Raw genomic sequence first — 115,000 nt, forward strand, 5'->3', positions numbered from 1 at the left:
AGGAAGCTCTGCTACAACACATCGACACCCTACGACCTTCGAGAATCTAAGAGAGAAGATATTCGAATCTCAAATAAGTAACAACGATGCACCGAGGCCAGGTCGGCTGATATAAGAGTGTCTCTGTTGAAAATTTGCATCGCATTCCCGTAAAGCTTTTGCAGGTACCGATCGTACTACTCGACGTAGTAAGTGTGGATCTTCGTGTGGATCTCGCTTCTGCACCTGGTCCAGACAGCAACGTGCAACCGTTCTCGATGAATGCAAAGAAGAGAGACGAAACAGAGGAATACAAATAGAAAAGGAAGATGTAGACGAAGTTTCTCTCTCTCTCTCTCTCTCTCTCTCTCTCTCTCTCTCTCTTTCTCTCTCTTTTTGTCTGTTTATCTGTCTATTTTTCTCTTTCTCACGATCCCCTTTTACTTTCGAACCCTCTGCCGATCTATCCGTACTTTTAGTTGTAAAGCTTTTGTTGGAATAGAATTCGAACCGGCCTCTTGAATGCTAAATCAAGATGACTGCTTTACGTAATGGTCTTAATTAAGAAAAATCAACGGACATATCCGTTTTCAACATGCCGATACTAGACGAAGTTAAAACGTTCATTACATTCTCGTTAGGCGTTCGTTACGATAACAAATAATCGAACATAATATTTCAAATCTAACGTCAAAGAATTCTATGATCTTTCAAAGGTTTTATCGATACGGCTCACCGTATGCGTCATTTATTTTGTACTCAGTAATAACAAATTTAATTGGCATTTCGAGCGAATAGTAGCTAACTCGAAATCCAATCGAAATCCAATCGTAAACGATCGATAATGTAATATCGAACGTCCATCCTCCGATCCAATTTTATATAGTATGGTTTCGACTAGGATAAATTGCTCCTGTCATTATACAGTCAAAGGACGCGTGTCAGAACGTAAATGTAATTAGAATGTAATGGAGAGTCGGTACTTTATAGATTGGTTACTCTGGATAAATATCGGAAAGTACGTTTTATCGATTGGATATTGCGCAAATTCTAATTTCTATAGGACGTTAAATATATACGATTATTCATGATCAACATCATAGAAAACTTTTACGATTTCAACGAAAATGAAACTTGTCAATTTCAACGAGTACGTTATTTAATTAAACCGAGACGTTGACGCATGGCTATTCTCGATGGATAATATACCCTTGCACAAACCATTGAAATAAATATCGTTATATATTCAACGTATACGGTCCTAATTAATTACATTTTTATCACGATATAACGTGGAAGCGAAAGCATGCGAAAGAACGACGCGCAATTAAAATCTGTTTTATTCGCCCGTGTATCTGCTATTAGTCTCATGATTATCGAGAGTCTCGATCGAGAACATCGCCGTTAATTCTCGAGGACGTATCCTAATAAAATAACCAAATGCACCGTGTTCGATGAGTAAAAGTATCTACTACGAAAATATAATACCGCCAGGAGACGAAGAAGAAAAAAGAAGAAAAAGAAAAAAGGTGTATACTAAGTTTACAACATGAAATACCTTGGAGCTAAATGAATTTGCGAGAAAGGAAGAATCAGCTTAACGAGGATCTATCTATCGATCGCCGTGCTCGAAGGCGCATCGTGCGACTTTGATTCTGGCACACGGTTCCTGTACCACCTTTTTACTTTGAACGGATAAGTTAATCGATCGTAATTAAACGGAGTGACGCTTAAAATTGTATACGAAGAATACACGTCGATCAAGTTCTTTTAATCGCCACGATCGAATGTATCTAAGATTCTATCAAGCGCCTTGTGAAAAAATTGTCACAAAACAAACAAAGAAATAGATCGTTCGACGAATTTATTCTTTCCAAGAACGATCCAAGAATTTTGTTATCTTTACATTATAGCAATAGTAATGTATCAATCGGAAATATATATATTTTTATACGTGTATATGTATTATGAGTAATGCAAATTTCGAACGGACGGATATACTTAACATTTTTTTATATCAAATCAAATTTTTATAGAAATCCTCGACATCGTATCAAAAAGAAAACCTTTGAGAATAATTCAGCTCTCTCACAGTAGATTAAATTAATTGAAACCTCGATCGATCTAAATTTCTAAATGTACTTGTGATTGAAGTTTGTTTTGACGGACAAATCTCTCTCTCTCTCTCTCTCTCTCTCTCTCTCTCTCTCTCTCTTTCTCTCTCTCTGAGAATTTGAATGAACTTTGATTAGTATTAAAATAAAACTTACTGTTCCTTTAGATTTATTTATCTAAGTAGCTATTAATGTCAAATATACGTCACGATAAAAAAAAGATATATAAATATTCGCAAACGGATATTATCTCAAATGAATATAAGATCAAAGTTACAATTAGCACGAAGAGAATATTGCTGGTGTGCGTGCCCGTTGGCACATTCCAGAAACGTACCCTTGAGACTTTGTTCCTTCTACTCTTTGCATCGTTAACAAACTTGCAAATGGTTAACATATAGCGAGTTACAGAAATCAAGTGGATGATGCCGTTTAGCCGGACGATCCAGCAATCGTTATTTAACGATCGACGCATCGTTTGCATGGTTCGTAAAAGAAAAAGTATTTAGGAAATACGATCCTGTCTCCAATCTGCATAGGAATCGAACTCGAAGAACGAAAGTATCGTCAGAGTAGTCATCGCTTCCTGAGAGAGTAAACTCGACGTAATCGAGAGTCTACGACACGACGGGAACCTCGATGATTATAATGGAATGCATAGAGAAATCAATAATTCATAACGCTCATAGGTAGCAAGGAGCCTTGGGCGTTCTGCGAATTCTTCGAGTAAAATTACCTACGGCAATAAAAAATTCTTTCTTTTCCTTCGACTATTTCTCTCTTTCTCTTTCCTTTTCTTTTTCTTCGATCCTTCCATCTTTTTCTATCTGAACTATACGTCACAATCGTCATTACGGATGTTATAAATCGTACGAGTCAGATATATCCAGTTTATTAATCTCAATAGACTATGGACAACATAAACTTCATTACCAAGTTAACGGGTATTTTATAACACTTTGATAAAAGGAAAAAACATGATTTTATAAATTACGGTAATACCAGCATCACCGATGTTATTGATTGATTTTTCTTCTCCATAATAATGAATGATAATTATTTCCCTCTCTCTTCCTCTCTAGAGAGAGAGAGAGAGAGAGAGAGAGAGAGAGAACGTCGATTGTTTCTTGTTCAATCGTAGTAAGTACTCAACGGAACTCCCGTTCCGCGATATATTGTCAACATGTACATGTTAGTCCAAATTCACGTGGAATATCCGGATGCGTGCGTTGAATAAAAATATTCGGAGATAAAAAGGATGTCTTCCAAGACGGAACGTTTATTCTTCGAAAGCCTTCAGCATAAGGTGAAAAGGATTTACTCTTTTGTGTTCATAACATAACCTTCGCATTCACTTTTCGTCGTTGACCCCGACCGTTACTAACGACCTTAACATCTATCACGCGTAAAATAATCACTTTCTAAACGATCGACCATACCATTCTTCTTCTTCTTCTTTATCGAATCCGCAATACTTTTACTCGAGAGACGATCGTACCAGAGACAATGAATCAAAGTCAAAGTTTCAAGGTTAATACAGGAGTTTATTTTTAGGCTCTCGAATGTCTGGATACGTTTCCAAGTAAAGTAGTCGAGTTAAATGAAATCATTGAAGAATATATGCCGGAATCAGCGAGGAATAACGTCAACGTAAACACTAACGTAATTTATCCTCGAACGAGATCAGTATCAACGTTATCAAGTATAAGAGATTGTAAGACGATAATTATCGATTTCGATGATAATCATTGAACAAATATTAGTTACATTTCTCAAAATAATTTCTTAATTACAGTTGCAACTTATTATTCTCTATCGATGTGCGATCGTAATCGCACGAAACATAGAATTTATAAAAGAAAATATCATAGAATATACGGTGGTAATAACGCGACGATACGTCGATATCCTGGTGCCCTTGGCCAACTATTGGCATTTATCATAAGTCGACTAGCTTCCTGTACAAAAAAAATCGTATTCACGCCGTCCTATTTCGTAATCGACAATATCATTCCAATGTTTTTCCAAAAGTAAGATTCATATTAATAATATTAACGATTAAATATTATTTAATGATTAATTTTTACCAAGATCAGAGTTACAAAACGCACAATGTGGTACATCCTCCAATTGGAGCTCCTCCGTTCTAGAGTATACGTCTAGCATCAAACAAGTTGACACAATCGTTGATACTTTTATCGGCATCATGCGACCAGCCGCTGTTCAATTAATCGCAGATATCACGATAGTAAGAAACGTCATCGAATCAAATTTAATCGATACGTTTTACATAGTGAACTCATAAGGGGTCTGATCTTATGTAGCTTAAACGTTGGCTGCAGGCTCTTGTCCTAATCAAAAATTCGCTCGAATCGATTGAATTGACGAATGCGACTCGTACCACCGAAACCATCGATTGCTGGGCTTACGAACTCTACTTTCATCTCAAAAATCTTCAAGTGAGTATACGCAACAAACAAATGAGGGAGGAAAAGAAAGTGATCTATACAACTTCTCGTAATTTCTTCTTTTGAGAGTAAATTTTAATGATTGTTCTTATTCAAGGCAACTCCAAAGGATTCGATGGATCGTAACGGTATGACACACTTAAATCTGTGGCATCGAATGGTCCAACTTCGTAATAATTATATTATCCTCTACGAAACATTGAATAACAATCAAAACATCTTGAATCTCGCGTCTATGGAAGTTTCTTGATTATCGTTTATTATCTACATATTTGTCTACATAAAATACGTTTAATATAAATTTATCAAATTCTTGCATGATTCATAGAGAAAGAAAAGAAAAAACAAAAAAGAAACAAAAAACAAAAAGAAGAAGAAAAAAACTATCAAACTTTCTGATTCCTTACGAATAGAAGACGACTTCGAAACGAGATATGGAAAGAAGGTATGCAAATAGAAGGTCCGTGGCCATGCCTCTCGCCCTTTCGACACGAAGCGATCTGACATGACTCGCCATTGTCGTTAACATTTAAACGCCGTGCCTAGGAAGGGAACGTACGCTTCACGTCGTGAATTTTTATTTAGACGATATTGCACCACCCGAACGACTTGCAGTCTCCACTCTTTCTCTCTCTCTTTCTTTCTCTGTCTTTCTGTCTCTCTCTTTCTTTCTCTCTCACTTTCTCTCTTTGTTTCTCGTTCGCGGCGCGAGTTATGGCGCAACTTACTTAACTCAGAGAAAACATCGAGCAACCTCAAGAGTTGGCTATCATCGCCGCTCTTTCAATTGGTCTGATCCTTAAGTAACGCATCCAAAGTACAAGAACAAACGTAATTATCCTTCTAATTCTCTTTACTCTTATCTAAAGATGCATGCGGCTAAACTTCGTTCAACTACTTTTCTCCATCCCTCCATTAAATAATTTTTTAATAACGCACAATCGCACCACGAACATTAACGGACGGATTTATCATGTTCGTAATATTACCTGTCGTTTAGGATAAAGACATCATTTAGCTTCTGTCATGTTACAATGCGTAATATACTCGATGGGCTATGATAAATGATTACGTTACCCTACCCAGCTAATGAAAGAGAACGTGTACCGCCTTCTCGAGCCTCTTATAACAATAATATCTTCTACTATTTATGTTCTATCATCTTGAAATTTTTTTATTTCTATTAAAAGGAAATGTTTTTTTTAAGATACACGATCGCGTCCTCGTAACAACAACAACAACAACAAAGATCCAGTCATTGAATCGACTTTTTTCAACAGTTCAATCTGTCATCGAAGTCTGACCATTAAAAGAATAAAAAGGTCATCGTGTGTCCAACGAGTTGACCTTTCTAATGTCACTGCTCTTTCTTTATCTCAGTATAGTTCGTAAGTAAACTAAGATCGAGAAACGGATATGTACAGACACGGTAGCGTTGTTAATCATCTGCCTACGATGCGTTTATTTCAGTTTCACAAAGTTATACACGAAGAAATCGTCGCCGATGATTCATTCGATTTTAGCGAGAGAGGTACTCGCCGTATATGGACAAGGTCGATATCCTATTAATATCTCTCTCTCTCTCTCTCTCTCTTTCTCTCTCTCTCTTTCTCTCTCTCTCTTTCTCTCTCTCTCTCACTCTCAATCCTTTTATCTTTCTACCTTTAAACTACGAAGATAGAAATATTAACGTAGTGTCGATATAATAAATTTCCGTGCAACGAGAAAACGGTGCTTTAAAATTTTCTTCGTCGATTCAAGAAATAATGATAGTGTGTTTCGTATTTGCAAATTCTTTCTCTCTCTTTCTCTCTCTCTCTCTCTCTCTCTCTCTCTCTCTCTCTCTCTCGTTCGTTCGTTCGTTCGTTCGTTCGACCGTTAGTTAATATTTCGAATAACCATAACGAGAAAAGTTTGCGCAATATTTCCCTGGCGTATTTTGTTCCCACAATAAATACGCCAGTTGAATCTCATTCTCGTGCTCGGAGGAGCTTCGATACCAAGTTGAGTGTAAGTACGTCGATGGCAATGATCCTACGCTTTCGGAATAGCGTCATGAGAAAGTTGACGTTACTTTTACGCGTTCGGGTATCTAGGAGAGACCAAAGACAGACCACACAAGAAGAAGAAAATCATACTCGGACTATATTCTAAGGTTCTTATAAGTAAACTCGGTAACATCCCCCATTCTTCTTTTTCTTGATCTTACTACTTCTTCTCCTTCTCTAACAGTCCTGCAGGGCTGAGATCTCAGTATGAGCAGTATGATCGATATCGTTGATTGGGTATTTGCGGTGTTAACAAATCGTTACCAGCTGTGCTCGATGCGGCAGGTCGAGTCTGGCTTTATGATTGCACCTTCTACGTTACGTTCGAGCTTAAATGAGCAACTTGGCAACTTCGGTACCAGTATCGACTAACATTTACCAACACCAAGACCATCGCAAGTCGCATCATCGTTCAAAACCACACGGATTCTCATGATGGCGGAAGCCGATCTTCTTGAACGCAGTAACTCCAGCGTTTTTCTTCATAATTTTTTTTTCTTTTTCTTTTTTCCTTTTCCTTTTACTTTATTAGAGATAGATAAGCTAAGAATATGTAATTCTCTATATATATTTATAATATCTACATACATAATATATCTATATATACATACAGGATATTTACCTTTTTTCCTTAGAGGTCGAAATGACTTTAACGATTTCTTGTCGTATTTCAACAAGTCTTTTAGAAAATTTTATAAGATGAGAATAATTATCATAACCGCACGGATATTATTTACTATTTAATAGATATTACGAGACGATATACGCGCTTAATGCACGATACTTAGGTATATAAAATATGTATTAATATATATTAATTTTTTTATCGAATATAGAAAAACGATAATTTCGAGGTTGTACTCATCTATTGTCCTTATTTGATTTCTAATTCGTTTAAATTGTATCGTTGGTATCATTCGATTCGAAACCATTCTGTTCAAAGTTTTTGGCACGCTTCTATTTCGAGAAGGGACGCACGTGTACAAAAGAGACGATTTATACGTCGGACAATGTCAGAGGATAAATCGGTGACATTAGTTTCAATTCCGATCCTCTTTGCTCGGATTCATTTTGATGGACATAAAAAGACACCAGCCGTTCGATCGTCGATCGTATCGTGCACTGATTCAACGGGCTTCGTGTGTGATCTCTCCAAAATGATTGAACGTATTTACAAACTACGAGAACGTTCGAAATTATGTTTCTACGTTTTTCTATCGATAAAACTTTAGAATAAAAAATCGCACCCTTTCCTTTGCTGGCATCTCATATATATAAAAGGCCGTTTATTGTTCAAGGGAAGAAGATTTACATCCGCAAACCAGCACGATACTACATGCACGTTACTCATTTGCAATTTTAAATCGGACGCACATGATGCATGCGACGGTGAACCTGTACGACAACGACGACAACGACGACGACGACGACGACGACGACGACGGTAAGCAACTGCAACTGAAATAAAGCGCAAGGTGAATCCCCAATAAACGTTCATAATTAAACTTAATTCGTTCTATTAAACTCGTTTATCTTTCAATCAAATTGTCTAATAATATTCTCATATTCTCTCGGTTAATAAAAATCAAATCATATAAATAATCATTCATCTTGTTTATCGTATCGGGCTCTTCCTTCTTGGACATCGTTTTCTTCTTCGAATGCAACAATGCACCGCTGAACATTCTTTCGCAACGAATACTTTCCAATAAAACGTCGAAACGTCCATTACGTATTCTATTGAAAGCCAGTCGATGTTAGAAATATTTTTAGCCTAACGTAGCCCGTAACGTTCCGCTTGAATCTTTTCCTTTCTTGTTTTATTTTTTTTTTTTTGTTCTTTTCTTTTTATTTATAAGGTTCGTCGATAGAAAAATTTCGAAGAGGCAATGCAAGGATAGGAAAACTTCTCTCGAGGAACGAATTATGGCATGAGATTGGATTAGGTATCCGTTAACGGGCCAGATAAAAGTGTTAAACGAATCTCGACTCCAACTAACCTGCGATCTTGGTTGATAATTGATCGCGAAGTAAGCTTTACTCCATACATAACAGCTTCGAACGAAATCTCTTGTGTGGCTCCATCGTGCGAACGAACGGTAGTCACGATTCTGATTACGAAGCATGTAAAACATACCAAAGACCTTAACAGTGCAATAGACGGAGAAAGGTATAGAAGGATACAAAAAAGGAGAAAGTAAGAGAGAGAAAGAGAATAAAAAAAAAGAGAGAGAGAGAGAGAGAGAAGGATACAAATGTCGGAGAGAATGAAAGATCTTTTACTCGATAGAAACAAAGCCTAAGAGAGGGTAAGGGTAAATCATAATCAGATCCGCGTCTTTCTTTCACGATGTAAAATCTATTTTCTACCTTAACAAACATCGTGTGATTTCTACAAAAAAAAATTTATCGTTTAACACCATTTTGCTGTTAATCTAATCGATTCGTTCGTGTATGGTATAATATTATATATGAAATAAATTTTATATATCCATGTATTCTTAGATTGCACATAACTGTTATCATTGTTAATGTAAATTGTTTTGAATAGTGATCTTACTAAGAGTAAAAGAAAATAAATAAAAAGAATATTCGCTTTTTCCTTTCGAATGTTTAAAATAAAATTTATACTAAAAGATCCTTTCGCCCTTTCCGAGAAAAAAATTTCGAATATACACGATTTAAGAGATTATACGTACGAATGTAATAAAGATAGTAATGACTCGTCGAGGAACCGTTAGAGATAACCACGATTTTGCTCCTGGCAATTCTTCTCCATCTTCGCACCCTGCCGATTTCAACGACGTATTCCTGACATTAAAACATATCGAACAATCTCTGATTGCGGAAAGGATCAAAGGTAAAAATGCGATCGTATAATTCGCTCGTTCTTCGTAGAGGACCTCGATCGTCTTTCTCTCTTTCTCTCTCTCCTCTCTCTCTCTTTCTCTCTGGTATTCCATTGATTACAAAGATTGATCTACGAAGATCGATAATCTTCCCTTCGTCGAAGGGAACGGACTATGAGTAGTTCTCTTGCTTCTTCTCTTTCTATCTCTATTTCTATTTGAGATTTACGAGCAGAGGTGAAAACGTCGGTAAGAGAAAACTCGTGGCTCGTTCTTCGAACGACGTTCAGGCTTGTCGAAGGACGAAATGAAGACGAGTCGAAGATAAATCTCGGCACGATTTCACGCCCACGGCACGCCCGAGCGATGAACGTTTCTCCTTCTTTCTTCTTCCATCATCCACTACTTCCTTTTTGCGATATCACGATGCTCCTTGTTACAAGCTAGTCTTTTCTCAACCCCGTTTGCGGTCTCCTCCTTCGGTCTTTCTGTCTCCCTCTCTTTCTCTCTTTAACTATCTATCCCTTTTTCTCTTTTCTTCTCCCTTTAGCACGCGCTTAAGACGTTCGGCTCCAGCGGGGTCTAGATTTATTAAACGCCACTTATCGTGCGGATTAAACCACTGTAAGTCATTTATATCTTGTATTCTTATCCTATTTTTGCCGGTATACCATCTGACGTGACATGTGTTCCCCATATATATCTTCTCTCACTTATTAAAAATATAGATACGAATATATTCAAGTAGATCGGCGAGTTTGGAATAGAGAGGACAAGGAAAGGACAGTGCCATTGAGAAACTTAAAGAAGGTAACCGAGCTTAAAAGCTATGTACATGTGTGTGTGTGTGTGTGTGTGTACGTATGTAGTTATTCCATAAGTGGAATCAAAGCCTTATGCGGTCAGACGCTTTAGGCTCGCACAGGAGAGGAAAAAAAAAATAAGCAGACACGATGTGGCCGATAGTTTTCTAGATATATACATAGATATATATAAAGAGGAGAAATACAAGCGTATAGAAGTGTGTAGAAGGAAACTATGTAAGATCATTGTATCGACATGAGAATGGCACGTTGCCTGCGGTGCATCGAGTTCGATGCAATAACGACTCACGCTAGAAAGGAAAATGATTTGATGACAATCGCCAAGGCTCCCTGTCCCGTTGCGGAGCGAAACGTAATCGTGGGTGTGTCTCCCTGTGATCTGCATGGTACTCGAGAACAATGTGACATTATGGTAAAAGAACCGAGGCCATTGTCGTCGAGGAGAACGCGCGTCGACCGAAGAACGTTTGCCTCCTTTCTGATCCTTCCGACTTCTCGATCTGTCCTTTCCAGACGATACGATGAATGATACCCAAACGAATTCGAACGAACGAGTCTACGTAGTAAGTAAGTACTGTTATACTTATTTCCTATGGCTTTCCTTTCAGTTCGTTCGTCGGACCACCTTTACACGGACATAGACTACTGTCGGGGTCTGACACCGATAAAAGGAGCAACACTATGTTGGACGTTGTTCGTTTGTTCGAGATAATATGAGTGCAGCACGGTGCGAGCACGAGAGAAGTGGATAAATTCCCCTTTGTTTTGCTCACGCTATCTTACCTTTTTATCGAATCCTCAGAGTCGTGGCTATATAGTTATAAGCATTACATAATAACCTCTTGAGGTGAATTCATGTGCGCTACATAACAGAAATATACCAGCTGTCGTTTACACGAAGATACTTCTATTTATAATTATATTTATCTCTCTTCGTTTTCTGTACTAAGAACAAATTTTGATCGTTCGTAAGTACATATAAATACACATACACACACACATACATATGTATTTATGTATTTACATCTCGAGTTTGCGAGCCGGAAGTTAGAAACCCAGGGAAATTAGGTCTATCTTTACCTAAGTGCTTTCTAAGACGCGGTGCACGGTTACAGAATCCCTTTAGAGACTTTTTTCTTTTCTTTTCTTTTCTTTTCTTTTTTATATTTTTTTTTTTTTCGTATTCTCCAAGGATGGAATAATTTATAATCCAGGAAAGCTGCTGTGCTGGCTCTCGAGTTTCAGTCTGCCTTCTAATAGTGCTCGCGTGTCTTCATCCGGTGAACGTTGGACGGACGCAATGGTCGTCTATAGACCAGGTGTCCGTGTATTATTCCCATCTCAAACGCGTTCGAACTATTCCAAAGGAAAGTTCAATGGGTGAAGTTAGAAGCGAAGGGGACTATGATTCCATGATAGTCGAGTCACGAAATTTTATCGACTTCCGCAAACGTTAGGCGTTACGTTAGTGTGAGTTGATACGGCCGCCATGGAAATTGAACAAAGGAACGAACATGTAAAGAGGAGAGAGAGAGAGAGAGAGAGAGAGAGAGAGAAAGAGAGAGAGAGAGAAGAGAAAGAGAAGAGTCAAAGAACTTGGAATAACAGAAATAACGCTCTTCTTCCATTATTTCACTCGATCGACTTTGTTTAATCACGCTCGGTCTTATTTACAGCTCGTTTCTACCGTAACGTAAAGTCCGACTCCAAGAATGACTGCGTCAGCCGAGAACGTAGCTTTTACTGGCTAAGTAAATAATCCATGCCGCGATGCCGATAATCGGCAAACAAAAACAATGGTAAAACAGGGTATTAAAAGGGACAATTATCTCGAAAGACCACCTCATAATGCCAGTTTCACGATTTTGCAGAATCGCAGGAAGTTGGTTCTCGTTGTTTATATTATGATTACTGACGAAAATGTTTAACTTTTTTCTCATCGTGGCTAACGACGTTACTTGAATTGAAATATGATACAACACCGACGGTTTTTCGAGAATGCTGTAATACACATGTCTCTTCACAATTGATAAATTCACGTAAAATTATTTCTATTAAAGCTATTAACTTTTCTGACACTTTTAACATCATCGTTCCGGGATCACTTTCACGCGCGAACTCGACTTGGATTTACTTCGTACATCCATAATATTACTAATAATAAGGAAACGATTTCGATAATACGTTCGCGTCTTAATACGACAATTTTCTTGACAAGGATATAATTTCAGGCCTATAATAATCGTGGTAGTTATTAACGAACGAGTCGAAAGTTTATTCTGTACAATTATTATTACGGAGTATCTCAGAGACCATTAGAGAGAGCTTGATGAAGGCAGCCGTGCGGTAAGCCGCAGGATAAACGCACCCGAACTCATTGACAAACTGTGTAAGAACTCGTAATGCGAGTTACAACATGGTTTACGAAGCGAGCCCATCGAAGAGCATGTCCTTTTATTTACCTCTTTCTTCCACCCTCTCTCTCTTTCTCTCTCTCTCTCTCTCTCTTCCTTTCTCTTTTTATTTTTCTTTCTCTTTCTCTTTCTCTTAACCGAATCAAAATCTTTGAATTTTAAATCAATCTTGAAAATTCCAAAATAAACTACCTTTCAGATAGACAGTTGAGCGAAAAAATTATCGTTAAACTAAAATACATATGTAAGTATATGTATACAATAAAGAGAGGAGACATTTTTTTCTTTTATTTTGCATCACGAGATAATGATGCTTATTTGTAGATATTGGTAATGGTATTACATTTTTTTATTTTTCTTCTTGCGAATGAAAAAATATTCTTGGAAAGAATATTCTAATGTTATCGACAATTTTCAAATAAAAAAATTTTAACGATAGAAAATACGAAGATTGTAAATTATAAAGCTCTTATCAAAATTGAGTAACATACGTATTCGATCATACTTTTCCCTAAATTCTCTTAAAAAACGAACTATTTCGCGTCCGTCCGATGACTTTTACTTCTTCGTCAATTACCATTTCCTGGTTCTCCTGAATTTACTCGACATATCTATAGGAATACTTGAAACGCAATTTACGAGTTCAGGAAATTACTAGATAGAGAGGAACGATTCCTTAAAGTATCGCGTAAAGGAAAAGGAAACTGGCCGTGTTGCCTCGTCTTCGACTACGTCAACTACCGATTCCCGTATCGATAATAGAACGATGCTATAAATCCTACGTCTCTTGCCATCTTGTTTTAAGATTGTTAAGATTTATGCTCGAACAACTGCCTTGAGAAATTTCATGCGACGAAATTATTTTCGATCGTGTCGAACTAGAAACGTGTGTTAACCTCCCTCCCTCTTTCTCTCTCTCTTTTTTTCTATCTCTATCTCTATCTCTCTTTCCACTAACGCTATTGTGTTTAAAAAAAAAAAAAAAAGAGTAAAAAGAAAGAAAAAAACATTAAGCGGTTTCGTTCAATTATCCGTTTCTAACGCGTACCTCTAAGATATTTACTAAGAAAATTTATGATTATCGCGAGTTTCTCGTTGTGCAGCCAAGACTTGCAGCCAATGTGCAATACACGATTATGCAGAATTCGCAATAAGTTTCATGCAGACCGAGCTTAGCTCCGAGGTATATTTGGTCTCTTAAAAGCTCGCTTATACGAGCGAGAAAGGCCACAATAATAATAAAATGTTTAGAATTGTATGCTCGTTTGTGTGGCTTGTCTACAATGAGCCAAATATATACGACGCCGGACAATGCACCAGAGGAGCCTGGAATTGCAAGTGAAAAACAACGTACGCTTAAATTGACAGTAATTCGCGACGCGTATTATCTTTCCTCTCGGCGATAGTTTTACTTCGTTATCGTAAACGTAGATATACCAGTATAATGGACTAAGAAAATGAAAAAAAATATTCAAAACCTAATTTGAACGACAAGGCATCGTAATCAATGGCGAAACTTTCAAAATATTTTTCTTATCGGATTTAGTTGATATGATCATGAAAACGATATTCAACGAAATAATCACTTATTCACGCAGTAAAAATGGCGAACGCGTAAATTGCAGGAGCTTACGAGTACTTCAAATACTTTTACCGATAATAATTTCACCCTTATTCCATAGTATCCGTCCGTGCTTATTATACGAATTGCACTGGTTTCACTGTGTTTACAACATTTATATTATAAATGTTGAGAATGCATATTCCAGATGACGACAAAGACGACTACGACGACGACGATGAGTATTTCTCGGTCTCCGTGGTTATCCGGTAAAGCAGTAGATATGTCCTACATCGTAAAAGACAGTCCCTCGGACATAAGGTTTGATCTTCTCATTTGGTGAGAAATTTATTTCACGTTTGTACTCTCGCACGAATGAGATCGCGCAATTCAACATATACGAAGAAGGAAAGAAAGAAATGAAGGAGGAGGAGATGAGGAGGCGAGGAGACGAAGAAAAAGAAAAAAGGAAGAACAACCAGACAGATTTAAATTAATAACGACCATCAGGTGTATGCCGGAGTGTACCGTATAGAAGATTCATAATATCAGAGATAATCGTTAAACGGACGATTTCGAACTAGTATCGAGCGATGAAACTTATGCAAACAGATACGCGTAGATTTCCTTTTCGCGCCTCTTAAAAATACCTCTTAACACGATGTTACCGAGCTATGAAATTTACCATCCTGTGTATTAGACTATCGCTATCCCAAGGAAACGATAGCCAAGCGTTGGTACTCGGGAAATATTCTTTAGTCGAAGGAAACGCACGCATTTCTGATTTATACTCTTCGAAGAGAGTTAACGCGTTCTTATCTATACTACCGAAGCGAGTTCGCCACGTCGAAAAGCAACAGGAACAACAATACCGTGGCGGGACTATATAATACGTATAAATATATAAATATATGTGTGTGTGTGTGTTTGTGTGTGTGTATGTGTGTGTGCATGTATGTTGGATATCGGATATCTACGTAAGAGAAAATATTCTTCTTTGATTATTTACATGCGAACGCGTGCACGCTTACGTTCAACTATTAGTATCACTTTGTGCCATATCGAAGGCCACGTGCTCTGATTGGTTCACCGTGGTATCACTAATAGAGTTATCCACAAGCTGGAACAACCGGTCTTAAGAAGGGTTATTTTATTCAACGTAGGTACCAACCACGACTTCACTGAGATGTGTACATTCTGTCCATGTATAAGAGAATACGATACACCAAGGATTTAACTGGCAGTATTTACATAAATTTTATATTGAATTTTTTGACGTCATATCGCAAGTACGCGTGCGCACGCGCACATATCCTCCTATCACAGATAACCTCGACAATTCAGCTCGGAGTACTTTCTCTTTCTTTCTCTCTCTCTCTCTCTCTCTCTCTCTCTCTTCGCACTACCCTCACTTTTTTTTAGATAATAATAAGCGATAATCTAAGCGATAATCCCGACGAACATGGGACGCGACGTAAATACGAATATCTCCCCCTTCCTCCCTCACTTTCATCCGTTCTTATTCGCATACGTGCTCATAGCTACGCAAGTTTCTTGTCTTGCATCGTATAGCACGATCATGCACCACACGTACCTACTATAATGTCCACGTAGAGAAGTACGACAAGAGTTCATACTTTTTTTTTCAATCACATTAATCCGACTTCATTACGCATATAAATTATAGTTAGCAAGTAAGTAGTAATACATTTCGATGAAATATTCCAAGAATCGAGTTGAATGTAATCTTCTTATCACGTTTCACCTTACCGTTAAAAACATAAAATCGATCGAGAGCTTTCACGTATTTACCTATCTTGCATTCTTTCTTCCCAGTTCGAAACTCAAACTCGAAGAACCCATACACGTTCAGGCCGTGTTCGGCCGACTTTCGCATTCCAGATACGGAGCAATGCCGCGAAGGCAACCTATCTATTTACGAATCGCTGTTCCGGGATGATGAACACCGCAAGGCGAAGCCAGGACGGGAATATATAACTCGGCGCGAACGCCTTGGGCGCCACGCATAGCTTGCCCTCTCACCCCTCTCAGAGCATTCGCCAAGTTCAAGGATGCTTTCGAGGTCTAGGTTCGCCCGTGGCGAACACCGGCACACTCTGATGCAAGGAGGAGGAGGGTCCCCTCCATCCTACGTCGTGGATTCGAGACGCGATGCCATGCGAAGATAGGTGCATTGTTTTGCTCGACTGAGTGTTTACGTTTGTCAGTAGGCGACGTGTGACAGTGGCACTATCTCTCTCCCTCTTTCTCTCTCTCTCTCTCTCTCTCTCTCTCTCTTTCTCTCTCTCTTTATCTATCTATATATCTTTCTTTTTCTTTTTCTCTCCTCTAGAAACTATACATGAGTATACTAAGAAAACTTCCATTCTTGACTCGTTCAAGTCTACGCTCGAATGCAACAGCTTGGTAAATTATGAAAGAACGTCTTCTATTTATGGCTACAGTCACCGTTACGAAGCATCGAACATCTGGCGATAGGGGCGCAGATAGAGAGAAGATAATAACGTGTAGCCTAGTCTGGACCTATTTCACGGACATCCCGAGGGTAACCTGGCGCTACGGAGACAGCGATGAGTAGATCTTTGCTGTAAGTAACGGCCAAGTAGAAAACACGTAGCAACTAGGGAAGAATGAACGAACGAACGAACGAACCATCCAACCAACCAACCAACCAACCAACGAATGGGGTTGAACTTCCTGCAGCGATAACTCTAATAATAGCCCTTGGTGTCTTTACCCGTCCTACCACTTAGATTCTCCGCCCGTAACCCCCACCTTAAAATTGAAAGAAATATCAGGTGGATCGTAGATCGATGAGGATGATAACAGAGTATATGCTTCTACTCGTTGATATCCACCGAACGTTCAAGATTCCTTCTGCGTTTAAAGCTGAGACTGTGTTCGCTTATCAACCATTAGATTCATCCAAACCAAATTACAAACGAGCTAATCTAATAAGTTTTAATAAAATAATAAATAAAATAATAAAAAAAGAAATATAAAATAAAATATTTTTATGTTAATATTATGATATTTTTCAATGACATCTTATTTAGAAATAAATGTGTACGAGTACACATCTCCATTAGAAATAATCTAATCGATCGGAAGTACGATCGAAAATGATTTGAGGAAAAGAATTAAAAAAGGAATTTTTCTCTACATGTGTATTATTATACAAGTGCCGCACGTTTCGGTTCGGTTAATTGGACGAATTCGAAAGAGAAGTCAAATTCGTAAGAAAAATAAAAAGGGAAAGAAATAAAACGACTCACACGAGGTTTGGTTTGGCTAAGGACCAAGGAACGCGGAGCTCCGCATTTAGGCGGATTCTACGTTATTATTAGCTCGTCGGCATGTCCAGAATAATTCTACACTTTCAGAAAGTCCTGCCACGTTACTAGTATCCAGGAAACGATAGTGCTACCGCATGTGATCGTAGTATATAGGATGATATGGATATGTATATATATATATATATATATATATATATATATATATATATATGTATGTATACGATATTTATTTCTATACGATACTACTCGATTTGTCTTTTTTCATTTAACGCAAATAGAAAATGGAACATTAGAGAAACGTTATCGCGTTCGTTTTCTATAAAATTACTAGCGGTTTATCAATGTTTCACGCTCGAACGAGATCATATCTCGACTTCTCCTTAATCGATTAATTCAATTTTCAAGAAGATAGTTAATTTCTTTCGTCGTTCTTCTCGCAGAGGAGAATCCTGGGAAGAATGAGGGAAACGTGATCTACCCTGAGCTAGCTCGCTTGTTCGCTCATTCGCGCACGAGCGCAGGCAGAATCTTGATCACGACTTCGTGAGCTTGTACGCGAAACGCAGGGACCTTGTTGCGTGAGTCAGCCAACACTACGAGAACTCAAGATTTTTTCGAGTCCTATGATGTTACGAATGTCGACGTCCGTTTGAACTTTATCACTAAGAATTACTTACGTTGCGATGTACAACATCGATTTCGTACTACCTTCTGCCGTTTCTATTAAAATGTCATAGAAACTAGAGATATAAGAGATGAAGAAAAATCTATCGTATCTGTGTTGTGACACGGCGTCTACATTGTAAAGTCTTTAGCATATACATTGAGATCGAGAGATCGACATAAATTTACACATAGATTTCACGAAGATTTCTCGACGGTATTTCGTTTTCCAAGACATTTTAGTCGGACGTATACATTGTAAGTATTTATGTATATTTGTACTATCGAATATACGAGGAAAAACATTAACACGGAAAGACAGAGGTATGATATCGAAACACCTATCCGCCTAAACGAAATCACGGAAAACGTGATTCCATTGGCTCGTGAAAACGCCAAAAGCGCGGCGGACATTAATCTCAAGGGAAGATATCTCGTTACCACGGAACCATAAACAAGTCGACCTCGTTGCGATCCCGACGCATGAACTACGCCTTTGCCCTTAAGGGCTCCTGGCAACAATGCCAGCGCCACGACTCGAACAGGATCTCCGTTGGAGGATAGTAGAGGCGCCAATGGCAATGATGTAGGTGGATCTGAATGCGAGAGAGAAGGAGGACTAGGCGAATAGAAAGAGAAGTGGGGAGAAGTTGATATTGTTGTTGTTATTGTTGTTATTGTTGTTATTATTATTATTGTTGGTGGGAATGATAGTGAAGATGGTTGTGATGGTGGTGATGGTGGTGGTAGTGGTGGTAAGGTAACGCAAGGAAAAGTACTCTCGGATCCGCACGAGAGCTTAGGCGCACAGCCTCACGGCAAGGCAAAGTCACTGCACTCTTGTGCCCCGTTGTGCTTCTCTCGCGGCAAGAGTCCTTCCGCGCCGAGATAGAGGCGCATTAGAGCTGTGAGCGTAGCCGGTTTGCCAGCACGAAATATTTTTCATTGACAATAAGAGAAAACTAGCATCGCCGGCGCGTGTGTTTAATGCCGCGAACGTGCATAAAAACGCGTCTTGAACTATTATTAGAACTCTGCTTAAATAAGATTATGTGAATTGTTGAGAGAAATAGAGAAAGAAAGAAAGAAAGAAAGAAAGAAAGAGAGAAAGAGAGAGAGAGAGAGAAATCAGGTATGCGAGATAGGCGCGCCACCTTCGCTCTGTCCCGCGCCTTTAACTTCCTTTCATACGGAATTCCATATCCAAGTGTAGAATCCAAGGATTATACAAATTATCGATCTGAATCTAATGGAGCTTCGCTCGCTCGACTTCCAGAGGTGGTCCAAACTTCTCAATATTATTGCTTTTTAACGAGCAACACTTTGCACTTCGTCAATTCGCTCATTTGATTCGTAAGATATTAACGATAAATATGTCAAATTCTTCGCGTTCGTTCAAACGACTTGTTCGTTTCGAAAGACGAAAGAAGAATCGACGAAATGAATGTACTATTTCTTTTAATTCGAGACGATAAACTCCGACAGATTTCATTCGAATTAATTCGAATGAAGGATTGTGCTTACCAGGAGGTCGGGACATCGAGTAACGTGCATAATATCTAAATGAGACGATAACAAGCGGAATGACTCTCTCTCTCTCTCTCTCTCTCTCTCTCTCTCTCTCTCTCTTTCTCTCTTTCTTTCAGTGCTTAAACTCGATCAATGCGATGAAAGTTGCCGCGATGAGAAAAATTCGTCTCGCTAATCTTTTACATTATCGTACCGCAGCAAACGCGTGCACCCAAGGTATACCTGACCATAATCGAGTAATATATGCAGTGTCTGAGACGCATAAACTGCTTCAATCGTGACCACCGTAATGCTTAGGAGTAATCGTTATTTACGACGCTGTAAAGCGTAAAACGGGGATGAAACGTTGTAATGAAATGGTTAATTATGTTGATTCATGTTTGCATTTACCTCACAGCTGCTACGAGTTACGTCCTACGTTGTAACGTGCGTGCAATTTTCGAACTAATGTCTGCTCTCTAAGTTTACGAACGATATTTCCATTTTTCCCCCCCTCTCTCTCTTTCTCTCTCTCTCTCTCTCTCTCTCTCTCTTTCCTTTTTCTTAACTCGCTCGTTAAACTTACATTTTCTCGAAGCACGTAGGTCAACGATTTCAACAAACTAGTAAACACGGAAATACTTTCCTGACGTAAAATTTCAAGAAAATTTTTTGACGATAAACGATATATAGGTAAACTATATCTATTACGTGTATTCATCATTTTCGTTCTCTTACAACTTAGGCTTCAATTGAATCAATACTAATCGAAATAATCGTAAGGTAAAAAACAATGACGTATCGAACGTGCTGCCGACGAATGGATCGAGCAATATCTCTAAGCTGTTTTAACGCTGCGCTGAGAGTGCGCTTCTACAACGCGGAAGCTCGTTGCGGGGGAGTGCAGATGCAGGATCGCGCCGACGGCCGGCCTCCTCGGAAGGTCGTGCCATTCAGCGGCCGTTCACCCGTCATCTCTTTCTTTTTCTGCTCTTTCCCTTCGTTTTCTAACCTATCTCAGGTATCCCGCCTTTGTTACCGTACCTACTATATTCTATGTATCTCCATGTATATATATATATATATATATATATATATATATATATATATACATTTATACATATATATATATATATATATATATATATATATATATATATACATTTATCTTGTATATATGTACTTATACTAAGAACAACTGAATTTACTCGAACGAGCCACGCGACTATAACAATCTTATTTTTTCTTTTTTTTTTTTTATCTGTCTCTTCCTCTCTTTTTCTCTTTTTCTTTCTCACACACGTATACTATATAATCGACGATCATCTTCGGTCGATTTCGTTGTATTCGCTTAGAACATTCCGTTCTTACGATCGACTGCATTTTATAGGCTCGCGTGACGTTCCTGACAATGACCGGACATCGTGATGCTTTTCAGCAAAGAAGAGATAAGTATAGGCCTTGTGAGTTCAATAGAAGAGGTCTTTACGAAGGACGATTTAGAAAGAGCGACGAGCTACGATAGGTGCGATTAGCGTCCCTTAACGCCTTCCTGACTAGCTTGTCGCCTGGCAAAGGGTATCCAGGACGTTCACCTTTCGTCCTTTTGTCCTTCTACGTCACGTTATCAGTCTAACGTATCCGCATAACCGGTCCTTAGAATATGTTTATCGCACGGGCAAACGCCTTCAGCGACAAATTCACGGAGGTGACAAATTATGGATCCGACTTTACGGTATTTTTATGAGTTAGGTGTGACGATCATTGATCATGCTATTATACTCTCTACTAGTATAGCGCAACGTCATCAATTTCCTTGGTCGATCGAGAGGCGATCACGCTGGGAAATAAGATTGATTCTAATGGGAAATATTCGAGAGACATATAAAACGAGCGTGCTCTTATAATTATTACACGCACATATTCCGCCAATACTTTCGCATTTTTTCTCTTCTTCTTTTTTTTTAATTTAATTTATTAATCACATCGAAGCGTCAATGCCCGTAATTTTTTATTTCTTTTTTTCTTTTTTCCTTTTCATTAACGAAGTCGACGGTATTTATATCGATGATTTCGCTGAATAAGCAAACGAAAAAAAATCATAATTGCGTCTAATAAAATCTTAGACATATTTCTAACTATATTTACGTAGATACGTTTCTCTCGTTCTATATGCAGAGTGCGTGTCGAAGGCATTGCGCTAGGTCACGCGCTCGATCGTGCAAATTACGCGTTCGAATCGAACGCGTTTCTTACATCCGTGCTCCCTTTCTGCCTTTCATCCTCGTAACCGTGTCGATCATGCCGATCGACCGTTCGAACGAGCACTCTCCGTATAGTCTCTCTCTTGACTATCGTCGGTATCGTGATCCTTTCACTTTTCGATCGCGCCACAATGTATCGCTCTACCCTTTGAATGTCTCTCGTACGGCGAGAGAGGCTATCTCGACGGGAAATATTTAAACGATAATATCGCGACGCTTAAACTTTCGAACAGCCATTCGGCTTAAAACGTTTAAACGTTTACATAGATAAATATATAGCCAATCGATATAATTAAAAACGTTTTATACGCATTTACATTCAATACAAGGAATTTGAAATTTCTTCGTAGATGCAACTAGGTCTTATTGCGGGGCTTACTACAGGAGAAATATGTCGAAAGTCTTTGCGCTCCCTTATCGATAAGAGTAGAGTAAAGAAGGGCCGACGAGGACAAGCAAGTAGGAGAACGTTAGATAGAGAAAATAGAATCGGAGAAAGAAGATGAAGGTGGAATTCGTTTGGCGGATCTTCTCACGCGCCTTACTCGCGAGACGAGTTCTTCCTCGTCGTTGGCGTCCGAGGCAAGAGCGATTTCTCTTCTTAATCGCGACGTATGTCCTCCGGTCTTCGTCCTTGGAAGTAAGAACGTTCAATGAGCACCATACGCAATCTTCGATAACCCCTTTGATTAGAGGAATTCAGCAAGAAACGTCGAGACGGCGCCAGCCAACGGGTCGCTGAGAAAAAGCGGTCGAGTGAGGAGTTCTAATGCTCGAATGCCAATGCGCTTATTTATTTCTAAATAGCATAACCGTTCGGTCAGACGGTGTCGATGGTTATGCCAATCACCGTGCCCCGTCTATACTTACTACATATACCGACAACGCGGTTATTCGTTGAAACGATTAAACGATCATGCGTTTCTCCAATCGTAAAATGTATTAACGCCACCAAAGGCCTTTGCTATCGAGACAACATTCTTTTTCGTTCCCGAAGTTCGCACAATATTTAAACGTAGCTTTCATTTAATTCGCGAACGAGCGTTCTCGTTAAAACCGAATGAAATAAAACGAGAATGGTCGAATGCCGTTTAAAAGTCCTCCTATGTAGCTCTATTTATGTATATATAACAATCGACGGCAATTAGAACGTTCTTGTAAATCATTTTCCAACAAAGCATGCTGCCACATTAGGTCCACCGAGCAACCTTAATTACACCGGTCTTACAAACACCGGCAATTTTATTGTTAGTATTTCAGTATCGTCGATAGCATCGTAAGCAATTAAATCAATTATCAGCAAGCACTGTCCGTTTCTGGTTTAGACGGACACATTGCACCGAGTCGAGTCGAGTCGAGTGATGGCAGGTGGATATCGTCGGTATAGTATTATATCGTGAGAAAATATGCGATTAATTTCCTGCTCCGCGAGTTAACGGTGTACGGTCGATATACGAGCCGCAGAAGTAAGAATCGTATATGTCTGCGCGATGACACTACATTAGAAACGGCCATACATTGTCTCTTCTACGTTCGCCGCTTTGCTGTCGTAAACATTTGTCCAAGAAATTCCACGAATGAAGTAATACACTTGTGTGACCGTTCTTAAATTTTTTCTTATCGCATCCGATCGATCGGTATTTGAAAGTGGCGGGGAGCCTAGAAAATCAAATATCTCGGTCTCTTTTCAAAATAATCTAAACGTTCAATCTAATGTAAACAATTTATTATATACACATACTAAATATACGATAACGATAAGACATAAATTGAGAATAAAAGGGCAAAATCAACGATGTCTTATAATATTATATAGTTCAAAGAAGGAAAGAAGCGCGTTTATAACCACGTTAACTTTACAAGGCCACCATCGATCGACAAACTTTTACACGTTGGATATTATGAAAGGATTTCATTGTAAATTCACCGCGTGCCAAGATAAAACAGACAATTCTTAATTTCACCCGTGCGTGAATAATGCCAAGTTAATGCCACGGAGTGGCATATCTCGAAGTTCAGAATAATTGACTCGAATCGAGCTGTATTCCACGCGAAAGAGAGATAGAGAAAAATAAAGAAAAAGAAAAATAGAGGAATAAAGAGAGAGAAAGAGAGAGAAAGAGAGAGAGAGAGAGAGAGAGAATAAAATAAGAGGATTATGAAGTGCTTTCGTAAGTGGTTTCTCTAGCATCCATCTTCCTGATTATGAATGAGACTTGACGTGGCGCGCGAGTTACGCGAAGAATTGCGGATAATTTTTCGAATATGTCGGTAAATTTAAAAGGTCTTATTGACTTCAAAGATAATTTTGTATAGATTGATTCACGAGATTTGCGAATCATTACGATCCGCATCGCCAACGACGTCTTCGTCGCTGTCTTTGTCGCTGTCATCTTTGTCATCGTCGTCGTCGTCATCGTCGTCGTTGTCGTTGTCGTTATCGGTGGGCGTCGTCTATATTACCAAGGCCAACCGGTACATCTATCGTAAGAAGATGGGAACACGATGAGTTATCCGAGAAGCAGGTCGGAAGAAAAGATGGATGACTCGTCGTGGTTATTTAAGCCATTCAAATAGCCGTCGTCTGTGTCTCATTAAGCTCGTTGGACGACGTCTTCGATTATTATTTAATTAACGAGTATCCAGAAGAATAAATCTTAAGTAAATACAAATGTAAATATATAAGTAATACATATATGTATTAAATGAAAATTCATATCCTTCCGGATATTAAATAAGATATATACCTTATATATTTATATAAACGTCTTACATACTTCACTATGTAAGTACTTACTTATACCGAATGTGAGATAAAGGAAATGGTCGATTTCACAATCACTTTTCGATTATTTTCTTTCTCCCTCTTTCTCTCGTACATGTTAACAACTTGGATTTACATCGATCCAACGACAGTTGTAACTCTTCTAAGAGGACGGTTACATGGAAAAGGCAAACTCAAGGAGAGTCCTTAACTGTGTACGGTGAGAGTTCGCGGTGGCCGAGTTGAGCCTGAATCCTACAGGAACGTCGTGGAATTTAAAAACTCGTCTATGGGTAACACCCGTGTCTAGTACAACCTCCTTCTTCTCCTCTTCTTCCTCCTCCTCCTCTCTTTTTCTCTCTTCTCCTCTTCTTCCTTATTCTCTTATCCTCCTCATTTCCTCTTGTTGGCACTTGAGGCAAGAGGAAAGAGCTAAAGAGACGAGCCCAGCTGCATTTGTACTCGAACGCGTTGTCCGCTTTAACACTCGCGAACACCGCGGCGTGTCGAGAATGCGGAAAGAACGAGAAACTTCTCTTTCTCTTCTACTTTTGTATTGCGCACACATATACGTGAGCACACGCATAGATACTTATATATGTGAATATGTACTTACGTACGATGCCGGTAACTCGAGACGCGCGATGTGATGGCTCTTTGGAAAACCGCGCGAACTGACCAACACGGCTGCGCATGCGCGTTCACATACACACATATATACACATACGCATACGCGCATTCACATGCACACTCCAAGATCCTCTCCAAGGGTAGATTGTATTTGCTCTTATCAAGATTCAAAGGCTTCCTCGGTTAACAGACTCCAGCAGCCTCTAGGGTTACCACGTTCGCGACCGTACATAACGAATAAATGTACTCCATCCTCCTTCCTGCCATCTCCTTCTAGCTCATATTATTAACGCCTTAATGTTCCACGGAATGGGACATTTTAAATGTTTTATGAACTTGTTCTACGTTCCTATGGGCGTTCGCTTCGTACAGTTCCTATGAGAGAACTATTTGTCGGATTTACTCGTATCATCGATAATTCATCCTTTTCATATTACAGACCGTAACGATTCTTTTCATTTCACTTCGAGCGTGTAATTAAAATATGCTATAGTAAGGCGATATTAATTATTGATTTTTTTATTTCTTTTTCTTTTTATTATTATTATTATTATTTTTTTTTTTTTTTTTTTTTTATTAGATACGATACTCAAGGATGGTGTCTTGCGGAATTACCATCGTGAAAATAACTTTTCATGAAGCGAGAAATTTTTTTCTTCTTTTTTTTTTCAATTCTACGTGAAGTTTCATGCCAAGAACGATGACGTTTGATTTATTTCATTTACATCGATATACCATCGTTCGTTGGAAAACCAATAGTCGATCGTGGATTCATATAAAATCGTTACGGTGCTTCCTCCTTTTTTTCTATTGTTTTAAAAGCTATACGACACCAATTTATGTGGACACGCCCTATACTATGAACATAAATTTCATTTTATTCTCTTTTTCAGAACGTTTTCAGCCGCTACCGGTCGCGGTGGAATCCTCTCTCGATGGTTTAATTTTGTGTCGTATACGCAACCCGTATGCCATCCACCTCGCATCGAATTTATCCGTGGTTCGAGCTACATGTCCCGGCCACAGCAGCTCGATCTTCTCTGCGGTAAGAGAATATTCTCTTTTACGATCGAGAAATTGAAAATGCATTTGCATTTCTCTCTTGCGGATCGGATAGGCGGATAAGTCTGAGGTTTGATAAATAAATAATGTATGTATGTATGTGTATATATGTATATACTTATCTACCTATGATCTTTCGAATATTACAGACGATTAAATATCGACGAAATATCAACAAAATCTTAGATAATCTTTTCTTCTTTTCTCTGTTTAAAAAGCGAGCGTATTCATCGATATGACACGCCGTTTAAAGTCATATTATGGTTCGTGAAAAGTCACGATCTTTAATGTCTGCGATACATGTAATGATTACCTTCTTCTTCTTCTACTTCTTCTCCTTCTTCTTCTTCTCCTTCTCCATCTCTTTCTCTTCTTCTCCATCTTCTCCTTCTTCTTCTTCTTCTTCTTCTTCTTCTTCTTCTTCTTCTACTTCTTCTCCTTCTTCATCTTCTCCTTCTCCTTCTTCTTCTTCTTCTTCTTTTTCGTACTAACGACTTTCCAAGAACGATCTAAATCACGAGTAAAACGTTGAACTTTAGCGATTGGCATTGACGCTTCTTTCAACGTCCACTTTAATCATAGGTTTATGACGCTACCAAAGATAATAACCGACGACCCCGCTGTAAAAGAGTAAACCATCGACAATGTTGTAACGTAATTGTTACTTTCAAGTCTCACACCTTCGAGATAATCCATCCACGGTAATATCACCTTCTCGATAACGTTGCGTTTAACACCTTCGCATAATCACAAGTAATAGTTAGCTATTTGCATTAAGGCAATATTACTTTATCAATACTTGGATTGAAACGAACGGTAAGGTCTCAGTTAACGAGTTAATAAAATTTTCTTTTCTATCGTTTCTCACACATTCAAATCGTTTTCTTCTAACTAAAGATATCTTCGAATATAGCAATGTTGAAAGATTCACGACAATAAAAAACAACAGTATTTTGGATGGTTCAAATGTTCATCTCACTATTAATAGATAACGGTGACTCAATCTCAGACTAGGCGTTTCCTTGACTCCGTCTTTAAATTTGTCCCATCGACTCATCGTACTTTCTATCGCTATCGTTAATTCACTAATTGAAGACATAATTGTTAACGAATATCGTGATTATCTTACTATATAAATTTTTCGAACTTATTTAAATCAGAAAAAAGAAAAAAAAAAGATTAGATTACAAATGACAAAAAGATTTACGATAGATCGTGAAAAAAAAAACATTATATTCCAACTGAAAAGAAAAAAAAAACTCGAACTGTCTACTCGTTATAAAAGTTAACATAAAATATTCTCCTAAATTATTTATCGTCTTCCTTCTTGTAATACGAAATATATGATAGGAATTCAAATATAGGTCTAAACAGCTCAAACACTTCGGAGCTAATGAGTCGTAGTTAAAAGACCTCGTGGTATGTTACAAGGTGTTGTCTGATAATAACTCTATCTTTCATAGCACTATTTTTACAAGAAACAAGACATCAAGGTTATCTTCGATCCTAATATACATTTATTTAAATCGTCTCCAAAACAACCTATTATATTTACTACGAATATATAGATTCGACGTAACGAGAATAAAAAAAGAAAAAGGAAAGAAAAAAAAATATTATGCCTCATAGAGTGAAGACGTCTTATACGATCAAAGTCAATGCGCAAATCTTTACGGTAGGTCAAGATTCACCTTGACTCAATGGAAGAAGCTAATACATATATTCTGGGTCAAGCGTGACTCATTGGCGACGTGCTTACGAATCGGTAGGCATGGCTATAAATTTCGCAAGGCTATATTGACTCAGCTATGCATCCACGATTATTAAAAACACGTTAGAAAGACATGAAAGAGCTCGAAAACAACCTATCTTCTAGCTTTCACACGACTCAAGGTTACCGCTCGGTACTATTACACGACTTCGTTACGCATGATGGACAAAATAAAAGGCACCGCGATGGAATGCTATATTGATTACGGTTCGTTAAGAGGTATCGTGGAAGGTAGCCGAGTTGATTACCGACATTACATCGGCACACAGATCATTTTCCTAAAGCGAGAAGAATCTCTCTCTCTCTCTCTCTCTCTCCTCTCTGTTTTCTGTTTCTCTCCTCTTTCTTCTCTCTCTCCTCTCTCTTCTCTCTCTTCTCTCTCTCCTCTCTCTCTTCTCTCTTCCTCCTCTCTCTTCACTCCCTCTCTCTCTTCATTCTTCTCTCTCCCTCTCTTTCTCTCTCTTTCTCTTTCTCTCTCTTTCTCTTTCTCTTTCTCTTTTTTTTCTCTTTTTCTTTCCACGTTGAACCAAGATCGCAGGCGATGATTTCGAAGAGGTTAAAAGAGGGCGATTCGAGGAAGGTCTTTGCGGTCAAAGCAATTCTTCAGAAGAAAATCATCAGCATCAGTGTGGCATAAAATAGCAATGGGATATCATTACCAATGCGACCGGTCGGTTTTAGTCTCCCTCTCTTTCTCTCTTTCTCTCTTTCTCTCTTCGTTTTCTTCCTCTTCTTTTTACTTGTCTCCTCTTTTCTCGTCACCATCTTCCCACTATCTCCCCCATCCTCGTTCTTGTCTCTTATTCGAATCGCTTTACGAATAAGCAAGCAATACTAAGGTGTTCTTTCTATGATACGGTAAACCGTGTCGTAGGAAAGAAACGATCGAGTCGAAGTAATGCTAGAAACAGGCTCCCCGTCGTTCGACGTCCCTGGACCAATGCAAAGTCCTTCGTAAAATCCAAGAAATAATATCGACGTTCCTATAATCTACAAACGGAGAATGCGTTCCTTGGAAAGCGACCACGAACGAAGGAATCGTGCGATATCACCAACGAAGACGAGGACGTAGCACGAGAAGCATTTTGTGGATCCTAAGAAGGTCGTCTGGACGTGCCTCTTCGAAGCTATGGCTTTCAATCTCTTGGAACTCTTTTCTTATCGTTCGTTGAATGTATGAACGGGATTCCTTGGAAGCAACGATCATCGTGAGAGCAGAGATTCGTTTGTTTCCTTTCTAAGTACATAAGTACTTATATATTTTATTTGACAGACATCGCGAAAATGATTAAATTAAATTAAATTAAATTAAATTAAATTAAATTAAAACGGTCGACGGACGAAATGTTATCGTTAAAATGTCATCTACGACGAGGATTATCCATATTTTTTCTTCAATTTGGAAAAGAAAAGTATAAATATTTGAAAGTAATAAAATCAGAAGTAATTGTTTGTCAAAATCGAGGATTTCAAGGATCAAACATGCTTCTCTCGAAATCAATGAAAATTTCAATACTCGGTGCCAACAATGAGACCGGTATTACGTTTTTTAACGATAAGATATAGACGCAATAATAATACATTAATGTTTAATATCGAATTAACCTACAAGATATGTTATTCAAACGCAAAACGCATAATATTAAAGGTAGATTTTTATCACTGCTCCTGAAACGATCCTGCCTGATAGACGAGATTTCGTTATACGATAGGGAGTCAACGCACTATCTCGCATCGGAGCTCAATCAGATTGACACGAGATGCAAAGTCACGACGTATCCGCACAACGAGGAATGCCTGACTCAAACGCTGCAGGATGCAAAAGTGGTAATTCTCGTAGCTGGGAAAAATCTTAAATACGAATTGACATCGACGGAATTACTCGAGTCAAACGCTGAGATCTTGTCGGATTTACTGCCGAATGTCATTAGAAGCTGTCCTCGGGTAAGCGGCCAGAACGATCACAGGATGAAAGATAGTAACAAAACTGACAATCTTAATTACCATGCAAATTGCTTGCCGAGGGTGCGAGCATCTCTTTCTTTTTCTCTTTACTACCATCTTCCTCGCGATAATTTCCTAAACGATGTCGGATCGATGCGTCGATGAGATCGCGAGACGATTCTACAAGCCAACGATCTCTTTGTCGGAATATCTTACTACACGTTCTTCCGTTTAAACGTATACATACATATATACGTGTTTATTTGTATACAGGTGTGTATACAAATATTATAATATACACACACAGTTCATTTATCCCTACTAAGAAACTTCGACGTAACATTAGATTTATTTATTTGTACGATATAAGATTTATTTATTCGATTTCTTCTACTTTAATCGCTATAGATATCATGCGCTCTCTCTCTCTCTCTCTCTCTCTTTTTCTCTCTCTCTTTCTCTTTCTTAAGAAAGAGAAAGTTTCAGAGATCTGTTCGATTAACATAAAGCTTTCGATGTATTATATCGCCGAAGAGAAAGGGAATCCCTTTTAACGACGTAAGTACATCGCTTCGATCAACCGTATCCAATTAAACTAATTTAATCGTACATTAACTATTCCGATCTCAAACTCTTCCTAGAACGAATCGTCCCTTCTACTCGTTTTTCTCTCTTTTTTTTCCCTACGACGAAACCACTCGCGATTCGTCGTCCCTTCCAAAGTGAGTTGAGAGCTCGTATCGATTCGTTTCTCGTTAGAAACGATTCAAGTGTAACCTTTTAAATGTACTCGAGTCAATGACTTTAAAACGAAAGGGATCGTTTAGAAAATGATCTTTACTTTTTATATTCCACTCTATCAATTTTATTGTACCGTAATTATTTTTTAACGTAATGAGAAACAAATCGATGATTATGTATGTACGTTCGATATCCATTTATTTCCATGAACAATTTGAAATGTTTTCTCGTGGCTCCTCACGAAAGGAAAAGAAAAAAAAAAGGGAAAGGTTGAAAAAAAAAGAAAGAGAAAAAAATAAAAAGATTGCTTCGCTTCCAGTATACGTCGGCTCTTGGCCAAGCAAAACATGTTTAATCTTCCCGCTCGTGTTTATCCTACCAAGGCGTATGCGCGAGCGTCTGGCATTTTGCTCGTGAAAAGATGTGGTCGGCAGCGAAAGTACGTTGTACGGCCGAATAATGGCCAGTCTTCGTGTTTTATGTACGACCGAACATCATTTCTTATGTATAGCGGTTGGCCTCGGCTTTTAACGCCCTCGCAGCTTCATTAATTACGCCGAAGCTGTTTTCGACATTCCTCCTCTCGACACGGTGTCTCGACAAGGACAAGGATGTCGCTCGTCGATCGTCTTCCATTTTTCTTCTCCTACCATATCTTTTCTTTCTTTCTTTCTTTCTTTCTTTATTTATTTATTTATTTTCATTTTTTCTTTACAAAACCAATGATACTTTTCTCGTATTCTCTTTATCCACTTTGTTCTCATAAACGAGAAATGTTAAGAGATTTATATTTTTGATTATTTAATATCAATAATGTCGCTTTATAAATATTCTTTCCTTGTACGGATGAATATTTTTATAGATTGAAATAAAACTTTCATGTTATTAAACCATATGTCATTATAAAACCATGACCAATGTAAATTATAATCCTATTTTATCATATTTACTCGATAAATCTTAAAACGAATGTATTCATTTTGTTTTCATTACAGGCGATGATAGCGATCGCGATGCAACCGATTAACAGTTTAATACCCATAGCGGTAGAAATGTATAAGAAAGCTGGAATCTATGAGTACAAACATATCTTTGGAGTGAATACACTCGATTGCATGAGAGCAAATAGTTTTGTCGCAAAAATGGTGAATATAGCACCAGAATGTGTAATGGTGCCGGTTATCGGAGGATGCTGTCCATATACTTGTATTCCTCTCTTCTCGCAAATGAAACCACATGTCTACTTATCAGCGGTTATTGATTTTGATAAATATTCAACGAAAAACTTTTACAAGAAATCAATACGACTTGAAAGGATCTTAAAAAAGTAATCGCTATTTTAGAAAAATATGAAGGATTTAATCAATTTCGTGAGAAAAGCTGACGAAGAAGTTTCAAAAGCCAATAATGGAGAAAACATTTCGATATATGCATCAGCCTTTGCCATAGCTAGATTTTGCATTTCCCTTTGCAAAGGTACGTTATATGATGAACGAAATATTATGAGAAAGTATAATGCATACGACGATAATAATTAATGATATTGTCGTTAGCAATACAACAACAAAGTGGAGTAGTGGAATGTGCTTACGTTCGTTCCTGCGTAATACCGGAAGTGACATACTTCGCTTCCCAACTCGAGTTAGGTCCAAACGGTATTCAAAAGTACCTTGGTATCCCACCTATCAACGATGACGAATGTAAACTACTGCTCGACGCGATACCTATTTTAATAAAAGCTATTAATCAAGGCGAGGTAATCAATAAATTCGTATGTAAAAGACCGTTCTATTGTTTATTAAAAATAATTGCTTATCATTTTGTCCTATTTATTCTTATACAGACATTAGCTCTTGGATCTAAATCGTCAACGGAGAAGTGTCCCGTCTATCCCGATGTTTGTCATCGTTCGCTCACACCATCTTACATTCGTCGAATTTGATCGAGATTTTATAATGTATAAGTAATCGTAAAGCACACAATGAATATATATATATATATATATATATATATATATATACACGTTCGAAAGGTAACCAAGCGATTTATCATTTATTCCGTTATACTCTAGACGCGCGGTAACTGTAGCAATATCATTTGCGATATCTATGCGAATTGCGGTTGAAAACGTCATGGAAGGCACGGTTCGTTTGGAAATCGATTCAAGCGACGCAGTTACGTGAGAAGATTGGTTGATGATGCTCGATGGGTACCGTAATGACATGATGATTCGTATTCACGTGCATACATATTATATACATATGTATACCTATAAATGGAAGACGAAATGCATATCGCGCGATCTAGAAAGGTAGCTTTTTTAAATTGAAGAAAATCCATACTTACTAAGAGAGAGAAAGAGAAAGAAAAAGAGAGAGAGAGAGAGGGAGAGGGAGAGAGAGAACACGCAAGAACTTCATTCCAACTATTATCCAGTTTTTTCCTTTTAATACTTCATTTCATCTTGGAGACGTTCATCTTCGAGAGAAGATATGACAAAGATACCTCTCTACGTTGGGATCGCATCTCAGGGTCAGTGCTCTTTCTTTCCTTCTCTTACTCTTTCTCTTTCTCTCTGGATAGCTTCACGTCCAGCTTGGCTCCGCACGTGTATGAAAGACGCAGTAAATGACTTTTTCTACCAAGTCGCTTTATGCTCCTCGCGGTTTACGATTACACCATGTTCGTGGCCGCGCGTGTGCCCTAATGACCGTGCTTCGATCTTTTTCCTTCCTATGTCACACATACATATTTTCTCCCTTTCTCTCTCTCTCTCTCTCTCCCCCCCTTTCTCTCTCTCTCTTTCTCTCTCTCCCCCTTTCTCTTTCTCTCTCTTTCTACTTCTTGCACACATTTCGAAGCAATCCTTAAAGATGAACCGTTCGATTCTCCGGTTATATCTTTGACTTCCTCTCCTCTTTCCTCCTACAGTGGCCTCCTTCCTTCGAGATAGTTATTACCGATTGTCATTGCGAAAGACGCGGGTGGTAGCTCTAAAATGATTTACAACCATATCGACCAACCGACGATGGTACTGAAACGAATCCTTCGCCTTTCTGCGACGACAAGAACGTTATTCCACTTAATTATAGTGAAATATATATATATATTTTTTTTTTCTTCTTTTTCTTCTTATTCGTTTTGTAAATTTGAATAAAAATGCAAAATATGTTTAATATTTATACAAAATATCCACATCTACGTATATAAAAGAGAAAGATAGGGAGAGGGAGAAAAAGAGAGAGAGAGAAGATATAAATCGAAACAATGGACCAAGATGCATGGAAGATCGTACGAGAATAAACCCGTAAAACGGTTTGACGAGCGGATCCTAAGCGGTGGCAGGGTTTCTTCTCTCAACGGGGCTTCGCTTTTACGAGCAAACCACATCCAAGCGAGGATCGGACGCATTTATTTTGCGCGAATATCGTCAGGTCACTTCGAACATTTTCGAAATGATGATATACGTTTTATTTTTCTTAAAAAAAGAGAAAATAAATAAGCTAAAAGTACGCCATCGAATTTAATTTAAATGTTAAAATGTTGATTAGACAAGATCGATCATAAGATAAAAAATTTTCTTATATTGATTTCTGATATTGTCTTTAATCATTTTTCCATCATATATAAGAACTCCAATAGCAATTCCAATTGTATCTGCGGATGGTGGTGTCATCTTTGACTAGAGATAAGTACTATGTGAGACATTCGATAAGGTAGAAAATTTCTTATTAAAGTTCACGAAATAAAAAAAATAATAATATTATTGACATTTCGGCAATAATTAATTATTATTATGTCGTCTGTAATTTCAATCGGATTCGTACAAGTCATACTTATCGATATAATAACACATAAGACTTGGAATATAATAATCCTCGTGAAGTCCTAAAGCTAGGAACCGTTTACGTTCGTCCGGAATATTATTTTCCGTTAATGTATAATCGAGATTGATATCTTTTCCTTCAAATTTCCACGAGTAATTTTGTCCATGTGGATTAAATGATAAAGCACGTTCTTGAATACGTCTAATCGTATCCTCTTCGCAAACCTAAATGAAAAATGAATATAAATTAAAAAAAAAAGATTTAAATATACTCTCAATTTATCAAAGATCAATTTAATTAATATAATTTACCATTATAACACAACTCGTTCCGGTAAGAACATTGATAATTCTACATGGTCGTGGATTTTTTGTGAGTTTGCCTAACATGTACTTTTCGTCTAACCACCATGGACATTTGTTTAACGGTCGCCAAGCAGTGGAAGGTACGACATAATCGGATACATCCGGTATTGGTCCATGTGGACAATATGGTACTAATACACCGGTAACAGGGTGGACGTAATATTTAATATCCTTTCGATTATGATCGAACCAATGACTGATATCTTTTCCTGCGTGTGCTATTAGAGGTTTTATCGCTCGTGTACATAACCACAATTTACATAAATCGGTCAGATCGTAAACGATGCCGTTACAAGAAACCCAACAATCATTTGATTTATTATGTATCGCTACTTCGGTAGGTAAAAAGTATTTTTCAAATTCGCAGATTTTTAAGTTGTTCAATGAATTTTTATAATCGATCAGATTATTACGTTCCGAACAACAAATGAACGACATCTTAAAAAATTAGTGTGTTTACCATTTGTTCGTGTTTAAATCGATTACGTTGACTGTATTTATGATTTAAAATTATATACTTATTCGAAACAAAAGTAAAGAGATTCTACTTACATTAATTAAATCATATTACACTTGCTTAGCTACAATATTTTTTAACGGTCATCTACAATAATCTAATTTTCATACCACTACATATCTCGAACGTACTTAGACTCAAATAGTAGTAAAGTAAGGAAATCATTTCAACATTTAAATAAAATTAAGATAAATATATATCTATACATTTTTTATAAATCAAATAAAGAAAATACCTGTTCACGAATTATTCGATCTACTCATATTACGAACAAACTACTCGATATTAGCACTTTTCAAATTTTTGCGATTGAATAATTTTAGTATCAATATGTGCTAACAGCGGCACTACGATCGGGGCAACAGTCGATAATGCAGACCAAGTAATTCAAATACGTGGCTATAATAAAAATTTAAGAATTAAAAATATGTATAAGAATAATAATAAAATATAATATAATTAAATAGTTCGCTTATATTTATTATACTGATTATTTTAAAGAAACGAATAGCAACGTAATAAATTGAAATTTTATTTCTACATTTACATTATTAATCATTTACATTATTTTAAACGACACATGATATTATTGAAAAGAATATCGATTACACGGATCACGTCACAAGAAAGTTGCTATGTGAGAAAACCCACTCACTAAAATTCTAATTACAGCACTGTTAATATTAATTTCTCTTCACCTTTCGCAGGTGGCGCTTGCGTGTAAGAAGAAACTGCTACAGTATCTATATAACATAAAAAGCCAAACCTTAAAGACACAAGATATTTTCTTCTTTTTCACTACTTTCGTAATGGTGCCTACCATTTTAGTGAGCTAAAAAAGGCCTATTTAATAGTGTAAGAATCTATGATTAATATTTGTTTCATTGTGTATGCAAAATTGAAAGTTAAAATATTAATACGTTTGTGTTTATTAATCTTTCAATATTCTATAACGTTATATTTAACATAGAGATACGATGTTTATTTAATTGTTTTATTTTTGCATTCTATATATATATATATATATATATATATATATATATATATATATTTCTGCTTATGCTTGTTTCGTTAATCATTTAAATGATACATATATTATAATGAAAATTTAGAACAAAAAAAAATCTGAGGGGTAAAAAAAGATACAGGGGATTCAGATGCGTATTTACATCCCTGCAAAAGTCTTGAGATAGAATATATCTCCTTCTTTGTTGATCCTCCTTCAACAAGGGGAAGGTAAGCATGCTCTGCCATAGTAGTAATAAAATCGACGGACTAAATCTAGAACAGAAGAAAGAAAAAAAGTCGTATTAATCGTTATAAAAAGGTCTTATAACGCAATATACTTCAAAAGTTGTAATAAATAATAAATGTATTCGTCGAATGAAAAGTCCTTAGTTATGTGGTGCAATGACATAACGAAATCGATCGGTTAAAGGAAAAGAAAATGTGTTTTATTGGTGAAAAGAGTTACTCCCGGTCGATAAAGCGATTTTCTCGCGAAGTTTCTGGTATCTTAAAAAATTTCAAGTCGCTAGGTTGGCTCTCCCGTTTACTTGAAGCCTGAAAGCAGTCACTGCATTGTGGCGATTGAATGGCCGCCTCGTCCAGAGTGTGCAGGTTCTGTTTTCCTGTAATTACTTTTACGTTGTGTGATTATATTGTACTCGTTTTAAATATTACCAATCTGATTTCATTCGGTAAGTCTTTAAATGTATCTTAATTATCGCTTAACGACGCAACTGAAGCAAGTCAGCCACATAACAGCTCAATACGTCGATCGCATCGAAACGTGCTCATAAAATTACGGTACCGGTGAATTGTTTTTAACTAATTATTATCCTACTCCATTTTCATTATTTTCAAGTTACCCTATCGAATGATTACGTATTTATCATGGAGGGCGCGTATTTTTCAAAGCGAAAATGCAAAATAGCGCGTTATGTTTTGTGATGTACACTGTACAGTAGTAGTTGTCAGACAGTTCATTATGTTCAGTCATATAATGATTAGAATATATCTGTACATATTCATGCAGATAGATATTAATAAATTCAAAGCTGTTTTCGTTTTTTATGTTATTCAAATAAGAAACTTTATACCTTTACTTGCATAGATTAAAAGATAATGGATTCTACTAAGTTATAACATTGGGTTTTTATGTCGATTATGTGATTATTGGTTGAAGATTGAAATACTGCATATCTGTACTCAATACGTAGACCTTGGTTTTTATTTTTTTATTACATGATCATATCAAGTAAATTTCCATGAAATCAATATTATTGTTTTTAGAAGTTTGCACATAAGAAACTATAAAAAAATTTATAAATATTAATTGCTCAAATGATCAAGAAAAAAATGTTTTTATACTACTTCTCTCAGTCATTTATTTTAAATTAAAAACTATATATATGTATTTAAATATGTACATATATATATATATATATATATATATATATATATATATATATATATATGTATGCATATATATACATATATATAAATACACATACATACATATTATATTTATTTAAAATTAATAACGATTATCATATAATAAATGTGATTATATAATAGGTAAACTTGACAGTATAATAAAGTAATAACCTATTTACAAATAATTATTCTCATCTAAATTATGAAATGAGGTCATATCATTATAATTATACATTTCTTATCTGAAATCAAACTGTTCTTAATATCATACTTTTAAAAATAAAGATATAAATGTTAACATAGATAAAATGTGACATTATGAATTGCCTTTACCAATATTTTAAAATAATATTATTTAATCTGAAAATTATTTTTTAAAAACATGTTAATAAACAAGTTTAAATTCAATGTGAAAAGTATTGCTCTTTATATAAATATTTTAACATTTATAGATAAGAATAGGAAAACAATTGCTATAGCAAATATAATATATCAAAATTTCAATGTATAAATAAGTACAGCTCAAATCGGCATGTTTAAAATTATTTACATATTTATTATCCATGTATATTTCATAAAAGTTAGTCATAAATTTATAAATATATATTATTATATATATATATTCTTATTGTAGGATTGTCGACATAACAGCAAAGACCATAGCACAGCTGTAAATTTGAAATGGAAAAAAGCGCGGACGGCCCATTGTTTCGCGCAGATAGAAATAATGGAGCTGATGAGGGGGCCATTGGAATATCCTGTATCGATGAACGTGTTGCTATCTTGGATGCAGGTGCACAATACGGCAAAGTGATAGATCGAAAAGTTCATGAGCTTAATATTCATAGTGATATTTTGCCTCTGGACACACCAGCTATCACTCTTCAAGAAAAAGGATATAAGTAAAGATAATAATATATCACATGAAATTTAATAAAAAAAATTATTAATCATTAGAGAAATTTAACATCAAATTGGTTTGCTATATTTTTTTGTTCATAGAGCTATTGTTATCTCTGGTGGACCTAGTTCAGTATATGCAGAAGATGCACCTAGATATGATGCAGATATTTTCCGAATAGGAATTCCTGTACTAGGAATATGTTATGGGATGCAAATGATGAATAAAGAATTTGGGGGTACTATTGTAAGAAAATCAGGACGTGAAGATGGTCAATATCCCATTGAAATAGATACCAAGTGCCTTTTATTTAAGTGTGTACATTTTATTTAAATGTAACTATTTGAAAATATATAAAATATGTTCAATGTTCATATACTTATATTTGATGTATTATGCATCAGGGGCTTGGAGAAAGAACAAATGGTATTGCTAACACATGGAGACAGTATAGACAGGATTGCTGACTGTTTTCGTATTACTGCCAAATCATCAAACTTTATTGTAGGCATAGCCAGTGATAAAATGAATTTATATGGAGTGCAATTTCATCCAGAAGTAGACCTAACGCCTAATGGAAAAATAATGCTGCACAATTTTCTTTATGGAATAGCTGGTCTTACGGGTAATTATACGCTTCGTGATAGGGAAGCCCAATGTATTCAATATATCAGACACGCTGTTGATAATAAGAAAGTTTTGGTAAGTAATATACATTTTTTTCGTAAATTAAGAAATTGATATAGTAAAGTAAGCAAATTATTGAAATTGCTATGGAGCGAGTATATTAAGATAGAATATTTCTAAAGATATTTAAAAGTGATTAAAAATATAAATATGCGAAAGTGTAATTGTCAATTGAAATAGAAAAAAACGATCATAGTTGTTAGTGAGCGGAGGCGTTGATTCGACGGTATGTGCAGTGCTATTGAACAAGGCACTCAGTAAAGATCAAGTTATCGCGCTGCATATCAACAATGGCTTCATGCGCAAAGGAGAAACGCAATTTGTGGAACAGAGTTTGTCCCAATTAGGAATCAGATTGAGGGTAGTAAACGCTGCACATTGTTTCATGCAAGGCACTACCTCAGTTCCTTTGGATAATATTAATCCAGCCTTGAATGCAAACACTATAAACAGCAAAGGAATTGTTAGTACGGGAACTACTCCACGAACAAGATTAACAAAAATGTTGTGCGCGACAACCAATCCAGAAGAAAAGCGAAAAATTATTGGAGACGTTTTTGTGAGGGTAGCCAATGAAGCGATCACAGAATTAGGTTTGAAGCCGGAAGAAGTAATCCTTGGACAGGGCACTCTCAGGCCTGACCTCATAGAGAGTGCAAGTGCCTTGGCAAGTGGTAAAGTCATATTCATACAATTTTATTCATCTTTGTTAAAATACCTGTAAAAGCACTGAAGATATTTTAATGATTAATCACAACAGGTAAAGCTGATGCTATAAAGACGCATCACAACGATAGCGATCTTGTGAGAGCATTGAGAGCACGAGGTCATGTAGTAGAACCTCTAAAAGATTTTCATAAGGACGAAGTAAGACAATTGGGATGCGATCTTGAAATACCAGCGTTACTCGTTTCTCGTCATCCATTCCCAGGGCCCGGCCTTGCCATTCGCATTCTTTGTGCTGATGAACCGTATATGGACAAAGATTTCTCAGAAACCCAGGTAATGTATTATGTAAAATAAAAAATTAATATGATCAAATTATCTTTTACTAATCTATTTACAAATATATAATTATTAATTTTACGGGATAGGTCATAGTTAAAATAATGGCAGAATATGAACAAATGCTACAAAAAAAGCACGCATTATTAAATCGCGTAGAAGGTGCGACAAGCGAAACAGAACGTCAACAACTTCGAAGAGTTTCTAGCCGTCGTCATATCGCTGCAACACTTTTGCCTATTCGTAGCGTAGGAGTTCAGGTATGTTAATTCTACTTTGATAAATGATATATTGTCCGAAATAATAATTAAAAATGTATAATACGAAGAATTTGTATATGTGTGTATATATATATATATACAGGGAGACCGTAGATCTTATAGCTATGTAGTAGGATTATCAAGTGAAGAAAGTATCTCAGAAGGAGTAGAGTGGGAAGATATGTTGTTCCTTGCGAGGTTAATTCCACGTGTGTGCCACAATGTAAATCGCGTATGTTATATCTTTGGACCACAACTTCATCATCCGGTCACAGACATTACACAGACACATCTTACATCCAATGTGATAGCTACCTTAAGACAAGCAGATCATTTAGCAAATCAGGTTTTGGCTGCAAATGGTTGTATGGGCGTCATCAATCAGATGCCTATAGTTCTAATTCCTATACATTTCGATCGCGATGCCGCTTCTCGAACGCCATCGTGTCAGCGTTCTATCGTGATTAGGCCATTCTGTACCAACGATTTTATGACAGGAACTCCTGCTATTCCCGGAAAAGAATTACCAATTCACGTAAGTATCGTGTCCTTTAATTGATTTATTTCTTTGTCTATATAATATCGGTTATTATATTAAGAATATCATTTTCTCTATTAGGTGGTGAAGAAAATGGTGACTGAAATATCTACGGTACCCGGCATTTCGCGCGTTCTATATGATCTAACGCCTAAACCGCCGGGTACCACCGAATGGGAATAGTAAATACTCGTCTCTAACTCACCCCTTTCTATTTTTTCACCACCCCTGCGCGTACCGACTACAAAGTGAAAAATATATTTAAAAAATATATATATTACAAAAATACGTACGAATTCAAGGTTTATGACTTCTTACCGATTTATATGAAACCTTTGAACAATAATCTTGCGAAAAATGCATTATTGATAATCGTACATTATTATGTTATCTAAGAAATGTTACTGTGTTCGATGAAATTAAAGGTAAGTATTATGTTTGCTTGTAAATACGTTTCTTATTAAGCACATTGTAAAAACATTAATTTATTAAATTCCGGAAATTTATATTACATCGTTGTTATATTTGAAACAATTGCATCTAATTGGTGGTACCATTAGATCGCTGTTGTATTCGATCTGCATATAACGTTGAACGTGTTCCACTGTTTTCCCATATATCCCATGCCAAAAGCAATTTCCAGTTTTTGTCGTACATCTAAACAGAAGAATATGTAGTAAGTTAATGTATTATGTTCAAAATATTATTTTTATTTAAGTATTAGTCACGAGTAAAATAGTATTTTCTCTTTATTCCTTCCTTCGTTTTTTTATATATATATATATAAATTTTTTTTTTTCTTGTGCATATAAAACAATTTACTCTTACCTGTGCATGGTTTTCAAGAGAATATGTAAATCTTCAACGCGTTTCTTCTCGGGAAGCATGCTAAGAAATGTTGCAAGCGATAAAAAGTTAATATCTTCTTCAGTTTTAGAAGCAATCCATATTTGTATCTGCATTTTAATCTGTAAACATATACCATTTTTATTTCTATTAATACTATGATTCCTTATTAATTTGAAATATTAATATGCTATTATGCATATAGAAATGTACGTTATTTAATATATTACATATATCTTTGTACATATCTCTGTTAAACTAGCATAAATTCTAAATAATTCACAATGCAATTCGTAAATTCTTGATATTGTCTTTTCAATTAAGTAATATATCACCATTACATATTCATGTATAATAATATTTGGTAATGAGTATTTTTTTTGTTGATGATTTATTGTCTTTATAAATTAACAATTCTTATATTTATTTATTAGTGCATTCAATAGTAATCAAGTTAAATTATTTTTCTCATACATTTCGACTTTTACTTTGATAATATTCTTATAGAAATATTACAGAATGTATATAATATATATTAAGTACTATACATAATATATTCATAGTAACAATACTATTAGATAAAATTAATATAAATATAGAAATTTAACATACTTGTTCTATTGGAAGACTGAAAAATGTATTAACAATATCGATTAATGTCCCTTGATATTTATCTGTAGTTTCCTTATCATTTGTAATAATTCGATTATATGCCAATATCGTTTCTGTTTCATCTACAATATCTTTTTCATTATTAATATTATTTATATCGGGTGTTGCTGTTTTAATTATTTTATCTTCTTTATTATCTAATTTGCTATTCTTTACATTGTCACTCTTTCTAATCGTTTCTATTTCATATTTATTACTACACTTTTTAACTTTTGACATTGATTTTATATCTTTCTTGCGATTATTTTTACTCAAAACTGCTTTAGAATATTTACCGTTATTTTTTGATTTAGAAAGTGGTCTTGCATTTTTCGCGTATTGTAATACACTCCTTTGTTTATTGAGATTATTAATAGCAATATTTTTATTAGGCAAATTATTTGTATTTTTCAATTGATCTTCTTTCTTTTTAGCAATACAATATTGTTGCACATCATGTTGCATATCTGCTGGTAATGCTGCTAAGAAATCAGGATCTATTTGCGAAAATGATATATTTTCTGTAGCTGTACTTTCCTTAACAGATTCTCCCGTATTTTTCTGATGATTCATTTGTTCATTTGATACACCTGCATTGCTGCTGGAACTATTAGTATTTTCTTGTTTACTGCTTTTATATTGATTAAATATATCGTTTCGTATATCTTCAGGTAATTCCAATAAGACTGACATATCTAATTCTTGAATTGGTGGTAATTCAGTTTTTATGTTTTTTCCCGAATTTGGTTTAATTTGTTTGAAGAATTGTTCCTGATGTGTTTGCATATTTTTCATTGTTTTATTCTTATTATTAGATTCATTTTTTTTTCTTAACATTGTATTAATTATCTCAGTTCTAATATTATCTGGTAATTCATTTAATGTGGATTCATCTATTTCTTGCGATAACATGTAAACTTCGGAAGTACCATTTAAAAACTTCTTTCGATCAGTAAGAAGTTGCACATTATTTTCTTCTATATTTTTATTAAATAATTCTCTTTTAACTATCTCTGAAGACAGCAAGTTATTGTGAAATGTATTTTCTATTTTGGAATGTTCTCCCTCTTTCTTATTTGTTTTTGGATTATTAATTTCCGCATTTACATTATTTTCTTTATTGATTTGAATTTGCGATTTGAATTTACTATTTGAAGAATTTTGTTTTTTCAATCTAGCTTCAAGTATCTCAGATCTTATTTCTTCGGGTAATTCAATTAATACACTCTCGTTTATATCTTGAGAAGGTAATACAATCATTGAGCGATTAAATGAAGCAGCATTTTGCATTAGATCAGTGTTTGAATCTCCTTGATCATTATTATTTTGCAAAGTTTCTACAACGTTTATTTCTATGTTTACCGAACGTGAATTACTAGGCTTCAAAAAAGTATTGTCAGTACTAATAGTTGTTGATGTTGTTCTTTTATTATCAAAAAACGTTTCATTATTTTTAAAATTTCTTTTGTTACTTTGGTCATCTGTGCATTTGTTTAAATTAAAATTTTTTACTTGAGGTTGTTTAGTTTTATTAATAAAGTTCATCAAATTATTATCATTAGACTTATTTTTTTGTATTTCTAATCTGGAGATTTGAATACCTATTCCTCTCATATCTTTAGGTGCCTGATGTAATTGATTCCATATACCAATAATTTCTCTGTAATATAAATTATTCAATAAATTTTAAATTATTTTTTAATCTTGGATAATTGAATAAATTAAGCAAACGAAAGATTTAAACACTTACTTTGTAATAATGGTAAGATCATCAATGGATGCCATTAGATTTTTTGATTTTGTTATATAATCACAAAGTCCATGGCCCATAAACTTCGCTGTTTCTACAGGTGCTTCTTTAGCTCTAACCATGAGTTTTAATGTGATACACCTACCTTTTGCATTAGCATTCTTTAATCTGCTATGTACTTCTATGCATAACTTTTTTAAAAAATCTACTGCTTCGCCATTGTTTTCGAATCTAATGCCATAATTAACTTCTGCTGATACAGATTTTCTTACATGTTCTAAATTTAATTTTGTTTTATCAATACCTCGACACATATTGTACAATAATTCTCCCATTTTTTTTCCAAAGTCTTTCTGTAATGTTCCTAAAGATACCGATCTCAACTCTGCGCAAGTATTTATATTCATTTTACGTAACTTTTTTGTGGTTGTATATCCGACTCCTATTGTCATAGATAATTTAATAGATATTAATAAGGAAATTATATTTTTTAGGAATAGTAATTAATATTGATTGCATTACCTGGTAAATCCTGTACATTAAATTTGTCAATGTATGAAATAATATTATTATCTTCTAGGTAAAGTTGTCCATCAGGTTTAGCTTTTTTTGTCGCTAATCTTGCTCTTAATTTATTACTTCCAAATCCTGCTGACACTGGACAGCCTGTAGTCTGACTAATCTCACTTCTTATGATTGTTGCAAATTCCATAGGCATTAAATGTGATTCTTCAAGTATTTTAGTGCAATTTACATACATTTCATCACAACTTACTGCTTCAATATCTAATGTATATGATGCTATTATATTGTACAAACTATATGATACTTCCTTATAATCTTCAAAATCATATTTTATTGTATATAGATTAGGGCATATTTTTAATGCTTCACCCAAAAACATTCCATTCTTCACACCTGCGTTTCTCGCTTCATACGAACATGATGCAATTTCAGAAAAGGAAGTAAATTCTTCTTCATCTTGACCATTATTATTCACATTATTTGATTTAATATTAATACTTTTACTACCTTTAGCATGTGTCACTGCTACAGGTAATCCTCTTAAATGTGGTCTATTTCTGAGACCTACAGAAACAAAGAAGCAATCCATGTCTACATGCATTATGACAGGTTCTTGTTTTATTATTGTATTTCGATTTTCTTGAGAAGAAAACATTTCATCTGATAAGTATGAATCATTGGAATGTTGAGAGTTTTGTTTAAATTCTTTCAGTTTTTTCAATTGTTCTAAACCAGGAAATTTTCCATCACTTTTGTCTCTTAATTCATTTATGTAATCTTTAAATGTTGCTCCCATCGTAGCAATGTGATGTAATCGTGAATTGTTATAAAATTCTGATATAAATTCTGCATTTTTTGATGAAAGTGCTGTTCCTTTTATTTTAGTAGGATTCAAAAAATTATTACTGTTTTGATTGAGGTCCTCACTAGTAGTAGCAATATTTAGTATAGTAGATTCGACAGTACTTTGTATTGTATTATTTTCTTTCATATCATTATTTACATTTTGCTTTTTATCACATACTTTAAAATTTAATTGTGGCTGACTACCAATACAATCAGTAAGAAGCAAATAATTCTCATAGTTTAAAACTTTCCCAGCTTTGATGCTATCCGTTATCCATTCGGGTTTACAAATAGGGATTGGACATTGAGCTTTTTTATACATTATAATTTTGGAATATGGTAAGTTTGATGCAATTATATGAGAAGTAATTTTAGGTCGCATGTAATGATGGTATATTCCCCCATGTGCCATCATTAATCTTCTTAGTTCATCTGCTGTTGGATCTGTATAACCATTTACAAATATAGCTATTCCTTGAAATAAATTTGATGCATCCTCATATTCTTTTTTTGCTTCTTCATTAAATTGTTCTTCTAATTTTGCTTTTTTAGCTTCCATATAACCACCCTAAAAGTAAATTATTGCTTTAATTTGAATATATCAACGTATACATCAAGAAATTGTCATGTTTTTAATAGTATATATAAAACTTATAATGTTCTATAAAATATACATTTACTCTTATGTTAACTTAATGCTAATATAAAGCACCAACAAAAAATAAAAAATACTTATATACCCAATCTTCAAAACCATTCTGGTTCCATTTTTGGATTCTTTTTTTCACTGCCATTTTAATATAAAAACCATAAAAATACACACTATGCACATTTACATTTATTTAAATCTTTGTATAAAATTTATTTTACTAATTGCTATATTAGTAAAACGTAATAACATACATAATATAACAGTATTATGCACATTTTTTTAAATTCAATGTAAAATTGTATTATATAACCTTAACACAAGTTTGTGTCTTCTATTTAAATGATGTTTCATGTTATCTAATCTGTTTCATTTATTATGTATAAAAATATAAATGATAGTAAAATAAAGATTAAAGTTCAATTTAAAGCAAATTTTCTTAAAATATTTATAAATAAATAAAATCATTCTATTCCTTTTCAACTTAATCTTTTATTTACTATTGATGGGAAACAGTATGTCAGCCGTAGTATCGGGTAAAGCTAGGTAAAACTGAAATGACCACATGTATGTAGATATATATATATATATGTAGATATGTACATACAACATATATATATTTCGTTCTTAATACTTCTTCTAATTGGTTCTATGTGTTGCACTTAATACACTTATCTTTTTGTTGGTTTTTTATCTTTTTTATTACAAAATATTAAGGATACTTAGTGGAAAAGTAAAATTATATACATCTGCTTATTAGTAAAGCATTTACTTCTGAAATAGTGTACAAAACTGATAATATATTGTTTGTACTTGCTGTCTTATACATTTTTATATCTTCATACTATACACCTTTAATTTTTCCTAGATTGTTCGTTAAAAGAAAACTATAATAAAATATAAAATAGATATTTCTCAGAAATAAAAACAAAGATTTACTATAAACATTAGAAAATAACAAATATATTAATATAGAGTTGTACCAGACATACTCATTTACCTGTAAAGAATGTTTAAAGAATGTATAGTTTCATTGTTTGATTACAATGAAAGATCAAGTAACTTATTTTGATTGTTACTCTGATTGAACATACAGTGACATATATTATCGCTTAAAAAATATAAAAAACTGTTATAAATTTTTGTGTTCACATTTAGCCTTATAAATTGTACATAGCCAGAAAATTACAAAACGTGGTTTAGTGTGAATTAAATTTTATGTTTAGAATATATTCATTATGATGCTAAATCAAAATAATGAATATTTAATAAAACAAATTCGTAATAAATATGTATATATCTATAAAAAATAGAGTAATATTGTGCGCATATAAAAACATTGTTATATGCTTAGTTGTTATTTAAATCTGAATTTCAGTATTAATGGAATTCTTTGAAACATTAATTTACAAACCCTACAGAAATAAGATAAAAACATATAATTTTATCTATGTTTATAGTATACATACATTTTGTGTAAGGTATGTAAGTTATTTTCTATGCAATAAAAATAAATATATAAGAAATCATTTTTGGTGTTTCTCTATGATCTTTACATATGATAATACATTAAATAAACAATCCTAATCATGCAAAATAATTTCTGTAGGCTTTGTTCATTTGTTCCAAGAATATAAATACTAAGACTGTATGAGGACCCAAACGTGCATAATATGGAAGGAAACCTTTCCAAAGTGCAAATGGTCCTTCATGACGAATAATTTTATTAAAAACATCCAATGCTCCTGTATATTCTGGTTTTCCATTAATTATTTTCATATTTTGGATTCTAGAAGAAAAAAAATATGATCAGACACAACTTGTAAATAAAACACATATCTAAAAAGTTGTTTAATATATTACCTTGTTTTGGCAATATCTACAGGCATAGATGTAATGGTTGTAATTATCCCAGCAAACATGGAGCATAATAAATGCAATGTGATATTTTCTTTAAAATGACCTATTTTAAAATAAAATTTTTTAAATTAAAATATTGATATTAAATTAAATGAGTTACTGTTATATATTTTTAGGATATACCTGTTTCAAGTAACATTTGTTTTGCTTGAGAGTATGAAGATAGTTGAGCTCCATTTACAACCATTGCACGGCCCATGGTTGGGATTGCTCCTCGCCATAATGTAAATAATCCTTCTTCTTTAATTATACGAAATAATGCATCAAACACATGTTTGTAATTACGTCTTTGATCTGGAAACATTTAGCACATTAAGATTATAATATGGAGATTGATTTCATTACATTATTAAACAATGATTTACCAGGTGGTAGTCTACCATCTGCAGTCATTCGTATTAATGTTAATTCTGCAGGTGTACCTACAAATGAACCTACACAACCAGCAAACATTCCTAAAGCTGCTTTTACAATAAACCTTGGTTGGCCATCTTTTCTAAATATATCAAGATAATAAGGATACTTTAGTATTAAGATAATAAATAACTATAATTATTTAAATTCTTATTTATATATAAAATACATTTAGATATTAATTAATAATTTATTTAACTAAATGTTTTCATATATTATACTTACGAAGCTGCTTCAAAAAGCCAATTATATACACCTAGCCTAACAGTTGTATATGTTGCTTGTCTCAATAACCCGGCGGATAAGCCATTATAAAAAGCAAGAAAACCTTCATTTTTAAGAATGTTAGTTGCGATGGCAAGTGTTGTAGTTTTTTTTCCACTTAATTGCATTCTGTTTTTAATTAGATCTAATGGTTGTACAAAGACAGTTGCACCCATTCTATAATTATATACAGAAAACTTTTATCATTATATCTAAATACTTTTTAACTTATAACTAAATTATATTTTATAAATATTTTTATTAAATAAAAAGAAATAAATATTACAGAAATAAATTTTTAATAAATTGTAATTTATTAAAAAATAGCTGAAACATGTGTATAAATATGTGTATAGATATGCTTTTTTTTATTTTTTATTCAGAATTATTTAGAATTAGAAACATAAAATATTTCGTAATCCTTTAAACTTTTCAAAAATATCAACTAGTTTAATTCTTCATAGTTGAACACATTTTTATTTATAGCCTGATATTGAGAAATGAAAGGCCGGTAAAAGTTTGAAATTCTTTTGCGTCATTTTATGATATCAATGTGTTTTATAAAGAGTTAAAAATAACATGCATTCGTTTTCCGTTGAATGTGAGCAATAATTGATCATTTGACCTCTAAATTCATTATTACCGATTTTTTAAATAGTATAATTACTGATAAAGACAGAAAAAGGAAAAGCTTGTCTCTCTTTATAAAGACTATATAATATATTATAATAAATTATATAATATGAAAAGTAATTTGAAAATAAGTAATAAAACATCTTGAAAAAGAAACTGTCAAGTACAAACCCAGAAAGACCAGCGATGGCGAATTTGACACTATTTGGTATAGGTTTTTCCTCACTCATTTTAATTTCTTTATTATTTCCAAATAAAATGAAATATCAATAAATAAACATATATGCGTAAAATGAATGAATAATTTTTCAAAAAATTATTTCAAACCATTAAAATTTCTTAGACAGTACACGGATTTGCACACGTTTTTGGAATCGATTATGGTTGATACTTAAACAAGAGAAAAAAAACTAAGAGACCATTTTCGAGGCGCCTTAATGCATTTAAAGTATTTTAATACCGTATACTAAACGATAAAATATGTTGGACTATGAAGCAATGATCAGTAGATATTCAATTTATTTTTCATATTTTATTAGGTTATGCAAATTGTAGATATTTTTCTGTATTCCTGGCGCCATCTGCTCGACATATTTAACTAATAATTTCAAACTCTTTAGATAAAGAAGTTGAAATAATCGATTCGAATATTATAATTTATAAGATATAATCTTATTATAAATATATGATATATAAGAAAAATGATATACATCTTTTTTCTTATATATTTGAACATTATTTCATTATTAATCATTTTCATTGAAATAATATACGATGAATCTAATATCTTAATTTTTTAACTTCTTTAACTTTAGGACTTACAATAATCGAAAGATACCAAGCATTATTGCATTCGCATATTAATAGTTATTCGAAAACAAATTGCTTTTATTTAGACAGTTGATAGAATATGATAAAGACGTACAATTAAACTATTGTATTATAATCTCGTTATATTTATACAATCAAACAATTATTTTTTTCTATTGTTTGTCTCAATATTTATAAAGGTAATTTGTTGAAATCTAATTTCATTGATTTTAATCTTCAAAAATAACATTAAAGTAAATGATATAAAGAAAAAAATGTAAAATGTATAAATGTGTGTGTCGTTCTGTCATTTTTTGTTTTCATGTTAATTTTTTTTTCAAAGATATATATTTATAAACTTTATCCATTTATCCATTTTGCATTAAATCAATATTTAAAATTGTTTTATATGTGTGATTTGTAAAACAGAAATTCGAATTTCAAAGTAAAATGTATGAAATAGGATGGAGGATTACATATCCTATGCATTCACTATAATCATTAACTTTCTAGTAGTTTTCGTCAAATATCGTTATCGTGAAGTTCATCGATACTTTTTTTATGATGCATTATTTTTGAATAAGTAATTATAATATTATTTTTTTTTGTGTCTTTGTCGAAATATAAAACGTATATGTAGATATATGAGGGATATATTATATAAATCTTATATTACTCTTGTGATTTATTTATGCAATAATTCGTAATGCGTTTACAGAACAAAGGAATCAATTGTATGATGCGTACTGTACAATCAGCATCCAAGAATATTTACAATTTACATAAACGTTTCGTAATAGAGGTAAGCTAGACTTAGTTTACTCCGTGAATCGCCATAATTACTTTTATAACTGCATCGATGAAATTAAATAAAATATATTTAATTAATAATCCTAAATGAATAACATAGACGTATTCGTTTTATAAGAATTTTTGCAAAATTATAGGCACGTGAAGAGGAGCTACGTAGTGTCTCTCTCACAACGTATATATGTTTTTAAAAAATATTATATCTTCGAACCGCAAAATTCCAAATTGCGGTAGATTTAAGAGATTTATTTATTACCGACGATATAATAAATACATTTTTATATTTTAGAATTATATATCTTTTTCTTTGCAAATTTGTACAATATCCGTATTCTCTTAGCCAATTTCCAATCGATATGTACCATCTAATGATCATTTATATTCTTGCGGATATATGCATATGGTTGTGTTTTTTATAATAGAATTTGTATTAATCGAAAATTATCAAAAAAATTTTGCACGATTAAAATTGATTTCGTATGTGATTTTCGACAAAATCTCGAATCATATAATAATTCTATGTACTCGAAAAAAGTCGCAATCGAATTTATTAGAAATAAAATTTTATAATTATGTGTGTTGATCATTCGAATAGAATTGTTAATTTTTTTTTCTTTTTCTTTTTTTCTTTAATCATTCCGCTAGACGATGTATGTGTGTTTATGTATGTATGCCGTGGTTATCGATCCCATAGAAATCGTTTTTAAAAGTATTTTTGTTATATTATGTGTTCTGAAAAAAAATAGTTATTTTTTTTTTATATTTAAGGCCGTCGATTCAAATATTTTCTAACTAGATCAGATAAAAAATTTATGATAAAAAATTTGATAGAGTTAAGCTAAAAATTTCATAATTTTTCAATTCTTTTCCCTTAACGTAAACTTATAAATTAATTTCATAGATGGGACAATATTAGATACACCACATATATACCTATATATATATATGTATATATATATATATACATTAACGTTTTCCATAACGTTTGTTATTAACATTCTTATTTTAACGTACTTTACAACAGCAATAGAATGCTGCGAAGAATAATTTGATCTTTAAAAAATCTTCCAAGAAGATTATTTAAATTTGTGGACGAACAGTAAGAAATAACTTAACCTTTTCGAATTTTGTGCTTTCATTTTTTCTTTTTTTTCTTTTCTCAATCTGATAAATTCGTGTTCTCGTATGCGACATTTAATCATAGTTCGGTGGGAAGTGTAAAAACTACGAGTAGAGGAGACGAAGTATACAGATTAATACTATAAAAGAGTAGCTTTCTTGGGATTGTAGTGTGAAGAGCATAGAAACAGTATAACAAAATATATGAAATATTTATAAAACAGCTGCTTCTATCATGACTTGTGAAAATTTGATGGACGACGAAAAACAACGATTTTTTAGACAAAACTTTTTTTTTTATAAAGACATTGATTTTTTTATATGTGTACCACCGATCATACATAATAAGTAAGTTCTCTCTTATTTTCTTTTTCTGTTTACTTTTTACTTTTTACTTTTTTTTTTTCAATTTACAAATTTATGACACAATATAATTTTTCTACGTTCCGAGAATTGAATTTTCTTTTAAAATTAAAAGAATATAGGATTGTAAAAATTAATATCGAATTTTCACAAGTGACGACGAAGTCGAACGAATACGGTAGTGCATGGCCAAAAGCCGTGCCTTATCACATATGTATCTTCGATATCTCTTTATTATTTACACCGACGTTTATTCGATAGATTTTATTTAAAATTAATAGATATTATGCGTATCAATATTATAACTTCATATGATACACTAATATGTTTCAAACGATTCGTTCGAGACGTACATTTGTCGTGCTCGTTAATATTTTTAATTTTCGTTTCTTTTCTTTTTTTTTTTCTTTTTTCTTTTTACTTTTTTCTTTTTTCTTTTTTTTTTCGTCATTGTTAATCAATTGTCTCCAAGGGAGACGATAGTAAAAGAGATTTCTACATCTCGAGAATTATTTAATTATTCTAAAATTGGACGTCGGAGGAGTTTACATCGAAATGAATTGTGCTCGTTATTGCTACGCTACTATTATACTGTCGTCAAAAGGACTAATTGTTTGTTACGATTTACGCGTTAAATTAGGCAACGATCGATACGCATTTTTCTTTGTTTTCCTTTTCCTTTCTTTTCTTTTTTTTTTGCCTCTTATATATATATGAAAACTTTCCGTGACCATATCATCGATTTTCCTTCTCATTCTCCTTTTTTATATTCTTTAACGACCTTTGTCTAAGTGTATCGCACGTTATCTTTTTTTATCATCAATTTCTTTTTCTTCTTCTCACTAACTACGTTTAATCGATCACAGCAATACGTGCATGGAATGATTCAAGCAAAAAAGTTTTGACGGATAAAAAAGAAAAGTATCAACGTATGTGTGTATACTTACATACGTACAACTATCCAAACTAATTTCGTTAATCGTTTAGCTTAGAAAAACGATACCTTCTTTTTCTTTCCCTCAAGAAAACTAAAGGTTATATAATATATTGACCTCGCAAAGAACCATTTGTTCCCGTTTATCGCTCGAGATATAATGTAGAACACTTTCGTGGAGAAGGTATATCATAATGACATATATAACAGCGTTCGTTCATAGTCTTTTGGAATACATACATATATAGAATTTGATATGCAGGATGTCATTATCATTTATCTTTTACGATCGATATGTTTGAATGTGTTTGTATGTATGTACGTACAATGATATCGGCTAAAAATCACTAATATCTTGAAAATAGAAATATAGAGAGAGAGAAAGAGAAAGAGACAGAAAGAGAGAGAGAAAGAGAGAGAGAGAGACAAAGAGAGAGAGAGAGAGAGAGAGAGAGAGAAATGGATAGGTAAATAGATGAAGAGTAGTAAGATAGAGGCACGAATGAACGAAGAGCTTACACTCGAAGAGAGTAGAAGACTTTTGACTGACGATTCGCGTTACGTGCTTCGCACTCAATATACGTATCTCATAAACATCAGAAAAAGATATTTACTTTCGAACTTTGGAATTTTCAGAAGCAACGTATTCTCTCGATGGTTTAGCGAATTAGGCGAAAAATCCTGGTCGAAAGCGATAGAAAATATATATCACAGAAAATATTTAAAACACATCGTTTCCTTTCGTTTTTAGCTTTTTTCTTTCCTTCTTTTTATTTTATTTTATTTTATTTTATTTTATTTTGTTTTATTTTGTTTTTTCTTTGCCTTTTTCTTCCTTTTCTTCCTTTTCTGTTTTTATTCTTCTAACTTATAATATAAATCTACCGAGATTCGAATAGATCGAATATATAGATCGCGTTAAAATCTTTTAATCAAATTTTTTTTGTCCCTTTGAAAAAAAAAAAAGAAAAAAAAAACGACAGAGACGGGATCGATATTCGATGATAAAATTGACAGAAAGTTGCGAATGTTCCGCGTTTCAAAAGTTGATTTTTCAAATTTCTTTTTATTCGTTCTTTTTCATTCGATTCTTTTTTCCGCGTCACTAACCAAATGCAACCTGACGCATCACATTATGCATAACGAACGGAAACATGGAACGTGTTTTAGTCGGAAATTCTTCTACGATCTTGACGATCATCCTCCTCGATTTCTATTCAGCTATCAAATGGATCGAATTTCAAGGAGCGTGATTCCGGAAGTTGATGAAGGGCATTAAAAGCTTGATAGAGAGACACATTGTCCGCGTCACCAGCGCTGAATCGATGAGACAGCTTGTTTTCCGAATCCCATGTTGTTGTGTGCGAGCTTCGATAAGTCCGAGAGAGGTGCCTATTTTCACGATCACTCTCGAAGGCGCAAATCTCTTTATCTGGAAAAACATAATAATCGATCGATTTTTCCTTTTCTTCTACTGTTTTCTTTTCTTTTCTTTCTTTTTTCTTTTCGTTTTATTTTATTTTTCTTACTCCCTTTTATCGTAGAAAAATATTATACTCGTTGAATTTTACGAGTTTAAGAAACTTTTTTCGAAATCGTTTCCAATTTTTATTTTGATGAAATTTTGATGAAATCGGAGTAATCTATTTGATAATAGTTTATCGAAAAGATATAAAAAGAGGACGATGATTGGCATTGGATTTGAAAGTACTTACGCCGAGATTGAGACGGTGATTGCGGTGGTGTACCTGCCAACGGGGATAAGGGTTCGTAAGGTGGTGGTGGTGGTGAAGACGGTGATTGTGTCGGAGATGATGGTTGTAACCTAATGAGTAAGTCAGGCTCAAGACCTAGTATCATTAAAACACGATCAGGATTCCCTCGAACCCAAACTTCAAATACATCGACTGGCCAATCCGTTTGAGTAGTGGCATCAGCTAATCTCGCTGGTGGATTCCAACAGATAGCATCTGGTGGATGAGAGGAGCTTCTTGCTAACATTCCGCTACCACGGCTAACTGGTCTTGGTAAATTAGGATTGCTTTGAGGCGAGTAAGCCAACATTTGTAGAGCATGAATGGCATTTCTTACCTATCGAATAAAAATTTTTTTGTATCGTTAAATCTATCTTTTTTAATATTTATTTATTGCATCTGATGGATAAAACTCATTTATTATTATTATTTTTCTTTTAACCTACTTCGCAACTTAGAGTAGCGACGTCCTGATGTAACGTAGAAACCTGTGTATCCAATCTTTCTACGGAACCACGAATATGTTCTTCCATAGATTCTTGAGAGATTATTTGTGCTGCCCTTCCTTTCATTAGAACTCCCCTGCTTGCTCCTCTTCTACCTTCTCTATACTCATCTCTGATATATAAACAATAAGAAAGGTGAGAAATGTTCATAGATATGTATCTACAATGTATATATCTACATATATGTATATATATATATATATATATATATATATATATCTACTCATAAGAAAAAACTTTACCTAAATTTAGCATGTCGTGGTGATGACGTATGCAGTGGTGATTTATTTGGTGGCGAGAGGGGAGACGTTTCCCCTTCTTCAGGTACATTTTCATCATCTTCGCTAATCGACGGCAACGTTAACGACGGACCGTTCATGTCTGATTCCTGCTGATAGTAAAAAAAACTCATATAAAAAATCGTGCATAAGTTGCAGGTAAACAAAATAAATCTATATTAGAATTTTCCTTCGTCTCCTCCCTTCTCTCTTTCTCTCTCTCTCTCCTAACTTTGTCATCCAAAGTTTGCACATTCAAACAACTTACCTCAGCTTCGTAACCTTCCCGTAAATTGTATGTTAGATCGTGCTGTATATCGTGTGCAAATTCGTGCTGATACTCAGGATAAAGACGGAGAACTTCAACCAGGCCTTGCATGTGTATACACTTTAGGTCGCAATAAGTTAAAGCTTTGACGTCGCAACTGGATTTTACAATGACATCAGAGCCCCCAGAACCACCACCACCAGTTCCTCCACCGTTGTTTCCATGCTGTAGATGAACATTTATATCGCAGCCTACTAAATCACCCTTTCCTTGAATAAAGCCGATTATTTTGATTAGTTGTGTATAGAAAAGAAAACGTTATTATTCGTTTTACATTATGTTATTATAGAGTTAAACAATATTTTTCAAGAGAGTACATTTTTTTTTAGAAAGTATTAGAAAGGACGTATTTGGATTTTACCTAGAATCGCAACGACCATGCTGTTTTGAACGACTTCCATGGAACCATTGCATAGATAATAAATATAAGAAAGAGCATCCCCTTTGTGAATAAGAAACTCGCCGGGAGCGCAGAAATTGCTTCTAATATGTAGAGAAAGTAGTTTAAGACAACCTTGAGAAGCAGCTTCGAATATTGGTAAACTTAAGATTTCTCTATGTAAGTGCATTGAAACGTCTCCTCTAAGTTCTTCAGGGAATTGTTTTAGCGTCTGAAAAGTGTTTAATATATTTAACATGGCGTTCTCAATTATATTTCATTTAATTTTTTCTAAAAATTATTATTACCGAGTACGAAATTTCAATAGAAATTTTCGAATTACTAGCTATCTCGTAAGTTCATTTTGTTATAATGATTTTACCTCGTGTATGTCAATACCATGATTTAAAGACCACATCGTTTGAAAGTAATCTTGCATTCGTTGCTTCAATTCATCGGGAATTTGATGAAGCACTAAAAAGTCCTTTAAATCTCGTAATTTCGTTTGATAGAGCGATCTTCTCGAATACATTCTTTGAATGATAGCCGTGACGTTACCGAAAACGACAGCATGCATCAGAGCTAAAGTGAAAAGTATTGAAACGATATATACATATATATATATATATATGTATATATATATATATATATATATATGGGTTTTTTGTTCGACAATAATGATTCGAAATAAATTCTAGAAAAATGTCAACTAACCACCGATTAGCATCGTACAAATCGAAAAAAATTTTTCAGAAAATGTATTCGCCGAAACGTTTCCAAATCCCACGGAAGTCAAACTGCTACAGGTGAAGTATAATGCCGTGATATAACTTTCCGTGTGCGTTACATTTTGCACAGAAATTTTTAAACGTTCTGCAAGAGCATGTATCCAACCTAGAACATATCAAGAGATCGATCATCGTTCGTTATCGTTTAGGTACTTATCTTTTATGCTTTCTCCTTTATAAGATATTATATCCAGCTAGTTAAACCACTTATGTTAGTAATCAGATCACAATTATTAATCGCGAATGAAATTGAATCATCAATTTTTATGATAGTCCCTATTATCGATAAAGTCGGTAGTAGTCCAGGTAATTTTTTAATCCCTCATTCTTCATATTGGTATCTTTCCTCCCGACGTAGATTAAGTTTTAAACGTATACTGGGACGTTTTTATTTTATTAACGTTTCACCTTATACTACTTCTTTATGGTATTATAAGGTCGTTTATTAATGTTAAAAAGTTACAAATGTAGATTCTGGAATACCATCTATGTTACCGTATAGTATCCCCTTTATCTTGTAATGAAAAAGAAAATAAACTTGAGAAATACGTTTACGTAGGGTGTGAACTACATCGGCTTTGTTTGTTCAAGTTCACCTTTTCACTCCTCTATCCTTAGAATCCATGTTCTCTTCTGTGCTAGTACATACACGTGCAAACACTCTCTCTCTCTCCCTCTCTCAAGATAATTTGAATTTATTTTATTAAAAAGTTTTTTATCGTATGCGCTCGAACGATCGATCGGTCGTTCAATTCAATGAAAAATGAAATTTTATGTCATTTCATTTGACCTTTGCAGAAGTAGCGAAAGATTTTTTTTTGCTTATAATAGGAACTTTCAAAGAAAGAAAGAGAGAGAGAGAGAGAGAAAAAGAAAAAGAAAATTGTTGCAAAGAGGAAAATTAAAAAATTGTCTTCGTTATTTTAGAGAAAATATTTTAAAAACTTATGAAAATTAATATAAACTTACGTATTTCATTGATTTTAATTATGACATTAGATATAAATTCGTCATTTAAAAGATTAATTAAGATATAATAGAAGAAGAAGTTTACTAGTTCGACTTACCAAGGTCCCATTCCTTGTCATTTCGTAGTCTTTCCTTTTCGGCTATAACAAACCAAATACAGGCGAGCCAATGGGCGACCAAAATAAAAAATAACATCAGCATCGTCAAGATCACAGCGCTATATTGCGAGTACCTGTCTATCTTTTGTAACAAACGAGCCAGTCTAAGTAATCTGGTCAATTTTACTAGATGAATATTACCGTGTCCTGATTCCTGTGATAAAAAGAGAAACATTAAAATCATTCTTTTGTAATATTAATAATAATACTAATGATCCAAAAGATAAAATGAATTAATTCTTAATTAGATTTACCTTTTATTAGAATTTTTCATATATATACATACATACACACACACACACACACACACACACACACACACTCACGTACGCACACACGAACGCACGCATACACACCCGCGTGCACACACACACACACATACACATATACACATAAGTAGTTTGTATAATGGATTGCAACTGAGCTAGTTCGAATGAATACGAATAACAGGTTAGAAGTGTATGCTATCAATCAAGATATTTGTTAAAGGTAGGTAAATTACTGGAGATACGCTTGACGTATATTTGGAATTAGCATAGACCACAAATCCGATGGGGTTGTAACAACGGAATGTAAAATTACCTCATCTATTTGGTATTTCGTTATTATCCGTAGAATTATATTCAACTAACAAAAAAAAAAAAAGAAAAAACAGAAAAGTGATTACGGCGCAAAATTTCACGCGAAATTTTACATCATAATATCGTTGTTAAATTCTGAAAAAAAATCATATCATTTAAGTTCTTCCATTTATACAATGGGAATTGAAATATATATTTTTTGCCATTTCCACATTAGAATCGCAACTTGACCATTCGAACTGAGAAAGTCGAGGGAAAAAAAATCGTGATCTATATTACGAAATAAACAAGAAATCGTTGCAGCTCCTAAAAATAATATTACCGTTCTTTAAGCGTTTATACGATTTTATTAGTTAGTATCGATCGGAAATTGTATTTTCGTGTATTCTTAAAATATCACTTTGATTTACGATAAAAGCAAACACGTTAATCTTCGTTATTGCAAAGTCATGAAAAAAATGTTAGCTTAAGGCGGTTTCGATAAATTCCTGAATCGATGACCTTTCCCTCATTTTCTTTTTCTTTTTCTTCTTCTTCTTCTTCTTCTTCTTCTTCCTCCTCATCCTCTTTTTCTTTTATTTCTTCTTTTTTTTTTTTTTTATTTTCAACGACTAAACGTAAATCGGATTTTGATAAGGCAACAAAATGAAATTTTCTGTACCGTTACTTGAAAATTTTCAAGATTATCGTGGATACGTCATTGCGTTTGAATTTCATCTTGTACTTGCCAACAATGGATGTAATTGCGAGTTCTCGCTCGAGTCTTCCGAACTTATAAAGAGTAGTGATTGAAGCATTCAATCGTAGGAAATGTCATTTGATGAATTTCCGGTCGCATACCGGCTCGTTGCCAGTAGAAAAAAGGAAAAAAAAAGGGAAAAATAAACTTGACTAAACTGAATGAACAAATAAGAAATGAATGAATAGTATATAGTATAGATTATAATATATTATATAATATAGATTATGTTGGTCCATCTCGTTTAAATTCTCATTTACAATGAAAATATAAAACTTTCAATAATGGATTTTCAACGATTATTTGTGTTTATTATGTCGTAGATTAACACAACGTTTTTCAACCTTTTTGTGATCATGAAATTCAATAAATTCATTTTCAATGATACCGCCAAATGTTCGTAATATAATTTTGAAAAATCTAATAAACTTTAGACACCGTATTTTATTTTAAAGATATTGAGGCTATTATTGCAATATTTTCGCGAATATTCGCAAGCAAATTATACTAGAATTCTCTCTAAATCTCTTACAAATTAATTACATTCCTCGTTTTGGCAAGGTAATCAGATAATAGGTAACATATAACGGTCCATAGAAAATTTAATGCCGTCAAATATTGATTTCTGGTTCACAGGTTGAGAAATGCTGCATTAATGTATGGAATTTCATTAAAGAACATTGCACGTCCTTTTTGGGAGATATATAATGCCCCTTTTTACACGTACCATGAGTGGGATTATTTTTTAGTAGAACGAACAATCATTCGATTTGTTATCGTGTAAAAAGCTAAATAGATGAATCGTAAATATATTTTGTTATGTGAGTGATAATGAAATGATGGTGTTATAATAAACAATGTACTAACCTCTCCACTATAAACATCCGAAGCGTAGAGAAAATCGAAGGGTAGAGCTGCTACAAGATCAACGAAGAACCAACTCTTCACGTAGTTCAATGCGATACTTTTGCTGTTGCTCACGACCTCGCCTTTTCTGCTGACGTATGTTGTTCGAAAATTCAAGAGTATATCTATGAGGGGAAAACAAAAAATGAAGAAATAAAATCGAACGAAAAAAGGTATAAGTTTTATTAGAGATAGTGCTGTTATATTCCTTTAAAAAAAAAAAAAAAAAAAAAAAAAAAAAAAAAAAAAAAGGTATTGCCTTTCAGATATGAAAAAAGAAAAAAAAACAAACAAACAAATAAACAAGATAGATCTACGAGCAAATTGTCACGTATTGAGTCTCGATGAACGATTGACATCGACAAAATTGAAAATTTCTCTAACCAAACAGCAATTTTCTTTGAATTTCAATGAACAAATTGAAAAACTAATATATACAAATTAAGTTTCTTATCGCGTAAATTCATAATTTTTATTATGTTTATTATTATACGTCCAGTAGAGTCATGTTGCATTTTGTTTAACGATTTCTATTGGTTTATCTTTGAAGGTACGTTAAGGTAGATACATAGGTATAGCGTTAATTAATTTAGCATGTACGTGTAGTGGGATTCATCAAGTTCATTCGTAACGTTGAAACTCGAATAGTCATTAAGCGTAGCAGCAAGTAAATCGTGCGATCGGACATTGGTCAAAGCGTTCTCTCTCTCTCTTTCTCTCTCTATCTCATTTTCATAATGAGACGTTGTGCACTTTGCAAAGGAACTCTTCCAGCGTGAAGTAGAGAAATCCATTTAATCCCACTTACAAACAAGATTACATTGGGTCTAACTAATTTGTCTACTCAAATCTCTCTCTCTCTCTCTTTCTTTCTCTCTGTCTGTCTGTTTCTCTGCTATTCGTATACTATAGATTGGTTGCTCAACATGAATCAGATAGTAAAGTTGCGAAGTTAACAATTTTGTAATTTGGAAGACACTCGCTTTATATTGTTTGCTTTAATGCTGTTGATAGTTCGTAGAAACTTTCCTAATACAAATAATAATTTAGTGAATGTCTTTAACACGAAGTAGAAAGTGCTTTTGTCTTTCGACGAAATTTACTCGTCAGTCATTCGTCCAGCTTCCAAAGTAAACAAATGAAATAAAATATCCAATTCCAAAATATTAAGAATCACAAGTTTCAATCCTAAATCCTTTGGATAAAGAATCATATTTTTCGAATGAGCAAATTTAAATAACCATCATCCAATCCGTTTCTCGTTAAAGGTCATAACAAGTAGAGAACGGTAATATGATGTCGGATATAACGAACTCTCAAATATCTAGATTATCGTGATCTAGTAAAATAACCAACATTATTTAAGATAATTAACGAGCATCCTATTATACGACGGTTGATGAATAACCATTACGAAAGTTAAGAAGTCATGATCATAATCGTTTAATTCGTGGTAATGACTATTTCCACCGACATCTGGATTTAATTAAATTTTTCTTGGGACCTTTCTGGTTTTCTTTTTTGCTCAAGTATTTTTCAAGATGGCAGATTTCTCTCTCTCTCTTTCTCTCTCTCTCTCTCTCTCTCTCTCTCTCTCTCTCATTCGTTGAATTTGTCGAATTCGTCATCCGAGAATTTCGTTTAAAGTGATAGAAAACTCTCTTTTCCTCTTGACTATAACGCGGATTAATTTGACGTCGAGGATGTGGTAAATAGATGTAACAGGGAGAAAAAGTGAATTCCGCTGTGTTCGCGTCTGGGAAAAAAACGGTCTCGAGTGGAGAAAAAGTCAAATGCGAGACGTAGTAGTATGATAAAAGGGAGGGACGAAAGAGAGAGCATAAGAGAGAGGGAAAGAGATTCGGTTTGGAAGGGAAAAAACCGTGAGAAGGGTTGAAGCTGAGACGATGAAAAAAAAAGAAGGCAAAGCTATCTGTGCTTACAGTTTCGAAGTAACGAGCTTCTCGAATTACCAATTGGATAAAAAGAGAACCCTTCTTGTTCCTTTCTCGAACGAATTATTGCGAAAGAGAGGACGAGAAGAGGTTGAGAAAGGGAGGAGGACGTAAGGGAAATAGATATTCCATTGAAAGTCGAGATTCGATTATATACGTAATTCTTCTTAATGAAAATTCAATGAATTCGAAAAATCTTTTGCGCGAGAGATTTCTTCATGTTGTCTTCAAGCTTGTTACGCCAACTATCCATTGATAAAATCATTCCAAGACGTAAGAACGAAGGTTTGTAAAGGGAGTTTCGCATTCAATTGAAAGTTCGCGTTCGATCGTAGTCAAGAAGGTGTTCTCGATACCGGGCGATATATCCGGTGAGTAGTGAAAGTCGTATATGGGTCAGACTCATCTTACGGTATTGTTACTTATTTGATGGCGGGTAAGAATTGTAGGCATTTTCTTTTCTTTTTTTCTGTTTTCTTTTTTTTTTTTTTTTTATAATAATCGCAAAAAATCTCTCTATAGTATTGAGACATAAATAAAAATATGATCAAAAGAATATACTAACCGAATATAAAAAGAGCTTCCACGACGACATCACTGACCATAGTCGGTCTATCGATGTTGATGAAGCTTGCATTGTATGGAACGATGATAGCAACGTAGAAGGTAGCTAATAGTATCAACCAATCCCAGCATGACTTGAAGCCGCCATAATGACTTAGAATGAATTGCGACTTTTTGATCGCTGAAGTTTTATACTCCGGTAGAGGAGGTGCCGTGGAATGCAAGAGAGTCTGTAACCGATCGATTTAAAGAAGAAAAAAGAAAAAGAAAAAAAAACACCAGTCGTATTAGAAATTACTATTATTTCGTTCTCATGCTTTTCTTTTCTCCTTTTTTTTTTTTATATAAATTTTTAGCCAAAGGATAGTTAAAGGCTAATAAACTTTCACAATCGATTAGAATTGTAACGGGCTTTCCAGGACGTATTATATCTCAATACATTAATTAAGAAATCATCTTGGTAACACGAATAAACGTGTTTCTGGTTTCATAGATTCTTTACGAACAATCCTTTGTATTGAATGGCCTCCGAGTATACAAAGGGAAACGTCACTCAGTCGCAAACTTCAAGTAGAAACTAACCGAGTAGTTTATTCGTAGTGCTAAAAGTAGAGAAAAGCTTGTATGGCTTGATATACGTACATTGTTCTACTCTTTGCCAATTAAAAAAGTTGATTATTTTCATCAAATGAATTTTCAAGGTTTGATTAAACGAATGGACGGAAAATTTTTAAATAAAATATGGAGACACGGTTAGTGAGAAAGTCAAAATACGCGTACAGAATTAAAATGTTTCTTAACAATTTGTATTCACAGCAATGTAAAATCGCAACGTGTTATGATCTCCAATTATCTTCCTTAATAAAATTCATAAAGAGAATCGTTAGCACCATAAAGGAGATCGGAGGTATCAAAGCGTCCTGTACGTTATACGTACTACAAGTATTTCTCAGTAAATTCATAAAATAATTATTGTCGTCAATTTATACGTATATTTTTATTTAAATTATGCATAAAATAAAGCTAATATTTTTCTTCTTAATATTATTCCAAGTTCTCCGTTATAAATTTATTATTTTAAATTATATATAGTGAAACTATTGAAAAAAAAATATCTAAAACAAACAAATTTATAGCTATTAATTATGCACTAGAACGCGCATAACTCACAAAGATTTTATATAATGTCTCTTTTCCGTGATTTGGTCAACGGGCAATATGGTGTAAATTTCATTATTACGAAGGATCCTTAAATGAATTAACAGTTGCGAGTTACTAACTAATTGAAGCGAGAACGTGGAATTTAATAAGTGAACTACGTATATGCTAGAACTTAAAGTGTATGCAAATAATGTTTGATCGCAAGTCCCATTATTATTATAGTTTCTCAAAAGTATAAACTGTATCGAAGAATTATTCTGATGCGTTTCTTATAATAATAATAACAATAATATAATATAAATAATACAAATATAAATTCATATAATAAAATGAAAAATTGTAATTTTCTAGTTTGTTCTCGGTTAATTCTAATTCAATTTTTTCTAAATTTCTAATCTTATATTGTATATACGTAGACATTTACGTATGCTTTAAAAGTAATTTTTCAATAAAATTATTCTCTACTGATTTGTTAAATTAATTAACTGAACTGTCACGTTAGAGATGATTCAGCTGTTTTATGGAAAAAAAATATTGTCACTCGGTTATATATGAGCTCATAAATGCAAAGAGTTTAATCGTTTACTGCGCCTTGGAAAGTTCGTGGTTTTTTTTTCCTCCACTAACAAGATTTATTCTAGATACTCACGTTGTTCAATTTTATCTTGTGTTTATTGTCCTGCTTGTAATGTCCGGAGAGTTGATATAAAACAGCACGACTTCTCCTTCTACCATAATTAGCTGGTGGCGCTTCAGGATCAAGATTTCCATTTGCATCTGAAAAGTGTAAAATTGTACCGTCGCGGCGTAAAAGGTTTTTTTTTTTATAATCTCGTGTAGCCATTTTAACAAAAGTTAATTCTCCAACGTGATAATATCAAAGTGCCTATATTTCTCTTCTTTTTAGCTCTATAAACGTGAATTGTATTAAAACATATTTCATTTAACGATATTAACCCAAAGAGAATTATTATTAATTCACGCGAATTTAACAGGCACTTTTGTTGAACTTTTTATTTCAAGTATAACCCGATTGATTAGTAAATAAATATATTTCATAATATTCACGTACGTTTACAATGTAATTATCGATTATTATTCTTGACATTGTTGCTCTTCTGAAGATACAAGTAAAAATTTATTTCATACCGACAGAGCACGATTATTTTAAATATGATTGGATTAAAATTATTTATAAAAAACCAAAACGAACAGAGACGGATTTTATTTATTCAATATTCATGTTTATATTCGCTCAATATCAATTTATATAGACACATGTTATATATATTGTTATATGTTATATATTATGGGCAATAATTGAATTTGATTATATCAAATATCACTACATACTACGAAAAATGCATTACAAAAGAAAAAACAATTACACATTCCCGATGCTGTAATACAATTTTTTAATTCTAGATATACAACAAAAACAAAATATGAATTGTGTAATGAGTCATTCTTGTAATAAAAAAACTTGCAAATTTGTTCTTTTTGCAAAAAATAAAAAATTTTTTGTATCTCCGATTCGATAAAATATATTTTATCTTATAGCGGATATTAAAGTTTCAGCATTCAAAGTAAATCCGATATTAGTTATTTTATCATAAATAAGATATTATTTAAGTAATCTAAGTAAAACTAGGAAGAGGAAAATAAAAGAGAGAGAGAGAGAGAGAGAGAGAGAGAGAGAAAGTGAAAAAGAAAGAAAAAGATATATAACACATAGTATCTAGTAAAATATTTAAGATATTTTGGATATTTATATTTATATTTTTATATAGAAATAAAAAGATTTGGTAAGTTATTAAACTATACTTTTATCGTGGAGATCTTCGGAATTTGTTAATTTGTAATATCTTTAAAATCAACTTTGTTTAATCCTCTATCAATAAAATATACACCTTTTGAATAGTTAATCTGTAATCTGCTCTTAACGATAATTTTACAAAGCTGTATTGTCTTAATATGTTTACATTGATTAGAACGTAGGTAAATGTAAACAAGAAAATTACGTCTTCTTTTTTTTCTTCTTTTTCCTTGGTTCTTGTGATAAGCTATTTAAATGTGCAATTGAGATGTGTCGTGTGCTTAAAAATTGGTGTTGCATTGGCTAAATAACGTGATGCGTGATAGCCATGCGTAAAGCGTGCTGTGTATATAAGTATATAATTGTCTTATATTATGTAAATAATCCAATCGCAAGTTGAAGAACAATGGCATAAACAATATCGAACAATTAAAATACATTACGAAATTTTTGATCTTCGTTTATTCGACAAGGTCGAATACGACGGGACCTATTTGCTATTAGGTATAATACGATTATTTCAGGCCGATTTTTATAAGCGAAGCATGATTAAAACTCACCACTATCGTGCAACTCACAGAGCTGAAGATTCTTCGTATGTGTGATGTCCTTGTGAGATGCCAGGAACAGGACCACATCGCCTTTTTCGTTTTTTATTGGAACGATATCCAATAAACAATCGAATGGGCTTCCTACGAAAGGAATAAAATTAATAATTATCATTTGAAATTTTGATAAAAGAAAAAACGTATGAACATTTTTGAAAATTTATCATTTTTTCGTTTATCTTATAATTTTCTCGAGTTCATCACGTTTCATGAGACATTTTTGAAAATATAAAAACGATAGAAATTCTAGAATGTAGGGAAAGAAAAAGAAAGAAAGAGAAAAAGAAAGAAAGAGAGAGAGGGAGAGAGAGAGAGAGAGAGAGAAAGAAAGAGAGTGAATGAGAATGGTATCCTATTGCGAAACACGTCACGTGAGAATTAAAAAGCTAGGGCGAAATATAATGGGTTTTCGTATTAATGTAAAATAATAATGACTTGTCTTCAGACAGCAGGACTAATTAATTTAATTTCCAGAATATTCAGTAAAATGCCAGCAAGCGGTTAAGAGAGCAGTCTTAATAAATAGCCTTGTGTATTTTGTTTGCCAAACAATTCAAATAATACTTTCCCTCTCTCTCTCTCTCTTTCTCTCTCTCTCTCTCTCTCTCTCTCTCTCTCTCTCTTTTTCTCTCTTTCCCTTTCTCTTTTTCCCTTTAATGAATCAACTTTTAATTTTTCTTTTCACTTTTCTTAAATCGATCAATCTTTATATGAGATAGGTACGTGTTTTCAATTTATTCTGTAAATTGATTCAATGAGCTTGAAAGCAATTTTAATTTTTGAAATTTTTAGAAAATTTACATGAACCAAGAAAAATAAAGAAAAGAAATGAAAGATCGACGTAATTTTTTTCCCGAATGAAATACATAGTTACCACGGAGACAGACTATAATTTATTTTTATTCGCATCCAACCGGCCGAAGGAAAAAGATTAAATTCTTCTTCAAGATTCGTAGATTCTTCCCTTCATTGTGAATTTAATCTTCGACGGAGGGATATTACCGTGAAATTAATAAATCGTGCGGTATACGTTGCATCCGACAAAATGTGGTTGATAATTCTTGCAATCTTTTAAAAACATTTCGTTTCCATCGATGTTCATTAAAAAAAATTTGTAAATGACACGGTATCAAATTTACGTAACCGGTTTGCACGACTATCGATCGACTCCTCTGCCAAAATAAATTTACAGAACTTCAATCTTTTTTAAATGCGCGAATGAAGTTTTAACATTTTTATGTTGCAATACATCGAAAAAAAAATTCTCTTACCGTTCTTCTTATAAAAGACGACTTCCATCTTCAGCTCTGTTTTACTTTCGAGACTCTTATCAATCATCGCCTTTACCTCCTCTTTTGTTTCCGAGCCGTAAAGAAATTTGCAAGCGCAACCCTTTTGCATGATCTGCGCTCGCGCAAATCCTGTCAGCTCACAAAATCCGTCAGAACAATAAACGATCGGATAGATCGTCGGAACCTGCGCATTTCCGAGGACGAAATTGCTATCTATAAGAAGAAAAACGATAAATGTTGAATAACACAATCAAAAATATTTTCTAAATAATAATTAATAATTAATACATTAAATAATAATTAATTATTTAAAAAAGGCGGGCGGATAAAATGATTAATCGAAGTTGGAGTGATTTCAGAGGTTTCCTTTAGAAATAGAAATATAAAACATCAAAGTCTTTTTGTATCGTTATAGAAATTTTAAAAAGCTTTATATTTTTTGAGCTTAAACTCGCGAGAACTTTCATTAACGGAAAATTGCTTGTCATTTAGGAAGCTCTATCGAATAAAGTAACAGCATAATTTTTTTATCCTCAGTCAAGTTGCAGCACGCTGTGAATAAAAAAGATTCTAACAAAATTGGTCTTGTTACGCGTCTATACGCATATATATATATATATATATATATATATATATATATATATATAATTATTGATGATAATATACAGACAAAATGATGGATGGATGCATCGTTCGGCGCGGTTCATTGGTGAATAGCTTTGTCCATGTTTTTGACGTCACAATAATTTATCCAAGGGCAACTCTGAATACTATTTTTAACTTCATATACTGCACCACCTTGATCGTTTTTTCCTGGATCATTCTCGTAGTCACAGTTATTTCGATAAAAAAAGAAAATGTGCAACGTTTACTTTCTCAAAAAAGTATTCTCATTGATGTAAAGCATCTCCTTTAAAAGATCCTCATAACTTGAAAATATCGATTTTTTTAATTGAGACATTTTAATTTTAATTTTACTACGTTTTCTCTCGATCGATCATATTCAGGATAAATTCTCATTATAATTCTTACGACGATGTGATAAAAGATCTTAAAAACTCCGCAGTGTTGGCACGAATATGAAATCTTTCTTTTTTTTTGGTTTTTCAATTTTTTTCTTTTCTTTTTTCTTTTATCTTTCCTTCTTTCTTTCTTTCTTTCTTTCTTTCTTTCTTTCTTTCTTTCTTTCTTTCGTTTTCTCTTTTTTGTCTTTACGAGAGAACATAAAAAGTCTTTTATGTTTTAACCGTACGAAATCTTTATTACGATTTATATTTTGGAAAAATACGAGCGTCGTCGTAAAACGGACAGAATATGTGTTATGGTATGCATAACTTTTGATCTTAAGAACGAAGTCATTCGAATTTATTTTTTCGTATAACGTTCAAAGAGCATACATATACAAACGAAGAAAACAAATTGACCGTTCATTATAAGATACTTTCAGGAAAAAGACGAGTTATACGAGAAACTGTAAGTTCGAAGATTAGAAGAGATACATTTTATATCCTCATGGAAAAAGTATTAACTGGAATAACCTAGAAACGGTTGAGAGATAACGCGAGTTTTCGAGGTAGAAAGAAATTACGATTCCAAGAGAGCTTTTTCAACAAAAGCAAAATTACAAATTAAAAATAAATAACATAGCTTAATATTTATTGGTTCGTTAAGAACGATATAAATATTTTTTGATAGAATTTCGAAAAATCATTACATTGTCAATTTTCGTTCGGAATACGTTATGCCATTTTAATCTAGAGAAACATTAACTATTATCGAGATAAAATATAAAAGATTAAAAGAGAGTTATATGCTGCAGGCGCATATACTCTATTAAAATCCAGTCCGTTTTATTTTAAAATGCAAACATCCTCGAAAAGTGTCATTTGCCGCGGGCGATTCTACGTTACAGTAACCACAAAAAGAACATTTATATAAATATATAATTTATATATATATATATATATACTGGTTATATTACTTTTATCGTTATAATCGAATTAAATGACTTTTCTATCGACAATATATTTGTCCAGTCCACGATTTTTATCAGTTATTACGCCATTGTAAAATAAATTTTCTTTAAAAATATTATAAAAATGGATTCACGTGAAGTAGAATAAAGACAAGGTTATATTTGAAATTTTTAGACAAAGTTATTCGCTTAGTCGAGATAAATTCAACATACGTAGGTAAATCCGTCAGCTTGATTCCAGAGTAATTGCATTGGAAAATTAGTAGGAACTTTAACGATGATACTATTAGTATCAGTCTACGAGGTAGGTAACGTCACTATGCCTTGATTGACGACTTTGATGTTCATACGGATTATGCTACTGATATATATGTGTATATATATATACATATATGATCAGATACATTATATATATATATTCCAGATACTACGAAAGAAAGAGTCTAACATTCTCGAAAGATTGACAGAAAATTTTAATTAAACAATTAGTAACGTTTCGGCGGTAAAATCACCAAATATTACCTCTTTCGTTGAACAATTGAGCAGCCATAAAACGTGACCTTTTCGAACGATCATTCCGCTAAGCACCGACGTTGACTAATTACTGGCTCTTGAGAGATTTCTCTTTTAATTGTACAATTTACCGAATTCGTACGAAACAAACGGATTAATTATCTTTATTAGAAGGTATCTTGACAATATTTCATTTTATATAACGTTCATTACATAAGTTGATTTTCATTGTCAAAGCACATCGAATCTTTTCTAGGTAATAATAATAAAAATAATAATAATAATAATAATAATAATAATAATAATAATAATAACAATAATAATTTCTGAATGAAAAATGTTGAAGAACGCTTATATAAATGTAGAGTATATAATTTTGTACGATCATTAAATCATAAAGGAGTAAACTGAAATGTGAAATAAAAAAAGTATTACTACATGTAAAATAATATAATTAATTTGACTGTTTCATTAATACAGGACTTCTCCATAGATATAATGGTGACGCGTACGGAGTTAATAAAAACTTCACGTTACTAAAATTCGTCCTTATGTTTTATAACATCTCGTCTGTAAAATGTTATACGTGTACGCATAAGCTCGGTTCGGATATAAACGGAAACATTTCCTTAGGATTTTCCATAAACGTTTGCGAAGATATAGAAAGAGATTTATCAACTGAGAAATTCTATATTTTTCTTTCCCATTCTTTTCATTCTTGATTTAAAGACTTTTCTCTCACGGCAACTGTGAAAAAGAAGAAAAAGATGAAAAAAGAAAAGAAAAAGAAAAAAAAAGGAAGAAAGTAATACAACGGACAGTAGAATATCGATAAAGAAATTCGTTTGAAAGTTTTTTCTCGTGAACTAGTACAATAAGGAGAGTTTTTCCTTCCAAAGGAAAAACTTCTACGAAAAGGAATAGAAATGTCGCATGTCATCTCGGAACAATCGTTGCAATAACAAAAACTAACTTTATTGCAAATGTTTTCAATTCTTATTAGAATAAATTCCGAGGGTAAAGTATAATAATACAGAAATATATATATATATATATATATATATATATACTTTTTTTTATATCTTCAACATTTTCTACATTGCTAGAGAAAGAAAACTTTCTCTCATAACGATGGAACGTAAATATACAAATGGAGAATAGGATACCTTTTCTATTTCGTAAACACAAGACTTTATTATTTATAAATTATAACGCAAGACGAAATTACCTTTTCGTTATTCGAATATATTCGTCAAGGTTATATCAAACAATCGCACGACTATATAGTATAACAAAAACATTGGTTAGTTTATCTCAAGAGATCTCAGCGATCGAACCGCAGACGAAGACAACCAAAAGATTAATTTAAGAATAAGAAGAAGAAGAAGAAGAAGAAGAAGAGAATAATTGGCTTTAAATCATTACACAGTAAATTCTATAGAACTTAGATCATTATAAGGAATTTCTTGTGAGTGTAACATTAAAATTGTCGAATATCGTGAACGTTAATGTTTTATTTATAATTAACTAAGAGTTGTGACTCCAGTTAACGACTTCCTCCTTTCACTTTCACAGTTTAGATCGTTAGATACGTAATCGATTACCATGTTATAGGCACTCGTGTTCACGTAGGCAGGGGGTAGTGTTTACGGTCATTTCATCGACCGCTAAGAGCAGCATAAAGCGGCTACGGCAATTTCAGAGCAGCTTGGACAAAGACTAATGAAGACTGTTGTACATACCAATACCAAAACTTTTTCTCTCTCTCTCTCTCTCTCTCTCTCTCTCTATCTCTATCTCTCTCTCTCTCTATCTCTTTCTCTCCCTCTATCTGTCTCTAATGTGTACGCTCTGATTCTATCTCGTACACGTTAATCACACCAATCTATATACTGAACATTGTATTGGCAACGAAAATCTTGCTTGACCATGGACAGTAGGCCGTTTAATCTTTCTTTGTTGACATCTCTCTTATTCTCCTTTTCTCTTGCTATTTCTCTCTTTTTGTCTCTCTTGCTCTCTCTATCCTTCTCTATCTCTGTTATCGTATCCGTCTATCTCTTATTCACTATACTTATACCTTTCTCTCTCTCCGTCATTCTCTTATTCATTCTCTTAATCGCTACCATTATCCCATCCTCTTTGTATTTTTCTCTTTCTTTATCTTTCTTAATTTCCCTCTTAATACCTTTCTTTCTATCTTTCTCTTTTTTTTGTTATTTCCTATGTTTTTTCTTACTATCCGTACCCTTTTCTCTATCAATTTCTCTCTTTCTATCTCTTTTGCTCTCTTGCACCATACCAATATCTACTTTTCTAACTTTACATTTACTTTTTCGCGAGTAAACGAAAAGAAAATTCGAGAATCGACCCAAGGAAAGAAAGTATTTTCGAGAGAGAGAGAAAGGGTGGGGGGAAATGATTTCAGAGAAGCTTTTCGTGATTTTTTAATGGTAAAGTGAGACATTTTCGAATATTTCATATCAGAAGTTGCTCGCGACTACGATACGCGTATGACGTTACGTATTCCATCTATTAGTGTCGTTCTTATGGCGAGAGAGAGAGAGAGAGAGAGAGAGAGAGAGAGAGAGAGAGAGAGAGAAAGAAAGTAATTTTGTATTGTCACGTTAAGAGTGGTTCAATTTATCAATCATCAAGTTGTATTATATAAGAAGGAAATGATTTGAGAAGCTGAGAAGAGAGAAGACAAATTGATCTATTGTAAATACGATATCATAGATAATAAATCAGATTAATGTTTCGTTATGTGATTAATGTAATGCTCATCTAATTTATCGAACATTGAAGCAATATCGACGCATAATCGATCAGTCCATTTTTTATAATATCTTATATTTAACAGAAAGATATCATGTTTGTGGAAATTTTTATTATACTCATTGTCTTTGATAAATGTATAAATAAATATGTGAATATGTCTGTTATTAAAAGAATAAGTGTCATAGATTGGATTTTTTAAATGGAGGAAAACCACCGAAAGCGGAAAAGTGGTCGATCAAAAATAGCGGCAGCATATATAGAAATGACAAGCAATTTGTATGTGATAATGAATTAACTGATGAGAAAGAGAGAAAGAGAAAGAGAAAGAAAAAAAGGGAAGAAAAAAAGATAGATAGATAGATAAATAGATAGATAGAGAGCAAGAGAGAGGGAATATGAATAATTAAAAGGAGGATGGATACGCATTTGATTCGTGAAAAGTGTTGCTCAAGCAAATACGGATTTTATGTAGAGATCGTTGTTACTACGACGTTGTTACTACGATGTTGTTACTACGACGATATATGGAGTGAAAATAAAGGAGAAAAAGAGAGGGAAAGAAAAAAGGAATCTCCTGTATTGTGTCTGTGCACATATTTTCATAAGCGTGAAGAGTGAAAAGTGTGGGTGGTTTTTTCGTCGTAACGATGATCCGTCGACGACACCTAACGAAACTTATTTTGCTTCAAAAAGTTAAGAATCTTTAAATAGCCTGAAAGAAGAATACTCTGTTATTCTTAGCTCTTTCATTGTTGTATTCTTAAGGAAGAGAAAAGGAAGAAGAAAAAAATGACAAAGAAAAAAAGAGAAAAAAAAAGAAAAGAAGGAACTTTTCGAAATTGTTTTTTCTTCAAAATTAGTTTCATTATTCTGATGAAATTAGACGAATAGATCGATTAGAAAAAGTTTGATCGAGGAACAATCGATTAACATTAGATTTATTTATGAAAAAAATAATTTAGCGTATTTCAATAGAAATCGTTAAGTCCGTTAAAGAAATTCTCAAGTGGCGCGAATTCGTGTAGCAAGCAATCGATTTACAGAGAAAGAGTTGAATTTATTTAAATATCGTTAATGCCGATAAGAATTTAATCGGTGTGTGTAAAGCTATTCTCTTTTCAACGTGCGAACAGAAAGAAAAAGAGAAATAGAGAAAAAAAGGGAGAAATATCCCTACATATTGTAGCTGTTATTAAAAAAAAGTAATCTCGAAACTCCTTCTTAAGTATTTATAAATGATATGACTCTCAATCGTATATAAGCTGATATTTACATATATAAATTCTTATAAAATAATAGAATAGAATAATATAAAATCATAATTTCTTCATTTTAATTATAGATACTCGTGAAACCTAATGACCTCGAATTGTAATAACAGAATATCGTTAGTATTTCGGAAGCATTATTAAAGATATATAAGAACAGATAACCTATGTGTTTAATTATAAATTCTTTCTAAGCTTCTACTTTATTCCAATGAAATAAAAAGCGGTATACAGTTGGATTTTAATTAACATAAGACGATACTTTATTTTAATAAGAGCTTCATATTGTGATGATATAAAAAGAATATACTTTTCTTCTATCTATCTTTCTTTATACTTTCTTTGCTCGCACAGTCATTAATTTTCACTTTAGGAGTGTCTACACATTTCTTTACTTTCGCGAACTTCTTTACGTTGCTGCCGTATACCAAGGCATTCTTTCTTTCTTTCTTTCTTTCTTTATTTATTTATTTATTTCGGACCGTTGAACATCCACCTTAGCGAAAAAATATTTTGAAGAGAAATTGAACCTTTAAATACAATGATGAAGTAAAAACAATCTAGTTTCGAATTTCTTTCTCTTAGAGATAATCGCGTATGTATAATGAAAGGACTCAATTAATTTCAATATAATAAAGCCATAATTCTAATGTTTAATAATATACATATTGAATGGTATAAGTGTTAAATCCTATTTTAGAAAGCATCGACCACTTTTCCAAGCATTAATGGGAAATGATAACTATTGTCATTCCAGGATTTTCCTGTATAAGTCGAATAATCAAGCGAGTAAAATAATACTATGCGCTAATTGTTGCGGTTATCATGCAATTATTACCTACTATGTCATATACTGAAATTCGCTCGTCACATTAATTTCATATTGATCCGTTAAATAAACTGTGTATTTTGTAATCGTCTGTTAGCGTCATTAATGAGAAATTAATTTTACTTATCGACGTTGCCAAACAATCTGAAATATTTCATTTGTATGAGACCCAGACGTTTATTTCTCCTTAAATGAATCACAAAACGCGATAACAATTTTTAAGTTATTGAAAATTTTCTTCACGAAGAGAGAAAACATTTTTGTGAGTTTTATTTATACTTACTTCGAATAATTATACCGTTCTTTTTATAAAAAAAAAAAGAAGTTTGTAATATCTGCATCCGTGTACGTGAAATATTCTTATAAAATATTATTACAATAAATATAAAGTACTGTAAATTTATTAATTGCAAAACACAATCGTTTTCAAATAAAAAGGGGAAAAAAACTTCCTGTTTCGTAAGTTCTTGTTAAAACATTTTGTTATTTGATTAGGAAAAAGAAGAAAAAAAAAAAATATATATATATACATATCTCTATGTGTGTAAAAATATTTACATTTGAATAAGAAACAATACAATTATTTTTACTACACGTTTCACTTTGTAAATGTATCTTTTATTCGAATAATTACGGTACGGAGAGTTGGCCAATTTCCACTTGTCCGATATCAACATTATTATTTAAACATATATTAGATGAGAGCGATAGAAATACCGGAGAGATGGCAATGACAGAGACCTGCAGAAATGATTAACATCGGGTGTGTTATTGTTTTGTTGCTTATGAAAAGGTAATCGACCTTCATCGTAAAGAATAACAAAGAAAACAAAATATTTCAGAAAAGGTAAAGGTACATATGTACATACGTATGGTAATTCTTATTATGTTACTTTTTTATCGATTAAGTGAACAATAATAACTTTATTTAAAGATCGTTATTATTTCTTTTTTCTTTTTTTTTTATTTAAAAAAGATTTTTTTTTCAATAGATAAATCCACTAAAAATTGATATTCTTCTCGATGTAAAAAGAATTCGATTGAAACCGATGGAAATTCTCATTGTAAAATTTAAACACGTAGTTGCAAACGAATTATTCAGAAGATTTAATTTACTTTTATCTTTCTGATTGTGCTTCGTATTTACGGAAGGAGTACACAGAAGGATTAAAAATACGTGATGTTTCATGGACAATTAACGTAGCTTTCAACGTAATTATGGAAACAATGACATTACGATCAATAAGGACCATCATGGGACAACGTTTGATACACAGAACAATCTTGTGTTTCGTCACGTTCCACATATATAAAAAAAAAAGAAGAAAAAATAAAAATATTCCGTTATCGTATCCTATCAACAATTGCAATGGTCTTTAGTTCTCCACATATAATTATTATATTATTCAATTAATGTACACTTCGATAACAATTAGAACGTATGGTCGAAAGTTCGAATATTATTTATCGTTTGTGACTAATCAAGCGATAAATTCAAATTCCAGGTACACGACAATCCAATGGGAATTTGCTATTAGTATACAGTCACAGTTGTAGTTAACTTGTTCCTAATATTTACATTATCTCCATAAACACAGACACACACACATATACACACACACTTATATATATATATATATATAATACACATATAATCTTGCAATATATTCGTAGATGTTTATTAAGTACAAATTATAGAAGAAAAAAGAAAGAAAGAAAAAAGGAAAGAAAAAGAACCACGCTGATTGTACACTCTAAAGATGAAGAAAGAATTCTTTTTATTGCTAATTAAGATCCTCCCCTCTTATATTCAAAGTTATTTATACAAGTTTAACGAGATTTCTAAAACAAAGAAAAGATAAAAATAAAAATAAAAATGAAAAAACAACTAAATAAACAAATCAATAAAAAAGAAAAGTGCTTTAAGTATCTCGAAAGAGATAACTGTGCAACTTTTATCGGTTCGGTTTAGTTAGAAAGTTCTCGTATCCATCTGTCTTCCTTTCTTTTGTCTCATACAAATGGGTCGGTGTTCTATTTCTGCAGTAGCCTGTACTTATCAACATCGAATATAGAAAAGTCCTTGTAAATCTCTTATCGTTCATAACCTTATCTACTCTGTTTGCTTTCGAGTTCGTTGTTTTTTTTTTTGTACTTCTTTTTTTTTCTCCTTTTTTTATAAAAATTCTTTGCCCTCTTGATGATACGCCATACGGTGCGTATACTCAATGTATATCAACATTTACAAGCCGTTATTTATAACATCGTAAATTTACCTTTCGCATTAACGATCGATTAATATGAAAATATTGATGTACACATTATTTGTGCTGGCGATAACATAACAGTTCTTATAGAATAATTAATTTAATTGGATTTTCCGAGGCATATAATCGACAAAATGCAATGGTTTAAATGATACGACAATGATCGTAAAGGAAGATATGCGATCGAAATTGGCCATCTGTAAACCATTTTTGATTTCACAGTTCGTTCGTATATATCAAAGGAACGTTATCGAACGTTGTCTTCTTTTAACAAACTTTTCATTTACGTATACTTTTCTTTTTCTTTTTTTTTCAATTCGGAAGCATTACGGACATTGTCTCTCTTTATAACAAGGTTAAATGGGTTTAACTAAAGATAAATTGCAATTACTATTACATTTCGATTGAAATACTCTCTTTCTATTTCATTTAATTAAACCAACTCGATAGATTCTTGATATTTCGTTTCTTCTCTAGTCTAGTATGTTCTAGAAAAGAAAAAGAAAAAAGAGAAGATAAGCATTTTAATCAATTGAAGTGTATCAAACTTTCTTCTTAAATCAAATTAGTGATTTATCCTTGAACTTTCAGTTTTTCTTCCTTTTTTTCTTTTTTCGTTTTATTTCCTTTTTCTTATCCTTTAACGATCTTCCAGAAAATAATTATAAAAAGATTAATAAATGATGTAAAATTTATTATATTATTACAATATCTATAGTGAGAAAATATAAATCTCTTTGAAGAGATATATGTGCAGTTCCATTATCTTAATGTCGCGAATGTGAGAGGTGTGGTAAACGGTGGAGTTTTTCTGTACACACTTTCGTCACGTCTGTCTCTTTTCAATGACCCTTAAGTGCAGGCAGGAAGATCCAAAGAGAATAGTCGAGATATACTTGGTTCGTAAAAGTTGTTCTCGACTTCAAAAAGCGCATCTTCCTTTCCCCATTTTCCTACAACAGTGTCGCACGACATAGGAAGTGGGTTTATGCGAGCCAATGAGCCATGAAACCGACGAAAATGTTTGTCCGGAAACCAAAAAGAGAGAGAGAGAGAGAGAGAGAGAGAGAGAGAGAGAGAGAGAGAGAGAAAGAGAAGAAAAAGTCTCGTCACTCGCAAAGCATCCTCGACATTTCTTTTGCTTTATAACGAACTCATCGTTCCTTTTCTTTTGATATTACATTTATATAAGCGCCATCCAAGACCTTAACAAATTTCTTCTCTTCTTTCTGCACATCAGTTTTATAACCAAAATAAGTCGATTTTTTATAAACCCTTATAGAAAATGATTTATTATTATATTATACATATATAGGTACTCAACAGAAGGAAAGAGATAAAATGCTATGTCATGAATTATTTCCTTCATGAGATGTTCCTATGGAATTTGAAGGAATAAAGAGATCGTAGAGAAACGACGGAGGGAATTTTTAGAAAGAGAGAGAGAGAGAGAGAGAGAGAAAGTGAGGAAGAGATAGAAGTAAAGAGAAAGGAAGATCCTTGTTTAGTAATTTAAATTGGTTCATTTCTCACAACTGCTTTGAATCTTGTATCTGTTGGAATATAAAAGAATGAAATCTCGATATCTTACAAATCGATTTGCGTTAAAATAGATGAAATAGGACAATCGTCAGACAGAGCTCTTTTATTTTTGGCAAAACTATACCGACTTAACAAAGAAATAAGAAATCTTTTTTCGAATAGTTCGATCGTAAGGAAACCTTGCTATTAGTTTTTCCATATAAATCGACGATCAGTATATATGTATATATATACATATTCAATCGATACTAGTAATAAAGCTTGATGAAAGGAAAATTGTTGAAAAATCGTTCGGTACGAGGTTGAAAATAATGATAACGTAACATTTCATTGATGCTTTTATGTTAGACACATAAACGCGAATTGTACTTTTCCCATAGGAAACACGATTGAATTGAACGTAATCACACAATACATTAAATCTGGTTTTCAAACTTGAGAAAGCTGTCAAGGAAATACTAATCCGTAGCAGCATTGATTTTGAGATAAAGGACGTCCTCTACCCAATCGTTGTAAAAGACTCTGGTTCGATACCATTACCATTACTACTATCTCCTTTTTCTATGATGGAGAAAGAGACAGAAAGATAAGGAAAGCTTCCCTTTTACTCGGAACATCCTTCGTGCTTCGAAATATCGAGAGATTAACTCAGCTAGTACCAAGCCTTCGCATCCAAAAGTTTTCTCTACCCCATTGTCAGTTTCCCCTCGCCATTTTCCTTCGGCATGGACGGAAGCAATTTTTTTTCTTTTCTTTATCCTTTTTTTTACCCTAAAAAGTTCTACTCATTGTGATACAATTTAAGTTCCTTTCAATCTAAGTTCCGTTTAGGAACAATACCTAACATATCCGCAAGGAATAGTCGAATATACTATATCGTTTTCTTATGATTAAATCTTACAAAAGAGAGAAAAGAAAAGCAAAAAAAAAAAAAAGAAAATAATTCGATTTTGTTTAGAGATCCTTATTCCCATTCCTTATGGGAATTCGATTCTTCTAATTGGACAAATAATAAAAAATTCTTTTATCCCGTTGAATCATGTGATGTATATAATTTACTAAAGATTCTGTTCATTATAGTGTACCGTAAACAACTTGTCTGTATAATGGAAACACATAGAATATGAGAACTTCTTCGCTTCTCGTTATATACCTTCAACCGTATGGGGGATAATAAAAAAGGAAAGGGAAATTTGTGACGGTGATCGATATGCATTCTTTCCACTCTCTCTCTCTCTCTCTCTCTCCCCCTCTCTCTCTCTCTTTCTCTCTCTCTCTCTCTCTCCCTCTTTCTTTCGCCTCTCTTCTTCTTGTCTCTTCTCTTCTTTTCTCTTCAGTGAGACATAAACCTATGCCATCACCTTCGCTTACATTTCATGTCGCGATAAGATAAGAATTATTCGTTCGGAACAGTTATTAGTCTCATCACGTCGATCGATAAACGATATTTCATCTCGATAGAATATGTCAGATTTTTCTTCTTTGGTTTTTTTTTCCTTTTTTATTATTTTTCTGTCTTCTTTTTTCACTTTTTATTTTTTCTCATTTTTTCTAATTTTTTCTAATTTTTTTTTTTTTTATATATTTTTTGTTAACGTTCGAAACTACCTCTCATACAAAGAATTATCTAGATTGATGGTGGATTGATGAAAAACTGAGATCATGAGAAGATTAATGTCAAAGTCGAGCTACTAATATGAAATTTCGATGTAAAACGCGACGAGAGTTTCACTCTTTTGGTTTAACTTAAGCCATCTTCTCTCTCAACAAAAATTAATTACAAAGATTAGAAAGGAATTGTTAGTTTTAGCAAAGCTTTCGGGCGCAAATTTCGTTTATTAAAATATTTGACGACAGGTAACCAGAGAATTTATCTTTCAGGTTCATTCGAAAGAACTTACTAGGAAACTATTCTCGTTATATTCGCAAAAATTTGAGCAAACTAAATCGAGAGAATCGATTGATCGAACTATCATCTACTATCTTATTCCCTTCTGTGAATAGATGAAATTCAATAATCGATATAGTTTTAGTTGAAGTAGCCATAGATATTTGATCAAAGAGCTTGGATGTTTCATTAAACCTGTCAAAATCAGGGTCGGTTTGGTACATTTACCTCTTCGTGAAGTATCAATAACGTTACATATTTAGATTAAAGAATAAAACAAACGAAAAATCAATTCTAATTGTCATTTCAATACAATTCATCACTATTTTAGTCTTTAAAGAAATTTTATTCTGTAACGATATGCGGCAACTTTGATTGGCTCAAAAGGTCAGTATTGATTTTCGTAGCGGATCGTGCGCGTTCACAAGACGACGACCGATAAAGGACGCCCGCGCTTGTGATCTTCAATGTACTTTGTAACGAATCGAATTACATCTTCGTTCTTTTGGTTGCATTTCTTTTTTACTTTCTTTTCTCCGTTTTTATACTTTGCCCATCCACTTTTCTTGGGTAACATATCAAACGTATTGCGAACCTCTCGTCGAGGTATCATCAACATTTTTCAAAAGACCGCAAGATATAAAAGGAATTCGTTTTCATGCCGTTAATAATGTATTTTCATAAGTCAGAGTTTTTGACGTTATCTATCACGTTACTACGTTTAACAACATAGTTACCGATCTCAATGATATTCTTAATATTTCGAGCTATTTCTCGAACGGGATTTATCACTGCCGTATTCAATTTTTATTATTTACCCCTATCATCGGGAAATACATTTTTCTTATGAAAAATTTCGATGGCGGAATATATTAATATTCGTTTTAAAATTATTTTCTTCGTTATGTATTTCAAACTCATATTTTATCAGAGAAATTGTTATTATCGTTGCATTCTGATAATTTATTTTTTAATGCCATATAATATCGCCGAACGTTGGAAAGGAAGACATTTGAAGTTTTCTACGGCAAATATTTTTATTGATTCTAGACATACGCAATACTTAATAACTTCGTAACTTCGAATTTATATTATATATAAAGGAAATGTTTTTTCATGGTTTTACTGCATATGAAATAATTTATTTGATCTATTAGACGTATAAAAATTTCTCTTATTTAACAAAAACTTTACGTTATTTGAGACATTATGATATTTTTCAATATAACGCTTACATATATGAAATAATAAATAAGATTTTTATTACTATTTAAGTAAGGTAATCTTTTTTCGTTATTGTTAATATTAAAAATAAGAAATAATATTTTTCAGCCGTGATTCCAAAGAACTTCACAAAAAATAAATTGGCTAGAAAGATTTATATCATTAGAAAAAAAATTATAAATTTTTGATCGGTCTCAAAGCCATTTATTCTCAAGTAATTTGACATAAATGAATCAACTCTTTCACACAATTAGAAATAATGAAAGTAGAATAAGAACCAGAGCGATTTTGACAGGTACTAGTTTTACCTTTCTTTTTATTTTAAGCTATTTTATATATATATATATATATATATATATATATATATATATATATAATTAAATAATCAAAAATTTTACCTTTTTATTGTTTTAAAATTAAATAAAATGCATGTTATTATTGATTATATTAAAAAGAAGTTTTTTTTTTATTTAATTAATAACCTGCTATAGGTAATCTATGTCCCTACGTATGACATAAAATTTGTATAACGAGGAATGTATCATCCGCGTTGCAGGCAATTCTGCTGTAGATAGATATCAATCGAATATTATCATCAGTTAAAATACATTTGTCGATAGGTAATTTTTTTGATTTTTGATATATTAACAATCATGTCATCTAACCGGTTACTATATTTCGATTAAAGTAGATCGAAGCATCAAGGATTCATCATAATTGCCAATGACAGATACTTCGGATTTTCATCACATTTGATTGCAAGAAAATTAATAACGCGTTGAATATATTAATCGATCACATATCAAATAAGAAATATTGAACCTGTTTACCGGAAAAATATATTCGTTCGTCAAATGTAGACGTAAAAATTTATTTTAAATAAACAATAAAATCTTTAGGATGCAGAAAGGAAACTAGATCAGAATTAATAAATCGTGTAATATAAAATTAGGTCATGTAACGTATTCTTTTCTTTTTTTTTAATTGGAGTGAGAAACAAATGATTTATTTATTTATTTTTCTTATCAAAAGAGAAATGAAACGTTCGTGACGAGTTAAGGTTAAATAAAACGTGAATGATTGAACATAATATAAATTTCTTTTTCGACTGAAACGAGAAGATATATAATCCGTGAAAATAAATGGCTCGTGGATCATGGATTACGGATCACGGAGCAGGAGCATGAGCAAGGATTGCAATAAATGCATTTCATTAGATTTTCTAAAAATTTATGTCATAAAACATCTACCTTGAATATTAAATATATTTTCAATACAATTTCTACTAAACTGTTCATTCAGAATTTCAATTGAACGATCATAAGAAAATTCGTGAGGAATATTATTGCTGATTGGACGATATCCATTATGGATATTCATGGTTATAATCAAAATTACAAGCTATCGCAGTGATTGTGTAATAATGTAATTTTGAAATGGAAGAAATTCAATGGTATAAAATATATTCATTTATGCATTTTATACGCAAAAAGAATCAAAGCCTTTTAAACGTACAAAGGTTCGATCGAGCATCGATAGATCCCTTTGTAATACACCGTATTGACATTTATATTTATCAAATATATCACGCAGAAATTTTATATATTCTTCGTTTTATTGAATAATTCTCATTGATTACAGGTTTAATGATAAGAAGAGTAGCGCGATACTCCTTCAATTTATTCCCTTATTGGTTATACTGTAATTAATTCTACAGAACATGTAGTGGCTTCTCGTGTAGTTCTACTTATTGCTATATATAGTACTATAATGATTAGACTGGAAGTGGCTAATAACGTAAATATTACATAACAACCATTTAAAGTGATGAAGCTTCCTCGCGAGATTTCAGTAAATAACAGAATAGAATTTAGTTGTTTAATCAGTTGAAGAAACATTATAAATAACAGAAATTATAGTAAAATTGTTAATTCTTATATAAAGTAATAAATCGATAAGAAAGAGAGAGAAAGTGAGAGAGAGAGAGAGAGAGAGAGAGAGAGAGAGAGAGAAGGAAAGAAAGAAAGAAAGAAAGAAAGAAAGAGAGAGCATAGAAATAACAGCAATAAGTAAATACCTAGTGAAAAACTATATACAGTCATTTCAAAGAAAAGGATATCGAATGTGTTGTCTGACAAAATAAGGAACGTTTTTGGTACGATAATGAAGAGTAAAGAGGGATAGTATTCATAGTCAGATGCAGTAGGCAAAGACAACAAAAGATCTTAGAGAGTCTTCATAGACAATTGAATCGTCTGATGACTATAGAATGGTGTCTGGAACGACTAATAGACGTGCACCTGTTTCACGCATTAGAATAAATTCATACACAGTATTATATTAATGTTATTTATAATGCATTTATCTATGTTTGAAACGGATGTATTTAGCTATATATTTTGCATGAACTTCAAGACTTTATTTAACATGTTTCGGATTGTCTGATTTGGGTCAAATATGCACCGTTTTGTTCTATAATTTGTTGCCATTTTAAAGGTAGCTTCATAATGCCTCTTTCATAGAAGTCTTGGTCCTTATTAACGAAAAACTCTAGTAATCGATTTTTACAATCTTCTCTTGATGCTAATTTCTTATCACTCAGGAAGTTTTGCAATGCGAAAAAAAGATGGTAATCGCTTGGTGCCAGGTCCGGACTATATGGTGGATGCATTAAAACTTTCTGACCAAGCTCCTGGAGTTTCTGGCGAGTTACTACAGACATGTGTGACCTGGTGTTGTCCTTATGGAATACAACATCTCTTCTATTGGCCAATTCTGTTGGCTAACTTTAAACGGTCCAGTTGTTGACAGTAGAGATCCGAATTTAGTGTTTGGCCATATGGAAACAACCCATAATAAATGATTCCTTTTCAGTCCCACCAAATGCACAGCAGAACCTTCCTGACCGTTAGTCCTGGTTTGGCCACCGTTTGAGCTGTTTCACCGCGCTTTGACCACGATCGTTTTCGCACAATATTGTGACCCATTTCTCATCCCCAGTCACCATCCGTTTAAGAAATGGGTCGATTTCATTCCGTTTGGCCAAGGCTTCGCAGATGAAAATTCGATCCATCATGTTTTTTGGTGTTAATTGGTGTGGCACCCAAACATTGAGCTTCTTTTTGAATCCAGCTTTGTGTAAATGGTTTAAAACTGTTTTATGGTCGACCTTTAGCTGCTGGGCGATGCTATGACTACTAACATGCCGGTCAACTTCAATTATTTCTGTGATTTTATCGACATTTACGATGACGGGTCTGCCTGTGCGAGGTGCATCTTTAACATCAAAAATACCTGAACGGAATCGACGAAACCAAAATTGCACGTAATTAGCTGTTACAAGTATCGGGATCATAAACACCATTCACAATTTCAGCTGCCTGGCTTGCATTTTTGCCTTTATCAAAGAAAAACTGTAAAATGTACCGAATTTTCTCTTTGTTGACTTCCATTTTTAACACCCTGTAACTCACAACTGAACGGACCAAACAAAAAACAGCAAAAGAATTTTTTTAGTGTAAAATGTCACCTTGACAACGAGCATAAATCTGAAATTGTTTGGTCGATACTTTACGAGATATCGATCACTACAGCCATCTACCAAACAAATAATGGATTTCTTTTTCCCCAACCTAATATTACAAATATACTACGCGCGTGTAATGCATTATATATCATATATTCAAGATAATCAAGTGTCTGATTCACGATATAATATTCTAAACGAATCGGATTTAAGTAGTAACTGATGTATCAATTTCAAAGTGCCATGTGATCAATCGTCATTAGACATAGTCTTCCACGTTCCTCTCTATAACATTGCATAATACAGAACGTATATATTATTCTGACTGTATTATGATTTTCTTGATTCTTCGATCGATTCATAATATCGTAGATATATTTTCTGATATTTCAAATTGTACAGTGTAATCAGTAGATCGAACAGTTGTGGAAATGGCTCGGTAGTTATTGATGAATAAATGTTAATGCGGTTAGATGAATTGCAATATCGAACAAATCCGTTGTTCACGTAGTTCCATGAGTATTACGCGACTGGAGATTGATAAAAAGAGAGGAGGAAAAGGAGAGAGAGAGAGAGAGAGAGAGAGAGAGAGAAGAAATGGGAGGACGGAGGGTTTGGTAGGGCGAAGAGAAAGGGAGAGAATTCTAAAGACTTAATTTTGGAACAGCAATGAAAGGAACACTATTCAATGCAAACCGTGCGATATGATAAGTGCACTACTCATCGGATTATGAAAGCGATATAATAGAGTCTTGATCCAGTGCCTTCGAATCTAGTTTCTGAACGTAGCTTGAAGCAATCATACATCATACGAGATTTTCGATCGTTCGTCGATGCTCGATGCTCAATGCTCGAACGTTATGATGAAAGTCTAGCGATTCTGAGTGAATACGACGTAGGAATCCATAGGAAGCCGAAGTATTCAACTGGAAGTTTCAAGTCGTCCTAGATATTGACTTTTACCTCGACACTTTCGTATATCTGATTTTTTTCTTTTTCTTTTTTTTTTTTTTTTTATTGAGAAATAAAAAAAATATTTTGATCCAATATCCACATGGAAAAAAATGATTAATATACGGAACGTAAACATATCGACTTATTTGGATATTGGGGCATGATAAAGACGGTCATTATAAATATACAGAAGATAATAATCATCCCTTCATCTTCCAATTTTCGTAATAATCGAATTTCGATATGATTAATTTAATTGATACTAAAAATTATGATTTATTGAATTAATATTTTAAATCAAACTTCAAGAAGATGATAACCCAATAACGATAATTCCGTTAATTAGTTAAGCGTTTATTTTTGAAGTATACTCTCTACATTCTTGGAATCCGAACGTCCTATATATTATATAGTTAAGAATAAAACGATATACATTTATATAATTTTTTACGTAACTACTCTCCGTCTAAATTTCTGATTTATTTTTCGTAACGATCCTAGGATAGGAAAGACAACAAAATCGAAGATTATTATTATTCATCTCGACTTCTATCATCGACTCTTAATCGTTTTAGGAAACATTCCTATTAACCTATTAACCATGAATTTTCTATACCGAAGACATACATATATACATGTATACATACATATATGTATACCAATATCGAGAAATCCCTTATATGCCAAAAAGAAAAAAGAAAACAAAAAAAGAAACAAAAAACATGAAGATTTCAAAGTATAGACCGAAGTTTAGGTGGATCTTTCTTGTTATACATCATTTCGTACGCGAAAGACTGTCAGAATTACCTTAGTTTTCCATTAAAACTTTCATCGAGTTAGTACAGATGTTATTTGTGATCTTCGCGACTACCCTACGTTATACAGCATTTCAAGCTATATTGAAACAATTTCCTTCACTGCAGGCAAATCAGACTTAAGATCATTCTCTCTCTCTCTCTCTCTCTCTCTCTCTCATTTGCTCTCAAAATTCTTTATATTATAGTCATAAACATTTTCACGCTCAAAAATGTCTTTTATCGTCAAAGAAAAAAGCAGTTGTATGCTATAAAACTGGTACTATTTCTGTTCTTTTTTAAATCCCATAAAACGTTACAAAACTCTTGTAGTCTTTCCTTGTTAAGTTCAAGTTATTCAGATTCGATCGGCTGAAGTTTCATCAATCGTTAGCAAAGAATGTGAATACCGAATAGAAAGGTAAAAGATACCATGATAAATAAATAGGTCGTTCAATGAATACAAAGAAAGAAAATTCTTGACCCCGGTGAGTAGTCTTTTCTTAGTACTCTTCATCCTAATACTCATCTTTGTCTATCCGTACATAATTTTATCTGCACTATCATTAGGGACTTTCAATTTTTCTTGCTATGCCAGATTTTACCTGGATTGGCTGACAGCTTTCGTTGCACTATTTTCTTTTTTCTTTTTTAGGTAGGCAGAAAGAGAAAAAGAGAGAGAAAAAGGGAGACAGAAAGAGAGAGAGAGAGAGAGAGAGAGAGAGAGAGAGAGAGAGAGAAAGAGAGAGAAATACTTCTTTTTTTGTACCTTTTCATCGTTTTTGCAGATTCTTTGCGTACTTTTCTAATTCTTTCAGACGAATTTTCTTTCTTTCTTTCTCTTTGATAAAATTCTTTTCCCTTTGAACAAACATCCAATATCTCCTTTTTATTTTTCTTCTTCTTCTTTGTCTTATTATTATTATTATTATTATTATTATTATTATTATTATTATTATTATTATTATTATTATTATTATTATTATTATTATTATTATTGTTATTATTATTATTGTTATTATTATTATTGTTATTATTATTATTATTATTATTATTATTATTATTATTATTATATTCCTATTATATAATTGCCGTTAATTAACTGCATCTCTATAAATAATTCAACAAGGAAACGAATATCGCATAGCTTTTGCGAAAAGTAATTTCAATATATACAAGATAAATATAGTAGAATATATGAAATATTATATATTAATTAATAATCACCGTATCATTCGTTCGTTCAATAATTATCAATTATAATTATCTATTCATGTAATATGTTAATAAAAAATTGATTTGGAAAAGGAAAATTTTGCCGATATCTTTCTGTTTTCGATTTATTTAATTTTTAAAAAAACATTATAAGTTATGAAAGGACAAAGTAATTTCTATTTTAATTACTTTGTCCTTTCATAATTGCATAATGTTTTTTTTTTTTTTTAAATTAACGATAAAACGAATTATTTTTTAATCATTTGTCAATCCACGGATACGAAAAATTATACACGATTCGTTTAATGAATTTACAATAGATTCGATCTTAATGTTGCGATACGTATTTACAATATAGAAAATAAAAGGCTCAAAGCTTAAAGTTTAAGAAGTTTACTCAATACGTTAAGTTTGCATGGATAAATATTGTCAACGAGCATATTGAAATTTTAATCTAAAATTAAATAAAAGTTTAGTACTCAACTATTCCAAAGATTTATCGTCGAAATTCTATTTACCAACTATCAAAAATAAAAATTATGATTTCCACTTAAAATAATGACTTAACTATTAATGTCTATTTAAATTATACCAACTTATACCGTTATATGAATTACGAAGAATATTATGACAAAGAATAAACGAATAATAATAATTACATTTTTCACATAAATATTTACTGATTATGCCGGTACTAGGTAATATAAACATAAACGGAAAAGATGTAGACACACCGCATTTAAAATGAAATAGAATGATGGAACATGTAAATGACGTTTCCATTTTCTCACATATTTTGTCTTATCATATTGAATATGTTTCTTTAAGATATTGGATGGGAAGCTTCTTTTCAGTTGTGTCATGACAGTAATGTTCACCGAACGTATATACTGTAATATTTTATATCATTTTCACGAATTTTTGAAATGGATATTTGTTAGCGAGAACGAACGAAAATGTATGTTTATATTTGTTCTTGCGTTTTTGCACACAGTAGATTTTTTTTTTTTATGTAAACAAACAGGCGAAATTCATGGAGAATTTCTTCAATTTTATAATAATACATATACCATAACCGTATCTTTTTTTTTTCTATGCATTGTATCATATTTAGTATCTATAGCTACATAAATTATAGAATATAAATTGTGAAACAAATTAATAGACATATTTGTATTTCGAAGGTATCATGGTTATTAAGAAATTCATCAGTCTAATGTTTGTGGTTTCCAAAGAGCTTCGCTCTCCGGAATATGTAAACTTTCCCTCAAGAATAAGGCTTTGCTTCGAACCACGTAGAGAGAATTGGATGTAATTGGATGAAATCACGATTCGATGAACAATTTAACGATTTTAAATTAATTGCTTAAAAGTAATGAAAGAATTTTTACACAATATCTAATTAAATGAAATCAAAAATCTAATACATATTATCATATCGTTATCTTATTGGTTAACATAATATCGAACTTTAAATCGATGTAACTTTTATCAATTTTAAAATATTTCTACAATAGATAGATCGAACAATATAGGAACAATTTAAAATTTCAAAATCTTCACACATTTCTATCGACGAATGTTAAAAGACCGATTGATACCCATTCGATATAAGACAAATTAAATGATAATATTCTTAGAATTTAAATTATGACAATTTTTCATTATTTCATTGAATATACGATAGAATGTGCAAAGAAATTTGTGTTTATGAACCCCAACAGTTTCATCGACTTATAGTTGTACGATGTAAAAATAAACGACATCGGAAACAAAGTCGATTCTTATGGCGTCGATATCGAATTAATATTCTAGAGATTGTTCGAGGTCGACGAACGTAACGGCAAAATGCAAGAGCATATTATAGGGAACTATCACATGTTAGTTATGACAAAGGGGATAGCTTCCTCTATCCCCTTCATACATCAGCTGTTCGTGGCACGAAACATACCATTCGAAAATCATGGCTTCTGGAAAAAGCTTTTCGATAAGTGAACGTATCTGACGAAACTTCCGATAGCTTTTCACCGTCTCATATCAAACTGTACTCAATAGGATTGCTAAGAAATATATATGAAAAAGAAATATGTACGAAAAAATGTATATATATATATATATACACATACACGCACACACAAGATCTACCGTTTATCCCGAAAAATTGAAATATCTCATAAAAAGCTGAATCTACTGAAAAAAATTCTGTTACTGATTTGTATGATATGAAGGAGCACATCATATGAAACCACTTTTTTTCGGATAAAATGACAAAGAAAATTTCAAAGTCAAATTCAATGATCTACGATATGAGATTATTTATTATAATAAAATATTATAAATTATATTATAAATTTGTGAGTTCCTAAAGAAACTAATCCCTTATATCATTGGTTGCCGGCTGTGTTGGTTAGCCAAATCAAATTTTTTATCACTTAAAACAGATTTTTTTTTATCTCCCTTTATATTTCTCAAATTACCGATATAAGTAAACGAAATTTATTTCGTAAAAAATTCGGCTTTTGTTCAAAACATGCAGTCTAAGAACCAGCGATATATAATTATTAATCTTTTTATAAATTCACAAATTTATAATATAATCTATAATATTTTACTATAATAAATGACCTCATACAACACGTTGTTGAACTGGCATTTAGGAGACAGAAAGTATATTTTCTAATAAGAGTAAAGTCTTGTGAAGTTTCCTATGTCTTCTGTTATCAAAAAGTTATGATAGATCATAGATGAATATATTCGACATAATTAATATATAATTTCTCCACGACTATTAACATGTTAAAGTGTTACTTGATTATCAATGGTGATAGGAAATAATTAATACAACGAAGAATCTTTGTCGTAAGATTATGTTACCCTATACTGGAATAAAATCGTTGATATCAAAAGTCAAATCTTCGTATTCTTAAGCGAGAAAACCGGGACTTAAAATATGCGTCATTAGCTCTGAGAAAACGAGATAAAATCTTTTGGGGTTTCATCATGGAGGGGAATTTTTTCGACCTATTGCGCATATATACATATAATCTTTCGAATTATAGCACGTAGGATACCTTTGACGAGTATCTCATTTAACTTCAGTATCGTATTTTCTAAGAGAACAAGGCAATTTGGAATTAAATATATTGAAATTCAAAATTGAATGTCTGCGACCTTGACAATGTGATCTCAAATAAAATATTTATATTATAATACTATATTATAATACGAAATATACGAAGAATGTTTGATAGAAACGATAAGAATATATTAATTCTTTTCCTTTTTTTTTTTTGTTTGACATCTAGGAATCTTCACTGAATGACCTTTTTTTAGCTCTTTCTTTTCTCACAATAAATTTTCAACAATATTTATCCTTTTTTTCACGAGCCATAGAAAATAAAGTCAAAGAGATATAAATATGGATCTGAAATCAGATTTAATGCAATTCTTTAATAATCTGATTCCTATTATAAAAGAATATTTAAGAAGGATAGAATATATATAGTCTCAGAGTTAATTACCTTCAATATCTAGTGACATATATAAGAAACTACAATATAATACAAATTTCGTGAAATTTTCAATGAAAATTTCGTCTTCTCTCTGTAATTTCCTTCTAATTTAAATAAATAAGAATTAATATCTTAATCAGCAGATTATTTTACGAGACAATGGAAAAAGATAATGTCATTCAAGTATTCACAATGTCAACCGTTTACAGCGCTGAGCTGATGAGAAAATGATGCGACGTATCTTCATAGAGACATCACAAACGAATATTTCAATTGCTTTTCCAGAATACTTGGTCAGCACATACAAGCAAATGTTTGAACAGTCGTCAACCATCCCTTACCCCAATTGGCAAAACGCCAAATACACCCAGAGGAAGAAAGTGAACGCTTAAAATAACCACAAGCACTTTATTTATGAAGAAACTGTTATTACTCTCACACTTGTCAAGTTCATGTACCCGTTAATATGCAAAAGGTTGTTATTTTAATTTGAGATTAGATCTTTTTTGTTCTTTTTTTGGGTGGGTGGGGGGAGAAATTACATAAAAGACAATTTAAAAGGAGAATAGATCTATAGTATTAGGATATATATATATATATATGTATTTTGCATATATTTTTAACTTTTTTCTTTTTTTTTTTTTAAGATAAATTCTAATTTTCAATTATATTTAGAACTGAGTGATATAGCTTGGTTGATTTACGGTAATATCAAATCAAGAGGATTAAATTAATGTTAAATCTCGAGGAAAAGCTTATCGCAAGAAAGTAACAATTATGAGAATCATTCATCCGAGAATTTAAAGTTCTGAAAGTAAGAGAAAACAGTTCTCTCTGTTTTCATTATAGGAAATAAGAAGTTTGAGCTTTAACATTCGCCTCCGTATGTCCCAATCTGAAAATAAACCGGATCGTTTAATTGACTCTGCTGGTTCAATTAACGAACATAGACATGATATAACGATTCACTCTTACGGTAAATAATTTCTCTCCTGTTCTATCTCATAATCTTGGATACCCATATATATATATATGGGTATATATATATGTTTAGATATACCCATATATATATATATATATATATGTTTAGACTAATTGATATTAATAAGTGAAAGTGACGATAATAGAAATAAGAGAAAATGATTGGATAGAACAAAAAATAAAAAAAAAAAAAAAGAAAAAGAAAGAGAGAGAGAGAGAGAGAGAGAAAGAGAGAGAGAGAGAGAGAGAGAAAGAGAAAGAGAGAGAGAGAGAGAGAGAGAGAGAGAGGAAGAAATCATTTAATCCACAAAGTACAGAAGTAAAGATATATTTTTAAATCGGATTTATTCTATTGTATATATCTCGTAAAAGATAGTTCGTTATGAATAAGTGACTCAGAATAAAAAAGAAGAAAAGAGGACGATGAATCGTACGGAAGTAACACGTGCAAGAGAGAGGACTCTATGGAATCGTTCCCAACCGACGGTATTGTACGATTTATTACAGTTTCTCTAGTAAAAACGAGACTAAAAGAGAAAAAGAAGAAGAAAAAGGAAGGTTTGATATGGTCAAGCTCCAGAGTCCGAATAAGAGAGAGAGAGAGAGAGAGGGAGGGAGAGAGAGAGAGGGAGATAGACAGATAGACAAAGACAGAGAAAAGGAATAAGCCATAAACGTAGGTATTTTCTTGAGAGTAATGAAATATACGTTGGAGAAAGGACAAAGAAAATCAAGGAAAGTGGACAAAAAAGAGAGAAAGGGAGAGGAAAAGAGAAAGAGAGAGAGAGAGAAAGATACGTAGAAAGACAGACAGAAAGAGCTTTTGATATTACAGTGGTCGAGTATATCCGCACATGTAATAACGCGAGAGAGCGAGACTTTACATGACTGCGCCTTCAATGTTCGTTGAGTCTGAAACAAGCAAGCAAGCAACTAACCAACCAACCAACCAATCTACTTGATGAATAAAGACAAAGCGAGGGTTCGCAATGCAACGAAAGTACATAGAAACATCATTGGAGTTTAATGTTTAAGCGAAGTCGTCGTGAGCTTCTCGAGAAGGAAGATTCCGCAGGTTTAATTGCAAAGTCCTTTGTAACTTGTTCCTTTTAAACTACAATAGTTTACTTTCATCACGATCGTCATTTATATATATATATATATTTATTAATATCTTTTATAATCTTCCGATATATATGTAGATACACATAGTTATATATATATATATATGTATTTATGTAAACTCGTATTTGAAATATGTCCCATTTCTTTTATTTTTTTACTTTTTTAAATCGATGAAATATTCGCTACTTTTTATCTCTTTCCCCCTTTTGCTATCTTCCAAAGGGAAATTCGAATTTACATTATCAAATACATCGATCATCCATATCTTTTCTTTTCTTTTCTTTTTTCTTTGTCTTTTTCTTTTTTGCTTGCATCCTTTCTCTCGTTTTTTAATTTCTTTTCTTTTCTTTTCTTTTCTTTTTTATTTCTTTTTTCCATTCCATTCCTTTATTTTCTTTATCTTCACGAATATTTAGTCACACGTGTTGTATTATTTATTAAAAATAAAAATATACGTTATTAATTTACTTATTTACACGTAGCGATGAATTTTCCATTCTCTCTATTAAATTTTAAACAGCTTGTCAAGAAAAGATTCAAAGTCAATGACGTGATTTTATGAAATCGGCTTTATACTGTTGAATATGCAATATGAATTTTTCGGTGTCGAAACTGTCCGAGAGAAAATATAACACACGAGGCAATTCGTATTACGTAAACATTGTATCGAAATATAACATCTGTCGATTAAGTTTCGACGAAATGCTTCTCGGAGTAGAATAATATTTAAAAGACATTAGATTGATGGAGGGACTTAAGAGCAGGATGTATTATATTAATCTAGTCTGATCTTTTTGGATGGACGTCGTCAGAAATAAAATGCAAATAGGAATTTTATTGGATTGAATCCTCTTACTGAATTTAGAATAATAAATGATCAAAATGTTCTTTCATTTTCTTTCTTTTTATCTTTCTTTATTTTGTTTTGTTTTGAAAATTACTCTTACATAAAAAGAACTTCTCGAGGAAAAGGAAAACATTTCGAAGGATTGTTTTCAACGACGTTTCTCAATGTATCCCGATTAAAATCGAATGCTTAACTTCCTAAGATGGATCTTTAGGTTTATATCTACAACGATTTAATACTTTGAAAAGTACGACGATTGTAATTTTATTATCATCATAGGAAAGGAAGGAAAAGTACAATTGTAGTACTCGTCATGGACACAACTTTTCTATAATTTGATTAACACGACGACAACGACGACGACGACGACTGTGAAGATGACGATAAGGACGAAAATGATGACAACGATGATCATCTAGAATTGCTTCCTCATAATTAGATTCTTCTTGGTTCGTAGACTCCTCCGTATCACTATAACTTGGAATCGATAAGAGTTATTGGAATTAACTTATTTTCTTGGAAGTTTCTAAAGGAGGAAGAACGAAAGGACACAAATAAAGAGCTCGAATACATAAGAATCAATTTTGAAGATAACGGACGAAACCTTAAACTAATCAAATGATTTAGCATGAACATGGTGTGCAAGCTGCTTCGAATGTAATCAATTTCGAGCTTGCGTTGTATTTCAATCGTCCTGTGATTTCATGAAGAAGCGTTTAATTCAAATTCGTATCAACCGAACGTTACCAAAATTGACGTTGCACACGTTGCACACGTTGCACCAAAATAAATTTAGCTATTCGTAGGACCTGGTTCTCTTCTATATATACAACATTAATCATTTATATGAAAACAAATATTTCATAAAAATGAGATATTTATAAAATCTTAAATGAAAGTTTGATAACATACTTACATATTCATTTTTTATATCATTTATTATATCTTTTAAGATAAAGACAAATAAGACAGACATCGTTAAAATATATTATTACAGTAATATCAAATATTACCAAACGAAAATTATGATTCAACAGTAGTCAATATATTTACTTTGATCTGGCTTATAATTTCAGTATAGTTACGATATATCTATAGATATATATATATATGTAAATCCTACGCGCGTAGGTGTAACAATCGTTGAGCTCTGGTCAGCGCTTATATAGTACGTGTATAAACCCTTTCAATTACGACTGACATTTGGTTTAATGTTGACGGCTTTGTTTGAAACAAAATACAAATATTCTAATCGAACGAACGATTGTTAAAATAATTTTGTAGTAAAAGATTTTGATTAAAATAATATTTATTAAATAAATTTAATAACACGTAAGCAAAGGATGTACACAGTAGAAACGTATATCGCAGCAGGTACGATCTTCGCATGATTTAATCGAAGAACACTAGTCCCATGAGTGTATAGTCGCCTCCATCATTAATGCCATTCTGTACCTCTATTAATACTCAGATTCTATATTATAAAAGTATTCAATAGATACGTTGCTGTGTTTCACGATAATTAATACACGTTCATTTGATATTAACATTATTGATTAAATATTTTTTCTTAATATCGAGAAAATTTATATTATTTAAATGAATTTTTCATATTTTCATATCTTTAATCTCATAAATGATTCATAATGTCAATATAATTTCAAGATAAGACTAATACTCGTCATATTTATCAACGTGACGGATGGAATAATTATGAATTATTACACGTTCGTGTATACATTAAATTGTTTTCTTCGTACGTTTAATAAAATTAAAACGAATTAACTCGACGTATATGTATGTACGATCAACGATGCGAATATTTTTTCAAGAAATACTCTAAAGACAATTCAATTCGAATAATGATACGTCGAGTAGGAAAGATTTTATTTTCATTCAGGATACACCGAAAAGATATTTTTCAAATATTTCCGTCTTTAATTACAACTCATGAAAACTCACATTGCATTATATACATATGTACATATATCTCTGTATATTATTTATGGATCATGAAATACGTACTTACTCTATATTCTGTTTCATCCGAACAAAGGAAGATTAGATTTCATTGTTTTACGTGAAATCTGAAATACTAATACACAGGGTAGTCCAATAACTATTATCATCTTAATTATCTCCATTATTTTTGCATTTATGCATTTGCATTATTATTATGGCAAATGCACATAAACATTTATTATCGCGATTGCAGAAAAAAAATATACATATAAAAATATATATATATAATTGTGAATATATAGTCTATCTCGAATAATTCATCTTCTTCCTCGAATATCTTTTTCTAACTTTAACAAAAAAAGAAACTACGACTACTTACAGTTTTGTTGAATTACTAGACATTTTTTCAAAATATCTCATGAACTAATTATTTTTTAATATTTCATCCTAATAGTTTTCTTAGTCAGAATAGCGCGGCAAATTGTTTATGTGAAAAAAAATTATAGGTTGCCATTTTATGAAAATACCGATGACTTCGAAATCTCGTAAAAAATGATTTAAAAAAAAAAAGAAAACAAAATAATCTTTTTACAATCACATGTTGTTATAGTAACTTTATTTTGTTCTAAACATTTTTTTCCATAAAACCATCTAAAAAAAATGGAGATATTTCAGGTGGTAATAATTACTGGACCAACCTGTATACTTTTCATTAAAAAAAAAATCATATCACGAGGACGTTAAACGAACACGATATATTATCGATAAATTTCTCAACTTCGAAAAGATCATACACATTCGATGTGAGCAATGGAAAAAGCTAATATTATTTCCTAGTTCGCGACGTGCATCAAATCGTATTTCATCGCCGGTAGACAGTTATCGGACATCTGTGATTTGTATCATCGTCGCACGTGTGAGTCCGACTAAAGCTGTTGAAACTAGCAAGAGACAACGATGAGGAATCAATTTCGTACCTAAAACAATAATAATACTAGTTGGTAGTACCACTTATGTCAAACGTTTATCGTCAAATTTTCCGAAGCCTCTGGACGATACTTGACATCTGAATTTTTCGTTAAAATTTATAAAACTTTAAGCAAGAAGCTTTCACAAAAAGTTGACAAACGTGTATCTACGAGATAAAAAGAAATGCTTATAGATAGTTAACCGGAAAAAAGTAAGAGAAAAAGAGAGAAAAAGAGAAAGAGAGAGAGAGAGAGAGAGAGAGAGAGAGAGAGGATAAAGAGAAAAAACATTTGATCAAATTTGATCAATCTTTCTTTCGATTGAGCAAAATGGATACTTCAATATAAGTACTTGAAACTTCTATTTCGCGTGATCGGAATTTGGATATCGTAACTCATAAGGATCACGATCTTTGCGAATTTCGATCGCATGAAAATGAGCACTGCCTTGCATTCATAAACTTACAATTATCGAATATGTCGTCGAGAAAATAGGACGACTTCGAAAGAAGTTATGAAAAAGATGAGGAAATATGGAACAAACTTATTAAAGATATCGTGCGGTTCGTTGCTCGATAACTCGAAGGAAATTATGAATGAAAAGTAAGATGAAATATTTCATAAACTTATTAAGTATAACTCCTATTTAAAAATGTCGGATTTTAATTGGAATATCGTATTACTTAACTACCTACATATTTTTATTGAAAGATATTTATCTATACATGAAAATATGTAAATCGCACGATTATAAAAATATATCTACAGCCAGGTTAAAAATCAATCATAAATATGAATCAAACTTTGATTAAAACAAAATGATTATGCTAATATATTTTATATTAATATTTAATATTATTAGTATACAGGTCAATCTTTCATACTTTAATAGTATTACAAGTCAATCTTTCATACTTTTACCTGCGATTCTTATAGTAGATATATGAAAAACTAAAAACAGCAAATTTTAATTCAATGTAATGTATCATTTTCAAATAAGGAAGTCCAATGGAACAAATTATACATATTGTATTATTGTCACATATCAATTTTCATATTAACAAACTAATACCTGATCTTACGTTGTAATTGAAATATCATAAGTGCTTCTTTGCAATACTAATAATTCTGGCTTTTACTCTTTTGTATGCCAAACAGAGATATACATACCAATTTTTACGTTACAATCCTTTATATGATTTTTTGTAAAAATGTCTATTTTCATCCTTCTTTGTTAGTTCGAATAATTGTAAAAATATTGCATGCTGTATTCTATATTATCTACTCTGAAATAAAATTCGATTATCCGATTATCAAGATTTTCAAACATCCTCAAAGTTTTATCATGTATATATATATATATATATATATATATATATATATATATATATGCATTATTATAACATTCTTATGCACAAGTGCATATTCGATAAAAATGCGTTTAAATATTATTAGTAGCGAAGTACCATTATATTAGTTTTTTACAGTAAAATGGAATAAATTTCTTTTTATTTTTACTCGTTCTATCATTTCGAATAATAAAAATATTGTAAATGTAATGAATAACGTAAATTCAATAGAAATTATATTCATACGCATTCTGTTCAAATAATTTTTTTTTTGTTATCACATTTCTTAGCTGTACAAAATAAAAGAACATCTTATATTTGTACATTAAAATTTAATGAAGATTTAAATTAATAAAAAAAACATATACGTCTAAATCGATGGACTTCATTGCACTCATTTCATTTTCATGTGCTTTCAAAGATTTATCAATAAATTAATAAATAAATCTTTGATGTCAAATCGAATGTCAAATTAAATTGCCCTTCTAATTTCATTCCGAGATAATCGAAACGTAACTATTCCCGTTAATGGTATATTATTTCCCGATCGCGTGAACTTTGATATTTTGAAATATTAAATTGATATTTAAAAATTGATTATAATCAGGATCGAATTCATTCGTAATTTTATTATATTCTATACAAGTTGAAGTTAAACAAACAATAAAGTATTTTTTAAAAATTCGTCCTGTCAAAAAGCTAAACGTATCGTATTAAAATATTGACGTGTATGTCATTTTCTGAAAAAAAAATAACTGAAAACAATATATATATATATATGTTGTCAATCAATGATTCATATCACACGCGAAAGTATATTTTTGCTTTGGCAGAATAAAGATGATAAAGTAACATGCAATAGCGATTAAATAAATTTCATAGTACTTACGGGTTCCATCGAAGCGTGTTGCGATTGTATCGAGAAAAGTATTTTGTGGGGCGAGGAGGCCCTTCCTAACCGGCATTGGGGCCGCCCCGCCGCGTGATCTGCGGCACGGATCTGTAAGTTCATAAAAAAAAAATGCATTTATTATTCTTGTTTCCATTTTGACAACAGCGTATGTAATACATACATGCATAACAAGAAGTAGAAGTTTTGAGTTTGATTAATAAATAATGCCAAAATTAATATTACAATTATTACTATATAATATAATATACATATACTATATATACATAAATATATTAAAACAATATTGTATTAAATTATTAATACAAGAAATGTATTACATTGTTTATATATAATAGTATAATATTTATAATAGTAATCAATACAGAACTGACAAAAAAATTTTTAAATGAGCCAAAAGTTCCTAGATAGTTTTAAATATCGTTTTCTAGATTTTTCAGACCTGTAGTTAAATTTTGTAATTTTTCAATCAAAAAGATTAGCCCAAAAAAAAATCATGAAAAGAAGTCATCTGGGCACTTTCGGCCTAACCTGTATTACAACTTGGTGATATAAAGTTGAAGTGTTAATGTATATGATATAATGTATGTAAATGATAACATACATATACATATAAATATACACGCATACATCCATACATGAAAGCGTATCTCGGTCAAAGCAAAAAAAAGAAAGTAATCACTTATCGATATCGTCAGTCCTTTTTACGAACTGTGTCGCATCTGTCGTTTAACATACGTACGCAGTAAAGCACAGCTACGATTATTTATTTATTGAAATCGTTTTATAAACGAGACTTTTTTAAGAGTTAATCGAGGATAAAGAAAAAAAAAGAAAGGAAAACGGAACACTTTGTTTTTTTTTTTTTCTTGAATTTCTTATTAAATCTAATGATAGTTCCACTTTAACGATCTATAGTATATAATATTAGATTGGATTAATTAAAAGAAAATTCGATTGACAGAAACGTTTCGTATGTTATTCGATACAGAATATTAATGAACAATTTCAAATAAATTATTGTTAATAACAAAAAGAAATGAAACAAACGATGAAATTCGATTCGACGCGAATACTATGATTTTCTTTTAATTCACGATTTAAATTATATGTCTATCTCATAGGATTTATCCGATGTAAAAAAAAAAAAAGAAGAAAGAAAAAAAATTAAAGAAAAAAACTTACATATAAATTATACTTTTTATATAAACTGTAATATTATTAGAAACGATCATAGACTATTTTGTAGATAGACTTAATGACGGAATAACTTGAGAGAATATATAATGTAACTTGAGTATGGCAAGCTCTGGTGGTACTTGTATTAATTCAATTAGAACGGTGGTCGTTAGATTTCATAATATAGAGAACGAGCAATAAAAGAAAAGAACGACCTCGGGATCCCAATTACGCAATTGCATGCCGAATGCTCTTCCATTTTTACAATTCTCTCTTTCTTTCTTTATTTCTCTCTTTTCTTTTTTTCTCTCTTTGTGCCTATATAATTTTTCACAATTATCCGTTTTATTTGAATGAGAAAAAAGATCTGTGCCGATATACATACAACACATAACTACATAACTATATCTTACATAAATTAAATTAATTAAATTTGATATTTTTAATAGAAATTCTTTTTCCTTTTCTTTTTTCTTTTTAATTTGTCAAATTCTTTAAATAAAAATTAATAAAAACGAATAAATATTTTACATTTTTTTTTATTCGTGTATATATATATATATATATATATATATATATATATATATATATATATACGTACATACTCGCGTAAATACGTCACGACCTACGTCGATAAAGATTATCAACGATTTTTAATATTAAAATTCTAACTCATGATAAATCAGGTCGATCTTCTAGATATTCGACCATTTAATTTCACGATTTTACGCAAAGCTTTTCTATTTACGGAAACGGAAGATTCGTCGGGGAATCCTGTAAGTCAGCGAATATTGAAAGCTCTCCATTATCGAACAAAGTGCTATTGTTACGCGCATTGTTCATCGATTCCGTTGCTTTTCTGGAATCATTCCAACTCGTTGCTATTTCATTGCGCGTGGACGAGGAGAAATCATTCTATATAGCTTTTTCTCATCTCTCCATGAATCATTATCGTTACGTTTAACGCCATAAACAATTACCCATTCAAGCTCGCATAATTATGAGTCTTTGAATCCTTATAAATAATTATTCTTATAAGTCTCGCAAAGTTACCTTTTATTTGAGAAGTCCTTACGCAATCGTTTCTAACAATAGGTATTAAATTTATCGATATTTTAGATTTTTTTTCTCTTTTTTTTTTCTTCTTCTTTTTTTTTCGTAGAGACGCATACTTTCCTTGATCGAGTCACGTTGAATTTCATCATTTTTTTCATTTAGTTCAATCGCTTCTTCGTACTCAATCAATAGAAAATACATATTGTATTGAAACACGTGATTTAGCTATAATATAAAAAGATCTTGTTGTTTATTGGATACAGACAGATACATTTGATATTTCAATTTAATACGATTTATTGATAAATATTAATCAGTCAGAAATATATTCGAAAATTTTTTTTTTTAATTGTATTTTAAATTGTATCTTTTTCTTCTTCGTTTATTTTTTTATTACGTATTTTTTTTTAATTTAACAAAAAGAATATTCTAAATTTGAATGAATTAAAAATAAAATGCTTTTTCTCTGACTATAGCAATGATAAAAAATATACTCGGATAGATAGATACGATTATATAGAATCTTGATAGATATAATAGATAGTTAATAAATTTTTTCATTCCGTTAAAGTTCGAAGTTTACGATATTATTGTACATTATCGAAAGTAAAAATAAATTATAATCGATTAAAAAGAGAAAAAATATCATTTATTTAAAAATTTCTCACGTTTAACAATAGAACTTAAATAGAGAATAGAAATGATCATCGGACACCAGAATTGAAAGTTTGATAAATGCTAAAACTGGCTAAAAGCTATTTAAAGTTTAATCAATTCCCGAGTTAATGAGGTTACATTGTATTTTACTTGTGATTCAAATAGACAAATAAAATATAACGATAAAGAAAAAAAGAAGAAAAAAAAAAAAGAAAAATAGCAAATGAAAATAAAATTAAAGAAGATACTGACCCAAGTCCACGTAAGGTGGATCTGGAACAAGGTTTATCGTTAATGACAACTACTCGCCGATTTTATAAATAGACGATATTCGCAGTCTGGCGACGGACAAAAATATCGTTCTTCGGTCTCTCGTGTATATTATTAAAAAAAACCAAACGACTTCGAAATTCGTCGTAATGGTAGTCTCTGTAAAAAGCATCGAATAAGAGCTTCCGTTTATTCCTTCGGTCGACATACATACATACATACGTATACATGTACATAAATGCATGCGTGCATGCATAGATACATATGTAGAGACATATGTATGAAACATCCTTTTCTCCTCTACTGTCAACACGCACAAAAAGCATCACGAAAAGACGTATGGAAAAATATGTAACATTCAAGCTTGCATAACGTTGACAAGTAATAGGATTTACATGCTCGAAAACGAGAGTTTTCTTTTTCTATCCTATAGAAAGTATAATTAACGCGTTCTATTTTTTTCTTTTCTACATCTTTAGTAACCATGGTAAAATCGTGCTGCTATCTATTTTTCGTTTGATATTTTGTTTTTCGTCACATGACAAAATAAACTAGAAGATGCTAGAGAGAGAAAGAGAGAAAGAGAGAGACATAGAGAGAGAGAAATTGTAAAAAATGTTTATCTTTCTATCTTTCTCGTTTCGTTCTTATCTTATTATCTAACACCGTGATCAAATTATATATGAAATTATATATGAAATAACGCTGTTATCTTTTTCTCGTTTACACTTAGACCGTTTAGAAAATTACGAAATAGTTTCGAAAGCGGTTCATTTAATCCGAAACTTCGTCGGTGAAATAGTTAATGTTAAAGAAAAAATAAAATTAATGAATTGTCAGATTGCATTTAATAGCACCAATAAATAATGAACATTCTCATAATAAAATATTTGAATGCATCATACCTCGTAAAATTAGAAAAAAAACCTGTCACATTTACATAGAATAGTAATAATAAATGGACGTGTAAAGTGTAACGATAATAATGATAATAATTCACGCGTTGATGCGTTTTTCGTTCGATGCGTTTAACAATTCCCGTAGTCTAATTACTAGGGTCATTCGTTTAAATTAAAAAAAAACAAACAAACGTAAGCGTATGACGAAGATGTGTAAATATATATGTATATATATGTATGTATGTATGTATATATGTATATATGTATATATGTATATATGTATATATGTATATATGTATACACGTTAAATTTATACGAAGTATAACAACGTCGGCAAAAGATGCATGTCCGACATATAAGCGAACTTTTCCACTCGTTAGAACGATCAAAACTGATAACGAAGCTGCACGTATTTTCGTCTCATTCTACTCTCGTTTACTTAACACCTGTATTGATCAATGTAGAAATACAAAAAAATTATTCTTTTACGTGATACAAACTATTCGTAGTAAATTGTTACAGATGTTATCATCGTAACACGAAATATGTACGTATGTAGGTATGGAATAAACTCGAAGCTATGGAACCACCGCATTGATTTGCGGTAGCCATCTGCATTCAAAGAATATTTCATCGTGCAATTAAACGTGTAACGCTATATCTTGTTTCGCCGCGTATTACAAACTTCAGTTTATAAAATTAATAAATCCATTGGGAAAGAAAGAAAAAAACAAACAATAAAATAAAGATGATTAAAAGTACATATATGTATCTTCTTCTATCGATTGTTCGAAAGTTTTTTTTATTTAAAAACTCTGCAAAAACTTTAATCGAGATTTAATTATTTGTACCAAGCATCGTATTTCTTTTATGTCTAACAAGTTTTCACAAACTAATTCGACTAACTGACGTTCTGGAACAAGAAACTTTTTTTATGACTTTGCTTTCTCAAACAATTTACATGAATGTAATTCGAATATAATTGGTCAAATATTATACAATCTACTCGATTACTTTACTTGATAATTATTTTTACAAACAGAAGGATTTATGTATACGATGTTACATTTATCTATTGACAAAAGAGAAAGAGAGAGAAAGAGAGAGAGAGAGAGAGAAAATGAAAAGAAAAAACCGAACGATTATCGACGTATATAATTCTCATCGAAAACGAGATCCATACGTCGATATAATACAAACAAGCGAGCGAACGAGCTAGCGAACGAGCTAGCGAACGAGCTAGCGAACGAGTGCCGAATAATCTATGTATATATGTATGTACGTATGTATATATATATATATATATATATGTATATATATATATACATATGCATCGTCATGATCATCATTGACATCATTTCGTATAAAGTTATCTCTCTATCGAACGAGCGGCCTGCTCGTTTACATTTGTGCGTTTTTGATCAATTGATATATACACACACTCGTTCAACGATCACTTAAAAAAATAAAGAAATGGAAAGAAAGGAGAGAGAGAGAGAGAGAGAGAGAGAGAGAAGAAAATAAAAAAAAAAAAACGGAGGAGAAATAATTCAGACGATAAATTCTCGATCGAAGATCTCTTGGTAAAATTGAATGATCAATAACGGTCACTGATTTCTTCGAGAATACGGACCTTATCGAGAAAGTCGATCTTTCTGCTCACTGGCTCCGGCGCATCGTCTTTCGATCACTCGCGAGATCACACTTGTCACACCGAAAAAAAAAGAACAACCGCCGATCTAGGAATATGATAGACTAAATAAAAAAGAAGAAAACAAAAAAATCCCACGATTTGTCACAGACAAAGATAATGATAAGGAGAAAAATGATAAGGAGGACAGTTTTATCTGATTTCTTTCTTCTTTTCTTTTTTTGTTTGTTCTTTCTTCCTATTTTTTTGTTGTTGTTGTCTCTTTCTCTTATACAATAAAAATGAAAATATTTAACAAATCTCTTATTATATTTTGTTGATATAGGAAAAAAAATGTGAGAAAAAGAGACAAATAAATAGAGAGAGAGAGAGAGAGAGTGAGGGAGTAAGAGAACGTAAGAGAAAGTAAGAGAGACTAAGAGGGAGAAAGATAGAGAAAAATCGTTTCAACGTAGTGAGTTCGTACGCAAATAAAATTCTCGGACGCTCGCGATAGGTTCGCAGGCATTCGCGTAACTGATCGAGCCGAGGGGTTGAGATTCAGTCTATCCTGATGGCCCGGGCTCCCCTGGTGGCTCTGACTTGCGCCCCACGCACTAACCAAGGCGCAACATGTGGTAAGTCGAGGAAAACGAGTGCGCGAGCGAATAGGCGAACGTAGATATAGATACGTAGGGAAGAGTATACGATCGAAGACCTTTCTTTTGTGTAAAAATCTGATCGTTGGAAAAAGAGAGAAAGAGAGAGAGAGAGAGAGAGAGAGAGATAAAGAAGAGACAAGCACTCACTCATGCGTACGAACGAGAAGGCAAAAAGTGAAAAAATATCGTCTTGGCCTATACAAAAGCATAGAGAGTTTTTCGTGGATCAAGGTCAAAATCCGAAATTATGCTATGACAGGTGTTACACTCTATCTTTCTCACCGTAACTTTGATTGATACATAATTATATCTTCTTCTTCTTCTTTTTTTCTTTTTCTTTTTTACTCTCAAACTACTGACGACCTATCGAGCTCTAACGAAGGTGCTTTCTTTTTCTTCTTTATTATCTTCTCTCCTGTTCTTATTAAATTAACTTCATAAACTGAATTTGAATTTTTTTCATATGATCGCCCCGTTGAATTGCTCTCGAAAAGAAACTTGGAAAATTTTGAAAGAGAGAAAATTGGCTCTTTCTTCCTTCTTTTCATTTTCTGTTGTATTTGTTTCTTTTCTCTTTCTTCTTTTCTTCTTTTTTTTTTTTTTTTTTGTTCTTAGACACTTCAGAATATATATTACTAAAATACCTGATAAATTGTTAGGTACAAATTTAGTTTTGATTATACTCGTTAAATCTCGGGAAAAAAATTGTGATGAGATATTATAGGAAGACGTTACTACGGAAAGGAAGAAAAATGAAGAAAGTGCGTGTTTATGATCGGCCAATTCGCTTACTCTTATTGGACCGTGAATCCTTCAAACTCCGATGAACTCTTCCTCTCTGGAAATACTGCTTGTACTTTATGCCGGTTGACATTTCTTTCGTTAACGAATAAATGAACGCAAATAAATACAATCTCTTGTCATTTTTTTTCTTTTTCTTTTCTTTTCTTTTCTTTTTTTTTTCTTTTTTATTTTTTTTTTTTTTTTCTTTTTTTCGTTAAGCTTCGGACTCATACATCAACTTGATTTTTTCTCTTTGAAAGAGAACTACAAAAGGGAAATATAATATATCTTGCGTAAGATTGGTGCCGATCGATACGAACTCGACAATTCTATCGTATGCTCTATAACAACAATTTCAGATTTATATGACGATTTCATACTATTTAAAAATAATCCTATCTGAGTGTATCAGTGAAATCGTTGTAACGATCGATGTAACGTAATAACAATGGTGTCTAACAATAAGTGAAATTACATTGGACATCGTTTAATTCTTAATCCTTCGTTTTTTTCTTCATATTTTTTCTATTTTTTTCATTTTCTTTTTTTTTTTTTTTTTTTTTTTTTTTTTTTTTATCGTAATAGAAGAAAATAAAATATCATTTGACGTTTATGTATCTTTATATCTTCATATATCTTTATATCTTATGATGCAACTAGATGCGATCTAACATTAAAACACATCTATCCGATCAATTAAAAAAAAGAAAAAAAGAGATTTGGAATTAAAAAGAACGATCTTTTCAACGCGTAAAATTTGCACGTGTCCTAAATTAAAACGCGTTACGCGTGAAAAATTTGGCAAAACGTAAACTTCGACATATTGCAAAATGCCAACCAGTTCATATATCTCAACCAAACAATTCCGCATTTTTTAAATGACCACGAGAGATCCGCTATTTTGCAATCACCATCGTTAAAATTATATTTCAATATTGATTCTCTCTCTCTCTCTCTCTCTCTCTCTCTTTCTCTCTCTCTTTCTCTCTCTCTCTTTCTCTTTCTCTTTTTCTCTCTGTCGATGTCACGTACGCTTTATTATTGGCGCGAAGAGAAAACATTGTAGAAACGTTCACAGCTAAAAATAGATACAAGTATTTATAGGAACGAGAGAAATAAACTTCTTTGGGATCGAAATTATCGCTCTATTATTCGATTCGAATTAGATTTATGAGGAAGTCTAGGAGAATCGTTTGAAAAGAAAAATGTATATAAATCTAATAATTTACACATTTCTGGAAAGATAATTCCAATCAATTTTGAAGATCATATCTTCGCAACCAATTCGACTCTCACCGTTCAATAATTATTTATTTATACTAATTGACAGAGATAAAACAAAATACAGAAAGTAGTAGAGTTTGCGGATATGCTCGAAATGTTTCGTAACTTTTTGCAAAATCTGATGGATCCCCGTAAAAGATATTTTTCTTCTTCTTTTTTTCCTTTTTGTTGTCCTTCCGCGAAACGAAATTTTCTTCGGTTTGGTATTCCATCCACGTTTGAAATAACCTAGACCGATGTAGCATTGCGTCTTCGGCAAAATATAAATGTGCATAATAACAATATCCCAGCGTTTCAATATTATTGCGAAAAAGGAGATCCAAAAATACCTAATATATTCCATTTTCCTACTTATAATACAATCGTTGAAAACAAAAAAATTGAAGGATGAGTTTATATAACTGACTTACTATATGAGAATTACTCATACATAAGAAAGTTATGACTTTTATACATTTCTTTTGTAATAATATAATAACAAAGATTTATTATTTATTTAATAAACGTGATGTAAAAACTAATGTGTGATTTATTATTTATTTAATAGATGATATAGAACGAAAAATCGTACCTATTCTTAATTCTTTAATATGATATCGTACATTAAAACGACTTATAAAATGGTGTACTCGAAACTGCTACAATATTTTCCGATATTCGATAACAGGAAAAACAACGAGATTCGTAAGATGGAAGTGATTTTTTTATGAGACTATGAACGAACGCCTACCCGCTACGGAAGATCGAGTTGATGTCTAACTTTGATATTTCCCTGAGAGAACAAGAAAAAAAAGAAACCGAAAAATATCCCCAAAAAGATCCTTGAGGAATATCGAAAAATATCTTGATACTCTTAAATATGTTTTTTCTTATTCCCTCCCATGTGCCGTGTATTATTTAATGGAGGAATAAACAAGAACTATTTTTGTTGCATTGATAACGATACGTAGGTAGTAGCCGTGAAAAAAAAAGCGAACGAGAGAAAAAAAATATAAAACAAAAGAACTTTCTTATTTTTCTTTGTCCTTTTTAATCTTTTCTTCTTGACTCTTTCAACCGATTCACAAATGTAAGAGCACATCCGTTCTTGGAAAAAATTATATTAAATACAGTTTACAAGGATTCTTCTTATAAGCAGTCCTATGTACATTTGAAACTTTTTTGTCAACGACAATCAAGGAACGTCAAGTCAATCAAGAAAATATCAAAGACCGTATAAATGGCGTTCCGCTTAAACAAACCAGGAACATTCTGCTCGAATGAATGAAAGAATTTTTATCGTATAATTCGTCCTTATTAAAAAGAAAAAAAAAAAGAAAAAAAAAAGTAAAACAGAAAGAGTACGAAAAGGAGAACAAAAATAAAAAAAAAAAAGAAATATATAAAAAAAGGCAATTTGATTGCTTAACGATCGAATTATCGTGTAACGAAAGGCGATCGTTTGGAAAATGAATCGAGAAGGTAAGCGATAGTAGAAGTTCAAAGACCACGTTTTCTCCGTGATGCCCCGTCAAGAGTAAAATTTTCATTTTCTTTTTTCTTCTCTTTCAAGTCGATAATCATAAAAAAAAAAAAAAAAAACTATCTCTTGACTCACGTACAATGATAAAATAAAAAGAATTAAAACAACGATACGAGGAGTAATTATAATAATAAAATATTGAAACATTCGAAGCGTTACGATTCAAAGAAATAATGGATACAAAGTTCAGGTGTTTGTTCCTGGAACTATTTTTAACACTTTTGAAGCTCAATAAAATCTTAGATGACATAGTCGTAGAATTACCATATTTAAGTTAGTTATTACAATTCATAAATAGTATTTGATACTTGAACGTCTATGCGAATGCTTTATCACTTTATCCTATCGACGCTTTCCCATTCTGTGTATTCGTTACGTATCGATTTGTTAAATACCGATTATCGATTTATTAAATCCCTTCTACGAATAGGGAGGAAATATGTGATATGAAATTACTTTAAGTAAGAAAGGGTCAGCGGCCTGTCATTTTAAATAATTAGATCCGCATTTCTTACAGAGTTAAAAGGGAATTCTACACAGTACTTTTATATAGATTTCTGTACTTTTTATTATCGCCATATATGTATATAGAAAATATAAACGGTGAGATGGAGAAAATCGAATATCAGGGTATTTCGACAGATAAATATATATATATATACAAACTATATATATACATATATATACAAAATATGTATATCATGTGCATATATTGTACATACATATGCATATCGTTTCCAAAATTTACGTCGATTTATATATACATCGCTTGTTTGGAAACTCGTACAAAACAACGATTATTTCTTTTCCCTTCGTTCTGCTCTAACTTCCCCACCCCCTCCATCCTCTATCTCATCTAGAATTTTTCTCGAAAATATTCTTCGGTAAAACGATCACGTCTTATTGGCGCTCGTTGCGCTTGATCGTTTCGCGTTCGTGCGTGAAAACGTAAAGAACTTTTAGTTACGTTCATTCACGTTATATCCAACGTTTATTTACTGTCTATCGAATTATATCGAATATCGATCTACTCTGATACTCTGCGTACTTAACTACTAATTTATATTTATATTTCGAATCGTTTATGAAAATTTACATACCGAGTTACACGAAACTTACGCACGTATAAACTTCTTCGCAACATGTTTCTAAATTCGGTTTACTTTTCGGCGTATCGTATTTTTTTTACAAATAACGTCGATCGTTATTATTATAATTTTCAACAAAAATAAATGAAAATTAAAAACCGTAACACGAAGTAAGCCAAAATTTTGCAGATAACCGAAAAATTTCTAAGTGATTTTAAAAAATCAATTACTATCTTTCGAGATATTTTACGGCTCATTTTTCTTAGATCGTAAAGCAAGTCCCTAGGCTTGTTATTTAACAATTTGAAATGAAATAGAAAACTTCATACTGAAATATTATATCTAATCTTATATGTATATATGACGTATACATTTCTTCGTCATAGTCTTTTCGATCTTCAGAATTCAATCTTCAGAATCTCCAGAATTAATGTATGGATGTCGAAATGTTGCCTTTTAAAGCAAACGTTGACTTTTAATACATCAATGTGATATGGAAATACATCAGCATCTGAAAACTGTTTATCGATTAATTTTCTAGCTTTTCCATATCAATGTACGAACACCATAATTGGTAGATAGGGGCGCCAGGTTGCCCGACGCTCCACGACACGCGATCAAAAGCTTATACGATAGTATAGAGAAACACGTTACATCAATAGCTATTACATAATATATTGTGTAAAAGAACATGAAATGGTTTGATAAATAATCGAAAACATATCGAGTTAATTGTACTTATCACGAAATGTAGTCGCCAAAATTTTATTCGATTTTTCTTGAGATAAGCTAATTTATTGACTTTTATAAATATCATGTTCCCATGACTCTTATTAAAACACTCTACGTAATTTTGAAATTACGCATTTATATATATGTATACATTCTTATAAAAAAAAAAAACTAATTATTATACATCATATATGAACGTTATTATGTGCTAAGTATTTAGTATGGTATAATTATATTAAAGGTTTCACACCACCTAATATAGATTTCTAAACACGAAAGAAAAAAATTAGATTATAAAAAGTTAAGTGGATGCCCCTTTGACGTCATATAATAATGATCTGTCAGTTAACTTTAATTCACTTTTATTCTACCGTTTCAAGCAGATCCAATAACGCAATTATTATCGCATTCATTAAAGAGTAAACACAATTAGACTGAGCAAGAATGTTAATAAAAATCCTATTGTTATTGAGTATTTATTAATCGATCTATCATAGATCAAGAAATAAAAATTAATTATAAATTTCTTTTTATGCATATATTTAACTACGCATTAGATTGATAAATAATTTCGTAAAGTTTCTTTTTTCATCGGTTTATAAAATTTATTTTTTTCCACAAAAGAAATGAAAGTACAGATCAATGATGTATTCTCCTGCATTGTTTACGATTGCATAGTTGATTGACATGAATCATTGTGAGTCAAAACGTTCAAACGATCTATATCAAAATCATACGTATGTATGTACGTCCTGAGCTCGAGACATCCTCTATATCAAAAATTCCCTCTCTAAAATGAAAAAATCATTTTCTTGCCGTATCATCGCCAATTACATACGATCCGTATATGCTACCGCTGTCCTGACGCCCTGATTAAATTCAAACAAAAACACATGTCACAAATATTCTATTTTTTCTTCTTGGCACTTCATAATCGTATAATCGTAACTATATAAAAAAAAAAAAAACTAAATAAAAAGAAATAAAAAAAATAAATAAATCTTTTTTTTTCGAACAAACTTTCATTAGAAAGAAATTCAAAAACGTTACGAAATAATGCAGCAAATATTTACGAAATGATGCAGCAAACCATTATAAAGTCGCACGAGTGTAATTACGTTTTATATAACGACGCGAGAAAAGAAAAAAGAAAATTAGTTCTTGAATGAAAGTAATAGCAGCTAAAATCTTAATCATACTTGTTTCTTTCAAACTTAAATGGGGAAAATTTCTTTTAAGCAAGAAACGACTCGTATAAATATTCTTCCATTTTCGAATAGCTTAAACCGAAATAAAAAGCTAAATGGAATATAATCATAAAAAGTTAATGGGATATTTTCGAATTTAAATGAACGCGCGATTAAACGAACAATTAATTTATTTTCATTGATTCCAATCGATTATCGAGAAGTTAGCAGTAAAGTTTTTTTTATAAGAATTTTTCCCTTGGGATTTTAACCCCAGAATTGGCTATATATTAGATTGAGAACATTAAGACCCTCTAATTCTCTAAAATAATTCTTATTTTAAGATAAAGATGATTCCCGTTACCTCCCATACTTTTACTATTAATTATTGGAATTTTTCATAGAATTAACTTATATAACAAAATTATATAGAAAATATAAAGTACGTGAAATAAATTTATTGAAAGTCAACGCTACCTTTTGGAATTTAAATGAACATACAATTAAAGGAACAATTAATTTATTTTTATTTATGTCAGTCGATTATCGAAGTCGACAGTAAAGTGATTCATTTTTCATAAGAATTTTCGCCTGAGAATATTAATCTTAAAGATGGGTACATAAGATTGGGAGCTTTAGGTATTTAACTCTCTAAAATAATTTTCGTCTTTAACGAAAAGCAATTCCCTTTCCTCGTCATGTTCCACTTAGTTATTTGGATTTTTCATAAAATTGGTTTATATAACAAAATTTTATCACAAAATGAAAAGCTAAGTGGAATAAAATTGTAAAAAAAAAGTTAATAGCCAACTTTCTCAAATTTAAATGAGCATGCGATTGAATT

The 115,000-nt window shown here is 32.3% G+C and overlaps 7 protein-coding genes and 1 long non-coding RNA gene across 13 annotated transcripts; 4 read left to right on the forward strand and 4 right to left on the reverse strand.

Moving 5' to 3' along the window:
• The first annotated feature begins 3,351 nt into the window (after positions 1-3,351).
• LOC124948078 lies at positions 3,352-4,811 on the forward strand. Its single transcript, XM_047491234.1, is given in 5 exon segments — positions 3,352-3,399; positions 3,648-4,123; positions 4,185-4,341; positions 4,418-4,591; positions 4,659-4,811. Coding segments are annotated over 5 exon segments (1,008 nt in total).
• An 11,345-nt stretch (positions 4,812-16,156) lies between these two features.
• Positions 16,157-26,571, forward strand: LOC124950496. The gene is made up of 3 exons (XR_007101382.1): positions 16,157-16,446; positions 16,611-16,865; positions 26,298-26,571. It is a non-coding gene; the product is annotated as an uncharacterized LOC124950496 (long non-coding RNA).
• A 3,148-nt stretch (positions 26,572-29,719) lies between these two features.
• Positions 29,720-32,864, forward strand: LOC124948136 (malate dehydrogenase, mitochondrial-like). The gene is made up of 6 exons (XM_047491368.1): positions 29,720-29,774; positions 29,886-30,181; positions 31,918-32,249; positions 32,298-32,398; positions 32,476-32,678; positions 32,766-32,864. The coding sequence occupies exons 1-6, from the start codon at positions 29,720-29,722 to the stop codon at positions 32,862-32,864; spliced, it is 1,086 nt and encodes a 361-aa protein (XP_047347324.1).
• A 1,256-nt stretch (positions 32,865-34,120) lies between these two features.
• On the reverse strand, positions 34,121-35,819 carry LOC124947063 (cytochrome b5 domain-containing protein 1). The gene is made up of 2 exons (XM_047488700.1): positions 35,061-35,819; positions 34,121-34,973 (listed from the first exon to the last, which is right to left on the reverse strand). Exons 1-2 carry the CDS (start codon positions 35,550-35,552, stop codon positions 34,734-34,736), a joined length of 732 nt encoding a protein of 243 aa, XP_047344656.1. The 5' UTR covers positions 35,553-35,819; the 3' UTR covers positions 34,121-34,733.
• A 1,090-nt stretch (positions 35,820-36,909) lies between these two features.
• On the forward strand, positions 36,910-41,972 carry LOC124947052 (GMP synthase [glutamine-hydrolyzing]). Its single transcript, XM_047488661.1, has 9 exons — positions 36,910-37,331; positions 38,705-38,972; positions 39,073-39,285; positions 39,376-39,673; positions 39,855-40,332; positions 40,419-40,660; positions 40,753-40,923; positions 41,027-41,458; positions 41,543-41,972. The coding sequence occupies exons 2-9, from the start codon at positions 38,752-38,754 to the stop codon at positions 41,642-41,644; spliced, it is 2,157 nt and encodes a 718-aa protein (XP_047344617.1). The 5' UTR covers positions 36,910-37,331; positions 38,705-38,751; the 3' UTR covers positions 41,645-41,972.
• On the reverse strand, positions 40,776-47,207 carry LOC124947043 (DNA repair protein REV1). 2 transcript variants are annotated; one of them, XM_047488647.1, is made up of 6 exons: positions 47,042-47,207; positions 45,231-46,647; positions 44,709-45,150; positions 42,920-44,618; positions 42,290-42,429; positions 40,776-42,118 (listed from the first exon to the last, which is right to left on the reverse strand). In XM_047488647.1, exons 2-6 carry the CDS (start codon positions 46,636-46,638, stop codon positions 41,965-41,967), a joined length of 3,843 nt encoding a protein of 1,280 aa, XP_047344603.1. In that variant the 5' UTR covers positions 46,639-46,647; positions 47,042-47,207; the 3' UTR covers positions 40,776-41,964. The 2 variants fall into 2 exon arrangements, with proteins under 2 accessions (XP_047344603.1, XP_047344596.1); XM_047488640.1 differs by having other exon boundaries at positions 46,820-47,207.
• A 397-nt stretch (positions 47,208-47,604) lies between these two features.
• Positions 47,605-50,536, reverse strand: LOC124947059 (mitochondrial 2-oxoglutarate/malate carrier protein-like). Of its 2 annotated transcripts, none has more exons than XM_047488674.1 (6): positions 50,131-50,536; positions 49,288-49,503; positions 49,014-49,144; positions 48,772-48,942; positions 48,592-48,691; positions 47,605-48,517 (listed from the first exon to the last, which is right to left on the reverse strand). In XM_047488674.1, the coding sequence occupies exons 1-6, from the start codon at positions 50,187-50,189 to the stop codon at positions 48,316-48,318; spliced, it is 879 nt and encodes a 292-aa protein (XP_047344630.1). In that variant the 5' UTR covers positions 50,190-50,536; the 3' UTR covers positions 47,605-48,315. The 2 variants fall into 2 exon arrangements, with proteins under 2 accessions (XP_047344630.1, XP_047344640.1); XM_047488684.1 differs by lacking the exon at positions 50,131-50,536 and adding an exon at positions 49,613-50,068.
• A 903-nt stretch (positions 50,537-51,439) lies between these two features.
• On the reverse strand, positions 51,440-107,205 carry LOC124948292 (potassium voltage-gated channel subfamily H member 8). 4 transcript variants are annotated; one of them, XM_047491732.1, is made up of 16 exons: positions 106,902-107,205; positions 101,187-101,297; positions 68,757-68,990; positions 67,456-67,569; positions 65,711-65,811; positions 63,902-64,130; positions 61,343-61,506; positions 59,096-59,309; positions 57,955-58,134; positions 57,623-57,822; positions 57,223-57,472; positions 56,802-57,070; positions 56,498-56,646; positions 56,196-56,367; positions 55,711-56,086; positions 51,440-55,427 (listed from the first exon to the last, which is right to left on the reverse strand). In XM_047491732.1, exons 2-16 carry the CDS (start codon positions 101,260-101,262, stop codon positions 55,213-55,215), a joined length of 2,943 nt encoding a protein of 980 aa, XP_047347688.1. In that variant the 5' UTR covers positions 101,263-101,297; positions 106,902-107,205; the 3' UTR covers positions 51,440-55,212. The 4 variants fall into 4 exon arrangements, with proteins under 4 accessions (XP_047347688.1, XP_047347679.1, XP_047347673.1 ...); XM_047491723.1 differs by having other exon boundaries at positions 67,438-67,569; XM_047491717.1 differs by having other exon boundaries at positions 56,498-56,643; positions 65,711-65,838; positions 67,438-67,569.
• Between the last annotated feature and the right edge of the window lie 7,795 nt (positions 107,206-115,000).

The sequence above is a fragment of the Vespa velutina genome, chromosome 1, assembly GCF_912470025.1.
Source record: "Vespa velutina chromosome 1, iVesVel2.1, whole genome shotgun sequence".
Classification (NCBI taxonomy): Eukaryota; Metazoa; Arthropoda; class Insecta; order Hymenoptera; family Vespidae; genus Vespa; species Vespa velutina.

Coding starts and splice junctions, on each gene's coding strand:
- LOC124948136 (XM_047491368.1), top strand. CDS start 29,720: ATGCTTCTCTCGAAATCAATGAAAATTTCAATACTCGGTGCCAACAAT. Junction 29,775..29,885: donor CGGTGCCAACAATGAGACCG/GTATTACGTTTT, acceptor ATAATATTAAAG/GTAGATTTTTATCACTGCTC. Junction 32,399..32,475: donor TTGCATTTCCCTTTGCAAAG/GTACGTTATATG, acceptor TATTGTCGTTAG/CAATACAACAACAAAGTGGA.
- LOC124947063 (XM_047488700.1), bottom strand. CDS start 35,552: ATGTCGTTCATTTGTTGTTCGGAACGTAATAATCTGATCGATTATAAA. Junction 34,974..35,060: donor GAACGAGTTGTGTTATAATG/GTAAATTATATT, acceptor TTTTTCATTTAG/GTTTGCGAAGAGGATACGAT.
- LOC124947052 (XM_047488661.1), top strand. CDS start 38,752: ATGGAAAAAAGCGCGGACGGCCCATTGTTTCGCGCAGATAGAAATAAT. Junction 40,333..40,418: donor TGCAAGTGCCTTGGCAAGTG/GTAAAGTCATAT, acceptor TAATCACAACAG/GTAAAGCTGATGCTATAAAG. Junction 40,924..41,026: donor TTCGTAGCGTAGGAGTTCAG/GTATGTTAATTC, acceptor ATATATATACAG/GGAGACCGTAGATCTTATAG.
- LOC124947043 (XM_047488640.1), bottom strand. CDS start 46,873: ATGGCAGTGAAAAAAAGAATCCAAAAATGGAACCAGAATGGTTTTGAA. Junction 44,619..44,708: donor GATCTTACCATTATTACAAA/GTAAGTGTTTAA, acceptor TTTATATTACAG/AGAAATTATTGGTATATGGA. Junction 42,119..42,289: donor CTCTTGAAAACCATGCACAG/GTAAGAGTAAAT, acceptor TCTTCTGTTTAG/ATGTACGACAAAAACTGGAA.
- LOC124947059 (XM_047488674.1), bottom strand. CDS start 50,189: ATGAGTGAGGAAAAACCTATACCAAATAGTGTCAAATTCGCCATCGCT. Junction 49,504..50,130: donor GCCATCGCTGGTCTTTCTGG/GTTTGTACTTGA, acceptor ATATAATTATAG/AATGGGTGCAACTGTCTTTG. Junction 48,692..48,771: donor ACAAATGTTACTTGAAACAG/GTATATCCTAAA, acceptor ATTTTAAAATAG/GTCATTTTAAAGAAAATATC.
- LOC124948292 (XM_047491706.1), bottom strand. CDS start 101,262: ATGCCGGTTAGGAAGGGCCTCCTCGCCCCACAAAATACTTTTCTCGAT. Junction 57,071..57,222: donor CATGGTCGTTGCGATTCTAG/GTAAAATCCAAA, acceptor GCTTTATTCAAG/GAAAGGGTGATTTAGTAGGC. Junction 55,428..55,710: donor ATCACCGTCTCAATCTCGGC/GTAAGTACTTTC, acceptor ATGTTTTTCCAG/ATAAAGAGATTTGCGCCTTC.